The sequence below is a fragment of the Choloepus didactylus genome, chromosome 2 (genome assembly GCF_015220235.1).
Source record: "Choloepus didactylus isolate mChoDid1 chromosome 2, mChoDid1.pri, whole genome shotgun sequence".
In the NCBI taxonomy this organism is placed as follows: Eukaryota; Metazoa; Chordata; class Mammalia; order Pilosa; family Megalonychidae; genus Choloepus; species Choloepus didactylus.
This window is the reverse complement of record NC_051308.1, coordinates 154,494,676-154,638,854: the sequence shown is the minus strand read 5'-3', so window position 1 is coordinate 154,638,854 and position 144,179 is coordinate 154,494,676. Positions and strand designations below refer to the sequence as shown.

Sequence of the window (144,179 nt, the reverse complement as noted above, 5' to 3'; positions counted from 1 at the left end):
ATCAGAACTATAGCTGTGCTTTCAGGATAAAGGGAAACAGATTTTGATAACCATCTAATAGTAAATGCCACTACAATTGGCTTACTTTTCTTTCTCTATTTTGTGCATTTTCTGTAAGAGCATGGTGTTTTAACAAAACCAGAAAAAAACAAGGTAAGTTTATTTTTTAAAAGAAATACCAAATATCTTTCCACAAGAGGATCATGATAATTAATATTCAAGGTTGAAATACACCTTTCAGGCCTTTGAAAAGGATTATTCTAGAAACATAAGCTTTCTTTATGGATGATATAGGAAATTAGAGCCAAAAAGGACATAAAACATCACCTATTCATTTTTCAGACAAGGCAGTGTTTCTTAACCTTTCTTTCATTATTATATCCCTAAAGAGTCTTTTTAAATATTTTCTATCTAATTACCTCACCTATAAAATTTTAATGCTGCGTATGTGCTATATATGTGTTGATGTACTATATGAATATCTGTATTGTACACATAAAAAGAATAAGACTGTTTTTCACACTCTCCCCCAACAACCAATTTCCATCCCTTTGGGGGCAGTATCATAATGAGATAAGGAACCTGAGTCCACAGAAATTAAGTTACTTACCTAAGGTCACAAAGCTAATTAGTTCATCAACCAGGAATTGAACTCAAGTTTCCTGCTCACCCATCCAGTGCTATTTCCCAATACCATATTAGCACCCCAATTGTCCACAATAATAATTATAAAGGAAAAGAAAATATATTAATAGTGTCTTACAAGATACGATACAGGAACTGGTTGGGGATGTTTTTGTTTGCTTGTTTTTGTTTCTTCATTTTATTTTTCTTTTAGGTTTTTTGTCTTCCCTGTGTAGTAAATAACCCAGACAGAGTTGCAAAAATGCAGTGGAAAAGGAAATGAAATCAAATCAAAGTGGAACTCACCCCAATCATCTATCTAATGACCAGATGACTTATTCGGGTTACAGTATGTTTCCCCTCTCTGTGGTTCTTTTAATGGTAAAGAATGGTGACTGTCAGAGGCTGGTTTCTGTATTAATCAGAACCAACAGGGATATATAAAATTATGAGTTTTTGTTATAGGAATTAGCTCACATGGCCATGGGGATTAGCAAGTGTGAATTCTGTAGGGCAGCCCACGCATTGAGAACTCCAATGAAGGTTTCTATGAATCCCCAGGAGAAGCTAGCTAGCTGACACAGAGATATAAACTCTTCTTTCTAACTGCTGAAATCAACAGTTCTCCCTTTAAGCCCTTCAACCGACTGGATGACACTTCTTTCATCGCTGAAGGCAATCTCCTCAGATGATTGTAGATGAAATCAGCCATAGATGCAATTCACTGACTAATGATTTAAATCCATAAAACATCCTCCATCCTCACTGTGACGGTCAGGCTAGGACTTGCTTGACCAAACAACTGGACCCTGAAACCTAGCCAAGTTGACACTTGAACTTAACCATCACAGTCTCATTTTGCCTTCCCAAGGACTAATTCAAGACTTGTTAAAAAAATGTTTCATTATTACCAGTATCAAAAGGATCAGAAAATAGCTTTGCCATTGTTTCATCAAGCACTAGCTAATAAGATAATAAATAACAACTACCATATCTTGCAAATACCTTTCTGAAATATGCTCTACAGTCAGAGCAAAAAGAGAGGAACAGATGTGTGTCACACCTGAAATGGCTTTCCAAGTCTATGAAAGTAATTTTTAGAGCTACTTTAAAATATTATGCACAGGAAAGATGATGGTAATGCTATATACATTAGAATAATTTGACAAGAACAAAGTCGATGGTTCTGATATGGCTGCAGGTTGATAATAATGACATTTGTATCAGATTTTATTATAGAATATTATAACTGGATGTGAAAGTAAGAAGAAACTGCCAAGATACAGAATTATTTTAAAGTCTTTTTCAGTACCTCCAGAAATAAGCATAATCCAACTTTTCCTTTCAGTAACTATTCCATCTTATATGGTAAAAAATTCTTTCCTTTTAGTAGGACAGGTGAAATTGTCACTTATAACACCAAGCCATTAGATTTGTTTTTTAAAAGGATCATCTCTTAGATTCCATAACACTGGCATTCTAGATCATTTTCTACTACTTTTTCCATGAAAAAAAAAATCTGACTAAGATTGCGCTATCTGACCTTTGCATTAATATTCTTGTCTTTTGCCTGTCAAGCTAATAGAGAATTTGGGGAGTCATGAAGACTAATCTGGAAATGATAGAATTTCTGCCTTTGTCTTTCTTTCCTGGACACTAATGGCTTTTTGTCAGTCCTTTACACTCAATATATTACACATGAAGCCATTCCATTTTACTTGTACATTAACTTCAAGCGTTATGGCTAGATCAAAGCACCCCCCTAAAGAAACTGAATTCAAACACTCATATTAAATTTCCCAGGTTCCTCAACCTATAAGGTGCTGTTTTCAATTGTCAGTAATGTTCATAAGAGTAAACAATATCCTTTACTAATTATAACAAGCTGCTTAAACAAACACAAAAGGTCACCAAGTCTGTAGAACAACATATTCATGCCATTGTTTGGTTTCTTGGTGCATTGCCATCTAATGATTTGTGTCTATCTTCTAGTCACCTATTTTTCTAAGTAACAAATATAGAAAATAAACACACAGAAATCAACCTTCCACAATAGGTGCCATGAGATTCAGTGCTCCAAAGTGGCAGTGGATATTGTTTCCTTAAGATCAGTAACATGTATCATATCACTGCAAATGAAAGGAACGAAATTTTCGTTTATTTGTCCTGAGTTTGTAGATATCAAAGGCATAAACTACAGGGAAATGCAGTTTTTATTAGGAAAAGTGACACCTGTAGTTTTCTGCAAGATTTTTAAACAAGCTTTTATCTATGTGGATGTTCTATTAAGGCACAAATAAAATGAAATACCTTGTCTGCCATGCTGAACAATGGCTTATTTTTAAATTTTTCTTCATTTTTATGCCACTAAGTCTCCTATAAAATATTTTGAAGCTAACTATTTACTCAATCTTTGCTTGAGCTCTGACATTTGAAACTGACTTTTCCTCTAAAATGGTATTCCCTAACAGTATAATAATTACATGAAGGATATAATCTCTAAATTAATATCAAACCAATTGAGTAAACCAGTATAAGGAGTCCGATAGACTTTCCAAGCTACCTAATATTAAGTTGTGTGATTCAGTTATTATAATCAATCCCAAATTATCAACCAAAGAAGAAGGTAGGAATAATTTAAATCAACAAAACCCAGAGATAATTCCCAAACATTACTTAAGCAGTAGTGTCAACATTCTCCTCCAAAGCTTTTATCAAAACTGCTTAGGCACAATTGTGTTACTAATCTACAAAATTTTTATCCTCTTTTGTAACTTTTTTCTGATTCAAACTACAGCAGATGTGTAAATGAATCCTGAAGGAAGGAAAAGCAGAAAATAATCTCCACTGCCCAAATACTGCATTCCTGTCTGGGTGATAAACCCTTTATATACCCTATCTCATTTAATTCTTACACCAGTTCTGTGAGGCTAGCAATATTATCCACAATTTGCAAACAGGGTTGCTAAAGTTCAAACAGTTGCATAACTAGGGAGGAATAGAGCCCTTGAGGATACTCCAAGTATATAGTCAAATCTAACAGTCCTAGGTGTTGACTCCAAATTCACTGTGATTTATTTTTTTTAGCTAAATGTAAGTCATACCAAGTTTGAATGCTTTTAATGATGTTTAGTTGCAGTACACAATGGAGTTGCCTCATTCCATTCTGACTCTATGATTATCTGCATTTTGACTTTGCTTCCAACTTTACAACATTGTAGCTCTTTGGTGCATGGAAGCACTTCATTAGTTACCATACAGTGAAACAATCCAGCTGTAATGTTGCCTTTGCCCTTCAACGCAGAATTTTTTTTCTCAGATGTTTGTATCTGGAAAGCTATAATGTTTAGATATTTGAAGATTGTGAATCTTTGTCATATTCTGAGATTCTGCAACATTGTAACCATCACTTAAGCTCCATTCAAGCATTTTCTCATTTCACTGCCTGCAAAATTTAAAAAAAACAGACATATTTCTTGACACATACAACTCTGTGAAAAAACAAGAAGCTTTGAAGGCAGAATGTACAGGACAGTGCATTGAAAGTTAAAACTTCCTGCTCATGTAAGTAGTTTAAAAGCTATTGTATCAAGTATAAACTAAGCCAAAATGAACATGATTGCCAACTTCAGAACCCACTTATAAATAACTGTTTTGTTTTGGCAAATTAGGTTTAAAACATGTTTAATGATTAAAATACGAGAAACTATATATTAAATGTTTCTATGATTTGGAAAAAAATAAACGCCACAGTTATTCAGGATAATATAAAAATGGAAAGCATGATTTAAATATGAATAAATCAGAATACTGGATTAAATGTCCCCTAATAACCCTAGTTTCTAAGATGTAATGGGAAAGACATTTCCAATTTTTTAAAAGTTGCTGAAACACAAAATATCTTAAAAAGAACTGGAGGTACTTTCAATAACAACAAAACAAAAGTTTAGCCAGCTTGCTACCTCCATGCAGACTCGCCATTGTTCACTTTTCTTCTTCCATCCCACTTAATTGGACATTAATGTTTTCTCTACAGCCTTATTAGGAAAAATCAAAGGAAGTGAAACTCAAATTCATTGATTCTTGCTATGTTTTAGCAACTTTTGGTAAAAGGTTTGGTGGGAGAAAGTGTTTAAACCACAGAGTCAAGCGTATCATTTGACGGCTTGTAAGATTGAATTTCTCCAGGCAATTGAGAACTGGCTATGAACTGCTTTACCCCAATACTGTTAGGAAGAAAGTAACTACAGTGTGATATAGAACACATTTTGTGAATGTACAGTTCATTAAACCCTAAGAAAATAAAGGAACTTAGTTACATAACAATTTTTGAATGTCAGTCTTCTTAACATACTAGAAAGTACTTAAAAGAAGGCCTGGATTCAAATCCCATATATCCTACTTGTTAGTTCTATGACCTTAGGATAGTCATTTAATAATTCCAGAATTCAGTGTCTTCATATTTAAATTTTATATATAATACATTAATTTACTGCAAGAATTAAATAAGATACACTTAAAGCACTTAGCGCTGTACCTGATACCTCAAAGGTATTCAATAAATGTCAAGGGAAATTACAATAATACAATTATTCCAATAAAGTAATATGTCTGTGAAAATGATCCAACAACCCCATTCTTATCTATCTTAACTTTCAATTTAAAATGATTGTTTTTTAAATCCCACCACATAATATTGCAAGTAGCACAAACCGTGGGAAGAAAACAGCCTTCAGGCAGGCAATAGTGAAAGTTCTTACAATTTCAGCACAAGCTCAGGCACACAGATTTATGGATTCATAGTCAAAGCAAGGGAAGAATGGGATAAAAATATTTGATTGACCCCATAATTAATGACAAATCAGATGGCTACTTTATTTTGTAGAAGATCTTCAGAAGCAAGTCTTAGGGACCTGTTTGGTGTTCACTTACTTATTTAATAGTACCTAAAAGGTATATATGTGATTAGAGACCTCAAAGCCATAAAAAAAAAAGTTACATATTAGGACATAAATATTATGAGAGAAGTGGCAGTAGTGGGTGATTATTTTGATTTGGGAGGTGGATTGAAAAATACAGGGGCAATTAAATATTGAAAATAGTTCATTTAAATGAAGTTAAGAAGAAGTTTGCATATAACAATGGAAATTTGCATTTTATAGCAGGGGAGGATGTAGTGAGAAAAAGAAAGAAATATAGAAGGAAAGATTTCATGATTGGTGATTCAAGACAGTAAAATGTATGTATATCCTGAATAATCTGCACAAATTTATAACTTTATACATTTATTTACAGCAAAATGTAATGTGAGACTTTAATAAGGCATTGCATTTGAGATCACCAAAAAAAGTGCCACTAATAATCAGACACTAGACATTAACCTGTACAGCTGATATTTTAAATATGTTAATATAGCATAAATACTCACAAAGGGAACTTTCAAGATAGCTCTCAGTGATGCCTGCAATAGTTAACTCACTTTACTTGAACCCATAGTAGTTAGGGTTTCCAAAGGCCTTTTTTATATTAACTGTCTCTGTTCCTTTTAGTTCAAGCTGGCAGTGGTTTCATCAGAAAAATTCTCTTAAAAACGTTGTGCATCTTCTACAAATTTTATTAAGTTTCACTCTATTAGACAAAAGCCTCCTTCTCCACCTTAAGCTTCCTGTAATGCTGCTGCAGAACAATACCCTAACTATTCTTAGAAACTCTGTGGTTTAATGGAGAAATTTGTAGAGAATACCCTTAAAATCCTTATAGGGACTTTTATTCTGATAGAGGCACTAGTGTAAATCTTTCTGAGGTTTATACAAAGGGTTTTATAGTCATACACTTGGCTTCACCTTTAGACCATGTTCTCCTGACAGTGACTGGATTTAATATTTGTCCAGAAGTCTCTTACTTTTAGCATTATTTTCCATCTGGAGAGTATGGGAATGAGAAACAGTTTTGCTTTTGAACCCAGCAAGTCCTAGTTCCCTAGTATTTAACTGAGATGTTTTATCTTACCTTGCTCCTTTTGCATTTTACTACAAGCAGCAAGAAGTGAACAGCTGTTACTTTCAACACCCTGCCTGGAAACCTCCTTAGCTCAATCATCCAGTTTATTAAGTACATTTTCCACATTGAAAATGTTATTGCAAGTGCGAGTGCTGCTGAACTTCCCATCACTGTAAAACAATACCTTTCCTTCAGCTTACAATAACATTTTCCTCACTTTCTTGCAGCCCTCAAGGGCTTCCACTAGCAGCTTCTTCAAGGCCCTTCCAACTTCCACTCACCACAGAGTCCCAAAGCCACTGCCACATTTTTTAGTTTTTGTTTCAGCAACATCCCACTTCTGGTACCAAAATCTGTATCCGTTCCTATGGTTGTACATAAAATTCCCCCCAAACATAGTGGCTTACTACCACAATAATCATTTATCATCTCTTGTACTTTATTTGTGTCATGAATTCAGAATGGGGTCTACTGGGCAGTTATCACTTGTGGTCTCTCATGCGATTTCAGTCAAATGTTTTCTCAGGATTCAGACATCTGGAGGCCATTTTTATTGAAAAGAAGGATAACTCAGGGAGAACCAAGATTGCAGAGGACAAAGTGAATCATTCCCAGGCAGTGGGACTGAGTCTTAATCAAGGGACTGGCAACATGTGCCCAATGGGACTGCAGAATGGCTTGGAGCAGTGGCTTCTGTGTGCCTCTAAATTTTCCCAGTTTGGAACAGGACAGTCTATAGCACTATCCTTGCCTGAGACACCATCACAGGTTTGGTTGGAAGGGGAGTCAGATAACATATTGCTTTAGTTCGCATTGTCCACAAGTCTTCAGAACAACAGGAACTATACTCAAGGGATGTTACTTGAGAAGACTTAATCACACCTGGATCTCATTTATAAGACAAGATTCTAGACCTAAAGCTGGAGTTAATGCTGTAATGAATGAGATTTTTTGTAGCCTTGAGAGGGAGAAGTATATTTCACATTTGGGAGGGATGTGAATTCTTAGGTGCCAGAGAGACACCTTCAATTGCCAGCCACAAATAAAATCCTTGCCTCCTTGTGTCTTACCCTCCTTGTGTCTTACCTTCCCATGTTGCATTAGACCAACAGAATATGACAGAAGTGATAGTGTATAACCTCAAGGTTAGGTCATAAAATATATTGCGGCTTTTGCCTTGGCCTCTTAGAGAATGCCAGTGACATATCATGATGACAGTGACGCTCAAACAACCCTGTGGAAAGATCCATTTGTGAGAGCTCAGCACCTGTGAGTGAGACATCTTGGGAATGAATCCCCCGGCTCCAGCCAAGCCTTCAGATGACTACAACCCTGGCTGGCATCTGACCACAACTGCATGAGTGATCCCAAGTGAGAACCACCCAGATGAGCCCTTCCCAAACATCTGACCCAGAGAAAACATGAAAGATGATAAATGATTGTTGTTTGGAGCAACTAAGTCTTGGGGTAATTTGTTACACAGCCATAGTAACTGAATCAGAAATACAAGATCAATTAAATGTTGAAAATGGTAGTTACACAAAAGTGAAAATATAATAAAAGGAACATAAATTACATTTTATAACAGAGAAAAAAGAAAACTATGACAGAGGGAAGGATATTGTGGCTCAAGGGAGGACATTTACAAAGATGTTTTACAGAGTATTTTATTTCAGTAACAAGATATAAGGGACATCATTAAGTCCCTCAAAAGCACTCAAAAAGCACATGTGATAATTATGTAACAGACATTAGCAATTACAGTTAACCCAGGATTTCATAGCACAAGCATTGTAAATATGCTAATGTCGTATAACTAAGAAAGTGTGTGGAGTTGGTAAAAAAAAAAAAAATTGACTACAGGTATCCAAAAGTGCATGCTTTCATAAATGGATAACGTGTTGTGTAATTTCAGAATGTAAGCAAAGTTCATCTTATTTATCATTGTAACAGGAATTTAAAATACTGCCAGAATTTCTTTTAAATGAACTTGTATTTACTGTAAAACATGACACCAAAAGTTTGTTTACTCCTATTTTGCCTGTAACAGGCAATATACATATTAACCTATCCAACCTTACATATAAACTAATTGTGATTATTACAATCCATATAATTTAGCAGATTTTTTAAAAAAATTACACCCAAGCAACACCTTTCCATATGGCCAATTAGTACAGTCGTAAAATGCAGCAAATATATGATGCTGTATTGAACATCTGTGTTGGTTATCCTATGGGAATTTTTAATAAAGGACCAAGCAGCATATTGATGTTAATTCTATGTTACCGGGACTTTAAATAAAAAACTAAAATAAATAGCATCCATTAAACTGATCATACTGTTGTAACTCAAATTGTGTTTATTATGCTAATGGAACATGAAATTAAGAAAAAGACCTTTATGCCAGTGGAATTAATTAATGAGCTTTATGAAGGCATTGGGATGTAATTTATTTCTAGATAAGTAAGTCTAATTTGCAGTTCCATGGGTCTCTGCAATGCTGATTGTAATAGTTATTCCTGCAGATGTGCTGCTCACAGCATGTCTTTCCATTAGAACTGAACACCTCATTATATAAACTGTACCTAATTAAACATAATACAGTGGTGACTTGTTAAACTGGCCTTTTTAAGTCAGCAGCTGCCTAAGCTAATAATACTGTACACAAGATTTATATCATCTTCCCTATAATACTGATATTAAAATATACTGCCCAAGGGATTGATAACTAATTTACCAGTATGTAACAGGTACATTTCTGATTCTGTGATAAGAGATTAAAGACCAGCAGCCCATAAAAATAAAATGAATTCAAGTCCATTTGGAACTCAAGAGCACTTGGGAAACTTTATTAAAACCACATACCTTTAAAAAAAAAATCAGTAAAATAGTCATGAAAAGAAAGTGAAGAAGAAAAGCAAAAAATATAAACAAACATGAAAGATCCAGAAGTCCTTCAGGTATTTTCCAAGTGCATACAAAACTTCTTCAGACTCTACATACTACAGTTGTATTTGCCACTTACAGTCATATGTGGATATGAAATATCCTACTAAGGACAGAGAAATAGTTATTATAACAGATCTTGCTCTGTTTAAATTAGATTTCTGAACTAACATCCTTAAACACACTAGAATAATCATTTTTCAATTGTTGGCTAATAAAGTAAAGATGTAGTCATGAGGTTTGATTTCCATAACATAAAGTACAGTTTATACAGAAATATCCACGCTAATTCACATTCTTCCCCAACTCCACATCCACCTGGCTATACCCATTCATCGTTCAACACTCTACTCAGGCCTCAAATGTTCTGAAAGCTGTCCATGACTCACCCAGCCTGTTGTTGGTATCTCTTACTGTATCACCTAAATACTCAGTGCTTCCCCCTGCTTATTGCAAATAACATGTTGTAATGTAGATGCCCAGAATATGTGTCTATCTCCTCATCTCTCCCCACCAATAGATTTTAGGATGAAGGCTATCTATAATTTATTCCTGTAACCCAACTCCTAACTTGAACATAGTGCTAAATAAATATTAATTGGTTGAATTACTCAAAAAATCTCCAGCATGTGACTTAGCTCTTCACCTAACTCCAACAATTTTATAGGGATGCAGCAGGCCACTTGGTAAATACTTTTTCAATTTAATCCATTAATGGATACCCGTTAAAACCAAAAGTCCATTTAACTCGTGAACTACGTATGAATTTAACACCAAACAGAGATTTCACATCTCAGAGGCTAGAAGTCCCAAATCAAGGTCTCAACAGGTCATGCTTTCTTCCAGAGTTGGTAGCACTTTGGTACTGACTTTCAGCAATCTTTGGGGTTCCTTGGCCTACCTCTCTGCCACCCATCACATGGTGATATTCTTGGTTTCCTCCTGTGTTTGCACTTCCATTTTCTGCTTACTTCTGCCTTATGCCTGTGGACCTTTTTGACTCTAGCTTCTGGTTTCTTCTCCTTGTAAGACCTCAGTATTATGGATTAAGACCCACCCTGATTCAGTTTGCCACATCTTGACTAAAAATAACACATCCAAAGGTCCTATTTACACATGAGTTCATACCCACGGGGATGTGGATTAAGATTAAGAATATGTCTTTTGTAAAGGTACATAATTTAATTTACAACAGCAAGCCAAACTCATTTAGAAGGTCAATATATGAGAGACAAAAAGGGCCCAGAGCAGTAGTTAAGACAACCTGCTGGTCAAACAAGATCTGCAACAGTGTTCAAGTGGAAGTAGAGATGCTACAAGAAAAAGAGACCTCTGAGATCTCCTGTTATGATTTCAATCCACACATCTTTTTCTTGAGGCATTTGCTTTTCAAAATCAAAATAACCAAATTCAAGTGTATTGTTAGAGGGGAGAACCTATAAATTAGGATAAAGCTAGCTGCTGTAATAAAGCCCAAAACTTCAGTGGTTGTTCCACTAAAAAGTAGTTTTACAGATGCATTCAAAGCTCAAAGAGAACATTGCTTCATATGCCAAACCATAGAAATGGAGATGTGCCACCTCCAATCATTCCATCATCTGGGGCCAAAACATTACTTCTTCTGCCTTCATAGTCTGGAGTATCTCCAGAAAACTGAGCTGTATCTTCCTCCCAAGGGATAACTGTGTGCAATCCTCTTCAGCTCCCCCATTCTCCTTGACCCCTTTATTTCCACCGGAAGTGCCTTGTACATCTGTTTCCCACATACAATCAATTCATACAAATAAATACTAGGAGCCAAAGTCTCTATTAATGTATCATACAAGCCCAGGCATGGAAGAAAGTCAACAGCAATACAGCCAGGACCTTGGTTATTTTAAAATATATAGAAACACCCCATCTTGTCCTATAGCTTGCCTCAGGTGTTCAAATTTTAAAAAATTCTAGAGCCAGGGTATACCAGCTAGCAACTAAGCTGATAATTGATCCCCTTAAAGATTCAGTCATCTGGAGGTCATCACAAGTTGATCAAGGGAAACCAATACCAGATGTAGAGGTGTAGATATCTACTCACAGAGCCAACCTGCTGGTCAAACAAGATCCGCAACAGTTTCTGAGACCAAGCACAGTTTCAGAAACCAAGTCAATTCAATGGAACTTGATTTTTTAAAAAATCCATATGTCTTTACCTACATCCAGAATAGTCTACAATAATTCTTTTGGAGAAGATCCTGACTATTTTATTCTTCTAGAGTCATTCCGAGTTTTCACAGTCTCTAGAACAAGAATGCTTTGTAGGTGCCCTTAGAAAATAAGAGCACAAAATTAAATGTTGTAACACTAAAACAGAAACACTACTAACCAAAGATAATGAGGTCTTATTTCAGAGTTTGAATATGGGTTGTTGCTATCTTGGATCTATCCCTTTCTCTCCAATTCCAGTGCTGACATTTTTGCCTAAGCCTGCCTGATTTCTCATCTAAACCACTGCAACAGTCTCCAATTTGGTGTCCCACAGTCTCTCCTGTATCCCTATTTTCTCTTCCCCTAGCTAACTCTCATCTATTTTTCAAGCTTCAATGTAAATATCAGTCTCTCAGTAAAACTTTTCTGGCTACTCTTGTACTAGATATATTATATCCCTGTAGTGTGCAGAATAATGGCACCCCAAAGATCCAAATCCCCAGAAACTGATACTATATTACATTACAAAGGGGAATTAAGGTAGCAGATAGAATTAAGGTTTGCTAACAGCTGACCCTAAAATAGGGAGATTATCCTGGATTAACCAGGTGTGTCATGTAATCACAAGGGTCCTTAAATGTAGAAAAGGGAGGCAGAAAATAAGCTTCAGTGGCAGAGAGATTCCAAAAGGAGCCGAGAGGTCACTCTGGTGGGCACTCTTATGCACACTTTAGACAGCCCTTTTTAGGTTCTAAAGAATTGGGGTAGCTGGTGGTGGATACCTGAAACTATCAAACTACAACCCAGAACCCATGAATCTCGAAGACAGTTGTATAAAAATGTAGCTTATGAGGGGTGACAATGGGATTGGGAAACCCGTAAGGACCACACTCCACTTTGTCTAGTTTATGGATGGATGAGTAGAAAAATAGGGGAAGGAAACAAACAGACAAAGGTACCCAGTGTTCTTTTTTACTTCAATTGCTCTTTTTCACTCTAATTATTATTCTTGTTATTTTTGTGTGTGTGCTAATGAAGGGGTCAGGGATTGATTTGGGTGATGAATGTACCACTATGTAATGGTACTGTAAACAATCGAAAGTACGATTTGTTTTCTATGACTGCGTGGTATGTGAATATATCTCAATAAAATGAAGATTAAAAAAAAAAAAAAGAAAAGAAAAGGGAGGCAGAAAAGGAGGTCAGAATGAAGAAGTATGAAAAGGACTCAAATCACCATTGTAATTACATTAATTATTTGGTCAATGTCTGTCTCCAACTTTAGAAAGAGTATATTTCCAGTATGACTTGCTCATCACTGGCTTAGTACATTGCCTGTCACATAGTAGGTTCTCTATAAAAATTTATGAACTATAATGTGGGGCAAAATATTCCCATCTCATACAATAAAACTGGTTGCAATGCAACTGATACCCAATCCAGTCCAAAAACTGAGGTTTCTGTGGTTAAATGACCCGTGTGAGGCTTCAAGTCTTTTGTAAAAAAAAATCACCCAAAAAAGAAGTACTTTTTAAGTATTTTTAAAATTCAGAAATATTATGTAGGCCAAGAATATCCAACATACATATAATTCCTGAACATAAAAAACAAAACAAACGGAACAAATAATAAAAACTATAATTCAAAGAAACATTTTCTGAAATTAAAAAAGAAAGAATTGAAACTATATATTGAAAGAGCACACTGTGCATTTGAGGTTGTCAATTCAGAACAAACATTAGGCATTGTTTGAGTTTCCTTGGCTGCTCAGGAAAATACTATACAGTGGGTCAGCTTAGACAATGCAGATATATTAGCTCATGGTTTTGAGGTCAGAAGTCTGAATCAAGGTAACATCAAGTTGAAGCTTTCTCTCCAAAGACTGTGATGTTCTGGGGCTGGCTGCTGGTGAATCTTGGTCCTTATCTTGTCACATGGCCAAGCACATGGTGGTGTCTCCCGGTCCCTCCCTTCTTTTCCAGGTTTTGTTGATGTTCACCTCGCTGCTCTCTCTGGCTTTTTCTATGTATAAATTTCATTCTGCTTGTAAAGGACTCCAGTAATAGGATTAAGACGCTTCCTGATTAAGGTGGGCCACAACTTAACTGAAGTAATCTCATCAAAAGGTCCTTGCAATGGGTTCATACTCACAGGAATAGATTAGGTTTAAGAATATGTTTTTATGGAATACATACAGCTCCAATCTCTACAGGCATATTTTAGTAATTATGGGGTATCATAGTTCTATTACACCCCATGTCCTTAGAACCAAGGTTCTTAGCATGGAAGAAAAGAAATACAGGTGTAAGAAAAAGAGTATAGGTAAAACACTTTTTTGGAAGTCTCAGTATAAACTCATGAGATATTTAAACTTTAATGGTACACACACACAAACACACACACACACACACACTCATATTTCCAAGTTGCATTTATTTCTGAAAAGGTCTAGAAATACTGAACACCACAGCATCAATAAACACCCTTAGTGCTCAGACTATGACCTCAGTACACCATCACCCACTGAAAGAAAATGTGACTTTTTAGAGAAATGGTTTAGTTCAGGTCAGGGACAGTACATGTATAAAGTTGGCCTGGAATATCTTGACATACCAGATAGCAAGAAAATGATCAAAGACTACAAGGGTGATATTAAAAAAAAAAAAAAAAAAAATCAGGAGCTAATGTGAAGGGGATCCAAAGATCCAATGGTACAATGGTCCAAAGATAGGAAAACATGAACTTTAATAAGGATAAGATTGCAATGGACTTAAATTCATAACTTATGTTTAAATCCATGAGTTCATGATTATATTAACAAAAAATGTTTTATCACCTTCCTAGGATGACAAGGAACCAATTCATTATCTTGAAAACTGAACAAATGAAGAGAAAATACCAAGAATGTATCCTGTCTTTCCATATGAAGTATACCAAAGTGTAACCAATTAGTAGAAGAGGTGAAGCAGCTCCTTATAAAGTTATCCCAGCTAATAAATAAAAACAAAATGATAGAATAAGAATATTGCCATTTTACAGGCCCCAAATAAATCAAAGGATCCAGGTATTGAGCATCAATGGCTGCTAACAAGTAAAGAAGAGCAAAAACTAGGCATCATATGTCTTCTGATGAAAGAACATAACAGCCCCCATCTATTGCCAAAAGGAGGAAACCTAAGTCTTATCAGGCCTCTGGATCCAGCTGCCAATTTGCAGAAAATACACAGGAGAGGAAAACATGTACAACTTCCTCATGAGTATGTAACCAGGAAAATCCAGAATGTGTGAAATTCTATGGGCCAAATACCCACAACCTTCATAGCTAAATTGTAAATAAAAGAAAGGGATGAAAGGGATCTTTTAGAGTAAAAGGCAATGAGGTAGTTTGGAGGTTGTATGTATCCTAGAAAAGGTCATGTGCCTTTAATCCATTCCTGTGGGTGCAAACCTATTATAGGTGGCACCTTTAGATTAGGCTATTTCAATTGAGATGTGACCCACTACATTCAAGTTGGGTCTTAATCCTCCTACTGGAATCCTTTATAAAAGGATAAAAGCCACAGAATGAAAAGAGATGAAATTAAGAGAGGCTCACAGAAAAAGCCTCCAAGAAGTTTAGAGAAAAAGCTGGAGAGATGGAGAAGCCAGAGGTTGAAGCAATGAAACCCAGAAGAGAAAGACCAGCAGACATTGCCAGGTACCTTGCTATCTGATAGAGGAGCCCAAGTTCACCAGTAACTAGTCTTCAGAGAAGGTATTATCCTGTTGATGTCTTAATAGGGACATTTTGATAGTCTTAGAACTGTAAATTTGTAAGCTAATGAATCCCCATTGTTAAAAGCCAGTCCAATTCTTGTATATTGCATTCCAACAGCTTTAGCAAACCAAAGGAGGCACTCAAAAGGCATATCCTTTTTCTAATGGGCAAGTCTAAACTATAGTACCTAGAGATGTATACTTGGGTCAACAAACTAAAAAGAAATCCAAAGAAGTTATTATTACAGAAGTTTGGTTAGTGGTTTTGTATAGAGGGAGAGGCTGTGTGAGGACAAGGCACTGAGGTAGCTGGTGAAGTTCTATTTCTTGTCACAGGTGGGGTTACAATGGCTTCACCTTTTAATGATTTACTTGCTATTTATCTTGGTGTGCTCTTTTTGTACCTGTATTTTAATTTACAATAAACAAATTAAAAATAATGACACAATTTTTAAGATACAAATGACAGAGAAATAGAGAAGCAAACTTTTACTCCCTGAATTGGTTAGGCAGGTGTCTAACTAGACATCAGTTATGGACAAGAAGCCAGAAAAAAATTTACCTAATGAGAAATACAGTCATCCCTGACCCATCCCATGACATTATTCTAGAATAAATACCTCCAACTTTTAGAAATGCACTCATGCAGGTAATTCTGTCTATTATCTTGCCGTGGTCAAGGATCAGGCTAGATATATGAGGAGAAAAACCTATGCATTACATCTAAGTAAAACGTGAGATTTTCCAAAATAATCATGGTCAGTTTTCATGGTGGGTAAAGGAGATCTCTTGCAAAGGAATAACAGACAAATTTCAAGAAAGGGACAGGTCAGGAACAATGGTAGAATCATAAGGGAATAACTTGTGAAAACTTAGTCCTTTTTATTTTTCTTTTTTCTCAGGTTATGGAAATAATTATATTCAGCCCATAGTTTGCTTTTCTTTTTCTTCTATACTATAGTTCCCTTCATTAATTGAAAATCCTTTTGGAAAGTCTATTGAATTAATACAATCTTGTGGGGTTATGTGATAGAAAAATAAAAAAAAATGGAAGTAAGGGTGTTGTAGCCTCCCCCACATCAACCCTCTATTGAGGAAAGTAATAGCAGGGTTATAGGTGGGGATTAGCACTGAAGAAGCCATGGTACCAGCAAAATTAGAAAGGAGATGAAAAGGTAGCTGTCAGTTTAAGACTTAGAGGCACAACCTTTTCCCTTCAAAATACTACAGGAATATAACCTTGAAGTGAGAAGCTGACTGTTGAGTTACCCATGGAGACTGGGACAATCTTCTTCAAGTCCCAAATAAATAAGTCAATTGATTAAGCAAGAAAAAAAACAAGCCTTGAAGTAGGAAAGTCATTGTTATGATTTCCCTATCATTAGTAAAGTCATTCCTAGGAAAAAAAAAAAATCAAAGGGGTTAGGGCCCACTTCCAGTAAGATGGACTAGACCTACTTTTCTGTATCCCTACCACTGAGTGTGACTAAAAATTCCAGACAATATATATAAAACAAACATAAGATGACTCTGAAAGGTGGAGAGAAGGCAGATGGAATAGGGACATTGGGACCCAAGGAACAACAGAGTGATGAGTTCCCTGTGTTTTGTTTTTGCCTTGGATACTCCAGACTTGGAGTTGAAGAAACCAGCAACCCAGAAATGCAAACAGCTGCTGCAAAACTAAGCCCCCCAGCAAAAGCCTGCTCTCTCTAGACAAAGTACCAGGAAAAGAACAGCCTAGTATGACAGGAACCCTTTAGACAACAATCACTGTAATCCCAGAAGGAATAGAGAAAAAGAGTAGGGCTGAAAAAGTATTTGAAGAAATGACTGGACTTTCCCAAATTTGGCAAAAGACATAAGACTACAACAGATTCAAGAAGCTCACGAAACCCAGGCAGGATAAACCCTAAGACATCCATGCCAAAGAATACTGCAGTTAAACTGCTGAAAATTGAAAAAAAAGACAAAATCTTGAAATCAGCCTGAGAGAATGACACCTTACCTATGGGGGAAGAAACATTTGAATGGCAGCAGATTTTTCATAAGGACCATGGAAGTCAGAAGGAAGGAGCAAAACATTTTTTTCCAAGTGCTGAAAGAAAAGAACTGTCAATTCAGAATTCTATATCCATAGAAAATACCCTTCAGGAATCAAGGGAAAATCAAGACATTCTCAGATAAAGGAACATTGAGAAAATCCATCACCAGCATTCTCACCGTAAAATAAATACTAAAGGAAGTTCTCTAAAAAGAAATAAAGCAGTAAAAGGAACTTTGGAAAATCAGGAAGGAAGAAAATACGGTAAGCAAAAATATGGGTAAATACAGTAGACTTCCCTTTGCTTTTTGAGTTTTCTAAATTATGTTTTATGGTTGAAGCAAAAAAATTAACACCATCCAATGTTTTTAAATGTATGTAGAGGAAATACTTGAGGCAATTATGTAATAAAGGGAGCATAGAAAGGGGATAAAAAGGAGGTAAGGTTTCTATATTTCACTTGAACTGGTAGCATGATGACACTAGTAAACTTCAATCTATATATATAAAATGTGTTGCCTAGAGCAATGACTAAAAAGTTATATAAAGAAAAACACTAAAACACTATAGACAGATAAATCAAAATAGAATTCCAAAAAGTTCAAATAACCCACAGAAAGGCAATAAAAAGAAAATATGGGAACAAAAAGCAGAAAGAAAAAACAGGAAAACAAAAAATATACAAGTCAGGGTTCAGCCCTAACTACCATTAATTACATTAAATGTAAATGGTCTAAATACTTCTATTAAAGACAGAGACTGACAGAATGAATTAAAACCATAACCCAACTAATGCTATCTATAAGAAACTCACTTTGAATATATTGACATAAGCCAGTTGAAAGTAAAGGATGAATGAAAATATATCATGGGGAGAATTGTGGGAAGATGGTGGAGTAGAAAGCTCTGGGAATCAGTCCCTCCAACAAAACAACTATTGAACTGGCAGGAATTGTCTGAATCAAACACTTTGAAACTCCAGAGTCTAGGGGAACATGGAACAGCATCAAAAAAGGAGCAGAAGGAAGAGGCTGGTAAATTTTGATACAGACCAGTAAGTTTCACCTTCCCAGCAGTGGCTACCATCCTTCTTCCCCTGGCCTCATGACAAGCAGCAGTAGGAACTGGAGCTCTAGCCTTTGGCTCAACTTGCTGGTGCCAGGGTGGGACATAAGGAGTTCTCCAAACTCTGGGGATGTATGGTCTGATTCCAGAACTCTACCTTTGATCTCACTACTTCAGATGGATGGGGGTCCACTGTAAAGGCAGCCATTTTTCCAACACCATCACCCCCAGGACAAAGGTGGCAGAGGAATCTTAAAGACAGTAATCTTCTCCCAAACTACAGAAAAACAGTTAAAGGGTTGTGTTAACTGGATATGTGCTGAATTAAGAAAATTCAGCTTCAAAAGTCATAGAAAAAGCTCCTGGAGTCCTTGCTTGTCCTACTCCCAACCCATCCACAACACAAGGTGGAACCAGCTTACACTCCCATTGTGGGTCTCTTGCCCTGTTCCAAAGGGAGCAGTGTGGCCCTTGTGTGCATACTTGGGTGTATGTATATCAATGTCAATCTACTGGGTGGAAGTCTGAGAGACTGAACCAGGGAATGTGTCTCAGGCTCACCCTCCCAGAGGGCAGAGAAACTGCTTTCAGACAGCTGAGTCATTGTGAGAAAAAATTAAGTTGAAATGCCCTGGGGCAAAGGACTACCTGTATTAAGTCACTCAAGAGAGCATTCAGGATGGGGAGGAAGTCTATTTCAAAAGAAGTAGAGTGGACATTCATTCAAACTCCAGGAAGCTCTAAATGAGGAATTCATAAGGCCTCCAATAGGCATAAACCCAGGAGGAGAAGTAGGCACCCAGGCTCTGGCTTCAATACAGGTTCAGATAAAACAGAAAGGATCCTGAACTTTCCATATGCCTTGAGCTTATCTTCTTGGTAGTAAGGCTAACCTCTGAAGGAGACCACCAGTCAAAGCAGACCCAATTTGCAAACAGAATGAAAGGCACTTTTTGCCTTGGTTCATCTGTTTTGGTTAGCTCCTGGCATTTGAGAAAACCTCTGTCATATCACTAGCTGGATACAAACTTTTAAGGGGTCTCTTGGGGAACAAATCCCGAAGTTAACAATTAAAAGTATTAAAATGTATACTGTGCAACAAAAGATTACAAGACAAAGAAACAGGAAAGGATGGCCTATCCAAAAGGAACAATATAAAATTCACCATAAACAAAGTGGATTTACTGGATAAACTTTAAAATAATGATCTTCATTATGCTCAAGTAGATAAAGAAAACATGAAGAACTAAAGGATGTGAGGAAAATAATCAGTGAACAATATGGGAATCTCTCCAGAGAAATACTGGAAGCTGAAGAACACAATAACTGAAATGAAATATTCTCAAGATGATTTCAATAGCAGTTTGGAGGTGACAGAAGAAAGAATCAGTGAACTTGAAGGTAGGACAACAGAAATGATTCAGACTAAGGGGCAGAAAGATAAAAGAATAAAAAACAATAGAAAGAGCCTAAGAGACCTGTGGGACACCATCAAGATACCAATATATGCATTATGGAATTCCCATAAGAAGAAGAGAGAAAATGGAAGAAGGAATATTCAAAGAAATAATGGCAGGAAACTTCCCAAATTCAACAGAAGACATGAAAATGCACAATCAAGAAGCCCAGTGCACCCCAAACTCAAAGAGAAACATGATCAGACACAGTAGACAATCAAATTGTCCAATAGCAAAGACAAGGAGTGAGTTCTGAAAGCAGCAAAAGAAAAGCGATGAGTTATGTGCAAGGGAATCCCCATAAGATTTCTCATTAGAAACCATAGAGGCAAGAAGGCAGTGGTATGAAATATTTAAAGTGCTGAAAGAAAACAACTGTCAACAAAGAATTTTATATCCAGGAAGATTTTCTTTCAAAAACGAGGGGTAGATTAAGACATTCCCAGATAAACAAAAGCTGAGGGAGTTGATCACCACTAGACTTGCTCTACAAGCAATGCTAAAGGAAGATGTTTAGACTGAAAGGAAGGGACACTAGACAGTGGATCAAAAGAGAATAAAGAAATGTAAATCTCCAGTAAAGATAACCATCTGGGTAATTACAAATGCTAGTAATACTTTATTTAATTATGTTATGTAACTTCACTTCTTCCTTTATACAGCTGCTAAAATGCAAATGCATAAAAAGTATGATAAATTGATGGGCTTGGACATATAATGTACAAAGACAGAATTTGTAACAAGTACCAACAAAAGATATGGGACAGGGAGAGGTGGGGTATAGGAATAGTGTATGTACATGTAATTGAAGATAAGTTGATATCAAACCAAATATGATTGTAATAGATTTAGGATGTTAAATTTTAACTCCATGGTAACAACAAAGAAAATACATGAAAAATATGTTCTGAAAGAAATGAGAAAGTACTCAAAGTGATACAATACAAAAAGCCATATAAATATGGAAGCAGCCATTAACAGAAAAACAGGTATAAGACTTACAAACAAAAAATAGCAAAATGGTGAAAGAAAGTCCTGCACTAACAGTAGTTACTTTAAATGAAAATGGATTAAACTGCTCGGTTAAAAGGCAAATATTGGGATAATGGACAAAAAAGCATCATCAACTATGTTCTGTTTACAATAGGCTCATCTTAAATTCAAAGATAGTAGTAGCTTGAAAATGAAAGGATGTGTGTCAGTTTGAATATACTATGTCCCCCAGAAAAAGTCATATTCTTTAATGCAATCTTGTAGAGGCAGATGTATTAGTGTTGATTAGGTTGGAATCCTTTGATTGAGTGTTCCCAAGGAGATGTGACTCAATCAACTGCAAGTGAACGTTTGATTGAATAATTTCCATGGAGGTGTTACCCCACCCATTCAGGGTGGGTGTTAATTGGATCACTGGAGTTGAATAAAGGAATTCACAGACAGAAGGACCTCAGAGTAACTGAGAGTGACATTTTGAAGAGGAGCTGCTGCTTACAGAGACATTCTGAAGACAAACGTTGAAAACTGACATTTTGGAGAAAGCCATTTTGAAACACAACCTGGGAGCAAAGGAAGACGTCACCAGCCACATGCTTTCCCAGACAACAGAGGTTTTCCAGATGCCAATGGCCATCCTTCAATGAGGGTACCTGACTGTTGATGCCTTACCTTAACACTTTATGGCCTTCAGACTATAACTGTGTAACCAAATAAAACCCCTTTATAAAGCCAATCCATTTCTGGTGTTTTGCAAAACAGCAGCATTAGCAAATTGGAACATGATGGAAAAAATATACCATGTAACTACTAAACAAAAGAGAGCTGGCATAGTTATACTAGTATCAGATAAAATAGATCTTAAGTCAAAAACTGTTATGAGGGACAAAGAGGGTCACTATATACTGATAAATGGTCAATTCAACATGAAGACATAATAATTATAAATATATATACACCTGATAGCAGAACCCCAAAATATATGAAGCAAATACTGACAGATTTGAAGGGAGAAATAGTCATTTCTACATTAATAGATTTAAATACACCACTTTCAATAATGGATAGAATGTCTAGACAGAAGATCAATAAGGAAATAGAAAACTTGAATAATACTCTAAACCAACTAGACCTAACAGGCATATAGAGTACATTTCCCTCAACAGCACATGCTCTTGAATGCACATGGATCATTCTTCAAGATAGATCACATATTAGGTCACAAAACAAATCTCAATAAATTCAAAAATACTGAAATCATACTATGTATATACTCCAACCACAATGGAATGAAGCTAGAAAGCAATAACAGAGGGAGAAATGGAAAATTCACAAATATGTGGAAATTAAACAGTATACTCTTAAACAACCTATGGGTCAGAGAAGAACTCACAAAGGAAATTGGGAAAATATCTTGAGATGAATGAAAATGAAAACACAGCATACCAAAACTTATGGAATGCAGCAAAGGCAATGCTGAGATGGACATTTATAACTCTAAATGCTTACATTAAAAAGGAAGAAAGATCTCAAATCACAGACCTTACCTCAAAATTGGAGGATGTAGAAAATGAAGAATAAACTAAACCCAAAGTGAGCAGAAGGAAGGAAATAACAAAGATTAGAGTGGACATAAACAAGCTAAGGAATAAAAACACAATAGAGACAATTAATAAAACCAAAAGTTGGTTCTTTGAAAAGATCAATAAAATCAATAAACCTTTAGCTAGACAAAGAAAAAAAGGGAGAGGACACAAATAACTAAAATCAGAAATGAAAAAGGGGACATCACCTCTGACCCCACTGAAATTTAAAAACAAAAAAGGATTATAAAGGACACTATGAACAACTGTATACAAAAAAAAATCAAATTGGAGAACCTAGATGAAATGGACAACTTCCTAGAAACACACAAACTTCCTACACTGACTCAAGAGGAAACAGAAGATCTCAACAAACCAATCAATAGTAAAAAGATTGAATCAATAAATGAAAACCTCCCAACAAAGAAAAGCTCAGGACTAGATAGCTTCACAGGTGAATTTTACCAAATATTCCAGGAGGATTTAACACCTATCCAGATCAAAGTCTTCCAAAAAATATTGAAGAGGAGGGAATAGTTCCTAACTCATTCTATGAGGCCATCACCCTAATACCAAAACCAGATAAAGATACCACAAGAAAAGAAAACTATAGACCAATAACCCTTATGAATATAGATGTAAAAATCCTCAAAACATACTAGCAAACCAATCCAACAGCACAGCAAAAGAATTATACACTATAATTTAGTGGGATTCAGCATCCCAGGTATGCAAGGGTGGTTCAACATAAGAAAGTCAATAAATGTAATACACCCCATTAAAAGAACAAAGAAAAAAAATGATCATCTCAATTGATAGAGAAAGCTATTTGACAAAATCCAGAATACCTTCTTGATAAAAACACTTCAAAAACAAGGAGTAGAAGGAAACTTCCTCAACATGATAGAGGACATATATGAAAAACCCACAGCTAACATCATACTCAATGGTGAAAACTGAAAGTCTTCCCTCTAAGTAAGACAAAGATGCCCACTGTCACCATAGTTATCAAATATTGTACTGGAAGTTCTAGCCATAACAATTAGGTGGAAGAAAAGCAAAGCAAAGAAAAGCAAAGCAAAGCAAAGCAAAGAAAAGAAAAGAAAAGAAAAGAAAAGAAAAGAAAAGAAAGAGAAAAAGAAAGAAAGAAAGAAGGAAGGAAGGAAGGAAGGAAAGAAAGAGAAAGAGAGAAAGAAAGAAAGAAAGAAAGAAAGAAAGAAAGAAAGAAAGAAAGAAAGAAAGAAAGAAATGAAGGGAGGAAAGAAAAGGAAAAAGAAAGAAAGGAAGGAAGGAAGGGTGGGCTTCCAAGATGGAAAAGAAGAAGTAAAATTTTCCCTATTTGCAGACAACATGATCCTACGTACAGAAAATTCTGAAAAATCCACAGTAGAACTGCTGGAACAAATAAATAAGTTCAGCAAAGTGGTGGAATACAAGATTAGCATGCAAAAATCAGTAGTGATTCTATATACTAGTAATGAACAATCTAAAGAAGAAATCAGAAAAAATTCTATTTACAATAGCAATTAAAAGAATCAAATATCTAGGAATAACTAACTAAGGATATAAAGGGCTCATACACAGAAGACTACAAGACATTGTTAAAAGAAATCAAAGTCCTCAATAAATGGAAGGACAACTCGTGTTCTTGGACTGGAAGACTAAATATCATTAAGATGTTGTTCTAGTTTGCTAATGTTGCTGGAATACAAAACACAGAGATGGATTGGAGTTAATAAAAGGGGGTTTATTTGGTTACACAGTTACAGTCTTAAGGCCATAAAGTGTCCAACAATCAGGTACCTTCACTGGAGGATGGCCAATGGCGTTCAGAAAACCTCTGTTAGCTGGGAGGGAATGTGGCTGGCATCTGCTCCAAGTTCTGGTTTCAAAATGGCTTTCTCCCAGGATGTTCCTCTCTAGGCCACAGCTCCTCTTCAAAATGTCACTCTCAGTTGCTCTTAGGGAGTTTGTCCTCTCTTAGCGTCTCTGGAGCAAGAGTCTGCTTTTAACATCCATCTTCAAACTGTTTCTCATCTGCAGCTCCTGTGCTTCAAAGTGTCCCTCTTGGCTATTGCAAAGCTTGCTCCTTCTGTCTGAGCTTATACAGTGCTCCAGTAATTTAATTCAGACCCACCCTGAATGGGTGGGGCAACACCTCCATGGAAATTATCCAACCAAAGGTCTTGTCCACAGTTGATTGAATCACATCTCCATGGAAACACCCAAAAGATTTCAAAATCTAATCAACACTAATATGTCTGCCCACACAAGATTGCACCAAAGATAATGGCATTTTGGGGGATATAATACATTGAACTGGCACAGATTTCAATTCTACCAAAAGTGATTTACAGAGTCAATGCACTCCTAATCAAAATTCTAAGTCTTCACTCAGGAATAGAAAAGCCAATCCTCAAATTTATATCAAAGAGTGAGTGTCCCAAATAGCCAAAGCCATCTTGAAAAATAAGAATGAATCCTAAAACTTAATACAAAGCCATAGTAATCAAGACAGCATGATACTGGCACAAGAATAGACATATAGACAAATGGAATCAAATTGAGAGTTCAGAAATCAATCCTTACATTTATGGCCAACTGGTTTTTGAAAAGGATGACAAATCCATTTGATGTGGAAAGAATAGTCTGTTCAACAAATGGTGCTGGGAAACTGGATGTCCATATACAAAAGAATGAAGTTGGACCCCTACCTCACACTATACAAAAAACCAACTCAAAATGGATATGGACCTAAATATACATATCAGAACTATAAAATCCTAGAAGAAAATGTAAGGAAGCATATTTAAAACCTTGTGTTAGGTAATAGTTTCTTAGACTTTATACCCAATGCACAAGCAACCAACGGAAACCCAGATAAATGAGACTTCATCAAAATTAAAAATTTTGGGGCATCAAAGGACTTTATCATGAAAGTAAAAATACAACCTACTCACTGGGAGAGAACATTTGGAAGCCATATATCTGATAAGGGTTTGATATCTAGAATATATAAAGAAATCCTCCAACTTAACAACAAAAAGACAAACAACCCAATTTAAAAATGGGCAAAAGACTTGAATAAATATCTATCCAAAGAATATGTACAAATGGCCAAAAAGTACATGAAAAGAGTCTCAATATCATTAGCCATCAGGGAAATGCAAATCAAAGCCACAATAAGATACCATTTCATGCCTATTGTAATGGCTACTATTTAAGAAATAGAAAATAAGTGTTGGAGAGAATGTTTAGCAATAAGAACACTCATTCACTGCTGGTGGGAATGTAAAATGATGTAGCTGCTGTGGAAGTTTGACAGTTCTTCAGAAAGCTAAGTATAGAACTACCACATGACCTGGCAATCCCACTATTAGGTATATTCCCAGAAGAATTGAAAGCAGAGACTTGAACAGATATTTGCATACCAATGTTAAAAGCAGCATTATTCACAATTGCCAAAAAATGGAAGCAACCCAAGTGTCCATTAGCATATGAATAGATAAATAAAATGTGGCATTTACATGCCATGGGATATTATTCAGCCACAAAAGGAATGAAGTTTTGATACACGTGACAACACGAATGAACCTTGAAGACATGATGTTGAGTGAAATAAGCCAGACACAAAAGGAGAAATATTGTGTAATCTCATTGATATAAAATAATTGAAATAAGCAAGCTCATAGGGTCAGAATCGAGAATATAGATTACCAGGGGATAAGGTGGGTTAGAGAGTGGGGAGTTAATGCTTAAATAGTATAGATTTTCTATTTGGGTTGAACGTAAAGTTTTGGTAGTGGATTGTGGTGGTGATGGTAACACAACACTGTGAACATAATTAACAGTATTGAGTTATATATTTGAATGTAGTTAAAAGGACAAACTTTAGGAGGTATGTATGTCACTGGAATAAAAAATTTTAAAAACCAAAAACATAGGAATGTAGTAACACAATCAGTGTACCCTATTGTAAATGATGGATTGTAGTTAGTTCAATTACAAAAATGTTCCCCATGAATTGTTAACAAATGTACCACATTACTACAGGGTATTAATAATAGGGTGGTTCATGGGAACTCTGTATTTTATGCATGATTTTTCTGTAAAGCTACTACTTAATATAATAAAAAATATATATCATGCAAACATTACTCAGAGGATAGCAGAAGTGGCAACATTAATACCAGATAAAGAAAACTTCAGAAACACAAAAATCTCCAAACAACTGGAAACTAATACACACCCTTTAAATAATTCATGGATCATAGAGGAACTCTCAAGGGAGAAGGAAAAATATACTTTTAACTAAATGAAAATAACAAAATTCATGGGACTCTGCTAAATCAATGATGACAGGGAAATTTATAACACTAAGAGCATCTAGGAGAAAGAAAGAAAAGTCTCAAATCAATAATCAAAGCTTCCACCTGAAGTATCTAGAAAAAGAAAAAAATAAACCTAAGGCAAGCAGAAGGAAGGGAATAATTAAGATAAGAACAGAAATCAATTATGCTGAGAGCAGAAAAACAGAGAAAATCAGTGAAGCAATGATCTGGTTCTCTGGAAAGATTAAAAAATGAAAAAAATAAAGAAGACATAAATTACTAATATCAGGAATGAAACAGGAAATATCACCTGCAGACATCAAAAATATCAGAAGGAAATACTATGAACAACTTTACATGTACAAATTTGACAGCTGAAATGAAATGGACCAATTCCTCAAAAAATACATGCTACCACAATTCACCCAATATAAAGTAGATCTGAATAGCCCTAACTATTAAGTAAATTGTGTTTGTAATTTAAAATTCCAAAAAATTATCTCCAGACCCAAATGGTTTCTCTGGAGAATTCTATCAAACATTTAAAAAAGAATTAACATCAATTCTATGCAATCCCTTCCAGAATACACAAGATGAGGGAACACTTCCCAATTCATTTTATGAAGCTAGTATTACCCTTATCCCAAAACCAACACAGTCAATAAAAGCAAAAAGAAAACTACAGACCAAAATTTTCATAAATAAAGATTTGGAAATTCTCAACAAAACATTACCAATTGAAAGTAGCAATATATAAAAAGAATTATACACCATGCCCAAGTGAAGTTTATTCTAGGAATGCAAAACTGGTTCAATATTCAAAAACCAATCCATGTAATTTACGATATTAGCAGGCTGAAGAAAAATTCAAATCATCATATTAGTTGATGCAGAAAAAGTATTTGACAAAATTCAGCACCAATTCTTAATAAAAACTCTGGGAAAAATAGGAATGGAGAGGAGCTTCCTTAACTTTATTGATAAAGAGCATCAACAAAAATTTACTGATAACATTATAATTAATGATGAAAAAATGAATGCTTTCCTGCCTAATATTGGGACCAAGAGAAGGATGTCTGCTCTTCCCACTGTTATTCACCATGATACTGGAAGTTATAACCAGTTCGATAAAGCAAGAAAATGGGGGGTGGGGGGATGGGGGGAGGGCATACATTTTAGAAAAGAAGAAATAAAACTGTTCCTTTTTAGCAGATGAAATGATTGCCTACATAGAAAATCCCAAGGAATTCAGGAAGTTCACAGGATATAAGTTAGACAAACAAAATTCAATTATATTTCTATGTAATAAATAGGAGTGTTCACATGAGCACTGAAATTATAAAGCAATATCATTTACAACTGCTAAAAATAAAATGTTTAGGTATAAATCTAACAAAAAATGTACAGGACTGTACACTGAAAACTACAACACTCTGATGAAATAAATTTAAAAAGATCTAAATAAATGGAGAAATGCACTCTATTCATGAATAGGAAGACTCAACAAAGTAAAAATATCAATTCTCCCCAAACTGATATACAGGTTTAACACACTTATTAAAATTGGAGCAAGAATGTTTGCAGATATAGACAAGATCTTTCTAAAATTTACGTAGAGAGGCAAAGAAATTAAAATAGCTAAAACAATTTCAAAAAAAGAATAAGGATAAATATTCAAGTAAAGAATAATGAAATAATCAGTCTAACCGATTTCAAGACTTATTATATAGTTGCAGTAATCAAGACTGTGTGTATTGGCAGAGGAATACACATGCAGATCAATGGGACAGAAAAGAGAACATAAAAACAGACCCACACAAATATGCCCAACTGATTTTTGACAAAGATGCAAAAGCAATTCAACAGAGGAAGGATGGCCTTTCTAAGAAATGGTGCTGGAGCAAGTGGTCATCTACAGGCAAAAAGTGAACCTCAGCCTAAGTCTCACACCTTTAGGCAAAAATTAGCCCAAAATGGATCGTGAACTTTAATATAAAATGTAAAAACTAAACAACTTTTAGGAGAAAACATAAGAGAAATTTTGGGGGATTTAGACCAGGCAAAAAGTTCTTAAACTTGACACAAAGGCAAAATTGATAACTCATCAAATTTAAAAATTTTTGCTCTGTGAACAACCCAGTTAAGAGGATAAAAGGAAAACCTACAACCTGAGGAAAATGTTTGCAAACTGCATATTAAACAAGAGACTACTACCTAACATACATAAAGAACTCTCAAAACTTAGTGAAAATACTGAGTGAAATAAACAGACAATCCAATTAGAAAATGGCATAAGACATGAAGAGATATTTCACTGGAGAGGATTTAAGGATGGTAAATAAGAAAATAAAAAGAGGTTCAACATCATTAGCCATTAGGCAAACACAAAACCACAATGAAATATTATTGAACTTCTATCAGAATGGGTAAAATAAAATAAAAGAAACAGTACAAATATCAAATTCTGGTGAAGATGCAGAAAAACTGGACTACTCATAAATTGTTGGTGAGAAGTATAATGGTCAGTCACTCTGGAAAACAGATTGGCAGTTTCTTAAAAAACCAAGCATACAAATACAATATTGCCCAGCAATTGTACTCCTGGACAATTTTCTCAGAGAAATAAAAACATATTCATGCAACAATCTGTACATGAATGTGTATAGCAGCTTTATTTGTAATAACCAAAATCTGGAAATAACCCAGATATCCTTCAATAAGTGAATAGCTGGGCTGTGGTACATCTATTCCACAGAATACTACCCACCAATAAAAAGGAATGAACTACTGATACAAGCAACAACCTGAATGAATCTCCAAAGAATTACACCAACTAAAAAAATCCAATCCAAAAAAGTGACAGTATGATTTCATTTATATAACAGTCTTGAAATGACAAAATTATAGAAATAGAGAAAAGATTAGTGATTGCTATGGGTTAAAAAGAGGCTGAGGGTGAGAAGGAAGTGGGCGTGATGATGAAAAGGCAATGTGAGGGACACTTATGTTAATGGAAATGTTCTGTGTCTCAGCTTATCAATATCAATATCCTGCTTGTGAAATTGTACAGTAATTTTGCAAGATGTTACCATGGGGAAAACTGGGTAAAGGTCTCTGCATTATTTCTTGCTACTGCATGTGAATCTACAATTATCTCAAAATAAAATGTTTAATTTAATAAATACTTTAGGGTAGTGGAATAGTTAAAAGAAAAAAAAAAAGTCAAATGGCCAAGAAAGAACCAGAACAAGTCAAGAAGAACACAACCTGTGGAGATCCAATCATGCAGTCAGAAGCTAAGTTCACAAACAAGACAAACCAGGCAATCAAGAAAAGGAGAAAGCAGAAGATGGAAAGACCGAGCACATGGTCAAAAACTGAGAAGTTTGCAGAGCTTAGCAAAGCAAAACTGGCCAGAAAACCAGCAATGCCATGCAGCAAGGAGCAAAACCAAGACAAGACAGGCAGAAATGGGTGAAGTGTTACTCGTAAGGAAGGCAGCTCTGCTATCTCAGCCTTGGGTCACACAGGTAAAGTCAAGTTATGTTTAAGTTTGACCTGGAGGCCTGCAAGTGCTGAAAGTTTAAATAAAAATCATGAGTGCAGATACAGAGAAGAAAGAGGAATTTCTTTGACAGTTTTTCCCCTCAAAAATTTAATCAGAGTCTTCATAGTAAGTCACAAAACAACAGAGATTAATATATTTTTCAGTAAGTCAGTTGTGCTGGTTTGTATATATTATGTCTCCCAGAAAAAGCCATATTCTTTAATGCAGTCTTGTGAGGCAGACATATTAGTGTTGATTAGTTTGGAACCTATTGCTTCAGTGTTTCCACGGAGATGTGACTCAATCAACTGTGGGCGAGACCTTTCATTGGATTATTTCTATGGAGGTGCTGCCCCACCCATCCAGGGTGGGTCTTTATTGGATCACTGGAGTACTTTAAAAAGAGCCACACAGGCCCAGATGCAGAGCAGCCAAGAATGATTTTGGAGAGCAACTGAAAGTGATATTTTGAAGAGAAGCTGCAGCTAAGAGAGGACAAAACGTCCAAGAGCAACATGTTGGAGAATGCCATTTTGAAACGCAACCTGGGAGCAAGCAGATATCAGCCACGTGCCTTCCGAGGTAACAGAGGTTTTCCTTTATGGCCTTAAGACTGTAACTTTGCAACTGAATAAACCCCTTGATAAAAGTCAATCTATTTCTGGTGTTTTGCAAAACAGCAGCATTAGCAAACTGGAATATCAGTCAGCAAGCACATGTTTAGCATTCAATATGCAGAAAATGCCTAGTATAAGTAATGAGTTACATGGGAGTGGATATAGAAACAATTGTAGACATTTTCTTTGCCCCCAAATGAGTAGTAGATAGAGGATAGATAAATGTATCTATGCATTTATGGTTGAATGAATAATTGACAGACAATTAGATGTAGATAAAAATAAATACTGAAGAAATTCAGAGTCATAGAGTTATCAGTTACTGGTTTTTATTAAGACTTCTTAGGAAAATATGCTTAAAGAAACAAAATAAGGTCAGATTCACCTGGATTGTAAGATCCTTAAAGATCTAATCATCTTTTCTCCCATAGTTTTCAACATTGTTAGGTGGAGAAACAGAGAGACAGAATAATAATTCATAATGGATTGACAAAGTCACAGCTACAAATTCCCATTAGCATTTGAAACTATACCGTTGGAAATCTGAGAATTTGGGGCTTTTTTTTCCTTAATGTCTAATTTCCTAGGTTCAACTGACACTAGGGATAAAAATAATAAATCAACTACTTGAATTGAACCCATACTACTTAATCAAATAAAGAAATAACACAGTTTGCCCTTTTCAACATAATTTTTAATAATATTATATGCCTATATGAAATGGCCTTAGTTTCATAAGCATCAGAAAGTTGGGGTCCTACTCAAAACTAAATTTCAAAAACACACACATGATCAATACAATTAATCACTAAATGCAATCCATAAACAATTTAGACTCAATTGCTGTGAAGTGAAATAAAATTGGATATTGCCCTGAAAATATATTGGAATTAATAGAGACAGAAAGTAGATTAATCATTGCCAGAGTCTGGAAGGAGGGGGAAATGGGGGGTGATTGCTAATGGGTATGTGATGAAAATGTTCTAAAATTACATAGTGGTGATGGTTGAGCAACTCTGTGAATAGCCTAAACACCATTAAATTGTGCATTTTAAAGAATGAATTTTATATTACGTGAATTATATCTCAGTAAAACTTTAGACACACACACAATCTCACACTCACACACACACACATGAATTAGAGTGAGCATCCATTTGTTTGCTTTCTCTCTCCTTGCTCTCACTCACTTTTCCTGTATTTATTCCCATGTCCCTTGACCTGAACAGTAATAAAATTAATTCTTTTAAAAGTCTGTTACATATGCTTTTTCTAAATACATATGCATATAGCTATAGTAAGTTGTATATTTTTATTTTACTTGCTTTAGGAATTTGTCATGCAAATTTATGCAAAATAAGAATATGAATATGTTACTATTTCTATTCAGAGACAAGAACACTGCCACTTTAAAATGCAGAACAAACCTACCTCACTGTTATACTGATATTTGCAGCATTTTTGATTTCAAGAAATAGCAACTATTTCTGATTAAAGGGCCTTCCCACTATTATACATATTTCTAATAGCACATTATACATATTAGATCCACTAAATAAAACATACATCGGTAAATTTGTGTGCTGCGTGCATTGAATGGAGCAAACATGGTAGGATACTTGATTAAAATACTGGATAAAAGTGTTTATATCCAAGAAATGTCTAGTATAGATATCATTTAGTTTATGTATATATAAATTATATTAACTGCCTGGGTTTCTAAGTATTTAAATGCAATGCTACAGTGATTTTCAGCAACATGTACCTCGACTACATTTCTCATGTCACTACAGATTAGATAAGTCTTCAAAATATAAATGTAATACCAGAATTTCACCTTATCTTTTCATGACTGCTATCTATAAACCAAACGCTTCAATAATGTTTACTAAATTCAAACAAGACTATTACAGTTTTTGCATTGGAAATTTTAAAGACACAACTAAGCTTTAATTGAATTCCGTCTCTGCATTTTTCTGGATTATTTGAAAGACATACAAAAATTTACTTATAGCAAAAGCACAAACATTTTATTTGCATTTGTTTTCAAGGCCAGAGATTTATTGAAACAATATCAAAAAAAAATTTTTTAAACTTTAGTAAATACAGTGTCTCGTTTTGTAAAGCAAAATACTCAAAATTTGTGCCAGTTTTCCTGTGGTTTGTAAAATCTGGTGTACAGTATGTTTGGTGAGTGAAGCCAAATCATTGGGATAGAAAATACAGTCCCAAGCTAATATATCACTTTACCTTTTAGCATTTATCAAACATGTAGGGGGAGGCAGGAAAACAGTGCTAACTATGTGTTACATTTTAAGGTATCAAATACACTGGAACATTTTCTTAAAGTTAGATATTCTCTAGAATATACCAATTCCCATTATAGAGAACAAAATAGGAAATTTCTCAAAAGTGAAAGAAACAAATTACAAGAGAGGTCTGTATGTCTGTGATGATTTCTTTTCTCCTTTTAGGGAAAAAAGGTACATATTCACACTGCTACCATCCCTTTTAGCTATGTGACCTTAGTCACACAAATATTTAAAAAGCAGAATTTGACAGATTTATTTAAGCCTGACAAAGTGAGCCTAAAACTATGGCACCCTTATGCCCTGATATTCACTCATGCCTTCATATTCTTAGCACCACTTATAACAAATTGACCCAGTTATAGACATTCCGATGGGCAGCACTACAAGGTCATAAGGTTCATTAATTCTCTCTCCTTTTTTCCTAAAATACTTTGTGTTAATTTCCTTTTGGTTCCCAAGAGTCACCTTTTTATAAGAGCCAAAAATTTCCCTGTTAAGTCTGTGTATATTTAATCAACTTGTACACTTAATGTACCAAATAACTTGTAACACTGAACAGCATGCTATGAAGTCACTAAACATGTAACCTATTTTCTGAGTTATTTGTCATTTTGTAACAATCAGATAATTGTTACAAACTCAAAGAATAATCTCATTATCACTCTAGTTTTAAACAAATACATAGCCTAAATTTTGGCTATGAATCCCTCTGCTTAGCAAGACACTGATTAAAGTAAAAAGGATATTATATGTAACAAGAGGTATGCCAAAATATAAAATATTCAATCCTTTATATTACCAGGAATGATTCTTCATCAACAACAGCAAAGCTAGTTAGAATGTACTCCCCCATAAGGACAGGACCTTTGTCTCATTCACCACTTGTCTTAGTTTGCTAGAGCTGCTATGACAAGTACCATATGTAGGTTGGCTTAAACAACAAGCATTTATTGTCTTACAGTGTTGAAGACTAGAAATCCAACATCAAGTTGTTGGCAAGGCCATGCTTTCTCTTGGGGTCAGGAGCAATCTGGTGATGGCAGCCCTCCATCACAGGGCCATCTCTCTCTCCTCTCTGGTTTCTTCTGTGGCTTCCTCTGAGTGCGTCTGAATTTCCTGTCTTTATAAGGCCTCCAGCAATACAGATGAAGACCCACCCTTGATTTGAGGGCTTCATCTAAGTAGGATCTCCAAAGATCCTATTCACAAATCAGTCCACACCTTAGCCAATAACAACATCTTCAAAGGTCCTATTTACAAATGGGTTCACACTCTCAGAAGTACACATTAAGATTTAAACGTGTCTTTTGTGAGGAACATAATTTAATTCCCAACATCACTCTAACCCCAGCACCTAAAACTGTCTGACACATGTTATAGGTTCATTACATATGTGCTAAGTGAATAAATGACTTACTAATGAATTAACAAATAAATGAAAGCAATGATTATTGATACTTTATCAAAAATACTTTATGCAAATACCTGAAATTTGGATGTGGAAGCATAGAATGACTGTGAGTTTAAATCTGTTTTAAATACCCAATGTAAGTAAAAATGTGGAAAAATGCAAGAGGTACTGTTATCAACTGCTGATGTAAATGTAAATTGATACAACATTTCCAGAGGAAAATCTACAATATACATTACAAGCTTCACATCCCAAAACTCTAATTTTACAAATTTATCCTAAAAAATCACCAGAGATGGATATAAATATTTATTGATAAAGATGAGCTACTTATAATAAAAAAATGTAATGATATATACATCCAAAAATGATGGAATGGTTAATTAAATTATGGGATACTCATAGAATGCAGCTATTAAAAGTTGCCAAAGAATATTTAATTACATGAAAAAATGTTCTGGAAATACCATTAACTAAAATGCAAGTCAGAAAATACCATGATCCCTTTTTTAGGTCAAATTGATTTGAAGGGAAAAATAAAGTTTTATTTTATAAAAAGGAAATAAGGTTTGAAATCAAGTAGATCTATGTTTGAAATCAGGCTGTTTCTTTAGTTGAGTTTCTTCAACTCGCTCATCCTGTTTCTTTATTTATATAAGTACTGTCTACCTTGTAGGACCTGGGACAGCACCTTGCACATAATAGATGTTCAATTGATGGTACTTAATATTAGCTACAACCAGTTAATATTACACACAGTTATCTATAGATGAAGATTTCAAAATGTTGTTTTAGGAAATTTTCCCATTTTAATGTCCCTTTTCCCACCAAAAGTGTATTTTATTGCTTGCTCAGTTCAAAAAAACAATTAATCACGTATGGAAAGACCACATGAAATTATAGTCAAAGCAATGAAAAATGCAGTTCACAATATATTTTTAAGCATATTGCTCAAATGTTTAAAATGTGATTTTTAAGAAAATCTATCTAAAACATTTTATAACCAGCCAGATTTTATGACAATTTAAATTTTTCCATATGGGCAACAGCTGACAGTATTATGCCAGGTTTAATGTTCCACTCCTTTTTTTATATAAATACATACTTTCAAAAGCAAATTTAAATTATTGAGAGAGAACCATGATTTTTACAGAGTTTATTGTTACATAGAACTTTGTAGTACTTAAACTAAACCTTTATAGTATGCGTTTTATGTCATTTTCTCCAAAGCACATAAGGAATTGTAACTCCATGAGAGTTTTTAAGAAGTGGGGTTCAAGTTTTATCTTTAACATTATCAGTTCTTCCGTAAAAAATATTGTGCTGATAACCTAGTTCAGTCTGAGCTTTTATCCATTGTGGAGAACCAGACTAAGAGTTCAAAGATCTGCATTTGAGCCCTAACCCCTTCATTTCTGACTTAGTTTTCTTGTTTTTAACATAGGGGTAAAAAATGTTTACATCACAGGGATAGTAAAAGGATCAAATAAGCTTATATATATAAGCAAACACTTTGTCTATGATAAAGCATCTTACCAGAGTCTCCCAAAATATGTTACATTCTACCGTCCCAAGTTCTCCATGAAAAGGGAGCCTTATGCTCACCAGAGCCTGGGAAACTATTTCCGTGTAAGAAAACCACGAAGCATATTAGCACACTAAAGCTGAGATTATTAAGACTGGAAAGGAGGTTGGGGGAAAGGGACAGAAATATTGCAGAATCACCTGGAGAACATTATCAGAAGAAACATGCATTCCCAGTCCCCCACCTCCATCATATCCAAAAACCGAATGCAGATTTACTTTTGGGATGAGGATACACTTTGGAGATGAGCTCAATACATCTGCTTTTTAAAAGTATCCAAGGGCTTCTGATATGTAGTCTTAACAAACCTTGGGATGGGAAAAGCTTTCTTAAACAAGACACACACACAAACTCTGTTAAAGGTGATTATTTCTACATTAATTGATGGACTCAACTTTTTAATCCAATTATTTTACAACTATTTTAAGTAATACCTGTTAATATACCATAGAACAGTGTTCTTCAGAACACACCTTAGAAAATATTTCACTCTGCAATGTAAGTTTGCATCATTGCAATTATCATTCACCTTACATGTTGAGGAAACACTAGTAGTGAGGGTATGGTAACTCAAAGACACCACCCATGTATGGGACTCTAAAAGTCTGCATGAGGCCTTCTGAGATTGCTAGTTGAAATTTATACTGAAACCAGGTGATTCAGTTTCCTGGGCTGCTCAGGCAAATACTATTGCAATAGGTTGGCTTAAACAATGGGAATTTGTTAGCTTACAGTTTTGAGGCTAAGAGAAAGTCCAAATCAAGATGTCATCAAGGAAATGCTCTCTTCTCAAAGACTAGCATTCTGGGGCTGGCTGCCAGTGAACCTTGGGTCCTGGGCTCCTAAGTCAGATGGCAATGCACATGGTAGTCTCTCCTGGCCTCTTCATTATCTTTGGGGTTCTATTGAATTTCAGCATCTTGCTTCCCATGGCTTTCTCTCTGTTTGTCTGAATTTCATTCTGCTTATAAAGAACTCCAGTAATAGAATTAAGTCCATCCTGATCAAGGTAGGTCACATTTTAATTGAAGTAACCTCATCAAAAGGCCCTAGTTCCAATGGGTTCACACCCACAGGAATGGACTAAGTTTAAGAACATGTTCTTCTGAGGTGCATACTGCTCCAAATCACCACACTGGGCATATGTATTTTGGGGATTGAATTATGCCCCCACAAAAAGCATGTTCAGGTCCTGACACCTGGTCCTGTTGGTGTAAACCCATTTATAAACAGGAACTTTGAAGATGTTATTAGTTAAGGTGTGCCCAAACTGAATTAGAGTAGGCCTAATTCAGTATAGGTGAGTCCTTATAACTAAAGGAAATTGGACATAGAAAGACAAGCCATGGGAGAAGCAAAAAGCTGGAAGTCAATGGAATCTGGAGAGAAAGGAGAAGACATCTGCCAACCAGCAGAAGACACTGTCCCCAGAAGGAAGCAAGCCTTCTAGTCTCTAAAACCATGAGCCAATAAATTCCTCTTGTTAAGCCAACCCGTTGTATGGTATTTGTTTTAGCAGCTAGAAAACTAAAACAATAGGTAATCAAAATATGCAATTTAACCAATTTAGCAAGTGGACTCACTGCCCTTCCCCCTACGTGGGACATGACTCCTAGGGGTATAAATATCCCTGGCAACGTGGGGCATGATTTCGGGGATCAGTCTGGACCTGGCATCATGGGATTGAGAAAGACTTCTTGACTAAAAGGGGGAAGAGAAATGAAACAAAATAAAATTTCAGTGGCTGAGAAATTTCAAATGGAGTTAAGAGGTCATTCTGGAGGTTAATCTTATGCATTATATAGATATCCCTTTTTAGTTTTTAGTGTATGAGAATAGCTAGAAGGAAATGACTGAAACTGTTGAACTTGTTTCTTGAAGACTAGTATATAACTATATAGCTTATATGGTGTGGCTGTGTGGTTGTAGAAAACCTTGTGGCTCTCCCTTCCTTTATCCAGTGATGGACAGATGAATAGAAAAATGGGAACAAAAACGTAAATGAATAATGGGGGGGAGATGTTTGGGGTTTTCTTTTTATTTTTATTTTGATTCTTATTTTTATTTTTATTATTTTTTTTTGGAGTAATGAAAATGGTCAAAAATAGACTGTGGTGATGAATGCACAACTATATGATGACACTGTGAACAACTGATTGTGCACTTTGGATGATTGTATGGTATGTGACTATATCTCAATAAAACTGCAAGAAAAAATGCTCAACTTAAGGAAAGTATACAATATGTTTATGATCTTGGCATAGGAAAAGCCTTCTTAAACAAGACACAAACATGCTTAAACATAAAAACATAAAATAAAAGATTAATAAGTACGCTTACACAGTAGGAAAGCCTGTTCTTCACAACCGTATTGTCAAAAAGAAAATTAAACTTAGATTTAAATATGCCATTTATTTTTTCCTTTATTCATCCATTCACCAAATATTTATTGTATACCTTTTATTTCACAACTTTATAGATGATTTTTTCCAGAGAATTGTATTCTAGTAGTTGGGTTTTATCACATGGATTTTCCTGAAGCAATCATATTCAGTAGCAAAAATTTGCAGTTATGACTGGCTGGGCTAAATTAGAAATTGTAGTCCCTCTCTCAATTCTGTTATTTCTACCCACTTCTTTCCTCTTCACAACTTGAGGTTTCTAGGACAAAACACCAGTGGTATTCACTTTCTGACATGGCAAGACATATTCACTCCCAAATCACAAACTGAACATTCAGGGGAGAGCAACCGCAGTGCCAAGCACATAGTAGTAACTAGATAATAATTTATTTTATGTCATTTTATTGTTTTTTTTTAAGTAGGTACATTTAATTTTTTACAAATTATAAAAATACAATGATTTGTGTAAATTTAATCACCATAGATTACATATCATTTTACAGGATTAACAACTTGAAGAAGAAAAGACAATGCAGAAGCTTGCCAGTGAAACAATATTTCTAGTTTATGAGGTTTCTGAAAAATACTCTGCATATTCTCCTGCAATCTCATGAGCACTAGAGAAATCTGCTCATCAAGGTTGCCTCTCATGATGCGTCTTGGCGTGATCGGCTTTCAGTTTACCCTGTTTGGTATTCATTCAACTTCTTGAATCTATAGGTGTGTATCTTTTGTCAAACTTAAGAAGTTTTCAGCCATTATTTCTTTGAATACTTTTTCAGCCCTATACTTTTTCTATGTTTCTTATCAGATTTGGTTGACATGAATGTAAGATCCTATGTCATAGTCCTGAAAGTCCCTGAGGCTCTGTTCATTTTTTTAAAATCTATTTTCTCTGTTTTGTTCAGATTGGGTGATTTCCACTATTCTATTTTCAAGTCCACGGATTATTTCCTCTGTTCTCTCCATTCTGCTGTTAAGCCTATCCAGTGAGTTTTAAATTTGGCTATTGTATTTTTCAGTTCTAACATTTGCATTTCATTCTTCATATCCTCCATTTCTTTGCTGAAACTGTCCATTTTTTCATTTGTCTCAAATATGTTTGCAAATACCCATGGAAGCATTTTTATGATGGCTGGTCAGATAATTCCAACATCTACGTCATCTTGGTTTTGCCATCTGTTTATTGTCTTTTATCATTCAAGTTGAGATTTTCCTGGTCTTGATATGAAAAATGATTTTTCATTGTATTCTGAATGTTTTCAGTGTTAGATAAAGAGACTCTGGGTCTTATTTCAGTTTTCTGTTTTAGCAGGTGTCCTCTGGCATGGCACTGGCAGCAAAAGGGAGGTACTGGCCCATTATTGTTGGTTTGGGGTAGAATTTCAGTTTCCCTACTAGACCTCTTCTGACAGTTCCCTGACTGGGAGAGGAAAGGATGCTCCATTTCTGCTCTATTTCTGTTTCCCACATGGTCTCCACTAACACCATGGGAAGGTGGGGGAGGGTTCATCCTTACCACTGACCAGGGATGAAAGTCTTGGGTCCCAACTCAGACACCTCCCAAAGGAGGAGAGAGGAGCCTCCATACAACCTGGTAAGGATACGAGTCTAGGCTCCCCACTCAACCTCAGCTGACAAGGGTGGAGGTGGAACCACCATTTCATCCATGGTGTTTGACTAAAGTATGGGGGTTATTGTCCAAGAGTTTCTGTCTCGCCTGCACCTTTTGGCATTTCCAGGTTACCAGCTTCTCCAATATTCAAGCTAGAATATACAGTCAGCCCTCATTATTTGTGGTTCCTGTATTTGCAAATTTTCCTACTCACTAAAATTTATGGTAACCCAAAATCAATACTCAGGCACTTTCACAATCATTCATGACATTCACAGAGTGGCAAAAAATTTGAATCATCTGATATACAGGTTTCCAGCTGATACTGAACAAGGCAACAGCCTGCCTTCTTGTTTTAGCTCTCATACTGCCATGTCCTATTTGTGGTATATTTAATGCCTCACTTTTTGCATTTTGTGCTCTTTGCTGGTGTTGTTGCTGTTTAAAATGGCCCCAAGCAGAGTCATGAAGTGCTGTCTAGTTTCCTAAGCACAAGAAGGCTTTGATATGTCTCACAGAGAATATGTGATAGCTAAGCTTTGTTCAGATATGAGTTCTAGTGCCATGAGCTCAATATTAATTAATCAACAATATATGTTAACTAAGGTGTCTTTAAAACAGAAACACATCCAAGAAGGTTATGTATTGATTGGTTCATGAAACTATTGATAGCCAGGGTTTCCGAGGACTGATCCCTGTACTTCCCTAGGAAAAATGGTTCAGTATCTACTAAATCATTGTTTTTGGTGATTTAATAGAACATAACTACCATGAATAATGAGAATCAATCGTTATGGGGAAAATAAAACCCAGGGAATTCATTGCCAAGTCATTCCTTGGGTCTGAAGGTTTCTAACCAGTCTGCCTTCTTCTCGCCACCTTTCAGAGTCTTATGTTTGTTCTCTATGTAATGCCCAGAGTTTCTAGATGTTTTGAACAGGATGAATAGGGAGAAATGCATCTATTGTATCTTTTCCAGAACCAGAAGTAGATTTATTTGATTTTAATACTTTCAATTTTGTATGTATGTTACTTCTCCAAAAATTCTGATGGCCTGATGCTATTGTGATTTCATTCATTTTGAGGTTTTCTTAGAAATGTTTTTCATAGCTACTCATATCTTTGCATATTTTTTTCTGAGAAATTTTCATTTCACCATTAAAATTGTCTTAATCTGCAGTGCACTTCCAATTTCATTTTTGCTACAAACCTGGTTTGGGGGAGGTATAACACTCACAATCACAGAACCCAATTTTAATGAAAGTACAAAGGTAGTATATGATCATTCCACACGGGTAAAGGATGAGATGCTACTCATATCTTTCATAGACTTTTTCCAAATGCATACGACCAGAGCCTGATTATTCCCTTAATTTCAGCCTCACCTGAACAGATGTTCCTAGTTGATTTTCTTCTACTTGTGCACTGATAGTCTCATTTATTCTGATTATCATTTTGTGTTTTTATTGAGCATGATCTTCTATTTGCTCATTTTCATTCCCCATTCCTGTTTGAGCACCTCCATCATCTTTCACACAGTTTGCTTTTGATGTCTGAAAAAGCCAATAATACCCACAAATCTGCTGTGGCTCAGATGCTGACTACAAAAATCTTTTCCTTTTCAGTTCATCTCCTGAAGATATTTTCCTGGCAGGCAATAAAACAACTTTGGAGAAATAATGCCTCATTTACTTCTCTCCACTTAATTTGCTTTGTTAATTTTTTTCTCATCTTGGAAGTTTGTATGAGAAAAAAAAAAAAGAAACTTCTTTGTTTTGAGCCTGCCTGTTTCAGGAACTAAACATAACCTTTGACAACATTTCAGCAATACAATGCTCATTTGGAGATCTTACTAAAAACGTGAAACCTGTTTGGTGTAGTGTGCTCTGCTAACCATTGTTAGGTTCACATTTGTGCTATTCTGAGACAAAGGCTTTTAAAATCCAAGTAGTCTTGTCCTTTACCATTCTTTGGTTAACAAAAAGGTTTCATGAAATTTAACTGACAGGCAATATAAATTCATACAAATAAAATTAGTATTTAAGCTAAGTTAAAGTCTCCACACTATCAACCCTTTTATTTTCTCCAGTCACCTAAGAAAATTTTAAAAAGAAGAAGAATATACAGCTAAAAAAAAACATAGAACAGTAGTCCCACATATCCTTTGCTTTTTCCCATTCTTGGCATGAATAGAACCACTACTGAAATTATAGAAATGCCCTCACAAATCCTTCCCATTTGTCTTCATCACCGCCTGCTCTGTAGTTGAAACAAATCTTTTCAAAATAATATATAAATTGCTTTGTATGACACCGGTGACATGTATTACAGTCTTCAAGTTCAACAAAAGATAGCCGATTATTTTTATTTAATTTATTTATCAAATGCTAAGGGCTATGGCAAGAATTTGGAGGTCATATCACTTAGTGTCTTACTGAGGAGGATGGTTTTTGTCCCAGTAGAATGAGCTAATTTGGAAGGCTTTGGTCAACAGGAAATCTGCCAGAAGAGAAGGAATGGTGGCATTGAACAGAAGGGCTCTAGACAGAGGCCAGAGATTAACCAAAGTACAAATAGTTGATTTGATATAACTGTCATTTTATCTCTTAATTTTAGAAAGGAGCTATTTTCCATTATTTCTTTTAAATTGTTTTACTTGTTTTCTCAAATTGTTATATTACATGGGTAAAATGGATTCTTTAGATAAATCAGTTCAAAATGGTATAACATTTTACACAAGTAAGGGATTATATTTGAAATGTAGCTAGAAACCATGTCCAATTTCCTCCTTATACTGCACACTATAAAGTTTTAATGCAATGCAAATATTTCCCCAAATTATTTTTCTCCACTGAAATTATATTTGAAGAATTTGAAGAATTCATCATCTGTCTATTGGTCAATAATAGGTTCCCTTCTCCTCCATCTTTGCCTCTACTCATTTGATAGTACATTCCAAACCATAGGAATCAGCCTCTGACTTAGTTACATTGATAGCATCCAATTTAAGAAAACAATTTAATTTGGGGATAAAATTGTAGCACCCTCCTCTTATTAATTCTCATTCTTACTAGGTTTATAACTCTAGTTCTAAAACAGGCCACCCTGGTGTTTTAGATGTAGTGATGCTCAAATTTGAAGAAGAAAATATTTCAGTATTTGTATCAAATGACAAATTAAACTAGTTTTAACTCATGTTTCGCCACTGATTATTCACATGATATAATGGATTTACCCCCTGTTCCAGTTTGCTAATGATGCCATCATGCAAAATACCAGAAATGGATTGGCTTTTATAAAGGGGGTTTATTTGGTTACAAAGTTACAGTCTTAAGGCCATAAAAGTGTCCATACTAAGGTATCAACACGAGTATACCTTCACTGAAGGATGGCCGATGGCATCCTGAAAAACTCTGTTAGCTGGGAAGGCACATGGCTGGCATCTGCTGATCCCAGGTTGTGTTACAGCAACTCTCTCAGTTCCTGTATGTTCTTGGTTCTTCCTTCCAGGATGTTTCTCTCTAGGCATCTAGGGGTGTTCTCTTAGTTTCTCCCAGGCAAACTCTGGACTATCAAAAGTCTACTTTCAATGGCCGTGGACTAGCAAAAGTATACTTTCAATGGCCATCTCCAAAATGTCCCTCTTGGCTGCAGCAGTGAGCTCCTTTTGTCTGAGCTCTTATAGGGCTCCAGTACACTAATCAAGACCCATGCTGAATGGGAGGGGCCACAATTCCATGGAAATAATCTAATCAAAAGTTTCACCTAGAGTTGGGTGAGTCATATCTCCATGGAAACAACTTAATTCCAATATCCCACAAAATTGGATTAAATATCATGGCTTTTTGTGGGGGACATAATATAGCAAACTGGTACACACCCAAAAAACAGAACTGGGGCAGAAATGGAGCCCTTCACTAACCCTTGCAAATGAGAAAAGATTCTCAAGTGGATAACCAGGGAAATTTTGCAACCTAAGATCTTGGGGAATGTGTAAGAATAGATTCCACCACAAGTTGTAACAAAGACCACTAATGAGCAAGCCTTTACCAAAATCGACTGAAACACTGTTCAAATGGATCCCTAACCTAGCTGAAGAGAGAACCAGCAATCACACTCTGCTGTACCATCAGGTTAGCTAGCCTTGGATTATTACTAAGACTCTTCCAGTGCACCAGCTTCACACTGGTACCTTCTCCCTGGAGCTTCTCTTCTTGCAGGGTGAGAAAGTAGGAATAAACCATTCTGGGATGCTTCATGCATTCCATTTTAATTTTTCATATACTATTCAAATACTTGCATGTTAATGGAAACTTGAGGTCTTTGAAGTTTATTTTTGTGCATTTTCTTTTCTCAAGGCCCAAATATTCCCTTTTCTTCATCCATCTGCCTTTATTTCTCCCACCATATCTATCTATATCTTACAAAAAAGGGGACTTTAAAATTTTCCCTTGCAGTACTCCTTCCCTGGAGTCAGTGCCAACAAATCGCAACCACTGACAGGCCCTGGTGTGCTCATACGCTTCCGTACATCACCGATAGAAACAGTAAGAGACGACAAGCAACCACAGATTGAGCATCTCATGTGGATATATAGAGCTAACATCCACCACTTGGCAAGCTGTGTTCAGGGAGGCTTACTTAGCTCTCATTCCAGGATTATTATAAAAATAAATCTTTTAACATTTGTTTGGGATTAAAAGTGAGGGAATCGAGACTCACATTTTAAAATGCACATCCTGATGAATAATAAATACACTTAGTAAATATACATTAAGGGAGAATTATATTTTCTGCAGCTTGTTTTGTTTCACTGAAGGCATTCTCTACATAACAATGAATTAACAAAACTCAAATATCAGACTGAGATTGGAGTAGTGAGCGTGTGTAGCTCCTAGAAATGAAAGAGGCCTGAAGGAAGGGCTGACCAAAATGAAGGGGGGCCTGTATGGGAGGAAAGAGGAGTAGCCTACAGGTCATTCCCAGGGCAACAAATGGGAGGTTGCCTGGAGTCTCCTGGGCTCCCAGCAAACAATGTGAGTTCTGGTCCTGGCTTGGCCATGGATCCTCTGCAGCTCAGCTGCAAAAGGAAATTAATAATGCCTGTGAGGATTGCAGAACCTCACGGATACAGAATTACATGTGAACTACAATGCAACTGACAAACGTGAAACAAGGACAGAAGTCTTGTAATTTCAAGAGCAAGAGAACATCTAAGAAAATGATTCCATCAGGTTAACCATAAGAGAAACTGAAATTAACTTTCTGCCTCCGTAGCTCCTCTCCTTTTTCTGTGTTAATTTCCACTAGTCCTTCCCCTTCTAATCACCAGGCAGTGGTCAGGAGCTCAAGATATCCGCCTTCCCCCTAGCCTTCCCCTTATCCACACTCCATCACACAGCCTCATCTGTTACACAAAACTCTCTCCAACTCACCACATCAAAGTTTAATTATCCTGTACCCTCTTTCCTCTGGACTCCCTCCTCTGTTGACAAAAGTCTGAGGAGCACGTGGGCTCAGGAGTCAGAGAATCAAGGTTAAAACCCCACTCCTCTGCTTGTCAACTGTGAGGTTCGGCAAATACCTTAACCCTTTCTTGCCTTTGTCTCCTCACCTGTAAAATGGAGACAATAGTACATTTTTCATAGCATTATTGTGAGGGTAAATGAGATTAAAATAGAGCATCTGGTGCACATAAATAAACCCTCAATAAATATTAGGTATTATTTGAGCTAAAATGTTAATGATGATATCAGTTTAATATTGCCCCCTCCAAAGCAGCTCTTAATTTTATCAGCAGCCTTATCTTAAATAAGAGTTTAACTGTGTGATTTTTAAATAACAGGACAAGGTGCCAAGGGAGGTACTTCAGGGCAGGAGACAAAGTATCATGTGTGACAGACTATTCCAACCTTCACTACTGGATATTCCAACACACCAGACAAGCCCCACTTGCTAGGGCTCCCCTCGTTCATCCACACACCCCCTCCCTCAATCTCAATACCAACAGAAAATGCAGAGGCCTGGACCAGAAGACAGAAGGGGAATATCAGTTTATTGTTTATGCTGGGCCTTGTCAAATGATCTGCTCTTTATCCAGAACTGTGTAAACAGAAATACTTTTACAGAAACAAATAAACACTGTACTGTGCAGTGATTTCACAAACAACTATTTAATAGTCCATCACCAGCTTTTCCAGGCAAGTGATCACTGAAACTCCTTTTTTGTGGAAAGGGCATTTATTGCTTTGTTTATGGTTTGAGGCCAGAGTGGGAGGGGGTGAGAGAAAAGAGGGAGGCAGGACGGACAAGGTTGGTGACACTAAAATTGCTTGTCCCTCTCCGAAGCTTTGCAGGTAAGCTGTGCCCAGACTCAAGGACAATGTGTTAAGACTGACTCCTGTGTCACCCCTTGAAAAGCCATGGGAATTCTAATTGAAATTACTTTTCAGCACTGGCACACTGCCTTATTTGCAATTTGTATTATAAAGGACAATGCTAAATAAGAAGGGTGACTTTAAAAAAAAAATACAGACTCCAAACCTGTCTTTGGCAACCCTCCCCTACCCACCTAAGAAATGAACACAAGATTTTTTTTTTCACTGAAGGACAGTAAACATCTTCGTTTATCAATGTTCAAAAGCCAACGAAAACATCACAGCAAGGTGCAGTGGGAGAAGGTCCCCAAAGTAGAAAGCTGTTCATGGAAATGGAAACAAGCAGAAGAACAAACAGAAAAACCTCCGTGTTTTCATTCCACATTTCAAAGCTGCGTTTAAATTGCAGTTCCTCCTGTGGTAAGGCATTTTCTAAAAATTCATGAAACGCCATAAAACAAGAAGTTTGAACTTTTCCTTTTTCAGTATTATTTTTCCCTTCTCAATGCTACTGTAGCTTATTGACTAAATTAACAGAATAATATTTTTTAAATTAAAAAGTGATAATCTCTCATAAATACCTAAAAATGCATCAAAGGAGACCCGGCAGGGCTGTGTTGCAATAGCCCCTCTTCCCTGGTTCTCACTTTTGAACTTTCTGAACCGGTGGCTGTGCTGATTTCTGTGACTTAAGAACAGTTTTCCCTAGAAGGAAATACCACATTCAGCAAGATTTATCTTTTCAAAAATGCAACCAAGTGAAGAAACATTTGATGCTTAGCTAATTATGAGATATGATAGCATCAAAAATCAAATCCTGCTGTTGAATGGAAGAGATCTCAATAAACCTCCAACTTCTTAATGTAGAAATGGAAAACTCTTTGCTCAGGGCCCAGCTATGTACCAAAGATAATACTCCAAGAGAATAATTATTTCCCTGTGATGTGTTACTATGATTACCTATTCCATTATGAGTCAAGCCCTTGAAAATCCAAAGGTAAGCAGCAGTTAAAAAGCTATATACAGTGGTTAATGAGAATTTTGAGGAAATACGATAAGGTGAAAACACTGTGAACCCGACTGCAAAAATGAATCCCCAACTATGAAAACTATGGTTTCCTAAGCTCCGGACTCTATAGACACTCTCTCCTAACACGTCCTTTCAGGAGCCCTTCCCTTTTTCCCCGTCTCTCCCTTTTCCTTCCTATTGTTGCTTCTTTCTCCTATTCTGTGTCCATTTCTCTATTTGTCTTTCTCCCTACTTCCTCTGCCTCTCTTTTCCTGTCTTCGTCTCGTTGGCTTTCCTTCTATCTTCATTTCCACATGTCTTATTACTTCACTCCCCCAGTAACATGACGTGTCACAATATTGCAAGGAAGTTTATTGCAAGTAGTGTGTGTATTGTGTTGTGAGTGTGTGTTTGGGGGGAGGGTTCCTGTTCTTATTTTTTTTTTTTAATCAAAATTAACCCCATATTATTCTTTCTGTTGTCCAAAAGGAAACCAAGTTAAGATGCTTTTCTTTTCATATAACGTGCCTGTTTATTTGAAAGTCATTAGTCACTGATGAGGGATGGGGTATAAACTACACAATCCTTACCCTCAAGAAAATGTTCAAGCTCTAAGAACCTCTTCAAACTAGATTCCTTTTATTCTATCTACCTTGTTTTCTAATTTTTTGTCTAACATTTGTTCATCAGGAAGTTATTGAGTGCTTAATGTTGGCCGAGAAGTTTAAGCATACAAAAAATAGGTTGGCAGAGGATTATAAGGAAAAGAGGATGGTTTTGTACCCTTTCCTTCCAAATTTATTCCTTATCTTTTCTCCATAAGGAAACCAGAGCAGAAAGAAACAAAGGGCAAAACCCCACCCCAACCCCAACACACACACACAGACCTACAGTATTTGAACTTCCCTTTCTTTCCTTCCCCAGTCCCTGCCTCTAGGCAGATATGATCCTGCCACTTGGACATCCTTCCAGGCATATCCAAGGGAAAAAATTATGGAGGCAAAATTCTTTCCTTCTCGAAAAAGAACTTCAGGCAAGAAGTGTAAGTGGTGGTACTCTGACAGCTATTTGACCACCTTCCCTGTGAGGTAAATATCATTCCCACAAACTAATTTTCAGAGAGATTAAATATTTGGCTGAGCAAGTACATAGCATATTCTATCCAGGCTCTCACATGACTCCAAAGCCCATGTTCTTTCCACTCTACTCCATCACCTCCTTCTCTGCCTTAACAATCTCCAATTGATTCTTTAATGCTCGCTGTCTCAATTTTCCAGGCTGCTATGACAAATACCACACAATGGATTAGCGTAATAACAGGAATTTAACAGCTCACAATTTCAGAGGTTAGAAGAATTTCTTTCTCCTGTTCTGACTTGCCGGCAATCCTTGGGTTGCTTTGTTTTCCCATTACATGGAGATGTCCTCTCCTTTCTCTTTCTAGGTTCTGGCTATTTTACGACTTCCTGCTGACTTCTGGTTTCCAGCTCCTCCCCTGGCTTTTTCTTACCCTTTCTGTTAATACAGAACTCCAGCAATCTGGATTAGACCCAACCTCATTTAGTTGGGCCACACCTTAGCTAAAAATAGCATTTTCAAAGGATCCAATTTACAATGGGTTACACCCACAAGAATTGCAAATTAATACTAAGAACATGTCTAAATCTGTGGTACATGACTTAAGCCACTACACTCAGGTTAAATTTCCTTCCCACTTAAATGACCCCTCACTCTTTCCTCAGAGCCCTGTATCTACTTCCATTGTGACACTTATTATATTGGATGATAATTATTTACTTCTCTGTCACCTTGATCACTCATATTTGAAATGTTTGAGGGCAGAGTAACCATCCTATTCATCCTGATATCCCCCAAAACCCTTGATATGGTGCCTTACACAGAGAGGTACAATAAATCTTGGTTGCATTGAATGAAGTTGATCCCCAAAGTATCGTAATGAATGTTGGATTTAGAAAATCTATCAGATTATCACAGAAACAAAGGAGAGACTCAGTCAAGAATATGACTTACCCTGCTTCAGACTGAGAAGGCAGATCAAAAGAAGTAATTTTTTAAGAAGAACCTATCAGAGTTGCAAGGACAAGGATAAGAGAACCCAATGTGGTGACTGAAGGATGTAAAGTTGACAATGAGGCAGAAAATGTGGATTGGCCAAGGCTGACAAGGTAACTGCTAAATTCCTCAGGAGAAAGGCTGGCAAAGAAATGTTCTCTCATCAGCCGTCCCTGCGTTATTTGGCATTCTAACTACTAGTTGGCGTTCTAACATTATACCTGATTAAATGGCCATATAAAAGGCCTATAATCTCAGATTCAGAGACCCTAAACACACACTTACAATTTCTCTTAGCTGATGTTTTCATTCAGCCTTGTTGACAGGTGTAAATGAAATGCCCAGCCCTTTCTACCCTAAACTGAAGTATGAGCATATCTTTAACTCAAGCTCTCTTTGAATCAAATCAACCACAGATAACAACCATAATCTTCACTATGAAGTGATATTAATTCTCCTAAGCCTTTTGTTTGAATTCTTACTAGTTCCTTTAAAATATTTTTTTTAATTTTGGTACATGTTGATGAACTCTTTTCTTTTTTCTTTTTTAATTCAGTTTTATTGAAATATATTCACAAACCATACAATCATCCATGGTATACAATCAACTGCTCACAGTATGATCATATAGCTATGCATTCATCACCACAATCTATTTCTGAACATTTTCCTTATGTCAGAAAGAATCAGAATAAGAATAAAAAATAAAAGTAAAAAAGGAACACCCAAACCATCCCCCTACCCCACCCTATTTGTCATTTAGTTTTTTGTCCCCATTTTTCTACTCATCCATCCATACACTAGATAAAGGGAGTGTGATCCACAAGCTTTTCACAATCACACTGTCATCCCTTGTAATCTACATTATTACACAGTTGTCTTCAGGAGTCCAGACTACTGGGTTGGAGTTTGGTAGTTTCAGATATTTACTTCTAACTATTCCAATACATTAAAACCTAAGAGGTGTTATCTGTATAGTGCATAAGAACGTCCACCAGAGTGACCTCCCAACTCCATGTGGAATCTTTCAGCCACTGAAACTTTATTTAGTTTCATTTCGCATCCCCCTTTTGGTCAAGAATATATTCTCAATCCCACGATGCCGGGTCCAGATTCATCCCCGGGAGTCATATCCTGCATTGCCAGGGAGATTTACACCCCTGGGAGTCGGGTCCCACGTAGGGGGGAGGGCAGTGAGTTCACCTGCCAAGGTGGCTCAGTTAGAGAGAGAGAGAGAGAGAGCCCCACATCTGAGCAACAAAGAGGTGCTCAGGGAGACTCTTAGGCACAGTTATATGCAAGTTTAGCCTCTCCTTTGCAGTAATGAGCTTCATAAGGGCAAGTCCCACGATAGAGGGCTCAGCACATCAAACCGCCAGTCCCAATGTTTGTGACAACATGTTGATGAACTCTTACTGAAATTATAGAATTTTGACTGAGATTTTTTTATTTTACTTTGAAAGAAAATATAATTAGTAGTCTCTGAAATGCTTTGTGTAAACCACTTTTGTATTTACCTTAGTTTTCTTACAGAGCAGATTTTAAACTCAATTTTATAGGTATGCAAATAAAGAAATGGAATTAGTAAACCAATTTATTCTAAATGGTAGGAAATGTGGTATCCTGGTTAACTCAAAGTTCTAATTAACTGAGCCACCCTGTTCACCATAAATTGGAGAATGATTCTCAAAAACTTGGTACAAGACTCTAACAAGATGATAAAATTTTATCTGTCTTGATTTCATTGGCTATAGAGTCATCGTTACAAGCATCACAAATCACCATTGCAAATTCTCATTATACAGTGTTATAGAAACATAAGTTGTACAATTCTAGCCATTATCCATGAACAGAAAGTGCATAGATAATTTTAGAGGCCCAAGGGCTGGAATTGAGGAAAGAGGCCTACCTGGGTTCCAGTCAAAGCTATGAGTAGGCCATTCATTTCCACTCTCATCAGTGTCTCCATTCTTCTTTCTCCTTTCCTCCTCCCATTTCCTATCCCCATTCCATTCCCCAGATTCCTCTAATCTGCCTTACACCCCAGCTAATCACTGCTGAAATACTAAGTAATAGCCAAAATATTAATTCATAAGGGATAAGAATGAGATTACCATGATCCCCGAATATTTGTACTCTCATCTGCCTTCCAGACTCAAAGGAGAAAGGACTTACCCTTAACTTAATACAAAAAGCACTTAATGGCCTGATCCTCAGCTGTCTAGCTCAATCTCTCAGCACTCCTTGGCACAAACCTTCAGCCAACTCTCCTCCTATTCCATGCTTCCTTGCCATCCCACATGCTTTTCCTTCTACCTACTAAAACCTCCCATTCACCCACTCTACCCCAAGCCACCAACAACTTCTTCACCTTGGTAACTTGTCCTTGAAGGTGGGACTCAAGTAGAAACTGCATGGGGCATTCCCTAGCCTCCCACTCTGCTTTAGATGCCCTTCCTCTGAGTTCCCTCAGCACTCTATGCACACATTAGAACACTTACTATTTTGTAAGGTAATTATTGGTTTCTTTCTATTTTCCCCACTAACTAGATTATAACTTCCTTACCAGTCTTATCAGTCTTCATATTTTCAACATCTAGCAAATTGCCTGCTACTTACAACTCATTAGGACTGAAAAAATGAAAGATTGCAATGAAATGAAGGAGGTTTAGGATTCCATTGTTTCATGGGGGGTGGAATAAATAAATACCGGAAATGCTAATTAAAAATGACGCCGACCTCCACTGTAGAATATAGGATTTAATATATAGAGCATACAACACTATAAAGTTTCTTGGTTTTTGGTAAAAAAAAAAAAAAAAAAAAAAAACCTGATACTAGCTTATTAAGTTTTCATTTGTTCCTTTCTCACTAAAATGGAGCACAAAAAAATCCCATGATTTGAGCTTCCCAATTGTCTACTTCCCAGACAAATAGGCTTACCGCGTTTGTGTGTGCTTTTATGCACTTTAATCAATATATTTCCCGGTTTGAACAAGACAATAAATTAATTCCTGTCTTTTTTAAACTAGTTTCCACTTACTCAAGGATGTCACTACACAACTTGGAAGCAGCCTTGAATAGTGAAAAAAATTCTTTAAAAGTTAGTGTACCTGCAAGTTTTAGTATCCTAGCTCTGCCTCTGGCTAACTATGTGACCTTGGGAAAATTATGTAACATTTACAGGCCTCAGTTTCCTCATCTATAAAACATAGGAGTTGAACTAGGTGATTTTTAAGTATCTTGACAGCTTTAAAATTCTATTATTATATAAATCTTTAATTCTAACATAGAGCAGATGGACCCTGAAAAGTACTGGAAATGACAATATTGTACTGTCACAAAGAAGATAATCTCCATCATGTGCAATTCAATTTAAAATCCACAGCAAAGTCAAATTTGCAAGCACTATGTCTGGGTGACCAAGAGTAATAAAACACAAACGTGCAAAGGAGCAGGAAGCAGGGGGAAGGGGATTCAAGCGGTCTGTGAAAACAGTACGTAGCCTAAATGTGTTTTCTCACACTGATGTATTTTAAATTTGTGACTACGAATATACCACAGTGAACAGCTTGAAGTTCTTTGGAACAAACATCGTCTCTTCTAAGGTCATTCCTGAAGGAACAGCAATAATGGCATTTGGCATATGTAGATAGGTGCTTTGCAGACTGGAGCATGGAGAATTATGCTCTGCATGGTCCAGAAAAGATGATCCATGATCGAGGTGAAAAAAAATGTGAGGTACATTTTTGACAGTGGCGGCAAACCCAAACAGTAGAACCATGCAATCAATATGGATGCCCTCATTAAAATCCCCAAGTAGCTGTGAGTTTGATTTTCAGCAGGGTCTGGACAGGAATAATGGATTTGGTGGCCTGGAGGAACATTAGAGGTTTTAATAAAGGGAACTTAAAATTACCAGTGTTCGCCCTTGCTCCAAGGAAGCCCCGGCTCAGTGTCCATAATAACACAGGATGAACCTAATTCTTCACCTCTCAGATTCTTGCTATTCAGTCTAAAATGTCTTTTTATATACAGCCTGATAATTTCTCCTCAAAAATAAACTCATAAAAATTGCTTTAAAATTCCTGATCAATGTTTTCAGTTCACACAGATATTAAACCAAATTTCCTAAAGCCTGAAAAGCTAATTATGCATTCAATTAGAGTTTCTTAATAAAGATTAAAACTCTGAAGTCTATTACAAGCCCATATTTAATTCAACTGCCATTTTATCCATGCCATGGAAGTGTAAGCGGTAACAATGAATATAAATTATAATACATGCCATAGAAAGAATGCTATTTGTCCAAGTACGTTACTATAAAGAATTAAATTTTGCTATCTGTTCCATGATCTAGTTAAAATTGGTATTCTTTATTTGGTCTTTCAATGTAGTCCAATTTCCTACTTTGAAAAACAAATTCTAGGGAATAAAGAAAAGAGATTAATTTATCATTAAGACTCTGCTTAATTGAAGTCAATTCCGAACAAACTTGAATTCAATTTCTGCTCATTAAATTGAATGTGCTCTGCGTTCCTCTCTGCATTGCTTTGAGCAAGCAGCTGAGAACAAGGGACTAACATCAAAATTATTAAATTGAGGAGATTTTATTTGGTCTTCACATGCCAGAGCCGCTTTGATGAGGAGCTGTTTTGGCACCGAAAGGAAAGAAGAGCAGCTGGAGGAAAAATCAAATGAAACTAAGCCTTGGAAAATTGAAGAAAACGCAAGCTTAATAATATTTAATAATTAAATTTCCACAAACAATAGCGGCAAATGAAGTAATCTGCAAAGTCTGTGAACTCATTTGCATAATTGATGCCGGTCCCCTGTAAATGAATAATGAAGATAATAAAAGATGTTGCTAAAAATGGGCACAATAACAGCAAATTTCATCAAGCCGCGCTCTCTGATTAATCTGCTCTTGCAAATCAGCAGCTAGAGGGGAGCGCGTGATTAACCGCGCCGAGGACGGCAGCAGGCGGCGGCGCTGCCCTTTCTCTGCGTGTCTCTGGGCGCGTCCTGCCCGCTCCCCGCGCCGCCCGCGCTCCTCTCGCCGCAGCTGCCGCTGGGGCTGCTGCGGGCGCCGCTCAGTCGGAGCGCGCCTCCGCCGGGCCCGCCCGGAGCCCCGCAGCAATGCGTTTGCTCCTTAACCACTTGGTGGCTTCCTTTTGTTAAGGGCCGTGTGCGGGGCGATAGCCGCCCAAGGCCGGAACCCCTGATCTCTAACCCCGAGCTTCCCGCTTGTGCCTCCATCGCGGGAGCCCTGGGATGCGCTGTCCGCCGGGCTCACTTCCTGGACGCTGACTAAATGGAGAAACGATTAGCTTGCCGAGTGGGAAAGGTAGTGGGTGACCCAAATGCCAGTCGGCTTTATTTCCCCGCGATTAGATTAGATGAGTTTGTGATTCTGGGCAGTTGGGAGTTACTTTTAGGAAGGAAGATAAGTGAGGCCGGGCAAGCCCACGAGGGGAGCCGTTTTCGGGAAAAAAAAAAAAAGGGAAAATGGCGCTGTAAAATCAAAGGCCCTCCTCCTTCTTTCTCCCCATTATGCTCAAAAAGAATGGGCCTTAAAAGGGATGAGTTTCTGATGTACTTTTAAATGACTATTCAGAAAAGAAAAGGAAGCAAAATAAGAATGGTCACCACCCCAGCAGTTCCCTTCCCTTGAAGAAAAAAGGAAAGAGAAAGCAACCCACAGAGGTAAGCTGGCCATTTCAGATACTCTGGGTTTGTTTTTGTTTTCTTTGTTTGAGTCAAAATAACATTTTCCAGGTTGTGACTTACACTTTCAAGTGTATTTTTCTCAGGGCTAACCCAAGGGTCTAATAAAATCTCTGAAAGCTGTTATGCCCAAATACATTTTGTGCAGGAGCTTATGAAAGCAACTTTGCTGAATGCCTGTCCTTAGACGATGTAACTCAAAATACTTGGAAAATCACACTATCCTCCTCCAAACGAGGCACCACACTTTTCCAGCTCTGTAGGATGAAGTTGTCCCAGGAAAATAAAACTGTTGATAAACCATGGTTCCAAACTGTTACTTATTTTACAACCCTCGGTTTGCAATCTATCACAGCCAGGGCCTAACAGGGCTGACTCCAACTTTTCATTTGTTTATAGTGTGTGCTATGTTTTATGCCTCACATACACCATGTCAGCTACGTAAAATAATGCATTCTTTTGATCGCATCCTGGATCCACCTCCACAATGGTTTTTGTTTAAAATAAAGGCCATGGTTATTTTCCATTAATACAGAATGGAAGCCTCAATCCAGCCTCAATCCTAGACATCTGAGAAACATTTCTTAAAAATCCAGTACTGATATGGAAAAAGCAAAGAAAGAGCTCATGTTTACTTCATTTGCAAAGTGCAGTTGAATCTATTTAACTTGACCAGCTTTAATACAATCTTATAAACCATGAGCTTGCTTCTGCTTCAAGAAAGCCAATATGCTGCCTTGAGCTCCAAATTCTGTATTTCTCATTGCCATGTCATCAAATAAACCTGTGCTTCTCTTGTTTTTGCTAAGTAAATGGCTCATCTATGGCAGATAACTTTTCTGGTGCATCAATCACACTATGTTATCCTGACTCCTCTTAACAACTACAAAGAAATCCTAGAATCTTGGGATTTTGAGCAAGAGGAAATCTGACTTCACCTGGGAAGAAACTGAGACAGAAGTTAAATGACAGCCCACTTTCACACTGGCACTTAGAAGCTCCCAGACCTTCCCTTGGTCTCTCTGCTACCCCCAGCCTCTTGTGTAGAGCAGAATGTAGGAAATAGAAAAAAGGGCTTAGTAACAACATTTCAGAAATCACAGAGACACCAAGGGACTGCAGTAACAGAATGAACAGGCTGTGGAAAGAGTTAGGAATGATAAATACAGGTGATAAAATGAGTTTCAAAGAATCAGGATCCAGATGTTAATAGGGAAACCATGGTCAGGGCAGAAGCTGTATAGAAAACTAATCTGGCAAAATAAGGATTGTGGAGAAAAAGTAAGTGGTTTTTAAGATGTCTCAAGCAGGTTGTGAAAGTTACATCAAGAAAAGAAAGGAAATACCCTGAGAATGTTCATAGACAGGCAAAAGGAGAGAATATGAGTGCAGCAAGCAAGTTGGAGTCCAAGAAGATTCTGGGCAATGCCTTTGAGAAAGATAGGGTGACAAACTGCCTCATGAGAATGAACTAGTAGAAGGGCAGAGAGAAAAAGAAATGGCTGCAATCAAGGTGAATTGTAGGCAATTGTGAGAGGTTCATCCCAGGAGTACGATGAGAATGCTGGGGACTGATCCATGCCCAGAGTGCCTCAACTGCACGAGATGGAGGGTGTCCTAAAACCACTCGCATCTCAGATGGAGCAGCATGCTGTCGATGGCACTCAGTAGCTCAACGCCATGCAGGTAAAATTCAGGCTTCCTGATTCCCAGTCTAGTGGTATATGTCCATGAGGCACACCACCTTCTGGGTTAAGATTCAGAATTGTTCAATTAGGACGGGATCTGAAAAGACATCGTCAGGAGTGTTGTTTGTTGTTTCCCTTTTCACATCACCCCAATATATAAAATCTGAATGTGTTCTATGTTGATCCTCAGCTTATTAGCTCTCATATAAGAAATGAATGATCTTCATGTCACTTGAAAACATCCACGTTTTCGAAATTTCTAAGCTACCCAAATGTAACAAAAATAAAATTTATTTCAATTCATCAGTCTTGAAAACGAAACGAACAGTTATACTTTATTCTAATTAATCCTGGCTAACACTGAAGTGATGGGATAGTAGGTAATATTTTATTGCCAACTCCTTGGAATCAATCAATATCTATCTCTAGCTATCTGTCTCTCTGTCTCCCTCACACCCCCCAATCTGTCTCAAGACTGACCAGTTTGGGAAGAGCCTAATGCTTTGAGCAGATGAACTTTGCAGCAGTATTTCTGAAACCCTGGGTTCTGGGATACTTTATGTTTCTTCATTCCCAGAGAGAGCTATCATGATGCCAGGAATCTAGCTGAGTTCTATGTGGATGATACATAGACCCATCCAATGGTTCCCCACCTCCAACGGGTATTAAAAGGATTTACTTATTAATAGTTCTAATAGCCTATTGGCATTAGTTGATCCTAGATTTTCCCATAGAATTCACCTTTTCATACAGCTTAAGTTAAATATATATATATATAAAACAAAGCATCCCAGGCATACCTTGTTCATCATTGTCCTGTACAAATATTTGTATGTGCATATATAAATGTATACATTTTTCACTTTAGATATTAAATTGCAAGTTTTATGGTAGCTTGCATTGCCATTTAGAAATTGGTCTAAGAAACCAGTTATCAGGCAATTAGGAAGTGGTGGAAGTTCTTGGACATTACAAATGGCATTCTAAGCTTCACTGTAGCCTGAGAGAATTGGCTAAGAAATCTATGACCAGTAGCTGGAAAAAACTACAGCCAGAGCATGTCATGACTTCAGGGGATGTAAAGGGAATATAAAAGTGACTTCCAAAGTAAAGTGTTGGAAACCTACATCCACAGGAACTATTCTCTAATAAATTTGTATCACACACTAGTTCCTTCACCTGTATGTAACAAGAACCCTACTAAAATAGCTTAACCAAATGGGGATTAGTTTTTCTCCATTGGGCTAGTTTGGTGACCCGACGTTTGCATCAGAGACTGAATTTTCTTCTGTCTTTTCTTCTATTATTTTCAGTATGTGGCTTTTTTTTCCCTTATAGTCACAATATGGTTGCTTTACGTCCAGACATTGTGTCTGCATTCCAAGAAGAAAGGAAAAAAAAGAAGGGCAAAAGTTGCATGGAATCTGAGCTTGTCCCTTTTTATAGGAAAATGATAACTTGCCCAGAACCTCACCCTGTAGAGCTTAGATATCATTGATAGAATTGAGTCACATGGCCACCCTTAGCTGTAAAAGAACCTGGAAAGTTGAGAAAATTAAAGTGGGCACATAGCTGTCCCAAACAAGTCTGAGATCTCTTGGTAAGGAAAAGAGAGGAAATGGATATTGGGTAGAAAGCCAGTATCATTCCAGTTAGTGTTTCCAGTTGTAGGAAGTGCCCTCCCCCCACACACATACTAATGCATGCAACTACACTGTTATAAAAAAAGATATCAAATAATTTTCATATCTCAGTACACTTTCTTGGGTAAAAAGGTAGAATTTTTGTAAATGTATGAAGTGGCCTGATATTTTTGAAGGCTTATGAGACACCTAATACACTTAACTTCATTCTGGTTCTTAATCTCACACTATGCTGCATTTTTTTAAAGGATTTTATGTCCTTACTGCTGGAAGATTATTGGTTGCCTTAGAATAAATGAAAAAAATAACACTATCTAATTCATTAATACACAAAACATTTATGAAGGTAGCTGAGCAGCTAAGCAACTGATATTCTTAAAATTAAGAGTATCACTTCTGTGTCAGTGATAGAAGAGGAAGAGTAAGATGGGCAATGTATTTTATCACCATATATCCTTCCTATTATATAGCTTTTATTAGGCTCCCATATGCATGTATCACAATTGTCAAAATAAAAGAGATGTTTTACTCCAGTCAACTCTTGATTTTATTATTCCTCTAACCTATTTATTTAAAGCATTTTTCCATTCAGTGGTACCTCAGCCAGAGCAGAGGGGGAAAAAAGGATCAACTTCAAACCAGTCAATCTAATTATGTCATTAGCTATAGTTGAAGGTTTGCTGAGGGAGGAAATTGAAGCTATTTGTAAAATGACATTTGTGTTTGTCTCTGAATTTCAGTTATTTGTATTATTCCTATCTCTATTGCTATGGATTATCTGTATGCATCTCAAATAATTGTTTTGGAGCAAGATTTGGTTGCTATCCATCAGAAATTATAATTTCCATCAAAAAACATTTATAGACCCTATTTTTGGACAAGACACTGGACTAGCTGGTAGCACTGGGGGGCATTTGCAAGCAGTGCTATATCAGCCCTCTTACCACATACACATTTTCTTAGAAAAAGCAAGAAATGAGTACGTAAGTATATAACCTTCAACATGATGGAAGGAAAGAGTACAAGTATTTTTTCTCTCAATAATTAGATTCAGATTCTTAGGTGTCTGACACACATCATCTCATCTTATCCAGTTACCCCAAAAGAGAAGTTCGAATGCTCTACTTAGACAAATGTGTTGACTTAGATTTTGCAGATGAAGGACTTTTCTTTTCCAACATCCCATGCCCTGGCTTAAACTTCCTTTGATTGTAGTGGAAAGAGACAGCTCTGTTGCTTACTATGTGGTCTTAGGTAAGTCACTCACTTACCTTTTCTTGGCTTCTCTTCCTTCATCTCTAAAATGGGGGCAACAAAACCTACTCCAGGGGGTTGTTATGGGAAAGGAAAAAAGGTCATTTTGGATGTAAAATCACTTTGCAGAATGTAATGTGCTATACCAGTATACGGTAGTATTGTTTTGTTAATCCAAAAGTAATAGTGAAGAATCTATCTAATGATGAAGCTTTTAGACTGACTCTGAGCTTTGAATGATTTTATCAACCTTCCACCTGGTCTCAAAGACTAGCCAGCGCTGGCCAGCTAATTGAAAAATCTCTTGTTTTGAAGTGAATGCCAAGGTGGTATATAATGTACTTCCACTTTAGAAATCCTGCTTATGCTAATCCTACTTTGGAAATAGTCACAAATTATATCCCAGGATTGCTGAAATATATAGTCCTCAGCCTTCAAAAAGAAAGATAGATGTATAGTCATCATTCATTTATTTAGTACAGGGTATCATAAATATCTATGCAACGTATCAGAGTAAACCTTCACATTGCTATGTGCATTTACCCTTTTAAGTAACAGACTAATAACTAAAATTAAGAATATATTGCTGAAATGAACGTGTTAGTCTTCACAAATTGCTACCACCCCCATCTGATTTTTTTTCTCCTTTGTGAAATAAGTTTCAGCTATGCCCAACTCAAGGGACCCCCACTGATGAAAATTCCACATAATTCTTGCCTAATATTTTGACATTAAATTATCCATTTTTTTCCATCTCCTTAGTTCTTGATATCTCTATAAATCCTCTCTTGGGTGCCCAGTTTTTATATCAAGTATGTATACATTTCATAAACATTACTTGATGAAAGGTTTATTATTATTATTATTATTACTTTCTAAACTTCTGCTCAATTCTCCTGGTGATTTATAATGGTAGATTCACACTAAATAACATTGGGTATTGAGCCCAACTTGTTTTTATGCATGCTTCCAAATATTTGTGAGTCATTTCTAAGCCAGGTTCTTAGCAGAGGGTCTTAGAGAGGAAAAGGTATCATTAGTATTTCTCCTTGGCTAATTTAGCCAAGTACATTCCACAACTCTCCCAATCAGTATATTAAGCAGATGTGGTCTTTGTCCACCTAGTAAGTTGCGTTAGACCTTTCAACACTCTGCAGTCTTTTTATCACTCAGCTGCCAAGTTCCCTAGGGTAAACATAGACAGCTTGTCAATTTAATTGCAAAGAAACAGGCTTTCTTGTGACCATTCCAATTTTAGCTGCTACTTTAAATTGTACATGATAGTTCTTCCATGCTGTCTGCCCTTTAAAGAGTGTGGATCTCTGCAAGCTTCTTAATGGTGATGGAAGGAAGAGGCAAGGCTGAAAATTTGGCTTGCCGATAGAGCATATAACATGCATTTTATTAAGTTGCTGCTTTAGGAAAGGCAGCTTTTTCTTGAGCCCTGTATGTTGCCATTATGTAGCCAAAGCTAAATTATTTTTTTTCTTTTCAATGCTCCCCTTTCATGCACATTTTCCTCCTTTCTGGGTGATAGAGGATTCATAGGCCATCTGGATTCTGGAACATCTGGACACGGAATTTCTGCAGAGGAGAATAAGGGAACAGACAATCAGTGGCACAGGGTGTCTCCAGAGAGTTTTAAATCAACGATGATATTTTGGTTGTCTCCCTTTGGGAAAGTTAACACAAAAAGGGAAAGGAAAAACAACACCACAGGAGTCTCACGTTCCAAGGATTCTAAGAGTATATAAGAAGATAGGACTTTTTGATATGAATTTAGGTCAGTAACTGGATACATCTTTTTGTTAACTATCATTTCTAGAAGTTCCCCTTATTTTTAAAAGTGTCATGCATTTTTGGATTTAACTTCTTTAGGTATACTTATAACTGTTAAATTTAAGTGGTACGTCATTTGAGCCTAACGTCTTTTACCTTAAACAGCATGTAATTCAATTCAATAAATTTTTACTAAGCATCTATTCTATGTAAAGTTGTAAAACTGTCATTGAAAATGTTGATATGTTCAACTTGGTGGAAAGACCAGACATGGACGCCACTTTGGTAAATCACAAGTTACTTTTCTAAAATATAGAGGAGAAAATGAGTTCAAAGAGATTAACAACATTTCCCAAGACAGTTGGAGGTATGAGCTCCTGGACCCAAAAATAAATTGAAGATGATAACACATGAATGAGAGAGGTTCTCATCAGACCTTTAGAAGGTTCAACTGCCCTATACACATGTGTGCACGAGTGCAGGAGGTGGTGGTGGTGTGCAATATAAGGATCTACACAGAGGCTGCTCCAAAAATGTGCAGGGGGCTCCTCTTCTAGGCCATCAATCTCGATATTATACCAATAAATGACAATACAGTTCAGTACAGTCTAGTCAGACATGAGTACAGTGCTTATTTATCACCCTCAGCCTTTCTTGGCTAACACAGCCTGGTCTACGGTCTTCCTAGTGCTGCAAAACCAGAACAAGGAGCAATTGCCCAGCCTACTTCAGGGATCACAGGCACAAGGCCTTAAACCAGTCTCCTTTGTACAAAAGAGGTACTGGGTGTACAAATATAAAAATGTGCTATCATCAGTTGTAACAAATGTTCCACTTCAATGCAAGGTGTTAATAATAGGGTAGTGTATGGGAATCCTGTATTTTATGCATGATTGTTCTGTAAACCAACCCTTCTCTAATAATAAAAAAAAAAGGCATTGGACTTAGTTGTCAGGCACCTGTGAAAAGATGTTTAGCTTCTGTGATTTATTTCCCATGCTATTGCAAAATTTTATTTTTTCTTTCACTATATTTGCTCTGGTAAATTTTGTGCATTTAATTGATAGATTTTCTTTACTGAAAAAAATTGAAATTGCTGCCGAGTACTCTTAAAGAGATATGAGTTTGAAGCAGCTAATCTGTACCTTTATGCCATTTTCCTGAAGTATGTGATGATCTTCTGTATATAAAAAAGTTAAAACTGTCAGTTTAAGTTGATTTCTAGGAAACTAAAGCAGTTCTAAAGAAAAGTCATGTAACAGCTATTTTTTTTTAATTAGGCATACCTACATTTAAATATAATGCTCTCAGATGAGGGTTCTCAGACGTATTCTCTGGTTTCTGCTTGTTCATTTTGTCCTTAATTTCTTCCAACTGCATCTTCAGTGTGCCCTACAATGAAGTACAGTATTAGATGTTCACTTGTATGATACCGTCCTTGTATGAAGAGAATGAATAAAAAATGAAGTTCTTAGCTGTGATCTATTTCAGATTAGCCATTTTCATTTCTAAAACTGTTTATTTTACTTTGTCACCTTGAAGGTCAATCTAACTTCAAATTGCATATTGCAGAATTTCCACAAAGATATGAGACCCATCTCTGCTTCCTTTAAGACTAAAGGAGAAAAGCTGTGTCTTAAATGGAATTTTAGTTGAAGCTTTATGAAATGGACCAGATCACATTGATATAACACTTGCAAAGACACTTCACTTTGACATCAAAACATCAAGTCTGGACAGGGTTGCAGACGGCATCAGCATTACTCGTGGACATTAACCACCCCACCCACCCCCAATAAAACTATAAGAGCCAAGTTCTACGTATATTTGTCATGTTCTAAGGATAGAATAAATAACAACCACAATCATAATAGCTTATTGTTTATGAGGCACTATTCGAAGCATTTTATATAGATATTTTCGCTAAATCTATGTGCTAACTTTTTGAGATTAGTGTATTATCACATTTTACAGATGAAGCAGCTCAGGGGCAGGGAAGCTCAGGTGACACATCAAGTACACAATGGGGCAAGGCAGAAAAACTTCAAAGCCCATATTTTGAATGACGAAGCTATATGTATATGCATATGAGGTATAAAGGATGCTACAAAAATCACAACTCAATATGCTCAGCTGTTGACGCATATTGTTTTTAAAAGCCCCTCCTGCATACACCGACAACACTCTTAATGGTCACACTTTACATATTTCACGCCTATCCTACTTGTGTCTAAGCTTTACAAAAGCAGAGGTCATTTCTGTTGTGTTCACAACTATAGTGTCAGTTCCTAGCACATTACCTGTCACATTGTAGACATTTGATTCATATTTATTGACTAAATATTTAATAAATACACTTATGATATATTTATTGAAACAAAATTTCTTGTGAGATGCTGTCCATTCCTTAGGGTCATTTTAAATAGGACTACAGAGTCTAGTAAAAAAGAGCACGGGATTCAGACACACATAACCTAGTACACGGCTACATCTTAGTTTTGTGGTCTTGGACAAGTCATAAACTTCTGGATTCTCAATTTTATCAACTGATCAGCAAACATAAATGTGTTTCTTAGGGAAGCTTTGGGTGCCATGCACATGATCATTACTGTAATTATGTCTTCTTTTATTAGGTGATGCAGTGCCTTAAAAGATATGTACAATTGAGGGAAGCCAACTCTGTTTTGTGGCTATTGGTGGACAGGAACACAAAACAGGAAGTCAAAAATGCTGAAGGTCCATTTCACTGAAAAGACCCTACGGCCTCAGGCCTGGCCTGAATAGGTCTGGTTGCTTTTCCTGTTAAATAGCCCATCTTGTTAGACAAACTAAAGGAAACAGCAACCTGGGTATCCTCTGGAATTGAAACATTTCTTAACTAATTCTGGTCACTAAGACTTTTGCTTCTTAAGATAGGCTGGCTATTAAAAAAAACTAAGCACCCCTAATTTTTTGTCTAGAGCTTAACTCCCCAAAGCATTTTGGGGTTTCTATTCAAGTAGACCTTCTCAACATTCCAACTATGCTTCCAAAAAATACTGCCTCCTCTTAGGTTGGTTTATTTGGAAGCAGTCTTTTGTCTCCAGTAAGGAAAATTGTTCTGCTTTTTGTTTACATATTTTCCTTTTCTAAAAGGACCAAGCTCAGAAACTGCTGTGACATAAATCATAGCTATACTATTTCTTATGGCGTAAGCCCCAATTTTTCTTTTCTTTGATGGGATTTTTAGTAATGCCCCCAAAATATAAAGTTTTCCTAAGTCAGTCAGTTACTAAGAGGAAATTGTCTGTATTTGGCAGATGAATTTAAAAATGAATTCTTAGGTTATAAAAGTCTCTTTGTAAGTGATGTTACTTATAAAAACAATTTTACCATTTTTACCCTACCTTACACCAATTGGCAGCACATTCAGCCCCAGCTGAAATTCACAACTTTAAAGTATATATATTCTTTAAAGCCAAATTCCACTATAACAAAAATTATGGACATTTCTTTTTTTTAAGTATAGTAATAACTGACATATTTTTATGACCATAAACATGGGTAATATAACAAAGTGACCAATCCAGGGGTTATTAACCTGAGTTCCATGCATAGAATGAAGAAAGCATGAGTTTGGATGAGAACAAAAAATAGACTTTTATTTTCCCAATAATTAATAAAATTTTGCATTTCTTTCCTTTGTGAGTTTAAGGAACCAATCAGAATAGTATTAGCAATACCTATGACTTTGTCACCAATAAAAATCACATAAAATTTCAAATTACTAAGCAGTTGTGGCAAATATTTCAAAATACCATTTTATCCATCACTACATCAAAATTATGATAGTTATTAGACCACCCACTAGATCATCTTATTTAACATGAAAATAACAAAAAAGCTCATCTATTTCTATAGCACGTTTTAATATTTTGCTAACTGCTTTTCCTTTAACTGGTTTATCCTTGAAAGACTTTATTGTGAGAGGGCAAAAGGGAGTCCATAGACTTTACCAAAAAACGTTATGAACCCCTGTTTAAAAACCACATTAACTTAGTACAATACTGGTTTTTTCCTTTCTGAAGGCTCCCTTGCTGTTCCTTTTAGTTGCATACTTGGGTGCTACCAGGGAATTCACTGTACTCCTAACTCAAGGTTCAAGTCTGGAACCACTTTTAAGCCAAGGATCCTGTGGGTTGGTATTTAAATATATAGGATTAAAAGGAACCAATCTGTTAGACAATAATAAGTAACATTTTAAATACAGTTGTCATTGGTCTCAGAAGTAGGTGACAATTGTTACTTCCATCATCAACATTGTTTTCTTTTACAAGTCTTCTGTGATACAACTCCCTTCTGAGACACTCAGCAGCTCCTGGCATACACAGTGACTTTGCAGTCCCCTGCCCCACAGGGAGCACCGCAATTTTCCCAATTAGGCAGCTGGGTATCCTGATTTCAGGTGGCTAATGGTGAAAGGGATTTTTGTTAGGGTTCTTTATTCCTACATCGGTTTTTATACCCTACTTCAGAAAACACATCTTACCATTTCTGGTTAACCTTAAAACAATCACATTAAAATTAAGAGGACTGTCAGTAGAGCAATTTTATAAATAGCTAAAATTAAACAGAGCAAGACTGGCAGTACTAATGCATAAGCAAAGAACTGACTTCCTGCATTTCATGGAGAATTCCTGATGGCAAATTGCAGTATGTTTATTATACATTAATTCAACACAGCATTCAAAATGAATTTATGCCCTGGCTGAAGAGTGTGATATTGAAACTAAATATTATTTATTATCTTAATATTAGTAACCATACAAAAATATCATGTTAACAATTCAATGTGTTTAAAAAGCTAAGGATATCATAGCTCTACTTACCAACCAACTGCTCTTGCCTTAATTTATGCAAGTGTAGCCTATAGCTAAAAGCTTTGTATATTTGTTTCCCCATGTTATTAGTGTTCAAAAATAGGACATTCTTTCAAGGGCACCTTATAAGTACAGAACTATAATTTATTTGGCAAATTAAAGCTCATATAAAATGTGCTCACTGAGGTACAGATTAACATATTTAATTTCAATATTACCTGCAAACCTATTTTTTCCCATACACTGTTCTAATGAGTCATATAAAATCGAGTCTGTGTATTATAAGCAATTATTTCAGTGGAAATAGAAACTGGCTCTGAATTAAATATACTGTAAAAAGATAACACTTTTATGGAAATTAATGTATCCTTTTGAATCTAGAAAAATGTGTGCTAGTTAAATGGTAGGAGAATGTTGAGCATTCAAAAACCTGATTGTGGTAAAAGTTGAGATTTTTTATGATTTAATAACTAGAAAAATATGCAATCTTGGGGCCGTATCGATATTTATATTTTGATGATATTTTCAAGTTTCCAAATCCCTAGTAACCATTAGATTCACTTTAAGTAGTGGAATTTTTCCTATTATGAATGTTCACTCCCCCTACAGTTGAACATGCAAATTGTTTGTGAACATTTTATTTAGCAAATGATTCTTTTCCTATTAAGCCTGTACTAGGAATTAGAGGGGAACAGGAACCGAGCTTATTTGCATTAAAATCATCACAAATAGTTGTTGAAGAAAGATTATGTTTGTAAGTAAATCGAAGCTATGATTGTAGTAGCAGGAGCTTTAAGCTTTCTGCAAACTGACATAAAGCCTTCGCCACTAAAGGGCAGAGTTAAATTGAAGCCATTTGACCTAGTGTCGGGCTGGTGACTGAGGATGCTCTTGTGATTTTGATTATACTCTTCTTGTTCTCAGGTCTCGCCTCAGATATAACTTCCCCAAAGAAACCTTCCCTGACACCCCAATCTCAGTCAGTCCCCTTGCCCGACCCTGACCCATACTATCTCTCCATCTTGTGCATTACCTTCACAGGACATATCAAATTTATTTTTAAAAGCCTTGTTTATCATTTTTTTCCCTACCAGAGTAAACTCCATCAGTGCAGGGACCAGTCAAGCATTTAACACTGTTTCCTGCACAAAGGAGGAGCTCAATCACTACTTTTTGAATGAAAGAACTAATGAGCTATGTGTTCTCCTTGAAAACACTTCTATAAAGATTAATTTTTTGTCATCAAGAAATCTCAGGTTTCTTAAAAGGACTTTAAAATATTCCCTTTGATTCAGGATTAGCTGTCCTTACATGCACAAAACCATGGGACTAGAAGAATTTTGTCCTTCCCCTTTCTTCCTTCCCAAGCCGATGAGAATCTGCCTCATAGATTTGAACACACATTTTGTGAGAAAGGCACACAGACCTTCCCAAATGATAGATTGCTGTTTTTGTGGCTACCCTTCCTGGTCCCAGGTCCTCTTCCTGTAAAATACTGCAAACTTCAACCTAGACCTATGCTCTTCAGGTATCACTTCTCCTAACTCTCACCTGTGCTCCTCCCCCACTTCCTGGAATGGTTTCCTAGCTTGGGCCAGTTACAACTAAGAAGTTCAACCAGTAAGAGACGCTAAGCCTCGCCATAGTCACTTTTTAGTTGCTGTCAACCTTTAGTCTGTCCAGCTTCTAAAGACTTTCAGAAAAGGCAAGCCCACAAAACCCATTGTAACACATTATATTGTCAAAAACATCCTCCTACTTCCCCTAAATCCTTAATAGAAGTCTTTTCCTCTTATTGATTGGATTCTCAGGGTAGATAGAAAACAGGCTGTCACCACTCATTAACCATGACTTGTTCTAACATTACAACACAGGATAAACAGAGGAAGCCACCTGATCTTTTCCATATCACTCATTATTTTACATACTGATTCTGTTCTTTCCAATTTAAAAAAGCATTTGCTGCTCTCAGTATGAGGGTCAAGCCACCAGGCACACCAAACCTCGTTTCTATTATTCCTTTCCAGTCTTTCTTATGTCTTTTTTTATTTTTAAAAAAAATAAAATGACTGCAATACTAAATAGTGTTCACAGTTCTACCATGTTTTGATTTAAATCATTGTACCTTCAAAGCCCGTTTTGCAACTTTGCCATTCATTCTGCTTTCTCCCCTGTCTTTATTACATGTTTTAAGGCAGAAACTTCCATTACTCCCTCCTTGAAACCCTTCGTTATTAACTTCCTTCCAGCTAAAGTATTTTAATTTACTGTTTTATAGTCTTTTTCTTCTTAGCATTTTGAATGGCTTCCCATTGCTCATAAGTTTCAAATCCATATGTGGCTTGTAGCACCTTGCTTGATTGGGACCCTCCACCCCTCTTCAACCTCATATCACACCGCCCTATACCTGGCTCCCCAAGTTCTAGACACACTTGCCTGCACTTTAATCATCGAACACACCAGGTCCTGTCCTGTCTCAGGTCATTCATTACACCTGCTGTCACCCTGCTCTTGTGTTCTTTACCCCACCTCTCCTCCCTTTTACAGGCTACCTCCCTCCTACTTATCACTTCAGGTCTCCTTGAAAGCACAGCTTCCTACGGAGGTTCACCATGACTGAGCTATACCTCTGAGCCCTAAAAGGTTTTCCTTTTAGCACCTTTATCGCAACTCCAATTACACATTTATTTCTGTAATTATGTGTTTAATGCCTCTTTCTCCACCCAAGTGCCAGCTGCATGAAGAGAGGCTGGGTTCTCGGTCCTCTCGGCTCTGTCTGCCTTCACTTCCTTGGCAGGCTCATCCATTTCAGGGCTTTCAGTATAGCCTACGTGCTGACAATTTCAAAATGCCCAGCTCCACTCCAGACTTCTCTCCCAAATTCCAGAGTCATACCTCTAACTGCTTTCTCGACAGCTCCACCTAGGTATCCTTATAACATAGCACCTCTGAACTCCCACCATCCATCCAAGCCTGCTCTACCTGCAGCCTTCCCCCATTTCAGTGGATGACAGCTCTGCTCTTCCAGGTACTCAGGCCTCAAAACCTTGCAGTTCTTCACATCTCTCTCTCTGTCTCTCTCTGTCTCTCTCTGTCTCTCTCTCTCTGTCTGTCTCTCTCTCTCTCTCTCTCTCACACACACACACACACACACACACACACACACACACACTTATACAATCTCTCTGGAAATCCTATTGCCTCTACCTTCAAAATATTCTGAATTTGGCCATTTTTCACTCTTTCCATTGCTCCTTCCTTGGTCCGAGCCTGTGTCACCAACATCATCCCTCTCCTGACTGGGCTCCCTGTTATCTTTCTCAACACAGCAGCTAGAGCGGTACTTTTAACACCTAATTGAGATCATGTAACTCCTCTGCTCAAAAACATGCAATGGCTCCTCATTTCCCTTAGAGGAAGATCCAAGAACCTTACAATGGCCCATGTTCTTGCAATGACTTCTTCTCTTTTCTTCACTCTGCTCCAACCTCACTGGCACCTTGTTTTTTCTCTTGAAATGCCAGACACATTTCTGCTTTAGAATCTTTGCACTGGCTTTTCCCTCATCTTGGAGTGCTCTTCTCCAAGATATCCCCTGGCTAATCCCTTACCTCTTTCAAGTCTTTGCTCAAAAGTCACCTTCTCAGTGAGGCTTACACGAAACACTTGATTTAAAAGTGCATCCAGCAGCAACCCCTCCCTCATTCCCTATCCCCCTCACCCTGCTCTACTTTTTCTTTTTCTATAGCAATTTCCACCTTTTAACATCTTACATAATCAACTGATTCTTTACATCTCTTATTTATTGCCTGTAATTTCCACTAGAATATCAGCTTTATGAGGTCAGGGACATTGTTCACTGAGATATCCAAGGTACCTGAGATATAGTGAGCTTTCAACTATTCATGGAAGGAATATAGACAAGTTTCCTTTAAAAACTGCAATTTACAAGGTTGTTTTAAAGATAAGTGAGAGTGTATGTGAAAGTCCTTTGTGCTAAAGATCCCTTTAACAATTACCCCCAATTTCTGTTCCCTCCAAAGAAGTCATCACTGTAAAATCCTTTGCAACATGTAAAGTTCTATACATGTGTGGATTATTGTTACTTGGAGCAGGGATTAAAAGACTCTCAAACTGTGTGAGGAATTATAGATTTCGTGGTAGCTATGCACCTTAACTCCAAGATGACTCTTGAATATCAAACCTAGAAAAATCCGTTCTGCCTCTTCTGAGAATGGAGTGCCCAGGGAAAATAGAAATAACTGTAACTACCTTAAAGTTGGGGTAAAGACTGGGAAGATAAGATCATTTTCTAGGAGTAGTCTATTAGGTTTGTCATTCTCCATTTATTCTGAAGGATTCTGGTAGAATTTATATTCATTTCTGAAAAAAAAAATGCTGAGAGTCCTAGACTCAAACATATCACAAAACAGGATTTTTCTCAGACTTCTAGAGGTTCAATTTTTATATCTACTTCTAATTTCTGACTTCAAAATTGATGTAAATTATAATTTATTGCTACTTGTTTTCTAAAATATTCTGACAATTTCAAGGATACCTATTTCACTGAATATTGCATCTTTATTTTCTACATATAATAGCTATACAGCATTAATTTCAACCTTCTCTTGCATTAAACATATTAATTGGTTCCTTTGAAATGGCTTTTCCCTACTGTATGCTGCTTTTTACCTTAAAAGTAGATTATACCACTTTGTTTTTAAAGACTTTGGCTTGTTATTTGTTTTTGTATCTTTGCCAGTTCTTATATAATTTTTTCAGTCTCCATCAATATTTTTTAATTAATTATGATTTCTAAACAAGTTAAAATAAGCCTATAATAGGTTCGTTGTAGTTTAACACAATAAATCTTGCATGCAAAATTGAAACATAGAGTCAATGAAGCCATGCTGGGGTATCATTGCCAATTTAGCTATCAAAAGTAATCCGTTATGATGTAGTTTATTATCAAGTACATTTAACACATGAATTATTAATCTGCAGTGCAAAGCTTTTACCAAAAAGCCTGTCCCTGATTGCTTTGTCTCCCCATGTTTAAGCAGTCAGATTCCACAATTTTGTAATCTAAGATTAGTATGTCGGCGCCTTGATCAAATTCCCAAAGTTCTGTAATGTCTCTTTTTATTGCCAGTAAATCCAGATGGAAGTGGCTTTTAGTGTAGTTATTAAGTGAGAGTTTATTAATGGTATCTATTAAGCCTATGCTGCACATTGCCCATATAAGAACTTTCAGATTCATACTTAATAAATGTACCATGCAAGTCCAAAAGGTTTAAGAACCAAATAAAGACTTTAGTATATAAATTAAAATACTTTGTTGGTGCTCAGAAAGTGTCTTGGATACAGAATCTGTCTCATTAATTCCCTATTAGAGCAGAGCCTCTCGTCAATAAAGTTTTCTAAACTATAGGCACACAAGTTCACGGACTTGAACTAAAACTTGAGGAATAGGAGAGAAATGAAACCTGTCAGAAAAACATTAGCTCCTCACTTGTGATGGGGGTGGAGGCATGAATGGGGCCCTGAGTCAAAGGGCAAATGTAAGCAGAGCAGCAGGAATCATTTGCTTTAAAAGTAGAATGTTTCTAAACCAGTAGATGATCACAAAATTAATAGTGCCAACTCCTACACAGTTGCCCAGAAAACACTCTCACAGAGGTAGGCATGTACTCTTTTGACTGCTGGTCCTTTCATTCAAAACTCAGAAAAGTTCACTCTGCTCAGCTTTCTAAAACTTAACCCATAAGCTAAGAAAAACGTGAAAGGATCAGCAGATGGGGTCTTTAAAAGTGTTCATGTCCCTGAACTGCTCCTAATATTACTTCCTTGAGTAATTTTGCTTTAAAAATAAAGTCATTTATTTAAAAAGCTAAAAAAAAAAAAAGAGAGACAGAGAAGTGGCTGTTATTGTTGCAGAGGTCCTACAGCAGAGGGTGAGATGTGCGTTCATCGTAAAATCAAACTTGTCTGGAGCCCTCTCTGATGGGCTGTGGGATTCCAAATCACCTCACCTCCCCTTCTCTCTCAGGATGAAGACTGAAAGCTCAGTGGGGACCAAGGTTGTCTGCATCCTCCTGGGCTGTGTGGGCAGAGGGTAGAGGGAGCAAAAGGGTCAAGCTTAATTCCAGCCCTTGGGCTAGGGCTGGAGGACAGGGTGATTTTTAGAAGAGTTCAGTGTAAAACACCCAGAACATCTGTACCCAGCCCTTCCTCCAGGTCCAGAGCCAAAGTCATAGACGTAAAAATCACAGTAATAAAGAGTGTGTAGAACAAAGCCCTGCATTATTGAATTCTCCATAAGAAATAGACAGTACAAGCCAAATTTGTTTTGGGGTCTAGTGCCAGCCTTGACACTGAGGAGAGAAAGGTGTGCCTCCACTTTGACAGAAACTGAGGAATTGGTGTGGATGGTGCTGTCACGGTACCATCTACAGGTCTAGGAGCCTTGTTTGGGAGTATGAAGAGATAACGTGATAAGACTGAGTACAGGAGACCCTTTTCCTTTACCCCTATGCCCCACCCACACTCCAGGACTTCCTACAATAATCAAAGGATTGGGGGCATGAGTGGGGAGATTAAACTAAAATTTGCTCTTTGACTCCTCTTGAGACCCCATGACACACAATCAGCTGTGTGCCTTAGAACATTCAATTGCATCCTCTTTCTCCCTTCTGGGACCTGTAGATCCTTTAGGGAACCTAAGGTAACTGACAATTCAGTCCACAATGTGGAATCCAAACAGAATCCCTATGCATAAACCAACAAGCTGCTCCCAGAAATTCTGTGTTCAGGGAATGAGGAAAAGGCAGGTGAACAAAGTACATTATTCCCTTCCATGGGTTTTTCTCTCCAGTTGGATATTCCCAATAGGTTGAAATCAAGTAGAATAATTACTGTTTGGTAGTGTCTCTTACCCATTGGTTTGTGTGTGTTCTTTATGTCTTCTGTTAAGAAATCTAAATGCAGTTGCTGAGCTGCCTCTATGAAACATTGATGAGCATGGCACTACAGCAGGTCATTTGCTTAAAGTAGAGTCATAATAAAGGGTTGGGAGGACAAGTTTTTAAATCTACCTCTATCCTTTGCTTCTCAATTTTCCGGTTTTTTCCACATGTTCACAGTTCTTAGGTAAAGGAACATTCATCTAAAAGGAATAAGGATTCATTACTTTGCTTGCACTTTGTTAGCAGGATCTGTCCCCAGAGTTTTTTGGGGTCAAAATACCTCGGAATGGTTGTAGGTGACCTTTCTGGCCATCATGAGAACAAAATGGGACCCTCTTTTTTATTGTAAAGGACTCAAAATATGACAGTTGAACCAATGCCTCACCATAAAGTGGAAGGGGAGTGACAGAAAGAATGACAGACAAATTAAAGAGTAAGTTCTGTTTAGCAATTTTGGGTGACAGCACTTAAAATTTTTAGCTCTGGAATTGTTTAGGAATGACAGTATGCAGCTGAGAAAGGCAACCTATTTGTTCTAAAAAGGAATTTGTAGGTCAACTTAGGAAAAAACAGTACTCAAAACTGGAGAAAAGATTTTTACTTATGTTATTTAAATAGTAACCCGCTAGCCTTTTACACAGTCTTCAGATTGTCTATTGCCACACTTTGTCATTCATCCAATGCTTGAATCAAGGCTTCAGACATTTTGTTTCACTGTCTCTGTAGGAATGGTTAGAAACTGGATTTAACATCTGTAGTGGGTTGAGTCATGGCCCTCCAAAAGATACATCCACCCAAACCCTGTGAATATGACCTTATTTAGAAAAAGAGTCCTTGCAGATGTAATTAAGTTAAGGATCTAGACATGAAATCATCCTGGATTTTCCAAGTGGGCCCTAAATCCAATGACAAGTGTCCTTGTGAGAAGAGGTGAAGATACATACAGAGGGTAAGACACCGACGTGGAGGAAAAGGCCATATGAACGCAGAGGCAGGGGCTGGAGTTAAGCTTCCACCAGAGCTGGAAGAGACTTCAGAAGGAGCACAGCCTGTCGACACCTTGATTTTAGACCTCTGGTTCTACAGCTGTGGAAGAATACATTTCTGTTGTTTTAAACCACCCAGTCTCTGATAATTTGTTATGGCAGCCCTAGAAAAATTAATAGAGCATCCATTTGTTACCGTTATTGTTGTCATTTTTCCAACTAATGGACTGCGCTGTTGTAAACATCAGCTTCTGAACTGTAAAAGGCATCAAGATGAAATCTCCCTTTAGTAAGATGCCTTCTGAATATGATAGCAAATAGTACCAAAACTCATAAAAGGATAATAGTCACTTATTGAACACTTATTATAAACTAGAAGCTGTATTGTAGTAATCTCTCTGGCATATATAATATACACTCAATAAATGTGTGTTGATAGTGAGAGGAAGGAAAAAGGAAGGAAGGAGGGAGGGAAGGACAGAAAGAGATGTAATGAGCTTTTGTTATCATTTATAACTTTTACTGAGCACATACTCTTTATAGGTCACTTTAAGAACTTGCAAAACAAATAGTCAAGCAGGTAGAAATATCCATAATAATTCCTGAGGATTTATTTAAGTAGGTTTCAAACCAACCCAGAAACATGCCCAAATTGCCTTTTGATTTTTGTACTTACAGCCTTCAATCATGATTAATTCTGCTGCCAACAATTTATACTAACAGCTCACAAGTAGAGAAAAGAAACTGAATTTTTCTCATTTCAGAGCAAGTCTGAAATGAATCCAGTCACCTTAACTTCCTTGCTTCCCCTTTACTTTTTCACTCCAAAGGTTTGAAGTCAAGAGGCAACCCCTGAGATATAAACAAGAGATTACTCAAAGATGGTATAAACAGAAGATGAGTGCAAAGATCCGGCCAGGGCCCAGTTGTCATCTGAAGGGATAGATCAGCTCCGAAACCTATCTAAGCACTCACCACAAACAGAGTTTGGAATGTTTTATATGGATCTGAGCCAGGTTTTTACTTTGTTCATATCCCCAAAAGTTGATCCATCCCAGCACCTTGAACTTTCAAATAATAAAACTTATTTGATTATGAGAAAGAAGGGGAAAGAAAATGACCAGCCTCTTAATGACTCAAATGCTCAGTGACTTAAATGAGCAACTGGGGAGTTGGCCCATTTGGAGAATCTATACCATATTACAGACTGAATTTCAGCAAGCCATTTAGGATGATTTCGTGACCAAGGATCCAGTTGGAATTATACAGATTTTTCCCATACTGTGTTTTATAAGAGATCATGAAATAACTACATTTTGTAAACTACAGAATGAAATTTATGCAATTTTATTACTATTGTGTTGTTAGGATGTGGTGGGTAATGTTAATGTGAACTATTATTGATCATGCTGTTGTTATTGTTGCTATCAACTTTAAACCAGCTCTCCACACCCACACACTTTGCACCTGCAAAACAATAAAGGTAATCAGTCATCCCAGTGTTGCTTGTTCCCATCCCAGTGTGGTTTCCATCTAGTTTCCCCAGCTTCTACCCCAAGACTTCAAATAGATGCCAAAACAGCATTTAATACCCATTGAAAAACTTCTTTGAAAATTATGACTATAAAGAAACCTTCTTAACCTGAGAAATTGTACCATTGTACCCCATTGCAATCAACATATTTAAAATAAAATTATAGAATCACTCTCATCTAAATCACAAACTAGACAAGACATTTATCCTTCTATCACCGCTTCTATTGAATATTATACTGGAAGTCCTGGTCACTTCAAAAAAGTAAGAAAGTGAATAAAACATATAAAATTAGAAAACAAACTGCTTTATCCATACAATATGATTATATAATGTATTCAAGAGAATCTGTAGGCAAACTACTGAAACCAATAAGAGAGTTCAGCAAAGTTGCTAGGTAAAAGTAATTTGATTAGCTAACACATATGAATTATTACTGTGGACCAGATTGAGTTCAAGGTACTTTCTATGGATTATTAATTCACTTAATACAACAGCCCCTTTGGATTCATACAGTTATTCTCTCCCAAGAAAACTGAGGCACAGAAAGGTTAAGTAACTTTCCTAAGATCATACAGCTAGAAAAATGATAAAGCTTGGATATAAGTTGGCATACCAAAGTCAATATATTGATATCAATATACTGATAATATATATTTTATTTTATCAGTAAAAGCAATTAGAAATTGCTAAAAGCAATTCAGTAAAAGCAAATTAGGATATGGAGTACAAAAACAGATGCTATTTACAATAACAACAAAAACTACAAAGTATCTTGAAGTAAATCTAATAAAAAATGTTCAGGACATTTAAGGAGAAAATTGCAAAACCTTATTAAAAGATATAAATAAGTCCAAAATAAATGGAAAGTTAGATTATGGTCATGAATGGGAAGACTCAAAATTATGAAGATGTCAATTCTACCACCAATTAGTCCCATCAAAACCCCAAAGAATATTTTCAAGGAACTTAACAACTGATCCTAAAATTCATAGTGAAGAGAAAAGGACCAAGAAAAAATGAAGGTATAGAGACTTATTCTATCAGACATTATAACTTAAAATATAGTAATTGCAGTAGTGTGCTTTTTATACAAGGCTAGACAAATCAAACAATGGAACAGAAAGGATGTCCTAGAAAATGACATACACTTATGTAGAAATGTTGTATATATCTAAGGTGGTGTTACAAATCAGTAGCGAAGGATCAACTATTCAGAAAACCTGGTCAGGAGCAGTAAATTATCCACATGGAAAAAAAAATAGATCCCTACCTCACAACATATCAAAAATAAATTGGAAAAAAATGAAAGACCCAAATGTAAAAAGCAAATGTTTAAACACTTAGAAAAAATAAAGAAGATACCTTAATGATTTTTAGGTAGAAATGGATCCATTTAGTAGGAAAATAATCACAAACCATTAAGGAAATGATTAATAAATTTAAAATTCAAATTTTAAAACTTCTGTTCAAAAGACAATACCATAAAAACTTAAAATATAATCCACAGGATTGGAAAAAGTATTTTTGACACACATAACTGATAAAAAGTTACTATACAAAAGAAAAAGACAGAAATTGACTAGAGAAATCAACAAAAGATGTGAATGTACAAAAGATACACAACAGCATTAGTAGTCAGAGAAATGCAAAAACTCATTAGATTTCATTTAATATTCATTTAATTGGAAAAAATGAGAAAGTCTGATAATCCCAAATTTTGCTGTGAATGTGAAGGAACAAGAACTTCTATCACTGCTGATAGAAATTGAATTGGCAGAAGCACATTGAAGAGCAATTTGACAATGTCTACTAAAGTCGAAGCTGTATATACTTTTACTCAGCAATTCATTGTCTAGGAATAGACCCTGGGGAAACTTCTTCATGTAGGCACGAAGAGTCATGACCAAGAATGTGCATTGCAGCATGATTTGTAAGAGCAAAAATCTGGAAATGACCTAAACATCCATAAATATAAGATTAGTTTAATTATGGTTATAGTCATACAATAAAATACTATACAGGAATTAAAATGGATAGATTTAAAAAAAAAAAAAAGAACAGAAAGATATGTCAGAATTCCATTTATATAAAGTTTAAAACAAAGCAATAGCACATATGTTATTGATACATATATTTGTTGTAATAGCATAACTCATTGGAATGATGAACAACAAATTTAGGATAGTAGTTTTTCTGGGAGAGAGAACAGTATTGGGGAGGGATAGCCAAGGGGCATCATTTGTATCTATAATTTGTTTAAATTTAAAAAAAAAAATCTATAGCACATGTGGTAAAAGTTTAAGAGTTGATACAAGAGAGATTGGGTGGGTGTTTGCTGTAGTATTCTCTATAACTTTCTCTGTGCTTGCAATATTTCATTTAAATTTAAAAAATTTTAAGTCTATTTAAGTCAGAAGGAACTCCATGTCAGTTTAAGTCTTACATTCAGCACTTGCGGTTAAAATTTAGTCTGCCATCAAGTTCTATAAATAAGATAATAGAATGTAGGAATTACACTTAATCCTCTAATTACTCTCGGCTTTAATCAAGCCTTTATTAACATAATGTGTCTAGCTTGGGGTCTCAAAACCTGAGAGGGGATTTAGGGAAGAGAAATCAAAACAATGAAAAATAAGTAGGTGATATAAGGAAAGGAAATGGGAAGAGAGATGATTTAGACTGGTGAAAGAAAGCAAAAGGTAAAATATATTGAGGAAGATGCACAGTCTGCTCAGTTTATACTGATGATCTGTGCCTCAGTTAAGGCCTTACTGAAACTAGGTTTCTGCTTATCTATTGTTGCATAATAAACCAACTCAAAATATAGTGGCTTAAAACAATAACAATCATTTATTTTGCTCATGGATCTATAATTTGGTCAGAACTTGGCAGGGAATGCTCTGCTGCTCCATAGGGCATCAGCTGTGACAGCTCAACTGGGGTTGGGAGATCCACGTCACAATAGCTCACTCACATGGCTGACAAGTTGGTGTTCTCTATTGGCTGTGAGCTGTACCAGGACTGTGGGCCATGAGCTTCTGTTCCTCTCCTTATGGTTGTTTACACAGGCTTCTTGGATTTCCTTACAGCATGACGGCTGGGTCCCAAGAGAGAGCATTCCATGGGGGTAGTGCATGACATTTTTGTATCCTAACCTTAGAAGCCACAGAGCTTGCTTCCACTGAACTCTGTTGGTTAAGGCAATCACAAACCAGGTTCAAGGGGGTTGGCAGGACATAAACTCTACATCTTGGTTGGGGAATGGCACATTAACTTTGGGTTGGGAGGTACTGTTTTAGCCATCTTTGCATAAAATACAATTTGCCACGCTGACATCCTTGCTCAAATCTTTCTTGAGTACAGTTTGTTATTCTTCGCTGCTCCTAGAAGAAATCTGATCATGACATTCCCTTGTTGCACAACAGGGAAGACTCCACTCCACTCTTCACCCCACAAACCAGATTTGTTTTGTGGAGCTCAGCTGCAAGTCTTAATGGAGCCAAAAGGATATATAGTAATTTATTGAGGGGTCTTGAAACATTAGCTTCTGTTGACCAAAACTTAGGAAATGCTCACTAAACATGCTGATGTTTCTAATGCTCTTCTACTTGAGTTTAGCTAAAATAATGTGGCAGCACATTCATATTTCATGTCACCTTGTGTCAAGATCATGTACAGACATGTCAGCAATGGGGTGAATTTGGAGGAGTTCAACATAGCAGTATTTCTGTCCCCTCTAGACTTTCAAACAGAATGTAGCTCATAAATCAAATCAGATTTTAGAATATTTTTTAACCCAGAGAAAGACAAGATAGGTCTTAGAAAGTTTCCCTTTGAAGTTCTTTCTCTCAGTTATTTGACTTGGGATATTTCAGTACAAAAATTGAAAATAGTAATATCTGTCAATTCAAAAAACTGTTAGTTGGTTATGCCAGTAGGTTCTACTTTCACCCTATCCAATTTAATACACTTTCTTCTTTTGTACCCTGGACCTGGAAAATTATCATTTTATGCCAGAACATGTCCTACTACTTCTTTCTTCCCTAGACATGCTACCTGAATGGATCCCAGCTAGAGCTGATTAATATATGAGACAAGATTGTCCTAGGGACAAATTTGACTAAGATGGTTGTGCTGGTTTGGATGTATTATGTCCCCTAAAATGCCAGTATCTTTGATGCAATCTTGTGTGGGCAGCCATATTAGTGTTGATTAGATTGTAATTCTTTGACTGAGTGTTTCCATGGAGATGTGACCCGCCCAACTGTAGGTGAGAACTCTGATTAGATAATTTTCATGGAGGCGTGGCCCCGCCCATTCAGCATGGGCCTTGATTAGCTCACTGGAGCCCTATTAAACCTCAGACAGAAGGAGCAATTGGTACAGCCAAGAGGGACACTTTGAAGAATGCACAGGAGCTGAGAGAGGAACGTCCTGGGAGAAAGCCATTTTGAAACCAGAACTCTGGAACAGATGCCAGCCACATGCCTTCCCAGCTAACAGAGGTTTTCCGGATGCCATTGGCCATCCTCCAGTGAAGTTACCCGATTGTTGATGACTTACCTTGGACATTTTATAGCCTTAAGACTGCAACTTTGTAACCAAATAAACCCCCTTTATAAAAGCCGATCCATTTCTGGTGTTTTGCGAAAAGGCAGCATTAGCAGACTGGAACAATGGTTCTCAAAACCCACCTTCATTAGGTTGAAAACATATGAAACTGCTCAACCAGTTTTGACCAACAAAAAAATAGAAATTTCAAATGGTTCAATATATATATTGACCATATTGAAAAATGTCCTTGCAAAATCCAAGTCAGTATCTTGATTCAAGATCAGTCTAGGATGAATCCTAACTGAAGATTCAACATACTGATATAAAAGCAAAAGAAAGTAGTACCACTGATTCTTAAATGAATCAACCACTTCAGTTCTCTATGTGGGGCCCCCTAGAGGATAAAAAATGCCCTTGTTTATCTGGACTGTTTTTTGGCTGCTATGTAAATTAATCAAATAAAATTTAAATATGACAGTCTTAAAAAATGTTTGAAGTTATTGGATAAAGCATTTGTGTAATTTTTAATAGACCAAAATTAACTAGAATGAATAAAGAGTTTTGTTTCCTAATCTGTGAAGTGAAGAAACTAATCCTGATTAGAAGTTAGAACTAATAAAAGAATCCTCAAGCAATACTTAATAAGTACTTAATACTATAATTATGATCCATAAAATAGATATCCACAAGAAGTATGACCAAAATGATTGAAAATTATGATTAATATTATATAATAATGCTGTGACAGAATTAAGAAGCTAACTTCCAATTTCAACTGCTTTCAAAAAAATAGCTTATGTTAAGAAGGTAAAAGAGAGATGTTCCAGTTTGCTAAAGCTGCTGAAATGCAATATACTAGAAATCGATTGGCTTTTTCAATGGGGACTTATTAGGTTGCAAATTTACAGTTTCCCTGGTGGCAAACTCTGGATTACATATTTTAGCTTCTCTGCTTGTTTCTTCTGGGACATTTCTGTCCAAGTGTCTCCGAACTCTCTTCAAAGTTTCTCTGCCTTTTATCCTTTTATAGAGGACACCAGTAAAGATGATTAAGACCCACCTTGAATGGTTGGGTTACATCTCCACAGAAACAATCTAATCAAAAGGCCCCAACCACAATAGGTCTGCCCCAACAAGAGCAGATTAAAATAACATAGTCTTTTATCAGTTACATAACAGATTCAAACCAGTACAAGATGTATAATTTTTAAAATACATTAACTTCACTTGATAATCTTTGGAGATAAAAAAAGAATTAGGATAAAAACCTTTGTTAAGTGTTTTGGGGGAAGTACAAAGTTTACCAGAATGGTTAAATTTTCCAATTAAGTATAAGAATTTTTCGTGTCATTTTACAAATCCTCAAGTCTACTTGGTGTGCTCCAAATAGAGCAATTTAACAATAAAGGAATAAAAATTATGTTGAATCAAAAATGCACAATATACTACCCTAAATTCCTTTTCACGTGCAATAAGGAGCTTCAGCATGGCCCTTAGGATATAGTGGAAGACAGGCTGTCTTATATACTCAACCATCCTAATTCCATCCCAACATTCATCTCTCTCATTACAACCATGCTTGGCCAGCGAAATAAAGGACCAAATCCCCACCCCTTATTTTGTCACATGTTGTGACAAAAACCCATGATCAGTGACTCACCACATTTGAATCTGGACTGTTTATTTCCTTGAATTTTCCATAATTTATGCATAGTTTGTACCACATTATCTCTAAGTAACACATTTAGCAACATTTCTTAAAGTGTGCTCCATGGAGGTCTATCTCCACAATATGTTAATAAGATTATTATGACATAAAAAAAGCTTCATATCAATGCTGGGTTAAACCAATTTATTTACTGCAGTTCTTATCAGAACTTTTTATATACTAATATACATTATAAATCTCTAAAAACATATATATTGTGTATCACTTCCCAAACTTATTTCAATCATTAGAACCATTTTGCAAAAATATCTCAAGAAACTAGAATGCTTTTTGGGAAACTAGGATTTAAGGCATTGCTTTTGGTATCTCTTGATACTAATGTAAGTTATGGATTCTTTAATGATAGATATACAAGCTTCTTATTTACCTCTCTCTGATTCTAATAACTTCTAAATATTTATTCAGGAGTTTGTTTATTCAACAAATACTTATTAATCACCTACTATTTTACAAGCACTGTTGTGGATTTTGGAGATATACAAGTGAACAATTAATCAATCTTTCAGCAGTGTTATACCTCTTTTAGAATTTGTCCAGCAGTTTTTCTGCCTTTAGCTGGAAAACCCTTAAAAAAAAATTGTTTCTTTCCTTATGGAACTTACATTCTAGTGAGGGGGGGTTCCAATTAACACATAAACAAACAAATGGTATGATTTCAGATACTTCTAAGTGCCAATGAAGAAAAATAAACACAAGATAATGAACTTGAGAGATTTTGGGGATTGGGAACAGTGGTTGTACCATTTTAGAAGGGTAATAAACATGATTTCTCTGAGGAAATGTTACATTTGGACTAAAGCAATATAAAATGGATCTCTCTCCATTTACTATTTCTTTTATCCTTTGTAGTTATTTTTAACCAAAATAATACAAGACACTTAAGAACAAAAAGAAACAATGCAATTTAAAAATGGGTAAAGGGACGATTCTGGGAAGATGGCAGCATAGAAAGAAGTGGAAGACTTAGTCTCCCCCAGAACAATTCATAAATGAACAAAAAACCAGTAAATAACCTGGATTGGTAGCGGGGAGACAAATGTGACAGTACACTCAACTTCCACCGACATGAATTGGGAGGAATGCCCGAGATCACAGCATAAAATCTGTAAGTAAAATTGCATACCTGCGCTGAGAGCTGAGAACCTAGAGCCGGGAGCCCTCCCTCACGGAAGCCGCGCTGTGCACTTTCTCAGCCCAACTCCAAGTGAGGTTTTGATAATAACTGCTCAATACAAACAGCGAATTCTCAGCAAGCAGACAGAGGTTTTGGTGACAACTGACCTTGGGAGAATAGGGGGAAATATTCTGTCTCACACTCTCTCTCTGTGGAGAAAACCTCAGCTGCTCTCAGCCCACAAGGCATTGCAGTAAAGACAGCCTCACACATTCTGTATTCTGAAACGAGCTGAGAGCCCCACAGCACAGCCAAGTGGCCCAGGGCTGCCCTAGAGGGACGGCGCACACTGATGACATAGCATGGCACCCCCCTTGGCTGAGGGAGGATCGTGGCTGGGAGGGGGGATCCGCTCGGAGAACCCAGAGGCACTACGCCAAGTCCGGTGGTTTATGGGAAACCGAGAGAGAGCTGCCCTTCCTCCCTGGCCACCCGTGCGCACGCCCCACATTCAGGGTGGGCGACTCCAGCGGCGCGCCCAGGCTGAGCTCTCCAACTGAACACACAAGAATCATTTCCCCTCACTACACGAGAACTGACTGGAGGGATATAGGTGGCTCACAGACGCCATCTGCTGGTTACTTAGAGAAAGTGTACGTCACCAAACTGTGTCTCCGAAAAATTAGAACAATGTCCCTTTTTTTTGATACAACTTGAAAGAACCCTATCAAGCAAAACAAATGCCAAGAGCCCAAAAACAACAGAAAATCTCAATGCATATGATAAAACCAGATGATATGGAGAATCCAGCTCCAAACACACAATTCAAGATTTCGGAAGAAATGTCATACCTCACAAATTTAATTAAAGAACTACAATCAGAGAGCAAAAACATGGCAAAGGATTTAAAGGACATCAAGAGGACCATGGCCCAGGATATAAGCGCCATAAAAAAGACCCTAGAAGAGCATAAAGAAGACATTGCAAGAGTAAATAAAAAAATAGAAGATCTTATGGAAATAAACTGTTGGTCAAATTAAAAAGACTCTGGATATTCACAATACAAGACTAGAGGAAGCTGAACAACATCTCAGTGTCCTAGAAATCCACAGAACAGAAAATGAAAGAACAAAAGATAGAATGGAGAAAAAAATTGAAAAAATCACAATGGATCTCAGGGATACGATAGATAAAATAAAACGTCCAAACTTAAGACTCATTGGTGTCCCAGAAGGGGAAGAGAAGGGTAAAGGTCTAGAAAGAGTATTCAAATAAATTGCTGGGGAAAACTTCCCCAACCTTCTACACAATATAAACATGCAAAGCATAAATGCCCAGCGAACTCCAAATAGAATAAATCCAAATAAACCCACCCCAAGACATATTCTGATCAGACTCTCAAATACTGAAGAGAAGGAGCAAGTTCTGAAAGCAGCAAGAGAAAAGCAATTCACCACATACAAAGGAAACAATGTAAGACTAAGTAGTGACTACTCAGTGGCCACTATGGAGGTGAGAAGGCAGTGGCATGACATTTAAAATTCTGAGAGAGAAAAATTTCCAGCCAAGAATACTTTATCCAGCAAAACTCTCCTTCAAATTTGAGGGGGAGCTTAAAATTTTTCACAGACAAACAAATGCTGAGAGACTTTGCCAATAAAAGACCTGCCCTACTTCAGATTCTAAAGGAAGCCCTACCAACAGAGAGACAAAGAAAAGAGAAAGAGATATAGAGAATTTTAACAGACATATATAGTACCTTACATCCCAAATCACCAGGACACTCATTTTTCTCTAGTGATCACAGATCTTTCTCCAGAAGGGACCATAAGCTGGGACATAAACAAGCCTCAAGAAATTAAAAAAAAAAAAAAATTGAATATACTCAAAGAACATTCTCCAAACCCAATGGAATACAAATAGAAGTCAATTTTTGAACTATAACTCCACTATTTACTTCCTACATGATAAAAAATACACAAACTCTAAGGACAAATCAGTGGTTTTGAACTCAATGTAAAATATGTAATTTTAGACAACTATATAAAGGTGGGGGAATGAAGGAGTATAGGAACATAGTTTATATGCCCTATTGAAGTGAAGGTAGTATCAAAGAAAAACAAGATTGATATGGATTTAAGAGGTTAATTTTAAGCCCCACGGTAAACACAAAGAAATTATCAGAGAATATAACCATAGAGATGAAATTAGAGTTTGGGTTAAGAGAAATGGGGGAAGGGGCAATGGGAAGTTAAGGGAGTGTAGGGTTGCTGTTTGAGGTGAAGGGAAATTTCTAGCAATGGATGGTGGGAAAGAGCATAACATCCTTCTAAATGTGATTAATCCCACTAATGGAAGGCTAGGGAGGGGGTGGAATGGGAAGATTTAGGCTGTATATATGCTTCCACAATTGAAAAAAGGAAAAAAAAAAAAAAAAAGACAGTCTAACTAGACGACAATTGAATGCTAAGGATGAACTTGGATGGGATTGGAGGGTGGAGGACAGGTGGCTTGAAGGGACACAGTTGAGACATAAGGAAAAGGAAATATAGAATGTAAGCATTGTATCATTGTTGAGTCTCTTATACTTCTTAGCTGTGCTTAATGGAATTACATAAAACAATGTTCTTGTTCATGGGAAGTACATATGTGAATTATAGTGTATGTTCAAGGATGTGTGCAGCTAATTCTCATATGTTCAGAAGACAGAGAAATATATGATGGATGATAGGGAGGGAGGGAGGGAAAGAAATAGTGATGTGACAGCATGTTAAAGTTGGTGTATTGAGCTATCGGGGAAGGGGGGTCAGGGTATGATGGAGTTCTGTGTATGGGGCTAGTATTGTTTTTGCAACTATTCATGTAACTTTGAATTTATTTCAAAATAAAATAAAAAAAAAAATGGGTAAAGGACTTGAATAAATATTTCTCCAAAGAAGATACACTAATGTCAAGTAAGCATATGAAAAGATAACCAACACCATTAATAATTAGGGAAATGCAAATCAAACCCCAATGAGAAACCACTTTACACTCACTGGGATGGCTATTATATTAAAAAATTTTTTAAATATCAAGTATTGGTGAGGAGATGGAGAAATTATAACACTTTAACATTTTTGGTAGTATATAAAATGTGCAGTCACTGTGGAAAACAGTTTGGTGCTTCTTCAAAACATTAAACAGAATTACTATACAGCCCTGTTACTCCACTTCTAGGTATATACCCCAAAGAATTGAAAATAGGGACTCAAACAGATACTTGTCACCAATATTCATAGCAGCATTACTCACTTATAACTTATAGTTGGGTAGAAACAACCCAAGTGTCTATCTACAGATGAATGAACAAAATGTGGTATATACATACAATGAAATATTAATCAGCTATAAAAAGGAAAGAAGTTCTGTTATATGCTATGCTACAATATGGATAAATCTTGAAGACATCATGCTGAATGAATTAAGCCAGTCACAAAAGGACAAATATTTTATGATTTCATTTATACAAAATATCAAGAATAAGAAAAATAAGAGAGTCAGAAAGTAGATTAGAGGTTACCAGGGACTAGAGGGAGAGGGAGATTGGGAGTTATTGGTTAATGGGTACAGAGTTTCTGTTCAGAGTAATGAAAAAATTTTGGTAATGGATGATAGTGATACTAACATGACATTGTGAATATAATTAATACCACTCAATTGTACATTTAAAATGGTTAAAATGGGGAATTTTGTGTCATATATATTATCAAAATTAAAATTTTAAAAAATATATGCAGATAGTGAAAAAATCAAAATGTAAGAAAAAAGATTAGAATAAGAGCAACCATTGATCCTCCAACCTTCCCCATCCTAGGCCCAATTCCAGAAGCAGCCTCTTTTAATAGATCATGATTGTTGTTACCATTATATGGAACTCATGTGGACGGTGGCAGAGCAACAAGGTGGAAAGATCCTGGGTCCCCTGATTATCATGAAGCTGTCATATGAGCCCTGATGTTCCTACTTTTCTGTGAGAGAGGAATAAACCTCTTCTATTTTCTTTAAACACTATTATTTGGAAGTGTCTGCTACTAGTTGCCAAACCCTAAGTGATACGGTATTCAATATCACACACAATTCAAGCGAATTCAGAGGAAAGTGTTCTTAGCATCCAAGTCAAATGCATTAATTTTTTTCTATCTCTACAGTAATTTCTCAGAATCATGCTATATTTTAATTTGCTTCATATTTGGACTGTGACATTTCTGTATAGTTTTTGTTTCTTCTTCTCTAATTCTGTTTTCTGTTTTCTCATGAGAGAACATGCCTGCTTCCCTGTCATTCATGGCATCAGCTTTTATCCCATTCTGCCTCATCTTTGGCATCTGTTTCTTTCTTCTTCTTGAGTCATGCTTCCAGAGACTTCAGAACTTCTAGTACAACTGCCATGCTGGTGTCTTTTCCCTGGACTCTTGGTTCAGTTCTACAGCTTCTTTTTTGCCCCATTTTTCTCTTTCATGGTTTTTAATCTTGTTTTTCTGGAGTATACCATAAAGGAATTTTTCTAAGAGTGCCTGCAAGTAAGAATTCCAAGTCCTTGTATGTTTGAAAAAGTCTGGTTTTCCCTTTATACTTTTATTAGCTGTCATTTTCTCTCAGAATTTTGCAGGCTTTGCTCTACTGTCTTCAAGATCCATACATCTGGAGTTGCCAGATATCAGTCTGAAACTTATTCTTTTGTTTATGACCTATATTTTCTTGTGGAAGCTTCTCAGGCATACTGTTTATTTTTGTTGTCTGAAGTTTCATGGTGCTATGACTGGATATAGGTCTTTTTCCACTGATTCACCTCAACGTTGGATAAGGACTTTCAATAATAAAGACTTATGTCTCTCTATTCAGCTCTGGAAACTTTTCTTCTTTTATTGTTTTGATGATTTCTTCTCCTCTTTTCTGTCTCTCTGGTATACCTATTGGTTAAGATTAAATATGGATGATTCACTGTATTTGCAAACATTGAACTGAAGCTCCTTTAGAGTTTTTCCTAGCAAATCAGTTTTTTCCATTGATGCAGTTCCTGCCTAGATTGACATTTATCAATTAAAAAGAAATAGTCCATCATCAGGCTTCTATTTTCCTTTAATCTTCCAGAGATGTGTAGAAATATCTCATCCACAGATGGCATCCTGCTCTTTCACTTAGTCTGTTCCTTTACATTTCCTACATTTTCTTTTCAGACCTTTGTATTCAGTCTGCCATCTTGACAGAACACTTGAAATTCACCTTGGGTGACACAGGTGAAATAAAACTGCTGCACCAGGTTCTCAACAATGCCATTTAAAAATATAACAGTATGTTGTACAGCTTAAGGAACAGCACAACTCAAGTTTAATTATTCTATCATTGTAAAGACTAGGTGAAGGGTATAAAAGGCAAAATACACCCAGGTTTTCTTTTCTTAAAAAAATAAAAAGAAATAAAATAGTAATAGTTTCCAGTATACCATAACAAGGAATGTGGACATTCTCCTGAAATAAACATGAAGAACTATGTTCAGTGTAGGAGCAATTCCTTCACACTGCCTTTAAGCAAGTTTTTTTAAAATAGATTTCATAATAGTATGACCCACTCATCAAGGGTCAAGGTAACAAACTTTACTGCATGCAAGGTACTGATACTCGGCAGGTAGGAAGTAAGGGCATTTTCTTCTGTTGTTATTTTCATTTTCATGTAGAATGTGCCTCTTCAACTTATTTAGCTTTCGAAACATTTTTTTTCATTTAGGTGATAGCTTAAAAGCTTCTCTGTACAAAAACTTAAATGATTTTCACTAGAGATTTTCCCTGTGTCCTTGGACCAATTTCTAACTCTTTTAAGATGCCTTACCCACTGTGATATTAACAAATTACCATAAGAGTTGTAACAGTGAGAGACCACTTTTTCCTTTCTTGGGAGAAGTAGAAAGAATATGTGCCTACAGTTTTTATCAGAATTTCCTTGATATCCAACTTATACCTTGGCAGTATAAGTGCTGCGGTAACTTTTCACTTTAGCAGACTCAAAGATATGTAAGCAAAATATAAATTTACATATTTCTAACTTTATTAGCTAGTTATTTATAAATATCTGAAATACATATATTCAATAAATATTTGTGAAGCACTATACTTTGCTGAGGGATACCACAGTAAACAAGACATCATGCCCATCAAGAGCTCTTAGGGTTAACTGAAGGAAACAAATAAGTAATCAGCAAATTTCCAAAATCTGTGATCAGTACTGTTGTGGAGTGAACCAAAGTTGTCAAGAGAATATAAAAGGAACAATTAACCCCTGGGAAGAAGTTAAGTGGAGTTTAGGTAAGAGACAGCTCCCTGAAGAGATGACACCTGAGCTCAGACTCAAAGGACTAGAACATATTAGCCAGGGGAAGGAAATTGAGGTAGTTGGGATAAAAGGAATACTCCAGGCATTGGGATCAACATGTGTGAAGGCCTGGAGGAAGGACCAGTCATGAACCACAGCAAAGATGGCAAGAGGTGAAACTGGAGAAGGAAGCAAAGGCTAGATCTAAAAGTTTCCAGTATACCATAGCAAGGAATGTGGACTTCCTCCTGAAATAAACCTCAAGAATTATGTTCAGTGTAGGAGCAATTCCTTCACACTGCCTTTAAGCAAGTTTTTTTTAAATAGATTTCATAATAGTATGACTCACTCATCAAGGGTCAAGGTAACAAACTTTACTGCATGCAAGGTACTGATACTCGGCAGGTAGGAAGTAAGGGCATTCAACATCAGGAAATCAGTGTGAACACAGGTCAGAACATTTGGGGATGTTGTGTATTCTGACAAGAAGGGAACATAGACTAGATGAGCAGTAGAGCCAGGTGGTAGAAATAAGGATGAAAAGTTATGTTGTAGCCTAACACTGTATTAAGGATTTGGACTTTAGTAATTATGCTATCCAAGGTTTTTTTCGAGCAAGGAAGAGACAATTTTTTGTGTGTTCTACCAAAAATATGTATTCCTACTCTGTATTATGCTACACATGTCAGGAAAAAATATCACTAAGCTTGAAGCAAGTTAAGCTTTGCTTTCCTTTTAGTTAATTCAGGACCTAGGTTATTTAAATGAACCACAATGGCTTGTTTTAAATATTGATGTTGCAGACTGCTGCTCAGCATTCTATTCAAATTCAATTCAATTAAACAAACATTTATTCAACTTGCCCTCAAGGAGCTCAGTCTAAAGTTGTAACCAAAAGTGGCTTTCACAAGTTCCCAACGTATTTCTCTGTTATCATTCAAGGACGGTTAAGTTGAACATGCACCAAATCTCATAGCCATTCCATGCTCCTTTTTATGTTTCCCCATCCTCTTCTCTGGGTTTCTCATTTAGTAATCATTTTTGACAGGTTTTAGTCAACCCGTAATCCTCTCATGGAAACTATCAAAGCCTTGTTTGTCTTCCAGAAACCAAAGAAGACTTTTTGTTGCCCTTTCCATCTCCTTCTCATGAAACAAGGAAGATCTAGGTTTTGTGGATGTGAAGTTTAATCATTTTGTGATGAAAAGAGAAATACAAAATGACAAATACAGATTTCTGTATTTCCTCTTCAGAAAGATTTAGAAGAGATCCTTGCAAGTCAAGGGCCATGAAGCTTCAGCTTTATTACTTTATTTGCTTCATAGTAAATCCTCCTCATGAGCAGCAAATATATAAACATGCAATGCACTTTCAAAAGTTAATAAAATTCACACCTACATTAGATATTTAGGCATAAGAAATACATGAGAAACATCAGAGGCCTATAAAGGACCCCTCTTTCTGCTACAATCACCTGCATTTGCCAACAACTTTACTTCTCACAGGGAGCAGTTCTCATCTGAGTATTCAATCAAGAGGAAAATGTTTATGGGTGGCCTGTCCTCTCTGTCCCTGTCTTCTAACTATTTTACTGATCCTGGATTCCAGACCTCGGAACTTTCAACTAACAATGAACATTTGTTTTATATCTGACCTTTCAATAGTTCCACCCAAAGGACTAGATCATTTTTAAATGCTGGCACTCATATGCTAAGACGATAGGGTAGACAAGATGTGTTTTACCAGGTAGAAAAAAACAACAGGGGGAATAAAAGCTGTTTGGGGCAGTATCCTTTAAAGTCTGTTCTTAAAGCCAATGTTGGCTGCTACAGTTTAGCTGCTTAAGTTCCACGGAAATGAGTTGTATGACTCTGCAGATAAAAGGCTGTAGACCTCCGGAATACAAGCAAGTAGCACCTCATTATACAAATAGAAGCAACTCAACTATGCATGCCCTCAAACTGAGCTCAGTCTTCTGCTGCATTTCAAAAATATCCATCTGTTCCAAGAGAAGAAACAGGAAGTTTTGTTAATTATCTCTCATAACCCGCTAGTGAGTTTCCAGCAAAATCACTAAAGCCATCTTTCCTGAATAAATTTAACAAGTAAGTTACAAGATGCAACACAGTAGATAAGCTTTACATTACTCCTTTTAAACGTACCAAATCTATCTGTTGGCCAATTGCACACCCACTGCCTCCAGGCCCCTTTCTGTGTCCTTGGCACTCAACAGATAATTATTTTCTGTACCCACTTTTTTTCCATGTGACAATATTGACTAATAATATTAGTAAAATATCTACCATGCTAGATAAAGGCAAAACACTAGATGTTAATTACACAACTGCTTGAGAGATATTTTCTGATTTATTTGCTTTAAGCACAATTGTGCTTCAGGATTCTGTTAAAATACCTCACAAATTTTGACACTATATGACAAAATGAATTCATGGGAAATATTTCATTGTCAGTTATTAGCTAATTTAAGTGGGTTTCTATAAAACTTCCTCCCCAGTCCAATTATGTCTTCTTAACTAAGATCCCATGCCAAAGCATGATAATGGTATTAAGGATACACATGCCCAGTTGGACTCCTGCCATCATTCTATAAATCATTGCCAATTACGCCAATAAAGCAACCTGGGCAATGATTGATTTCTTAGTTATGCAGTCAGCTGTTCTTGGACACTCTGTTTCCCTTCAAATGTCTCAACTATGGCCTAGTTGCCTGATACATGGTTTGCATTCCCCTAAAACAGACATTTGTACACATCTACTAGTGAGAAAGAGAGTTCAGAAATACAGTGAAACCTCGTTAATTGAATCTAACCATTGGGGAGGATAACCCAAATTTGTGAAAACTCTGGATTGTGAAAGATTTTAAAGATATACAGTGTTGTTGTTGTTTTTTTTTACCTACTTTTAAGTGTCTATAGCAGCTCAAATAAATCTAATGAAGAATCACTTTTTTAAGTACTCAGAGTCTATGAAATGTGTGGTAACTTGATAACTGTAAAAAATATTTAGCATTATCATGACAGTTGGCTGCTACCTAGGATCACCTCTTCACTAGCAAAGGGAATCATGTTATTGTGGAATCTTATAAGCACATTCACCTCTTATTTTGGTAGAGTGAATTAGTTGCCAAAACTCAATTTTTTTTTTTTTTTTTTTTGACCGGATATCATGGATCAAGGCTGGATATTTGATTTTTATTCAGATATTATTCATGAGACCCAAATGGAAAGCAATGTGAAAGAATGGAAAGTCCAAAGGTCTCAAAGCCAAACAAGCCTGGGTTCAAATTCCAGAACTACCCCCACTAGCTCTATAGTATTTAGCCATTAATTCAGTCCACAACTATGGAAAGAAAAGAAATAAGGACGTGGCACTTGTTCTTTCTGAGTGACAAGTATCTTCATACGTGAGACAATAATGCCAAGTTTACAGGTTATTACAGATTTTATTTGCAAAACACCTCATCAGAACCTTGCACATTTTAGACACTCAAAAAACCAATTGTTATTATTTTTATTACTATTATCATTATAATTAATACTTGGGTGCACTGAAATCTGATAACTACAAAACTAAAAGAAGTTATGCATTTAAAATTATGAATAATTTCCAAATAATGTCAGTGAACTGTGTTTATCTAAAGTGCCAAAGCTGAGTTCTGCTTTATCACCTTCTAGAAGCAGCCATTAATTTTAAATTTTAAATCCCCATGAATATATCTTTTGGTCTGCCATATTCAAAATATTTTAATAAAACTTGGCCTTGGAAAGTACTCCACAAACTTTGTGGAGGTATAATAAAAACTGATATTGATAAAAAAGTCAGTATACCCATCTAGGTCATTTGTAAATATTCATGTTCTCTGCATTATCAATGCAAAGTATTGAAACATATAGACTGTGTCAGAATTGTCACACCACTGTAACTCAAATTAAGTGCTCATAATATACTTTCAAAAGTAGCAGTATAAACTTGTTAATTGTACTAAACATAATCAAATTCATAAGCATCCCATTTAACATTTAACTTTTTATCACCCCTGGGAGAGAAATGACTCAATCATACTATTTCATAATCATTGCCCTAATATTTACCAAGGTCTAAGCTACTTAATTCTTCCAAACAATAAAACTATCCACCCACCAAAAAAGCTACTTCAAATCAAACAGGCAAAACCTTGGAGCTGTAGAAGAGAAAAAACAAATATTTTCTAATTCAATAAGAAATATTACTAATTAAAATAAGCCATCTTCTTTATTTTAAAATGCTAGGTGCCCAGAGATAAAATGAAAAGTTGCTACTTTTTATTACCACACCTTTCTGTGTTATTTGAGATCCACAAGTCACAGAGAAAATAAATCATCACACTTGATTTAAACATCTTTGTGCAAAATCGGAAACAAAAAAAGAAAACAGATTTGAGTAACAAAATAAAGTGGTACTGGATTGTAAACCCAAAACTAAAATAGACATCCATGAGCCTATATTGATATAAATAAATGACTTAATAAATAAATAAGTGGGGGAGAATAGACAAATCTCTGCAGAATAATTTGGAATAATTTATTTAGATAGTCTGCCCACAGGGAGATGAAGGGTAACTCCCCACCCCTTAAGTGTGGGCTGCGTATAGTGACTTCCTTCCAAAGAGGACAGCCTGGAAAGGGGGAAAAAGAATAACTTTACAGTGTACACACCTGACAAACACTAGCTCAGCTAGGTGATCAAGGTTAACATCAACAATGACAAGTCATGTTGATAGTATGTATACCCGTGCTGTAATGTGATGAGAATGGCACTTTGCCTCTGTGGCCTTCTTTTCCAAAACCCATCACCCCTATCTGATCATGAGAAAAAAACACGAGGCAAATCCCAATTGAGGGACATTCTACAAAATACCTAACTGGCACGCCTCAAAACTGTCATGGTCATCAAAAATGAGCAAAGTCCAGAGTACACTAAGGAGACATAACAAACCAAGTGTAATGAGATATCTTAGATGGGATCCTGGAAAAGAAAAAGAATATTAGGCAAAAACTAAAGAAATCAATAAAGTGTGGACTTTAGTTAATAAAAAAGAAAAAGGAAAAAGAAAGCAGTGTACGGTTTCCCAAATCCTTTGAAACAAGCCTGTACTTAATGAATCAGGAGTAAAATATATTACTTTCCTTAACTGATTTTTTTTCTAACACATTTTTTTTTAAACTCAACATAAAAATGCTACCAATAACTAGAGTTAGCATTTAAGGGAAACCAAAGTTAACACTGTATCATCATAAGGTGTTTTAAAATTTACTAACTTTAGTAACAAAGGAAACATTTGTAAATAATCTATTTGGAGAAACTGAAAATAGAAGGCTCAGGAATCTCAACTATCCCCTAGGGATTACACTCCTTCTGTGGCACTCTTCCTAGTGTGAATCTTCTAGAGAAATAACAATATTAAATATTGGCCGACTTTTATTACTACGTACCAGAAACTGTTATAAGTCCTCTACATATATTAACTCATTTAAGCCTCACAACAACCCTATGTTATATACTACTATTATCCCCTTTTTAATAATGAGGAAATTGATGCACTGAGAGGTGAAATAACTTGCCCAAGGTTACCAGGCTAGTAAGTAACAGAGCCAGTCCAGGCAGTCTGGTTCCAGAGCAAGTACACTGGTTTTTTAAATGAGCCACCTACTATCACCTCCTCCTTCTGCTGAAGCCTCTGTCTGAGCTGCTGGGTGTCTGCTTTCCTCCATTGCCCCATGCCAACTCCCCCCTTTCCAACCACCACCACCAGTCTTCCGAGAACAACAGGATTTCTGAGTAGGCAGGTGGGTTTCCTGCCATAGCAGTTCGGTTCTCCAGAAAGTGTGCAGGATGCTTAGTAAGGCTTGTCCTTGGGATCAACACCTGCGGTGGGGCAGACGGAGCCGTCACACAGCGATTAAGGCTAATTCCACAGAGGACTTTGAGTGTAAAATGGCCCTTACAGTTATTTCCAGGTAGACCACGATAGCCAGGATTTTATATATTAGATGATAAATTAGAGATAGTCACCTTACCTAGGATGCCACCTGAATGAGCACAGACGAAGTAAACTTTTTAGGTCCCTCCTGAATGTGTGTACAGGCTTCCCCACGTGTAGGTTATGCCCAAGTAGGGTCTACCCTTGGAGTAGGTAATAATCAGAGTGATTTTATCTGAGAAATCACTCTTACCTACGTATCAAGCAGGGTGCTTAAAATTCTACCCTTAGAAATTCTTTTATTTTTTTCTATTTTAAGCCTTTTTTTTTGTCATCAAGTTATTTCATTAAATTGCAAACACCCCCTACAAAAAGCAACTGAAACTATTTTCAGTTACTGTTAGTTGACTTTAACTTATTGTAGCTGAGAGCAAAGAAGAGAGCACTTTGAAAGAGAAATGGTGCACTAAAAGCAGAAGTAAAAGGGTTTCAGAAATAAATACTACCTTACTGCACAGCTTTGCTGAGAGTCAACTCTGCCCCTGAGTTCTCGCAAAGAGGCTACTCTGTTCTCTTTCCCTACACGTCACTTTAGTGCCTTCAGGCTTTAAGAAAACAACCTAGAGACACGTCATGGAACATCCATATGATTATAACTGCAGTGTCGCAGATAAGACAGAGTCTAACTCTCTGAAGCCAATTTCTTCCCAATTGGATGATGTTTATTCCCATTTGGGGCTTCTTGATTTCTGCTGCCCAGGGCCAGGAGAAATATGCCTAGAGATATCTTTGAGACAAACTTTAGTCTTAGCAGATTGTGGATTCTCACAAATATGACTGAAGATTTCATTGTGCCCTCTATTTACTGATGTCAATGCAAGTTGAAGAAGATGTGGAAATTACTGGAAACCAATTTACAGCAGCTGGAGCAAATTAGGGCTCATTGCTAACTTAAAAAAAAAAAAAAGGGAAGGAAGTAATGAAACAAGCAGCTCTAGGCAAACCATATGTGCTAGCCCAAATCTTTATTAATGGAAGTATAGCTACATGTTAAAGGGAGTTTTGTTCCTGTGACAAAGATTTCAAACGTGATATACACAGACTGTAACTCTTTATTCTCAAGGTGAGTTACCAAAAAATTGTACAGTGATTTAGAGACAGTTTCTATAGTGTCCTTATACTCACAGGTTTGAAAGACCTCTACTTCATTTACTACACTGCCCCCAAATCACTGTATTTTTTGAAATTTGGGAAAATGAGACATTTTATTTTGCCAATATTGGGAAATTAAATGATCTGTGAAGAACTTTCAAGGTGGTTGGCACATGTATCTTTAACTACAATTGAGATTTATAGCAATTATCAAAAAGTTAACAAAATTCAAGACCTTGTTAATAGGTCAAAACTGCTTTCTTCTAATATTAGTAATGATCTACATGGGGTTACAATTCCCATATATGTGATGAGACAGCTAAAACATGTGGCATCTCTGAACAAAAATAGATCCAATGGAATTTCCAGTTCAGATGGCACCTGGAAATGACCCTTCAAATGAGCAAATCATGCACCAACTCTGTGCATACCAACAGAGCCAAAAAAAAACCGTACACCAGGCATGTCATAAAGGTCAGCTTGACCTTTCCAAGTCTAGTTAGCTGTCTTGTGACTCGTAAAACTTACTCAACTCTCAGAACCGATCCACGCATTTCAGAGTTTCTCTGGGAGCTTCTCTATCCTGAAAGATTCATATTTTTCAGAATTGATTCAATGCAAGAAGAAAAAACATAAAAATATCATGATGGATGAGAATTGGTTCAGACCTAATGTCTTATCCTTACTGATATGCTTTCCTTCTGATTCTCAACCCCATTCACATAAAGTCTGCACTTACAGAGAGAAAGCAGTTAATCAAATAATTATCAAGCAGGAAATCTTTATAATTCAGGGAGGGAAAGATACATTTGTTAAAGAATGAGAAAGACATTCCTAATTTCCTCTGGTTAAAATTTTATTTCGCTAATTGACTGTTCTATATGTTGAAAATGAAGCCAAAATTGCAAGTATCTCTTAAACTTACCCAGCCAATGACTATACTTACATTTTGAAAAGTTTATTATCAACTAGAGTGTACCATCATCATATACTAAAATATCATTAAAATAATATTCCAAAAGATGCAGATTACTTATCCCCATTTTTGCAAGCCACTGTTATTAGTAAAAATTATAATTCCTAAGTAATACCCTAATATTAAAAGTATGCTTTTGTTTCTATCATACTTGAAGTGTTTTTGTTGATATTCTTTATCATTGCCTATCATCTAAGCTGAAAAATTATCAGAGTTTAACCGTATGATTTGCTTTCTAAATAGGAATCAGCTGCTCTTTGCTTCCTCCAACTGCTGTTGATCAAGGTTGCTCTTAAACATTTGAAGATACTAGCACAAAATCCACCAATCACCTATCATCCATATACATGTCTCTCTGGAACACTCTATTACCAAGGCAATAAAAAATGATGGTGCTTTTGAGTACAGCATCAGTATTTATATACTGTAGATAGTTTTACAGTTGAACATGTTATTATGTTTATGCCTAGCAGTTATAGCAATGTTCCCTGTTTAGTGATGACATACTATGGGAGAGAGCTCTTATGGTAAACTGACTAGAAACAATTCACACACTATCATCATCATGAGATGGACAGCCTGACACTAAAAGTCCTATTAGATACATTAAATTATTCCATGTACATTACTTGCTCCGGGATTAAGATTCTCTGAAGTCAACTAACTCAGAGATTAGATTGCCTAACAATTATGCTAGTCTTTTTCCTGTTTAATATGTTGGATCTCCAGCTATGGTTTTAATTTTTTCGCATTATTAAATGCTAAACATGTACCGTATGTAAATTACAATTGCAGCAGAAGTTTTAAGCCATGAGGTATATTGGCCACATGATTACCTGGTCATGTAATTCCCTTAGTAGATCCCTTGCAGTTTTCATGATTTCTTCATTTCCCTCAATGTGTGTGGTACAGAATTCTTTAAACACATGGTATGCACCTATCAGAAGTTTCACTACTTTGTTTTATTAAAAGCATGGAGGGTGTGATTTCCATCCTTTAAAATTTCCGGATTTACTAATTAAATGGCTTCAATCATGTCAAGGCACTTTTATCATGTAGAATATTGAAATCAGCTCTTTTTGGAGAACAAAGTGAATCAGAAAAACTCTAAAAGCATGAAAAGGTGTTTCCTGCGTTCAGATGACTTAAAAGGAGTCAAAGGAAATTCACCAAATTTAAATAAAAATTCATTATCCTAATGAAAATAAGCCTGCAAATTAAAGCCAAAGCAGTCAGCACCCCAAAAGCCTATGATAAAAAGGCAGTTCCACCTACAAGGGACACACTTTCCTACTACCTGAATTATCATCTTTTTCCATGCACCTAAATCTGTTTATGTGCATAGTAAATTCTTTACCTGATATGGTCAATATATAGGGTGTTTTGGTTAATGTGTTGGACCAGTGAGACCAGAATTAAAATTTTTCAAGCATCTGTTGTGGTAAGCACTGTCCACTCACTATTTTTAGTCCTCATGTTGTCCTATGAGGTAGTTACTTTTATGTCCACTTTTCAGACGCTAAGACTGAGGGTGTGTTATGTAACTTTTCTGAAGTCACTCAATTAACAAATAAAGAGCTGTGACTTAAATCAAGTTGTTTGATCCCAACACCCTATTTTTTTCATTCACCTTGAATATATACACCATATTATATACAAATTGCTATTTCCCAGAGAATTAGAATAATATTATAAAAATAAATTTGGATCATGAGAAACATGATTTATTCTCTTTGAAGATTCAAAAAGCATTTAAGAAATTTGTCATGCTTCAGGGTCATTATAAATGTTAGTTACTCTTTCATTATCAATATGCCAGAAGTGTCTATTAATAGAGATTTATGATTAATGGAATGGTAAAGAATATATTTGTACATACACATTTTGCTTCATAAGAACATGACAAATTTCAGATTTTGAGCCTAAATAGCCATTTCATGATTGTACATTATGAATATACATTATGATTATATGTTACATATTATGATTGTATAAGTATGATTTCTCATTAAGTATGATTGTATAGGGCTGTTTGCACATGGCCCTCACATAAAACTTTTAGAACTTATTCAATGCATAGAGCATGACACGCCCATCATCATCATACTTACCCTTTAAAGTCTGGGGCACACTAGGCTGGAGTTTAAACCTATATTCTCAGGGAACTACTACTTTTAATCTCTAATTAGGGAATGACCCTGAGTAGCTCCTAGCATCATCCAAAGGATAAGATCATTCTCTCCTTGATTTTTTCAACCATAATATAGTTCAATGTAACCATTGTTATGTCTCCTGGTAAAACCTCTTCTCCCTTTGGAATTAAGACAGCTAGACCAGCAGAGCATTGGTCAAAGGGACAGGGAGCAAAAATTTTCCTAGTGTATCTCTAGGGGTATTAGTGAGTGGTACCACTCTCGTTTCCACCCCTTGATTACTAGACTTGTGATTCCTCACCTTAGGATAAACAGCATCATAGATTGAACATGAATTTACAACATACAGAGCCTCCTGGATAACATCCCCCAGCCCTGCAAAGTAATGCCATCTGGTTGGTGCTATATTGTCTTCAAAAGGTCATTCCATCTATCAATCCAGCTGCTTCAGGATAATGGGGAACATGGTATGACCAGTGAATTCCATGAGCATGAGCCCATTGCTGCACTTAATTTGCTGTGAAGTGAGTTCCTTGACTAGAGCAATTGTGTGGAATACCATGACATAGACATTCTGTAAATCCATAAATGGTAGTTTTGGCAGAAGCATTGTGTGCAGGGAAGGCAAATCCATATTCAGAGTGTTTATTCCAGTAAGAACAAAATGCCACTCCTTTCAGGATAATCAACCTGCCACCAGATAGCTGGGTGACCACCTCATGGAATGGTGTCATATCAGGGATTGAGTGTTCATCTCTGCTGCTGGCAGATTGAGCGCTCATCATTGGCTATAGCCAGGTCGGTCTTGGTAAGTGAAATACCATGTTTCTGGTTCCATGCATAACCTCCATCCCTACCACCATGGCTACTTTGTTCATGAGCACATTGGGCAATGAGAGGAGAAGACGAGGAAAGAGGTTGACTGGTATCCAGAGAAGGGGTCATTCTATACACTTGATTATGAAAGTCCTCTTTTGCTGAGGTCATCTTCTTATGAGCATTCACATGGGATACAAGTATTTTCATGTTTTTGCCCATGCAGAAAGGTCTATCTACACACCTGTCTCCCAGACCTCCTTGTCACCAATTTTCTAAGTGTGTTCTTTCCAAGTCCCTGACCATCCAACCAAACCAATGGCCATAGCCCAGGAGTCAGTATACTAATGTACCCTTGGCCATTTCTCTATAAGCAAAATGAACAACCAGGTAATACTGCTCAAAGTTCTGCTCACTGGGAGGATTTCCCTCATCACTGTCCTTCAAAGATGCCCCAGAAAGGGGCTGTAGTACAGCAGCTGTCCACTTTCAGGTGTTACCTGTATATCATGCAGAACCATCTGTAAACCAGGCCCGAGTTTTCTCTTTCTTAGTCACCTGATTGTAGGGAACTCACCAAAAGAAAGTAAAGTAGCAGGAGTGGGTACCACTGGCATTTGGGCGACTTCCTCATGTAACTTACTTGTGCCTTCAGGACCCTCTTGAGCTATATCTTGTATATACCATTTCCATTTTATGATGGAGTGCTGCCGTGCACACCCAAAGGCCCGAACAGCATCTCTATTTGCCACTGAAACTTCCAGAACCATTGTATCTGCTGGATCATATGGTCCAAGGGGCAGAGCAGCTTTCACAGCAGCCTGTTGCAGAGCTTTCTCATGTTCCAGATTCCATTCAAAACTAGCAGCTTTGGGGCTCACTTTGTAAATGGTTTAGAGTAGCACACCCAAATCAGGAATATGCTGTCTCCAAAAATCCAAAGAGGGCAATGATGCATTATGTCCCTTTTTTAGCTGTAGGAAGGGCCAGATATGACAGTTTACCTTTCACCTCAGAAGAGATATCTCAACATGCCGTACACCATTAACACCTAGGAATTTCACTGAGGTGAAAGGCCCCTGAATGTTTGTTGGATTTATTTCCTGACCTCTGACACACAAATGTCTTACCAATAAGTCTAGAATGATTGCTACTTCTTGCTCATTAGGTCCAATTAGCATTATGTTATCAGAGTAATGGACCAGTATGATGAATTGTGGGAAGGAAAGGGGATTGAGGTCCCTGTGGACTAGATTAGGACATACGGCTGAAGAGTTGATATATCCCTGAGATAGGACCATGAAGCTGTATTGCTGGCCTTGCCAGCTGAAAGTACCCTGTTTCTGGTGGTCTTTACTAACAGATTTTGAGAAAAAAGCATTTGCTATATCAATAGCTGCATACCAGGTACCAAAGGATACGTTAATTTGAGGAATCACCACCCGGTTAAATTTATAATAATCCACAGTTACCTTCCAGAACCGTTTTCTGCACAGGACAATTAGGAGAGTTGAATGGGGATGTGATGGGAATTTCCACCCAAGCATCCTTCAAGTTCTTTTTAGTAGCACTAATTTTGTGGTATTTTGCTAGGTAGAGGCAGCAGTTGCTACCCAGGATCCAGTCATCCCCATTTCATTTAAAGATCCTTGTTCAATGATAGCAGGTCCCATCGTAATATCTGACTTACAGAGAAGGGCAAACATAGAGCTCTTCAGGGATGCTGGGGCTGCTCTCACTCACACAAATATTTATTCCTCACAATCATGGTGTAAGGTATGTCATTTGGGTACTCCTGGAGTGGGTGAGCAGATCTTACATGAAAATACACTGTAACATTCATCTCCGTAAGCCTTTAGATACTTTCTTGAACATTATATCAAGGCAGTTCTGACATTTCAACTTCCTTTAGCATAGGCCACATTTTGGACCATGTTTCAGCCAACTAACCAAACCATCTCTTTGAGCCCTTTCTAACCCCTCGAGCTACAACATCGAATCTAACGTTTATGCTTAGTGGGCTCATATCGATAAATTTAGCCCAATCCAACTTTATGTTCCTTCCATCATTATTCCATACCCTGAATATCCATTCCCATACATATTCTCCTGATTTCTGTCCATTTAAATTGGAAAAACCATGCAGTTCTTTTGGAGTATAGTGCATCTCCTCATAAGTCACACCTTGTACCTCACCTTTCAGTACCTGTTGAGACTTCAGTCTGGTTATATGTCTGTAAGCAAAGAGGTATGGTGGGGGTAGGTCTTAAGAGAAATTAACAGTGCCTTGCAAGTCAACTACCTCAAGGGATTTGGTTACAATTTCTTCTGGCAAAGCAGGGTTAATCTCCTTAGACAGGTTGGAAGGACTGCTCCCTCATGGGAAGCCATTACAAGTTTATCCACAAAAGAAGACTCAGCAGAATCTGGTGGATTAATATCCCCATTGGCTCAGGTGCCCCATTCCAATTTTCAGGATCCTTTTCCTTCCCAATCAATGCCCTCACTTTAACAGCAAAAACCCTAAAAGGTTGGGAATTCAATTTTTGTTGTAAATCAGCTACCCACATGATGAGACTCTGCATTTGCATTTCTGAAATCTCAGCTCTGTGGGTACACGAAATAAGAGTTTCTTTCAGGGCACATATAGAAACTTTAATGTCCTTTATGCAGTTTTTGACCTGGGAATTTGAAGCCCTGAGCTCATCTCTTTTTTCAACAACTTTATCCAGTATATTAACAAACAACAAGCCAACTTCATTGTGGTTTTTAGCTTGACAAAAATATGCTAAGGTATCAAATGCATTGTCACCCAGGGCCTTGCCTCTTATAGGCAGTTGAGTAGAAATATCCAATGGTGCTATTTTAGTATTTCTATTAACAAATCATGCCATGGGCTATCAGGGCGCCCTTGATTATTGGAAATAGAGTCATTACTGCCCTTTACTGTATCAGATTAGAGAACCATTTCCAAAAACTCCAGGACCAATTCAGAAATCTCAACCTTAAGATTCTGTTTTTCCCTCACCACTCTTGAGATATATATATATATACACACATATATACACATATATATATATTTATATATATAATCTCCAAACTCCATAGACAAGCCACAAGCTGGAAACTGATAAAAGAAGCTGAAGTTGAGTCCTAATTCCCCAGAGGTAGCTGGCTGACAGAAATTGAGGCAGAAATTCTTCTTTCTGATTCCAAAAATCTTTCTGGTTTTTAAGACCTCCAATGGATTAGATGATGAAACTCCCAACATTGCTGAGAGCAATCTCTTCTGATTGTAGATGCAATCAACTGATTATATATGCAAATATATCTCAAAGTCACAATTAAGCCAATACTTGGTTGACCAAACTGGGCACTATATCCTAGCCAAGTTGACACATGACTTAACCAAGAATATGATAAACAAACCCCTTCTGATTTAAAAGAACTTCCTGAAAGATCCCCTCTTTGATATGTTGCAAAAACTAGGAAAATGCCACTGTTAATATCAAAGAAGGTACTGTGGAAAAATCACAAAGTCATATTTATTAGTGATCTAGGAGGTCCAGAGAAAGCAAATGAGCTTGAAGCTTTATATATAGCATGAAGCTTAGAGTATATTTCAAACTTTCAAGAGCTAGTGATAGTTGGGAAGGAAAAGCAAGAATTTCACCAAACAAGGAAGTAGGACTTGAGAAATATAATTACATTTCAAGACTGCCTGTGCCATCAGACGACTTCCGTTATGAATGATGCAGAGCAGAGTGACCCATTGTGGGAGTGAGAGGTGAGAAAACAAGGTGTAGACACCAAAGGTGTTGCCATGGTTGCAAGACTAGAGACAATATTAAAAGCAGCTGAGTAGATAGGACAACAATTTAATCATGAAAACTTTTAGTAAATATAATTGTGAGGGAGGATATAAATTTTAAGGATTTTTAGAGAAAAGAAAACACATATGATCTTGTGTTCAAAATTTGGCTCTTATGTTCAAATATGCATTATATATACTCTCATTCACTTATGTTGTTCCATCTATATTTACTATTTAGAGTCTACTACATGCTGTACTGTAACCAGCACCCAAATAATAGCCAGTGTTTTGTTTTCTGATGAATAATACCTATTCAAAAGTCAGACCTTTGTCAAATCAGTGTTAAACGAACTTGCCTTTTGTTTTAATTGCTTCGTTACTTCTAGTTGATGTCAAGACTAGGCAACATAAGTTTTAGTCAGTTTTCAAATGTAACATATGTAGGAAATAACTACATATATATGTGTGTGCCACTACCCTTTGCAGTCAATGTTACATTATGGAAGCAAAAATTTTCCAGGTGCTTCCATGTGTTTGGAATAATAATTATTAATGGATGCCCTTTTCCCAATGGCAATATTTCTGTTAGCAATAGTCACTATCAAAATCTGGGTAGCATGAAATTTACAGTCAGATTGTGCCATTCAATGACTCTGAGATTTCATTCCTGACTTTACGCTTAGCTCTGGATTTGAATAGCATTTCTAAGGAGAACAGAGAACAGCAAAAGGCATCCTCTGAAGAAGATTACCCTAAAAGTGAAGTAAACAGAAAGTCATGACTAAGTGAGGTCCCTCCCGGCTACCAACTGGCTGCTGGAAATTTTGTGTCATAAGTTTTCAGGTAGTTAAATCCAATTTTCAAAATGTCATCTTCAAACACTAAAGCTTGGTAGGGAAATAGCAAAACCCACAAAGGGAGAAATCACTGTAATACAGGTTTTTTCTGTTCATTCTTAATGGGCTCCTGTTACTCAAACAGACCATGTGACTTGGAAAGCCTTTGTCTGCGTGAAATTGCGGAGTGGGTTGAATGTAGCACAGATGCCATGGAAAACAGAAATGGACATTTTTTCAAATTGAAAACATGTAATGGTTGCCTAGTACAGATATAAAACTTGGCTGACGAAGTATCCCAAATTGACTTGTAAAACTCTAGACAACAAACAACTTTTCATTACATGTCTCATTTCTCATCTCCAAGCTTTGGCAGTGAGCATTCTTCCTTTGGAGAGCTGGTCTGATGAAGAAAGCTTTTGCCACTCCATTTTATGAAAACCATTGTTTGTGTCTCTGAGTTCAATGAAAAGTCAAAATTAGAAAGATAGCAGGAAGAGTTAACATGTGAAATATTTCCAAAGATCCTCTGGAGATTATTAATCAGTAATGTGAGAGCATTGCCTGTTCTCCATGGAATCTTTTTCTTATAAGTGAAGCAAGCCTGACATTGCCAGAAAATGTCAATACCATGCAGAGAGAGTAGATAAATTTAGAGTAAATGATTTCCCAGTTAAATAGGGACCAACAGTGAGTTTATAATGAAACAATTTGCACACAGTTTGGAATATGACGATGGTAATTGTTCTTGTCTTGAAAGCAAACTATTCCTGATGTGTGCTTGTGGCAAAGCAGGGTATATCCTGATATAGCCCTTCTCACATCCACACAGTACCAGGAAAGACCATTCAGTATTTGTAACATTTACCCAGTTTATCTGGGAGCATGACATGTTGGGAGGCATGATTACACGCAAGTTTTTAAACTGTTATTTTGAGCTAGAAATACAGTTTTCAATACCAGACATTTGAAACTAGAGAATGGAAGTCCTTTCATCTTTAACTAGTGGTTGATGCACCTTGTTATCTGGAACTTCTGAAGCTGTTGTAATTGTGCTAGATCACTGGCTCGCAGCCTGGCAGCACAGTAGGAACTTTAAGGATTCACCCCCACACTTTCTGATTTAAGTGATCTAGGGTTTGGACAGGCATTGTGAATTTTTAAAATTCCTCAGTTAATTCTAAAGAGCAGTCAACATTGATAACTTTGTGTGGGGCAGGGGGTGGGGAGGGAAGCTATCGGAGGACATTTTGTTATTTATAACTGCAAAAAGTCTAATATACCCTAAATAGTTCATATCCCATTTTTACTAGCATCATGTCAATCACCTAAATCATCAAAGAAAATGTGGAAAAATAGAATATTTGAACTAGAAGGAACCCAAAGTCATTTAGTCCAGGGATTCTCAACTGGGGTTCCTTGGACTCCTGGGAATCCATTAACAGTTTCTAGGCAGTCTGTGAATCCCTGAAAATTGAAAGTATGTGCATTACTTTTTTTTTTTATTTTGAAATAAATTCAAAGTTATAGGAACAGTTGCAAAAACAATACTAACCCCATACAAAGAATTCCGTCATACCCTGACCCCCCTCCCCCGATAGCTCAATCCACCAACTTTAACATGCTGTCACTTCGCTATTTCTTTCCCTCCCTCCCTATCTATCATCCATCATCTATTGCTCTGTCTTCTGAACATATGAGAGTTAGCTGCACACATCCCTGAACATACACTATAATTCACATATACACTTCCCATGAACAAGAACATTCTTTTATGCAATCCCATTAAGCGCAGCTAAGAAGTACGAGAGATTCAACAATGATACAAAGCTTACATTCTGTATTTCCTTTACCTTATGTCTCAGCTGTGTCCCTTTGAGCCACCTGTCCTCTATCCTCCAATTCCATCCAAGTTCATCCTTGGCATTCAATCGTCATCTATTTAGACTGTCTTTTTTTTTTTTTTTTTTTTAAGTTGTGGAAGCATATATACAGCCTAAATCTTCCCATTCCACCCCCTCCCTAGCCTTCCATTAGTGGGATTAATCACCTTTAGAATGTTATAATGTTCTTTCCCACCATCCATTACTAGAAATTTCCCCTCACCTCAAACAGCAACTCCACCCTCATTTCTTAACTCCCCATTGCCCCTTCCCCCATTTCTCTTAACCCAAACTCTACATTTCATCTCTATGGTTATATTCTCTGATAATTTCTTTGTGTTTGCTGTGGGGGTTAAAATTAAACTCTTAAATCCATATCAATCTTGTTTTTCTTTGATACCACCTTCACTTCGATAGGACACATAAACTATGTTCCTATACTCTTCCATCCCCCTACCTTTATACAGTTGTCTAAAATTACATATTTTACATTGAGTTCAAAACCACTGATTTGTCATCAGAGTTTGTGTAATTTATATGATGTAGGAAGTAAATAGTGGAGTTACAGTTCAAAAATTATTGACTTCTATTTGTATTCCATTGTGGTTGGAGAATGTTCTTTGAGTATATTCAATTTTTTTTTTTTTTAATTTCTTGAGGCTTGTTTTATGTCTTAACTTATGGTCCCTTCTGGAGAAAGATCTGTGATCACTAGAGAAAAATGAGTGTCCTGGCGCTTTGGGATGTAAGGTAATATATATTTCTGTTAAAATTCTCTATATCTCTTTCTCCTTTCTGTTGTTTCTCTGTTGGTAGGGTTCCCTTTAGAATCTGAAGTAGGGCAGGTCTTTTACTGGCAAAGTCTCTCAGGATTTGTTTGTCTGTGAAAAATTTAAGCTCTCCCTCAAATTTGAAGGAGAGTTTTGCTGGATAAAGTATTCTTGGAAATTTTTCTCCCTCAGAATTTTAAATATGTCATGCCACTGCCTTCTCGCCTCCATGGTGGCCGCTGAGTAGTCACAACTTAGTCTTATGTGTCCTTTGTATGTGGTGAATTGCTTTTCTCTTGCTGCTTTCAGAACTTGCTCCTTCTCTTCAATATTTGAGAGTCTGATCAGAATATGTCTCAGAATGGATTTATTTGGATTTATTCTATTTGGAGTTCGCTGGGCATTTATGCTTTGCATGTTTATATTGTGTAGAAGGTTGGGGAAGTTTTCCCCAGCAATTTATTTGAATACTCTTTCTAGACCTTTACCCTTCTCTTCCCCTTCTGGGACACCAATGAGTCTTAAGTTTGGACATTTTATTTTATCTATTGTTTCCCTGAGATCTGTTTCGATTTTTTTTATTTTTTTCTCCATTCTTTCTTTTGTTCTTTCATTTTCTGTTCTGTGGACTTCTAGGACACTGAGATGTTGTTCAGCTTCCTCTAGTCTTGTATTGTGAATATCCAGAGTCTTTTTAATTTGGCCAACAGTTTCTTTTATTTCCATAAGATCTTCCATTTTTTTATTTACTCTTGCGATGTCTTCTTTATGCTCTTCTAGGGTCTTCTTTATGTTGCTTATATCCTGGGCCATGGTCTTCTTGATGTCCTTAAATCCTTTTGCCATGTTTTCATTCCTCCGTTGTATTTCTTTGATTAATTCTGTGAGGAACTTTGTTTCTTCTGATAACTTGATTTGTGTGTTTGGAGTTGGAGTCTCCATATTGTCTGGTTTTACCATATGCATTGAGATTTTCTGTTGTTTTTGTCCTCTTGGCATTTGCTCTGCTCGACAGGGTTCTTTCAATTTGTAAAAAAAAAAAAACCTATCTAATTTTTTAGAAACACTGTTTGGTGACGTACACTTTCTCTAACTAACCAGCAGATGGCGTCTGTGAGTCATCTATACCTCTCAAGTCAGTTCTCCACCTTGTCCCCACGGTGTGTGGGAAAATGATTTTTATGGGGTCCAGCCGGAGAACTCAGCCTGGGTGTGTTGTTGGAGCCGTCCACCCTGAATGCGGGGCACTTGTACAGGTGGACAGGGAGGAAGGACAGCCTCAGTATTCAAATCCCCCCAGTTCCCAGAGATTCAAGGCTGCCACAAGAGTCCAAGCCTTCATTTCATTTCAGCCCCAGCCCCTCTGTCTCACTCACATTACATTTTAAAAGGATCCATAGATACCATCAGATTCTAAAAACATGCCCTGGCCCCAAAAAGATTAAGAACAACTGAAGTGTTCTAATTCCCTTAATTTTCCATCAAAGAAACATAAGACCAACATGAAAACAGAAAAGAATATATTCCTCTCCACCCCCTCCAGGATATCTTAACATCAAGTCTATGATGGCCCAAATGTTTTTGCACAAAGCAAATTAAAACCCAAATCAAAGAAGTGCAGCCCCAAACATAATGCTATTTTGACAAATCAACTCTTTTAACTGGTGGAAGTTTCCATAACAATAGGTCTGGTGATGATTTTGCAGAAGGCTTCCCTAGACTTCACAGAGAAGAGTTCCACAGAATGGACCCCTGACTAAGAACTTTCTCTTCCAATTTAACTCTCTTCAGGTTAAATGTAAAGTCTGGTACTAAACAAATGTTAGCCAAGCCCAAGCAGGGATTATCTAGTGTTCTGAATGTTGTATTTGAACTTCAATTGGATTTCTCCAGGTTTTATCATATTTTATGCATATATACTGCTCTATAACCTTAATAAAGTATGACAGGCCCATGTATATTCACTGATGATGACTTTACTGTGAGTCTCCAGTCATTCAAGAAAAAAAGCATTCTCTTGGGAAAGTCACTAATATGTCTGTATATCACTTATACAGCACATTTCAACTTTGGGTGGTGGAAACCAGAGGGAGAGAGCTTCTGTAACAAAAACCCAGCCCTAAGTGGAGACAGTTCCATAGGAGAGAACAGAACTTTTTGTGACATTTTTTTACTTTAGCTGTTGGTGAGACTACTGGGAATTTCCCCAATATCTGATGTCCCCACTCCTATGATTCTGGCATATTGTAGCAGAGATTTTTAGGAGTTCCCTCTGATAAGGCATATACATAATATTCAAATCTATTCATTATTAAGTATCCATATATAAAGAAATTCAACAGGCTAAACAGAAATCCCAATAACGAGCTGATTCCCATAGAAATTAATTATTATGTAGCCATGACTATGTTTGAGTCAAACAAGCATGGGCTTTGGAGTAAAACATAGGCCTGAAACTCAGTGCTGCTACTTATTAGCAATGTAACCCTAGGCAAATTACTTAAACTCTATGAGCCTCAATTTCACTTCTGTAAAATAGGATTAATAGCACTTCCATCATAGTGTTGATGTGTTGATTAAATGAGGAAAAAAAATAGAAAAATACTTAGTATAGTACCTTGAGTATTATAGATATTCAAATGTTATTCCCCTCCTCCCACTATTTTTAAGCTTGTGTTCTTTCAACTAGACCAAATAACTTTCCAGAATATTTCCTATTCCTGTTCCATACCTTAGCATCACTAACCAAATATGAGCATATTTTTATTCCTAAATCATGGCAGGCTCACATAGATGATCTTTGATTTCTTGATTGTTTTTCACATAGACTTGTTCACTCATCCTTTTAAAATTCAGAGCAGGGTATAGAGAGGTGTGGAGTTTTGTTAATCCTCTAGAGCAACTAGTAAATAGCCAGGAACCTCCAGTAAATAGTCTAGAAAACCTGTTGGGGATATCTGTGACTGGAACACACGTCATACACCAGCCCAGAATGGTTGGAACTGCTGAGATCGCAGCATAGAACTGGCAACCTGATACTGAATACAACCTCCTCCTAAGACCTGGGCCCATCTGGCCTGAGAAAATCTGATTGGGGTAATGAAGGAAATCAGATGCCTAGACAAAAAATTATGAGTCACATTAGGAAAAACGAAGATATGTCTCAGTCAAAGGAAAAAACATACACTTCAACTGAGATACAGGAAATGAAACAACTCATTATTAATCAAAAAAATCTTCTAAATCAATTCAAAAATCAGATCAATGAGTTGAGGGAAAATATGACAAAAGAGATGAAGGATATAAAGAAGACATTTGGCAAACATAAAGAAGAACTCAAAAGTTTGAAGAAACAAATGGCAGAACTTATGGGAATGAAAGACACTATAGAAGAGATGAAACACACAGTGGAGACATACAACAGCAGATTTGAAGAGGCACAAGAAAGGATTCATGAACTGAAGGACAGGACAGCTGAAATCCTACACGCAAAAGAACAGATAAGGAAAAGAATGGAAAAATATGAGTGGGTCTAAGGTAACTGAATGACAACATGAAGTTCAAGAATATACATGCCATGGGTGTCCCAGAAGGAGAAGAGAAGGGAAAAGGGGCAGAAAGAATAATGGAAGAAATAATAACTGAAAATTTCCCATCTGTTATGGAAGACATAAAATTACAGATCCGTGAAGTGCAGCATACCCCAAACAGAAAAGATCTGAGAAGACTGACTCCAAGCACATAATAATCAAATTATTAGACGTCAAAGACAAGAGAGAATTCTGAAAGCAGCAAGAGAAAAGTGATGCATCACATACAAAGGAAGCTCAATAAGACCATGTGCAGATTTCTCAGTAGAAACCATGGAGACAAGAAAGAAATGGCATGCTATACTTAAGATACTGAAAGAGAAAAACCGTCAATGAAGAATTCTATATGCAGCAAAACAGTTCTTCAAAAATGAGGAGAGTTTAAAATATTTTCAGACAAACAGATATTGAGAGAGTTTGTGAACAAGATACCTGCTCCACAGGAAATACTAAAGGGGGCACTACAGACAGATAGAAAAAGACAAGAGAGAGAGGTTTGGAGAAGAGTGTAGAAATGCAGTCTATTTGTAAGAGCAAAAAGAGAGAGAGAGGAAAAAATAAAAATAAAATAAGATATGAATGTAAAATCCAAAAGACAAAATGGTAGTCAGTAAACATTACATTGAGTGAAATTAGCCAAAAACAAAAGGATGGATACTGTATGTTCTCACTAATATGGACTAACATTGATGAGTGAATTTTGAGAGTTGATAACACAGGTTATCAGAATCTAGAAAGAGGTTACAGATCGGACAGTTGATGCTGAAGGAGTATAGAATGTTCAACAGGATTGATTGGATAGATCCAGAAACGGAATGGATAGCGTAATAGTGTCTGATGGTAACACAATATTGTAAGTACTCTGAACAGAGATGAGTGTGAATATGTTTGAAAGAGGAAGGCTAAGGGCAAGTATGCCACCAGAAGGAAAGATAGAAGATAAAGACTGGGATTATATAATTTAGCGAAACCTAGAGTGGTTAATGTTAATGATTAAATGTAAAATATAAGAATGTTTTTAAATGAGGTAGAATAAATGAATTTCAACATTACAAGGTGTTGAAAATTGGATGGTATCAGGGAAAAATGCAATCAATGCAAACTAGAGTCTATGGTTAATGGTAACATTGTAAGATGCTTCCATTAATTGTAACAAAGGTGATATACCAAAGCTAAATGTCTATAAGAGGGGGATATAAGGGAGTGATATGGGATTCTTGGTGGTGGCGATGTTGTCTGACCTTTTCATTGTATTTTATTTTTATTTTTCTTCTATCTTTTGTATTTTTATTCTTTATTTTTTTTCTTCTTTTCCTCTTTCTTTGGGAAAGAGATGGAAATGTCCTCATATATGTTGTGGTGGTGGATGCATAATTATGTGATTATACTGGGAAACATTGATTGTTTACTTAGGGTGGATTGTATGGTATGTGAATAAAGCTGTTAAAAAATAAACAGAGGGACACAAGTGCTGGAGAAAATGTGGAGAGAGGGATGTACCTATTCCCTGTTGGTAGGGAAGTAGAATGGCACAGCCCAGCTGCAGACAGTCTGGTGATTCCACAGGAAGCTAACTATGGGGTTGCCATATGGTCCTGCACCCCATTATTGGCTATATACTTGGAAGAACTGAGAGCAGGGACATGAGTGGACATTGCACACTGGTGTCTGTGGCAGACATTTTCACGATTCGCAATGGATGGAGGTGGCCTAAGGGTACATTGACTGATAAACGGAATGATAAACTATGATGTATACATACAATGGAATTCTGAGTGGCAGCAAGAAGGAATGAAGTCGTGAGGTATGCACCTAGGTGAATGGACCTTGAGGACAGTATGAATTGAAAAAAAAAAAACATTATAATGCCTCATTAATATGATCTAACTATAATGTGCGAACTCTGAGAATTGAATCTGAAAGCACAGGTTATCAGAGGAAGGCTTATGCTAAATGTTCATAGATTGTAAGCTCTTACAGCAATCACATTTATTCATGAGTTTTAATGGTTATCTCTAAATTCTGAGATGCTGAGCTGGTCAGTCCCTGTAACTTCAGGAATCTGTGTGACACCTGAGACTCAGAGCCAGAGTTTGTCAGCTATGAATGTCAGCATTACCCCATACAGCAAGTGTTAAAAAAAGCTGGAAAAAAGATCAGACTTCAATTAGAGATATGAATGAAATGGACTTTACTAGAACTAAGGTAAACCAGACTAAAGGGAAAAGAATGATACTGATTGTGTTTTAAAACCTCAAATTCTATGTAAGACCAAAGGAAGAGAAGTTTATTTGGTGCAAAATCTATACTTTCTGTAGCACTCTATATAATTTAGTTTGTATGGTCAGTTTATTCAAACACCATAATTACATGGAACATTGAATATGGGGTGAGATCTGGTTGTTTTGTAAAGGTTAGCATGAAGCCCTGGTACATCCCAGAGTAATTTGGGCAGAGAATAAAAAGTATTTGCAAAGCACCCTTGAGGGCCTAGGGAAAAAATTGGAAACATTAAACTTCCCCACCTAGGGAATTCCTGGTATTCTCACAAGCATTAGGGACTACCATTGTAGTAGGCCAAGTCCTTGATCTTGGGGCTTGCCCTTATGAAGCTTGTTACTGCAAAGGAGAGGCTAAGCCTACTTATAATGGTGCCTAAGAGTCACCCCCAGAGAACCTCTTTTGTTGCTCAGATGTGGCCTATCTCTCTCTAAGCCCACTCGACTGGTAAACTCACTGCCCTCCCCACTATGTGAGACATGAGTCCTGGAGGTGTAAATCTCCCTGGCAATGTGGGACTTGAATCCCAGGGATAAGTCTGGACCCAGGATTGTGGGATTGAGAAAACCTTCCTGACCAAAATGGGGAAGAGAAATTAAACAAAATGAAGTTTAAGTGGCTGAGAGATCTCAAATGGAGTGGAGAGATCATTTTGAAGGTTATTCTTATGCATTTTATAGATATCCCTTTTTAGTTTTTAGTGTACTAGAATACCTAGAAGGAAATACCTGAAACTGTTGAACTGCAGTCCAGTATCCTTGATTCTTGAAGACAGTCATATAACTATATAGCTTATACAGTGTGACAGTGTGATTGTTGAAACCATGTGGCTCACACTCCCTTTATCCAGTGTATGGACAAATGAGTAGAAAAAAGGGGGACAAAAAGTAAATGAATAATAGGGGAGAAAAAGGAGTATGAGATGTTCTGGGTGCTCACTTTTACTTTTATTTTTATTTTTATTCTTATTCTTATTTTTTGGTGTAATGAAAATGTTCAAAAAATTGTATACACAACTATGTGATGATACTGTGAACAGCTGATTGTACACTTTGAATGATTGTATGGTATGTGAATATATCTCAATAAAATTGCATAAAAAATAGAAAAAACCCAGAGCAGAAAACATTGCAATAATAAATAAAATATGCTGAACACTTTTCTCCCATGTGCTTTGCATTATTATTCCAATTACCATAAGTCAAAAATTAATATTATAGACTGAAAAGAGGGAATGGGGAAAGAGAAAAGACTCAAATCTTTAAAAGAAATAGTAGGAAGAAATTTAGGAAAAAAGAGAAGTATTTCAGCACAGAGTCACAATTCTGGGCTGAGCTTTGTTTACAGAATGGTATGCAGTTTTATCACTTATTCAGTAAATGTTCTTTGAACACCAAATCAATACAAAGCCAGAACCAAGTTAGATTGAGTGTGGGGTGGGCTGTCAGATAGATGTTTTAAAACACATAATTTCTGCCTTTGGGAGTTTACCACAGAGGGAACAAATGTACACATATGAAACTGTTCAGTAAAAATGTAAGATCATATTTTATTTAATGAATGATACAAACATTCAATGCCATAATTATTGAGAAAAAAAGAGATAACGTTGGAAAAACTGGGGAAAGTAGCTTAGAACTGAAAGTGGCTACATGACTGGAAGATGTCAATATAAAAGATATAAACTCTGAAGCAACTGAGGAAAACAAGTATTGTAATGAGACCTAAAGGAATAGAAGATGTCAATTAATGAAACAAAGTTAGGAAAAAGTTTCAAGCAAGTGGAATAAAATCCTAGGTTCGTACTTGTGTAAGGGGCATTAAAGAAACTAATCTCTACCAGATGGTATTCTGGAGTCCTAAGGGATATGGAGAGTGAAAGGACTTGAATGTCATGACCATGTCATGTAGCTCTTGGACATTTCTTAAGCTTAGCAAGCACATGCAGTGGCATCAGGAACAATTAATAGTAGAAGGAAAATTCTTCAGAAGTTCTCTAAGAACCCAAGGAAAATCCAGGAGGACATAATGGCCTATATTTAGGTTTCTCTCTTGACTTTTTTTTAACATGTAGCCATATCTCAATAATATAAAAAATCCTGCTAAATTTCAAATAAAACTCAGACTGCACACATAAACAAGAGACAAGCCTATATATCACTTTGGTCATTCCAGGCTCAATGTATAATTGCTGCTCAGCATTTGTGTCATCTTGTAATATAGCCATAATTTATAAAGTGGCAGACTTAAAATTGTTTGCCAAAGCACACAAGAATTTTTTTCTAATTTTGCATTGTTCCACTTGCCAAAAGAGAAACTGCTTATTTTGAACATTATTCGTAGTTCTTAAGGAATGGCCATACTTTCCCAGTGATTCTCAATCCTGAATTTCCTATGTTATTAACTCTCTAGCCCAGAGTGATGGCTCAGTCAGACATGCACAGTGGCTAGAGTACTGTCAAGAACTCATTTAACCTTTAATAATAAGAATTAACATGAATGATTCTTGCATTTGCAGAGGAAAAGCATCTGAACACTGTCCTTTTCCCTTTCTGTCTGAAACTTAGGGTTGGCTGCCAAGGGAAACTGGCCCTACTCAGTTTCCCTTGGAACTCTATGTACAGCTTGAAGCCAAGGGAAACCAACTAATCCTAGCTAGTAAGATCAAGGGTTATATCCTTGCTCTGGGAATGCTAGCCTACCCTGGCTATGATCTAACATAGCACGGAAAGCCAGTATTATTACATGAATACTTGCTTCTTTCTTGTAGGTGGGAAAGTCAGGGGGAACTGGAACAAAGAAATAAAAAATAAAAGCAAAGCAAGATGAAATAAGGAGAAAACAAAGTTAAATATGAAGAGAGAAGAGCAAGTGAGAAGAGTGCGCCAGAAATGAAAAGTGCATGCTAAAAGGAGAAATAAAAAGAATAGTTGTGATAGAGATAATGATGCTTCCAGAAGTATCAAGCACTCTTGCTTTTTTCTCCTATTTAAGCCACCATTGGCACCTTTTGGCAAAAGCTGCTCTCTCTTCTCAGAGTTGAGTTCAATTTATCTTAAAGGCATCTTACTGGCTAATACATCTTTATAATAAACACTCTGGAAAGTGTGAAGAACTGAAGAAATAAATTGAAGTGGCTTTTAGTGGTGGCTGGGGGTACCAGATTGACAGCTTTGGAAATGAATGGCTTCGTTATCTCCCAAGAACAGATACATCCCGATAAACAGAGGTGTAAGTTTCCCCCAACTGCTTCTCCAATATACCTTCACTCTGACAAGTAATGGCTGGAAGGAAGAAAGAACAAGTCACCCTTTCAGCTAGTTCTCTACTGTCACTGTTCAAGAAGTGCCATTTAGCACCAGGGTGAAGGAGTATTTTCCTTACCACCAACAAAACTGAGACAACTCACTTATTTCACTTGGAACAGTGAACAGTCAAATCAGATAGTAATAACTTCTGCCTACCCTCAGCTCCACTGGATCCAAAGTGCTGAACTCAAAGTAAAAGCTAACTTGAGTTTCCCATTACAATTTCCCGCAGCCATCTAGTCTCCCAACAATCCCCAGCACTAAATCAGGTAATGCAGTATAGTGTAGCTATTTTATCTGGGTCTTCCAAAGTTATTTGGAATGAGTACTCTGCCATCCATGAAATCAAATGAATCTCACGGACATTTCTATTTATGCTGTATATGAGCAGGATCTTTCAAAAGAGAAAGGAAAGGCATAAAAAAGGATGGAATATTTCCAAAAGAACAAGTAACATGCATTTTCCTCTCCAAAAGAAAAGCAGTAAGTATATATGAAAAATTGAGGGGCATAAGTTAAAGTGGAGTCTTAACATCATGTATTTATGTACTGAACTTAAGAACCACTGAAGTCATCTTCATCATATAGCCCTAAAATGAGCAGAGACCAATATAACACGACTATCAGATTACAGTCAGTAAATGTTAGAAAACATATGCTTTGTTTATCTTGTACTTTCCTAAACAATCATGCACAGCTTTCTTTTGTTCCAGGAGTCATTCAAGCATGTAATAAGAGTTCTAACAAGTTGAAACCTCATGTATCTGGTTATTTTCAGGGAGCTGTAAACCTGCTGTTGCCAAGTCAGTAGTTTTCTTATGTTGTTAGTGAGGATAAAAAAAAAATGTCATCATTCCAATCCTCGTTAGTAAAGAGCTTATCCATCTTCAGCCCCTTCCATAAACCCTCATTAAGAGTTTGTGTTTACTTTTAAAACAATTTTTAAACACCCAGGATGCTTTCAATGCAGAAAGCAGTCACACTGCTGTCTGCTTTCTCACTTATCTTTCCCTTAGCCATTATGATTCTTTGCCATGTCTTTCTCCTCTAGTTGCATCCAGAGCAAATTTCCAACCATCAACCTTATGGGCCTTCATCTGGTTTTCCCATATATTTCAAATCTTGTCTTGTCTTTGCTGATATATTAGTTTATGCACTCATTAATTCATTAATTCACTTAATAGGCATTTATTGAGCATCAATGTGAGTCCTTTACTTGTCCTACACATATGTTGAATCAAATCCAAGAGAAAATACTGTGTAGTAGATAAGGCACTAGAACCAGGGTCTTGGGTTCTAATGTAATGTCTACCAGTCAGCAATTATGTGACCTTCAACAAGTCACTTAGTTTTTCTTTGTTAATAGGGGTTAGCCAATATCATGTTTAAGACCTGTTCTAGCTCCAAAATTCTACAGTGTAATTATTGCCCAGGCATTCAATGCAAACAGACAAATCCATACCAAGGCATTAATAACTTTGAGATTCTCATTCCAGGGTAGTTACATTTTCCATCATTGAATATAAGGACTTCCCTAAAGGAAAGTAAGGGAATTTTAACCTTGATACTTTGAGCAAGTTGTAGGCTAATGCAGGAGTATTTGAGGATAAAGATGCTCAAATTCCATTTAGACACTACTAATCTACTTGCTGTTTCCAATTCATCTCCTTACATTCTTGCTTAAATCCATTTCAAACAAGTTTTCACCCCCACACATCTACTGAAACTGTTCTCTTAAGGTCACCAAGTAAGTGACTTTCACAGAGTTAAATCTAGTAATAATTCTGGTCATGCCTTCTCAGTTTTCTGTGCTGGTCCCTCCTCCTCACCTGGATCCCTTTAATGGGGACATGCCTGTAGCACTCAGTTTTTGTTTGGGGGTGTTTTTTTTTTGAAGAAGTATTTTTATTTCATTATTAATTAACCACAATTACTTACTAATGGAATGTGTGTGTGTTGAGCACTGCACAACTTCTCAAACCTGGGATTTAGATAGAACACCACCACCTTTTTTCCAGCTTACATTGATTTTTGCACTGTTCTTGCTTTTGTTAAAAGTTTTATTCATATACCATAAAATCCATCCAAAGTTTACAGTCAATGGCTCTCAGTATAATCTATTTGAGAACATTCTCATTGCTCCAGAAAAAAAAAAATCCCATATCCCTTATCCCCCCACCATTATTGATGCTTAGCTTTGTTACAGTACTTTTGTTACAACTGATAAAAGAATATTAAATTGTTAATGTTAACTATAGTCCATAGTTTGCATTAATTGTATTTTCCCACATCACCCTATTATTAGCACCTTGTAATAGTGATGTACATTTGTTGTAGTTCATGTAAGAACTTTCTTCTATTTATACAATTGATCACAGTCATTGCCCATAACAGGTTTCGCTATGTTATACAGACCCATGTTTTATTCTCTACCTTTCCTTCCAGTGACATACATGACCCTAGACTTCCCCTTTCAACTATGCACACACTCAGCACTATATGCACTCAGTTTTTAGATACTCTTCTACTGGAGGGCAGGGATATTTTCTGTTTGTCCACTGTTGTATCCCAAGTACCTAGAACTGTCCCAGGCATCTTGTAAGTGTTTAATATTTGTTAAATGAATGAATCAGTGGATCAGTCAACCAAAGAGTGAATAAAAGAATAGGTGAAAACTAGTCCTACTGTGAGATTATAACCATCATGAGAACTTACATATGGAATAATAAACAATACAGCCTGACTCTAATTATCCAGTCAATGCCATACAAACAGCTGCCTCTTCCTGACTTTGATGCTCCTGATGGATGGATGGAGTCCACATCTCCTCACTACAGAGACCCCTTGTCCTTCACCCACAAGAATCCCCAGAACAAGTTATAACTTTGTGCTGAAGAGACATAAAAAGCTCTGTAGTCTCTTTTTTTTGGTTACTGCGGCGGTAAGGACCATGAGCCAAAAAGTGTCTCGTGACACCCTCTACGAGGCGGTGCGGGAAGTCCTGCATGGGAACCAGCGCAAGCGCCAAAAGTTTTTGGAAACGGTGGAGCTGCAGATCAGCTTGGAGAACTATGACCCTCAGAAGGACAAACATTTCTTGGGCACTGTCAGGCTTAAGTCTGCTCCCCACTCCAAGTTCTCTGTGTGTGTCCTGGGAGACCAGCAGCACTGTGATGAGGCCAAGGCTGTGGATATCCCCCATATGGACATCGAAGCCGTGAAGAAACTCAAGAAGAATAAGAAGCTGGTGAAGAAACGGGCCAAGAATTATGATGCCTTTTTGGCTACTGAGTCCCTGATCAAGCAGATTCCACAAATCCTGGGCCCAGGCTTCAATAAGGCTGGCAAATTCCCATCCCTGCTGACCCACGATGAGAACATGGTGGCAAAAGTTGATGAGGTGAAGTCCACAATCAAGTTCCAGATGAAGAAGGTGCTGTGTCTAGCTGTGGCTGTTGGCCATGTGAAGATGACAGACGATGAGCTTGTGTACAACATCCACCTGGCTGTCAAGTTCCTGGTATCACTCCTCAAGAAGAATTGGCAAAATGTCCAGGCTTTATACATCAAGAGCACCATGGGCAAGCCCCAGCGCCTGTACTAAGGCACAGCTCAATAAACCCTAGTGTCACCATTAAAAAAGAAAAAAGCTCTGGAGTCATCCTGGGTGACTTAGAATAAACCCTGCAAAGTAATTACTTCATATGTCTGCTATAAGAAGTGCAAAAGGGAAGAATAAAACTAAGAGGTATTGAGCTCTTACTATGTACAAGACATTATTCAAAGATTTGACATGTACAAACTCATTTATTCCTAGCAACAATCCCTATTTCCTGACTTCACACATCTTTTCCCCCAATATTGTATGAGATCCACTGGGCAACCCTCAGAAAGTAACAAAAAGTGCAAAACAGGTCAGAAGGGAAGATATGAAACTAAGGGAAACAACTATAACCCTTAACTGTTCTAAAGAAAATAATCTCAGTCAAGCACAGCTGCCATATTTGCAAGAGGCCGGTTTGAGAAAATGTTCATGTTGACATATCGCAGGTCAGATGTTCAAAGGTAATTAGATTTCTCAAAGGTGAATCATGGAAATGACCAAGTAAGAAGAGGATATAGAGTGCTGGCTGTCTAGACATAAATCTATACTGACGTGCCCTATGAGCTTAAACACATTTCTAAATATTTTTCTTGTAGTTATATCAATTATTTGATATTTTTTGTTACTGGTCTTTTACAGAATTGATTAGCATGACAGAAATTTTGGTAGCTTGCCCATGCTCATCGCTGTCATTTCAGTTAGTGTTTTATTACACTACTTTCCCATCTCCACAAACTCCTCCCCACCAAAAATGCCATTTCAACAAACTTCCTTGAAGTTATCCTCTACCTACTTCTAATCATGTTAACCTTCTCAAAGTCAAAGACCTCCTTCACTTCCCTCAGATTCCCAGAGATCTCCATCAGTTCATTCAACAGACATCATTTATTGAATGCCTGTTGAATTGCAGGCACAGTGTTAAGTGCAAAGTAGCATAATCCACAGTCCCTTAATATGAGAATTTACTGTCTACAAGTAAAGGGGAAACCAACACACTGACAAAGTTTCAAACAACAATGCTAATGTCCATAAAAAGAGGACTAGATAAATAAGGGATTCATGTCCATGAACTGGACTACTGCACAGCAATTTAAATAAATAAATTAGAATTAAATGCATCAATATAACTAATAAAAAATTTTAAAGCAAGTTTCAGAAAGATACATTCATTAATTACACTATTTATATTCTTTTACAAAATAATTTCTTAAATGACACTCTGCATTGCTTATGAATACAAAAATGTGTAACAAATAATAAAAACATGAACTCAAAGATTTAGCACCAAATTCATATTAGTGGTTACCCCCAGGGAAAGAAGAAATGAGTGAGATTGGAAAGTGTACAAAGTGGACTTTGATTTGATCAGTAAGGTGCTATTTGTTTTATTTAGTGAAAAACATTTGTAGCCAATATTTTTTTTTAATTTAATAAATTTTATTTTGAAATAAATTCAAACTGACAGGAACAGTTCAAAAACAGTACAAACCCCATACATAGAACTCCAGCATACCCTGACCCCCCTCCCCCGATACCCCAGTCCACCACCTTTAACATCCTGTCACACCACCATTTCTTTCTTTCCTTCCCTCTCTCCCTCCCTCCCTCCTCCTTATCTATCATCCATCATCTATTGTTCTGCCTCTGAACATATGATAGCAAGCTGCACATATCTTTGAACAAACAATATAATTCACATATACCTTTCCCATGGACAAGAACATTCTTTTATGCAATCCCATTAAGCGCAGCTAAGAAGTTCAAGAAATTCAACATTGATACAAAGCTTACATTCTATATTTCCTTTTTTTTTTTTCTTTTGTCCCATCTGTGTCCCTTTGAGACTTCTCTCCTCCATCCTCAGATCCCATCCAGGATCATCCTTGGCATTTAATTGCCATCTGTTTAGACTGTCCTTTTTTTTTTCAATTGTGGAAACATATATATAGCCTAAATCTTCCCATTCCACCCTCTCCCTAGCATTCCATTAGTGGGATTAATCACATTTAGAATGTTGCAATGCTATCACCTTCCCACCATCCTTTTCTAGATGTTTCCCTTCACCCCAAACAGAAACCCTACACTCATTTCTTAACTCCCCATTGCCCCTTCCCCCACTTCTCATAACTCATACTCTACTTTTCATCTCTATGGTCATATTCTCTGATACTTTCTTTGTGTTTACTGTGGGGCTGAAATTTAACATCTTAAATCTATAACAATCTTGTTTTTCTTTGATACCAACTTAACTTCAATAGGACCCATAAACTATGTTCCTATACTTCATCATTCCCCCACCTTTATGTAGTTCTTGTCAAAAATTACACATTTTACATTGAGTCCAAAACCACTGATTTATCATTACAGTTTATGTATTTTAGATCCTGTAGGAAGTAAATAGTGGAGATACAAATCAAAAATACAGTAAAATTGGTATTTATATTTACCATGTGATTTTTACTGGAAATCTTTATTTCTTCCTGTAGTTTCAGTCAATTGTTTAGTGCCCCTTCCTTTCAGCCTGCTCAACTCCCTTTAGCATTTCTTATAAGACTGATCTACTTGTGATGAAGTCCCTCAGCTTTTGATTATCCGGGAATGTTTTCATCTCCCCCTGATTTTTACCCTCCAGGTGTTTGTGAATTCTCCAAGTCTCTGATGGTTATTGACTTCTATTTGTATTCCATTGTGGTCAGAGAATGTGTTTTGAACAAATTCATTTTTTTTTTAATTTATTGAGGCTTGTTTTTATGTCCCAGCATACGGTGCATTCTGGAGAAAGATCCGTGATCACTAGAGAAGAATGTGTGTCCTGGTGACCTGGGATGTAATATTCTATATATGTCTGTTAAAATTCTCTATATCTCTCTCTCCTTTCTTTGTTTCTCTGTCAGTAGGGCTCCCTTTAGTATCTGAAGTAGGGCAGGTCTTTTATTAGCAACATTTGTCAGCATTTGTTTGTCTGTGAAAAATTGAAGCTCTCTCTCAAATTTGAAGGAGAGTTTTGCTGGATAAAGTATTCTTGGTTGGAAATTTTTCTCTCTCAGAATTTTAAATATGTCATGCCACTGCCTTCTCGCCTCCATGGTGGCCACTGAGTAGTCATTACTTAGTCTTACATTGTTTCCTTTGTATTTGGTGAATTGCTTTTCTCTTGCTGCTTTCAGAACTTGCTCCTTCTCTTCAATATTTGACAGTCTGATCAGAATATGTCTTGGAGTGGGTTTATTTGGATTTTGTTCTATTTGGAATTCGCTGGGCATTTATGCTTTGTGTATTTACATTGTGCAGAAGGTTTGGGAAGTTTTCCCCAACAATTTCTTCGAATACTCTTTCTAGGCCTTTACTCTTCTCTTCCCCTTCTGGGACACCAATGAGTCTTAAATTTGGACATTTTATTTTATCTATCATGTCCCTGAGATCCATTTCTATTTTTTTCCCCATTCTTTTTTTTGTTCTTTCATTTTCTGTTCTGTGGTCCTCGAGAAGTCTGAGTTGTTGTTCAACTTCCTCTAATCTTGTGTTATGAGTATCCAGAGTCTTTTTAATTTGGCCTACAGTTTCTTTAATTTCCATAAGATCTTCTATTTTTTTATTTACTCTTGCAATTTCTTCTTTATGCTCTTCTAGGGTCTTCTTTATGTCCTTTATATCCTGTGCCATGCTCTCATTGCCTGTCTGTAGTTCTTTGATTAACTGTGCCAAGTACCGTGTCTCTTCTGATCTTTTGATTTGTGTGTTAGGGTTTGGGTTCTCCATATTGTCTGGTTTAATCATATGCTTCAAGATTTTCTGTTGTTTTTGGCCTCCTGGCATTTGCTTTACTTGATCTCTAACATGTCAGAACTGCAGCTTGGTGGTGTACACTTTCTCTAACTAACCAGCAGATGGCGTCCATGAGTCACCTATTCCTCTCAAGTCAGTTTTCTCCAACTTTGTCTTTGTGGTGTGTGGGGATCTGATTCTTGTGGGGTTCAATTGGTGCACTTAATTTGGGTGTGTTGCTGGCGCTATCTGCCCTGAATGAGGGGCGTGTGTCAGGGTGGTTAGGGAGGGAGGGCAGCTTTAATAATCAAACCTCCCAGGTGTTCCCAGAGATTTAAGGCTGTTGCAAGAGTCTAAGCCTTCATTGCAGTCTTGCCACAGATTGTCTCTGCCGCTGACCCACAAGTCCTTGGTATTGGCGTAGGGTCCCTGGGATTTCTGAGCAGTCTCCCTTCCCTGCTGTGCTCTTCCAGGACCTCTGCTGAGGGAGGGCCGCACCACATCACAAAGTGTGTGCCAGCCTCCAGGGAAGCCCCGGGACACAGGGACATGCTGGAGTGTTCCCAGCCCGCTTCAAAGATGGTTGAATGGGACACATTAACTTCCCCCTTTTTGCACAGCTCTGCCCTCCCAGCTCCAGGACAGTCAGCCGTGGGTGTATTAAAGGCCACTGTCCATGGCCAATATTGTGGCGTGTGCGCAGTGCTGTGGGAAAGACTCCCCATCACACTGGGTTTCTTGGCACAGCTCTGGGCTGTGGGTCCGGCCCTGGGCAGGAGTGTCCCCAGCCCACCGGGGAGATGGCTGCAAGTGGTGCATTTTTTTCTCCTTTTGGCTCCCCTTTTCTCTCCTGGTCCCGAGACAATCAGCAGAGGGTGCGGGAAGGGGTATCCTCCACGCCAGACACTGAGGCGTTAGCCCAGCCTGCTCCCACCATGCTTCACCGCGCAGCTCTCCCTGTCATATCTGCAGCTGCTCCCGGGCTTTTTTTTTTTTTTTTTTTTAAAGAACTAGTCCATCTCCAAATGCCAACCCATGGTTTCCCCACACCATAGCATGGCCAAGGGACTTTCAGCCTACTCACTCACTCGTTTCAGAATGCACACTCCTGGTTTCACCAAATGCACAGCCCCTGTGGATTTAGCAGACCTTGTCTGGCTGGTGCTGTGCTGGAACTGGTGTTCTGGGTCACTTTCTGGTTTTTATCTAGTATTTTTCACGGAGGTGTTTTTTTTGCCCTGTCTCACCTAGCCACCACCTTAGGTTCTCCCTGAAGCCAATATTTTTTAAATGGTAAATTTCATTATTTTGGGGTGTTAGGATTCATGGTACTTTTCTATACTTTAACATTTTTTTCCAAATGTCTTCCATCTTTAAAACCAAGAGGGAGAAAGAAGTCACACTTTTCATAATGAAAGGGAAATGCCAAAGGCTACATAGATCATAAAAGAGATGTAAGCAGATGCAAATGAACAGTGTGGTAGGATGAGCTACAAAGTTACATTGGGGAGAGACCAGTGCCTGGCAATGCTGCTGCAATTCTTCCAAAAAAATGCTAGACTTGGGCTGGTCTTAAAAGTCATACAAACCAAAATGAGCAAGGAGGATATTCCAAGGAATAACAGCAGAAGGAAAGGCAAAGATGCAGAAAAGAACATGGAGCACTTAGCAGTGACAGAGCTTCTGGAGACAGTCTGGAGTTTGAATTTTAACTCTGCTAATTACCAGCTTGGTGACCTTGGGTAAGTCTCTTAATCTCTCTACACTTGTTTCTTCAGTCACAATATGGGATAATAATGTCTTCCTGACTACATTATTTGCAGGCTAGAGAAAATATATGCAAAGATGCCTGATGTATACTAATATAATAGTTGCTCAGAAATGAAAATTAAAATTATGATTATTAGCTGAAACGAAGACTCAGGTCTCCTGATTTCCCAAATCAGTGATCTTTTCAGAATGCCCCACTGCTGCTTTTGTAATTTAGCATTATCCTAATTTCATGTGGCCAAAAGTAACATAAAAAATAATCTAGAAGATTTCACTGGGGTCCTGGGCAGCTCACTGGACCTGAATTCAATATTACATCTCTTTTCCACATGCACAACAGCTCCAGACTCTTTCACTCCATATGTTGGTTGTTCTCTGAGGCCTGACATATCTCATTATTTTGAACGTCCTATATATCACCTTGAAACCATCAAAGCTGGAACTTTTGGTAAATTGGCTTCCAAGTTGTTACATTAGCTGCTGGCCAAAATTTGGAATGCCAAATTTGTCTCAGGCAGGAAGTTCAAATAGGAGGGTTATATGTTTAATGCCTTGAAATAGTTGGTGTTCATTTGTTTTAAAAAAAAATCTAAGTAAGCACAACTTAGGTCACATTGCTGTTATTGATAAAGTATACATAGACTTCCTCAATAGACTCTAACATATTTTTCATATTATTCATGTCATTATAAAAGCAAGTTTAAACTGCATTTAAAAAAAGACTTATAATGCTGTATTATGCAAATGGTATATAATTTCTCTGAAAGTCCCCAGGACTCTTTCATCATATCCAAATATCAATAAAGAGGAGCTGTGTCCACATGATTCTGAAGCATGACAAATCTCTCTAAATCAGATTGATGGTCCCTTGCCACTCTATTGAGCCAGCTACAGCATGATCTAAGCCTAAATTTGGGCAACTGAATTATTTTTCTCAGTGAAGTTTAAGCAACCATTATCACTATCCCAGGAAGTTGTCCTTTCTTGGAGATAAATTACCATAGAAAACTATGTTTTCTCTTTCAGCACATATTTTCAAATTCCATTGCTCTGCATGGAGGAGAAGAAGCATATGTTGCTTCTCAACACCACTCACTTGAAACAGCTGAGAAATGTGGGGTTATTTCAGCCACAGGAGCAATCGACATATACCATCCAGAAATCTCCTTTGGTTGGACAGCGTCAGCTAAAACTCCCACAAACATGCATGGATTACAACCTTTCCTTTGCCCTTCACATGCTGTTTTTGCCTGCCACCAATTCACCACCACTGCCGCCCATCCTTCCAAACAATTCCAGGGCTCTCAAAAATCCTCCCCAATATCCCACTCCTCTCCTATCCCTTTTCTTCCTTCTCCCTACTCACAAAGAACAAAGAAACAGGTTCTGTGATTTTATCAGGGCTAATGAATGATATTTATTAAAGGCACAAACTCTTGTCACACTGCTTTTGGTTTGCAGTAATATTGTCACAGAGGGGATTTGAAATGAACTAAAATGACATCTTAGCCCTTCAGGAAAGATGGAAGTACAAGATCACAGCCACAGTTGGTTCTAGTGCTTGGCATTTAGGTCTGTAGTCTAAGCAAAGTAATCGGATAGAGGATGGGCCAAGAATAAGCAATCTTCTTCATACAGTGTCCTTCCAAAACACACTAGAGGACAAGAAGGGATGGTGAATTGGCTCTTTCTATCAGCACTAAAGAGAAATATTACCCACCTCTGAGACTATGAGTCTAGTAGCTTCTATGGTTACAAAACATCCCAAAAATTACAAATATGGAATAAACGTTGACTGGAAAAGTCACAATTTTCTTTCCATTTCTAATTGAAAAATTCTGAAGTTAAAGGAATCTTTTCTCTTTCTTTAAGAGACACAGAGCCAAACAGGCACAGTACATCTAATGATGCTTTGAAGGTAACATTTTGAAGTTCATCCCCAAAGTTAGGTTAGACAACAGCAGATAAATCTATGAGACTTCAATTAGCCATCACAGTTTTTCATTTTGTTTTTTGATTAACTTTTTTCATGCCTAGCTGAAAAACACTAAACAGAATGAAAGGCAAGTTACTGTAATTAGACTAAATTGCCCAAGGCATGAGAGAGAGAGACAGGCAAATCTTGTAATTCAGCTCCTAAGTAACACCCTCCATACAGAGTATCTTCATACATTTTTTTAATCAGGCTTTTAAAATTTTGCCTGTATACACTGAAATGAATAAGTGTTTCTGGTGGGAAAATCTATTACTTTGCATCAAGATTTTCATTTTCTCTTAAACACACCTTTCCCCACACATTTTAAAACATATAACCCACAGAGATGTGTTAAGACACAGGGAAAGGGAAAAACGTCATGATAGAGAAATAGATAAATGATAAAAGTTACATATGTGAATACAGCTCTTTCAAAATCACTGTTGATTAGTACATAGATTAAAATATAATATGGACAACTAAATCATACTGTTGGAATAACAAATAAAAAACTAGATGTTGTGTGCTTGTTATGTGGAAGACAATAGAACCCATTTAGGAAAATATCTGACTTAAAACAAAACATACTTTAATTTGTCAAAGTTTTCCATATAATCTTTGGGGTCAAAATGTAAAAATGTGGACTAAATGATAGAATAGTTGAACAAGCGTATGCAAAGCGCTATTGATGAGCAGACCATCGCCATCCTGTAGAGGTTTCTTGTGAATGACACAGCTCTCTGCCTTTGGATCATCAGCATTTCTCAGCAATAACATATAAAAGATTAGCTTCGTACATTAGTGATAAGCGCACAAACTAAGGGAATAGCGAAGAGGGTAGAATAACTAAAGAAAGAGTCCAGAAGGACTGAAAAGGCTGGAAATACAGATAGAAACTAACAGGATGTAATTTAGCAAGGATATAGGTATAGTTTTACATTGGGAGAAAGAAAAAAAAAAGTCAGGTACAGAACTAGAAAATGGGGGATAATCAGGAGCTAGGGTTTGTATTATAAAAGGCCCAAAATTAGAATTAGAGAACTTCTACAGCTTCAATCAATTAAACACCTTTATCTCCCTCTGTTTCCTCATCTAAAATTTGGGCATAATCATATCTCCCTCTCATGGTTGTTAGGCAGTTTAAGTGATATATCATGAGTGACTGAATCTTCATGTGGACCAAGGTCTTAAGAGCCTACATACAATGTCAGGGTCAGATCACATGTTGTAATGTGGCCACTGTGCTCAGTACTGGTTAAACAAATGGAATAGTATGAACAGGTCTAGGGGCCTCATTTTTAGAGGAATGGAGAAAAGTCAGGTTTATTTATTGAGCAACTACTTATATGTCTAATAGCTGACACTGAATATATGGTCTCTGCCCTCAAAGAGCTCTCAATCTAGAAACAAATAGCAGTTCGTTGACAGTTTTGTAAGCAAAGTTAATGAGAAATAGTTGTCCAAACCATCCTTATATCACCGACTGCCCCTAACATAGTATTTGCTCAATGTAAGTACTCAGTAAACATTTTTTGAATGAATAAGTGATGTAAGTTTTGTCTGGAAAAGAGAATATGTAGGGAAAACAAGAAAACTCTTTTTTAATATGTTGAAGTCCTTGCTTATAGAAGAATCATACCTATATATGTAGCTCCAGAAAGTCTGAGGTGACTGGGAGGCAGATTTGAGTAGTCTTTTAAAGAAAAACAGTCTAATAATTAGAGCACTAAAATAGAAAAAACTTGCTTAAGAACTAGAGAGTAATCTGTCACCGAAAGTGTTTGACAATATGCTATTTAGGACTATTAGGATGCTATAGAAGGAATTCCTGTACTGGATCCTTAAAAGCTGAGCTGCATGGGTAGCAAGATACTTTCCTTTGTTGAGATGTTAATCTGAGAAGTAGAGGACAATAGTCCTGATACCCAATACAAGTACTATAAAGCCTTTCACACTAGGTCATTGGGAAATTAAATTAGAAAATAGCATTTGGTTTAAGCAGTCAAAATCAAACAAAAGGATGATGAGAGTTTAGAAATTATATGCTTATAATGAGGGCTCCACAAAATCTACAGCATCTGGTATTGGTATTTAGAGATGTACAACTGGGTCTTCATGGCTACCTCAGAGCAAAGGGAACTTGGCAAGAACTTTTATGAAGTTCCTGGCTCCACCATGGGGGCTGAAGTGGAGCAGCTATTCCATAATTGGTCAATTATGGGATTTTTTCCAATGTGCTTTGCAGGGCATGCCATTGTTTCATAAGTAAGAGCCCATGTAAAAATTCCTAGACTTAGGTTCAGGTCCCCAAGATGGCAACTTCCCTCTGCTAAACTTCAATAAAAGAATCAAGTCAAATTAACCCCAAACCCGAGTGAAAAGTGCTTCTATGTCTTCATCATTGCCTGCCCTCATATTCCTTAATATCTGGCCTCCTCATGCCAAATAAATTTAAAGAAAAATTCAGTATCTGTGGTACTCAGTCATAGCCAACACCATGAAGAAGGAACATGAATATCCAAAATCTGATAAATATTTTTATAATAACAAATATATTGATTGATGTAAGATTAATTTAGGTTATTAATTTTATCTGGGCCTGGAAATCCTAAAGCGTGGCCTCCTTTGTATTTCTCTTTGAATTGTCAAAAGTCACAGGTGGTGGTGACTTTTTGTGAGATACTTGCACCATGCCCAGGACAAACTCTCTGAGACCTTACAGAAAGATTTGGACAGTAGATCTAAATTCCTCCTTCAGGGATTTTGTACACTTGTCCTCCTCTAAAAGGTATATTTCCTTGCTTTAAAAAATAATCCACTTTTCTTTAAAGGATAAAAGAATGCTGGATCAAATCTTTTTCTTTCCAGGCATCTTAATTGAAATCCAGGGTCTGTGAATATCTGACAATCTGCAAGATCCTTTTTCTTGTAACCCACCCTTTTATGTTTGTTACTAGGTCAGGGACACTAATTATACCATAAAACTAATATATTTACTTATGGTTCTTAAAAGTCATATCCACTGCTTCACCTATGGGCCTATTGACAACAATCAGGGTAAAAAGAACAATCCTTAGTTTTCTATACAGAGCTGCACATAGAAGCAAAACCAAAGCCTAACACAGAAGGAAAGTAAAACTGTGAAAAGTCCACTTCCAAAATTAACAAATAGTGTAAACCTGAAAAACACATACCCCAGGGCTCTATTACATCTTCAAGAAAAGCCAGGATCTAAGTCTTCACTCAGAAGTTTCCATTCCAGGCCACCTGAGCAACACTCCATTTCAATTCTATTATTTAAGGCATGGTTTGAAATATTCCCCAATTCAGTAAGCGCACCACCAAGTGATCAGCATTGCTGCAGCCCCGGGTACGAGTAGCTAGGCCAACAGAAGAGGTTACACCAGGCTATTAGAGTTGAGACTTCCTCCAGGCTATTAGAGTTGAGACTGCAAGAAGTAAAAATGAGAAGTACTTCTCATCTTTTACAGAAAATGAAGCAGAACAACAAAGAGCATAGCCCAGGGCCTAGAACAAAGACAAGCAAGCAAGAGCAAGGGCATGCCACCCGAATGTCCAAGCTTATTGGCAGGGTCACAAAATTAAATAATTTCTGAGGTCCATGTTGCAACTTGAACCCATAAACCTGTTGAATGAAACCAGAACCCAGACCAACAAGTCATAACTGACTACCCCCATCCACCTCTCCATTTAATATTTAATTGTTTAAGTAAACTTGGTGACAAGTAAATGAGGTTGTACTTAACCTACTATCAAAGGTCTCAGCACCTTTCCTTTCCAGAGGATTTTTGGCTAGTTGGCTCTCCCTCTTTGCTACCTCCATTTGCCACAAGTTGTTTTACTAAATTCAGGCTTAAACACTGCTTAAGGCTATAATCCACAATCCATTTTTCATTTAGCTCCTAAACATAAGATAAATAGAAACCTCCTCAGTAAACATTGTGACAGTTATCTTTTTAACTGTCATTTATATAAACTTATGCACATCCCTTTCTGAATCACACTCAGATGTATCAGTTGTTCAAATATAAACATATTTAGCAGAATTCTGTCAATTCCTTATATGTATATTCATTTGTGAATGACTCACTTCATACATCTACATAAACCTGAGAAGCTATCTTTTGAGTTATTCACAGATTCTGGAGATGATGCCAACAGAGTCAGAAGCTGACAATGTATGCAGGGTCAGCACTGGGGAAAAAGTAGCTGAAAGTCATAGCTCTGGGATCATTTTAATCTTGTCTTTGGGTACAATAAATGTCACAGAGTTTCCCCTGAAATGAAATTATCCCTTTCTGTTAGCTTGTTTTGTACCACCTAATCCTCTAACTCTTTATTAAACATTATCTTTCCCATCTGCTCTACTGAATGTTCAACACCTTGTGGACAAACTCTGGGCTGACTGGTTTTTATGAGCAACATGATCTCACTTTTATGCACATACTTAGGATTATCTCAAGGACAAAGAGGATGAACAATCCATTAACTATAATAAGCAATTACACTTCTCAAGGTAGCTACAGCATATATTCGATTTCAAAAGAAAAGACTGAATTAAAATATGTCTGTCTGAAAATCCCTAACCACCAACACACAGAAACAGCATTTTCTGTTCTCCACACTCTGGTGAAAGGTACTACTAGAAATCACATCTCAGCCCTACTCAATCAGACTTTCCAGCCCTTAAATCTTATTTTAAGATCTTACGCTACAGCAAGAGAAAGATCCTTTTGAAACCTCTCTTCTTGATGATCTGTGGGCAAAGCATGCATGCACACACACACACTTTTTTTAAATGGAAAATGCATTGTTACTGCTTTATCTAGAAAACTTTTTTAGAACTACATGTGAGGCATTGTTTAAATTTATAAATCATCCATCATGATAATTTAGTCAAATATACAGAGTCATTTGAGAAAAACAATTTATATTGCAGGCCTATGTTGATTAGAGACATTAGGATAGCATGGCTATTATTTATTTCAATATTCAATGCAATTTATAGTAGTCCACCAGGATCTACTAGTTTAAACATGAACATTATAACAAAAGTCTTTGCTGACTTGATTTTCATAAGAATTCTTTATATGTATCTCTCATTGCTCCCCTGTTTTACTGACAACCTCACTTTGTCATCTTGGCTGACCTCTCAAATGAAGGTACTCGCTTTTTCTGTTACCATAAAGCTTTATGATCCCGTAATCATAACAATTATGATGGCATCTGATCGCACTGTATATATTAATGAAAAAACATATCTGGCCACATGTCTTCACAGCTTACTGATCTCATTGATGAGAGCTGTCAGGCTGCCTCCTTGCAACTTGTATCTCAAGGTAATTAAAAGCTAGCTTTTTTAGCAGTTTGGACTTTGCTTTGCAGTGAATTGGAAGTATCGCATGCTGCAGAAAGAGAGAACATACCAGTCACCTGCTCAGCTTTATGTAACGAAAGGTGTGAAAAACAGGTACAGGAGTTAATCATCTACCCAGAGTGAGGGCTTTTGAGCTCTTGCATATGTTTCCTTATGCATTAATTTGCTTAAGGAAAGAATACAAAAACGCAGAGCTGAATGTCATCTTCAAATTGCAGTTCAGGCCCTTACTTAACAGGTCAAAGGCAAGGCAAAGCCAAAGAGAAGTACCATACAGGAGTGCTTAAATGGGCACTGACTGTCCCAGAAGAAAGCGCAAACCAAACGTCAGCATGGGTTGCCTCTATGCAGGGAAGAGGAGGGATGGGGTGAGAGGGAGAATTATGCTTCACTGGGTACTCTTTTGTTCCATTTGAATGTTTAACCTGATGCACAAATTAATTTTAAAAACAAACAAACTTAGGTTTACTGGAGTAGTGTTTTCCGCCTCTGAGACCTGTCACAACCCACACTGATCCCAAAGGTCAGCACTAGCAAAATGGTACAGTAGCCAAGGGCACCCTCGGGAGACTCAGCTCTTCACTTTTCCCCCTTGCTTCCTTGTGGGGTTCCCTCTTCTCCCCTGTCCTCTTGACTTCAGCCAGAGTCTTCGAACTTTCACCCTGTCAAAGCAAGTTTCCAAGAAACAATCTGATTTATTGAATTAAAAAAAAAAAAAAGTCAAATCTAAACAAATCTTTCAAATCTTCATTCTGAGAAGATTGAAAACAAGGTTCCCTAGATTAAACAATTGGTTGGGGAAGATGACTATGTGTGTTCTGGGTTGGGGGAAGAGGGATGTGGTGGTTTGGAACTGTATGTGCCCCAGAAAAACATGTTTTTAAATCTAATCGTTTCCTGTGGGTGTGGAACCATTGTAAGTAGGACCTTCTGATGAAGTTAGTTCAATAAACAAAAGGTGTGGCCCAGCCCAATCAGGAGTGATCTTAATCCTTTTACTGGAGTCCTTTATAAACGGAATAAAATTCAGAGAGAGAATGCCCTGGAAGCAAGAAACTGACGTTCAAAAGAACCCAGAAGAGAACAGAGAGGCCAGGAGAGGTCGCCACGTGCATTGCCATGTGACAGAGGAGCCAAGGACCAAGGAACGCAGTCAGCAGGCAGCCCCAGGACACCAGTCTTTGGGAAGAAAGCATCACCTTGATTTGGATTTTCTTTTAGCCTCAAAACCAGGAACCAATAAATTCCCATTGTTTAACCTGACCCATTTCATGGTGTTTGCTTGAGCACCGTAGGAAACTAAAACAAGGAGTTTCTGGGCAGTGAAGGGAAGGATGGCTGAGTTCATGGGCTAGCAAGCATATGGGACCCTCTGCTACAGCACAGCCCCTCCCTAAGCCTTCCCATCTCCCCACCTCACCCCCACCACTGTGTTTCCAGCCCAGCTTGACCAAGCATACCTCTGGGCTGAATGCCAAGAGAATGGGATCCTTATACCCACCCCTGGCACCGCTGGTGTCTGCTCAAGTCCTGAGCACAGCAATATGCATAAAACACTGACACTAGATGTCTTCAATGAAGTATTTCAGCAATTCCAAGCAGGACTTTGGGCTGGTGAAAATGTGTTCTATGGGGTTCTTTGAATGCCTTCCACAAGGTTGTTCTAAGCTAACCTAGCTAACTTTATTCCTTTCTGCCTTCTCAGTGCCCCATTTTTGATACTGCTTCAAATCCAAATTTTCTCCTTCTATTCACACATATATGCGTTAAAAGACAGTCAGACAAGATTGCCTACTTGAGAATTAAATTTTTCACCTTTAGGTGGTTAGTGAGGCCAAACTCATTAATCTTCTACTATTTGCTGTTTTCTGATATAATTACATGGCATCAACTAGTGAAATTGCCAGTTAAAGGCGTGTGCTATGCTCTGCAGTTGCCCTGCACTCCCATGTCATTCTGTAGAGAAGAAGTTGGCGTGGGAATCCTAGCTCCAGTAACTGAATAATGCCCATAAGCATCTACTTTAATGTACCTGCTTTTTATGTCCATTTGGGAAATTATCACATTAAATTTTAGTGTCATTAACTTTTTTCCAAAATGGAAGCACTTTGATTGTTTTTGATGGTTTTAAAGCAATGAATATCAGTTTTACAAAATTCTAACACTAGAGAAGAGTACAAAGTAGTAAGTGAAAGGCCTCCTCATAATCTTCCCTGATTGAGATATTCACTTTTACCAGTTTGGTAGATAATTTTTACAGATATGTATTATGCACCCACATTAATGAAAGCAAAATCTAACTCAAACTAGAGTGAGCATAAAAGGTCTCCAGGGAGAGGTCTGCCTTCAGGCATAGTTTGATCCAGGGCTCAAATGATATCACCAGGACTTGGTTTTTCTCTCTTTCTCACCTTCACCATTCTCCATGTTGTTATTATTTTTAGGCTCCTCATGGTGGTCCTAGCAGCCCCAACTCATATCCCCCTGAGGATTTAACTTGAGTTAAATTCTAGAAGGAAAAGATAAAGCATCTCTTCCTGGTAATTCTTATCTAAGTTTTGTGATTCACTCTGTATGGACCAACATGGTTCACATGGTAATTCTCAAACAATATGGCCAGGGAAATGAAATGTTCTGATTTGTTTGACCAGTTTGAATCTCATGTGCACCCCTAGCCAGGTGTGGAGTCAACTCCTTCCTAAACACATGGATGCTGGGGGACTGCCTCTGGAAAATTGGGATTGTTAACAGAAGGGTGGATGGTTACTGACAATCATAAGCAAGAGAGCCACCAACACGTTGGTCTTGTTCACCATTGGCATCAGGGCTACCTACATCATTTGAAAGGCATAGTGCATAACGTAAATGAAAGGCCCCTTCTTCCAAAAACAGGGAAAAAAAGTGATGCTAAAGGTACTAAAATATAAAGCTTTTTCTTTTCTTCTTCTGAACTTATCATAATGTTTGTTTTGCTATTTATTGCTGCTCTAAGTAAAGAAAAATTTTAAATTTCAATTATTAGCATGAGTTTTATCATTCATCTTTATTTTGCACAATACCAATTTTAAATGCAAATATAAAAACACTTAACTTGTATGTGGAATTGCCGAATTTACACAATTCATATTTTATAGCTCATATATGCTGTTCCAGTTTGCTAATGCTGCTGTTATGCAAAATACCAGAAATGGATTGGTTTTTATAAAGGGAGTTTATTCTGTTACAAATTTACAGTCCTGAGGCCTTAAAGTGTCCAAACTAAGGCATCAACAAGATGATACCTTCACTGAAGAATGGCCAATGGTGTCTGGAACACCTCTATTAGCTTGGAAGGCACGCAGCTGGCATCTGCTGTTCCTTTGCTCCCGGGTTGTGTTTCAAAATGGCTTTCTCCAAAATATCTCTGGGCTTCTGTCTCCCTTAGCCTCTTCAGCTCCTGTACATCTAACCATCTGGGGTCCTCTCTTAGTTTCTCCAGAGCAAACTCAGGGCTAGCATCTCAAAGCATCAGCAAGCATCTGGGTCTTGATTTAACATATCCCAGGGCATTTTTCATCCCTCTTTAAAGGACTCCAGTAAACTAATCAAGACCCATGCTGAAATAGCAAGGCCACACCTCTACATTTGGGTGAGTCACATCTCCATGGAAACAACGTAATCTAAACATGGTTTGGGGAGGACATGTTATATCCAAACCAGCACATATGCATATGTATTTCATTCTTAGTGGAACAGTAGAAACTGACTCAAGTGTTTTTATTTCACCTCTTAATACACATACATTCTACAACATTCTCAACTTTTAGCTTACTTGTGAGTAAGGAAAGAATGAAAGGAAAAGGAATAAGGGTCTGTGCTATCTGTCTCTTTCCTTCTATGTCATCATTTTCAGCATAAATGGTTGGCTAATTCGGGGAAGTAAGATGAACAAGAAAGGTTATAATAGGGTTCCTTTTTTCTTAGAACGTCATTGCTTTCTTTCTGCATTCTAAGCAAGTTCTGGTTTCCCTTCAGGGCTGCCAGGGACCCTGCTTTCTCAGTCCTAGATGTAACATGCTTTCATTGAACTTACTTTGAGGCTCACTGAACTCCCATGCATCACGGGTCCACCAGAATTCTGTGCTCTTGGAGCTTCAAGAATGCTATATGCAAATAGAATGGAAAAGAATGGCAGGCATGCTTATTGCAGGATCTCCTGTGCTCAAGTGTATGCTCCAATGTCCCATCAGACTTGACTTACAAAATACAAGTTCAAAGATAAAATTGTTAAGAATTCCAAGACTGAGACAGCAGAGCATTAAGCCAAGCACAGGGCCCTCCCGGGCCCCAGGGTCCGATGTGATAGTACAAGTCACACATCCATGAAGCCAGCCCTGGTGCTAAGCCTTAGTGCACATAATGTGACTATTTAAAGAGCCAAAAGCAACTGAAAAGGTATGCAAGCAGACTGAGCTGTGATTCAGGAAACCCAGTGCCCAGAAAGAGAGTGGTAACAGTTAATGGAAGAAAAAATAAGCCATTTCAACTGTCTGCCCTACAATTTATGACTACTCAGTCAAACCTATTACACCCATAAAACTGATTCATTTTTAATGGCTACATAGTATACCATTGTAGAATGGTATCATAATTTATTTTAATACTCCTATATTAATGAACATTCTGGTTCCTTCTGATTTTAAATAACATTTTTATGAATATTCTTGAACTCTTCTCTGATTATTTCCTTAAGATAAATTTCTAGGACTAGAACTGATGAGTCAAAGATGCACATTTTAAAGTTTTATACACATTGCCAGACTGCCTTTCAAAATGGTATACCCGTTTATACCAGTAGCAGTGTATGAGAAGGTATATTTTCCCACACCCAATACTGGATATTACCATTCTTTTTCATCTTTGCCAATTTTAACTATGAAAAATGATATCATTGTGCATCTCTTGAACCATGGCTGAAGATGATCATCTTTTTTATGTTTATCGTTAAACTTCATTTCTAATGTTTCTGAACATTTAAACTGTACTTTGGACTCCTGACCCACACTCTATGAAAGATGAAGGAAAAGGGGTAAATTGAAGCAATATGCCACTATGACCTACCAAAATGAGTGATACTAGTAACCACAGCCATTTATTAAGTGTTTACCACATATCAACCAGCCTATAAATATTATCTCATTGAATCCTCATAATATCATTGAATCCTAAAAATCATAAGCACTATTTTTATCCCCACTTTACAGAGGAGAAAACTGAGGTTTAGAAAGGTAAGTAACAGTAAGTGGCAGGACAAGGACTCAGTTGGAAACTGGGTCTACCTAAAATCAAAGACCATGCTCTTAAACTCTCTGCTATACACCATATATAGTTCTAAGCTCATTCTACCTTAAATTTTCATATTAATATGGCAAACCATCCTATATCTAGTTGGGGAATTAGAGCTTAAAGTAATCTGTAAGCACAGAGTTTGACATTGTCATCATCTTGACCTAGCAAACGCTGAGGATGTTAACCAAAAGGAAGAATGTTGCCTAAACTCTATCTGTCTGGCCAGGAGCTGAAAGGCAACTAGGAAAGCAGAGTGTGCATCACTCATCTTGAAGCCTCATAAAAGAAGGGAAATTGTATTTGCAAGTCCAATTTCTGAATGTTTGAAGAAGCCTCACAGGAACGCTGCAGTGAGGAGTTAAAATAAGGGCCCTTAAAAGATATGTGGATAATATAGTATGTAGGGCTCTCCACTGCAGGGTGTTTAAATACTTTATACACTAATTCAATTACATTTTCAGATTATGCAGGAAGACTGATTTAAGTAACAACCCGCACCGCTGTCCTATCACCCATGCATGCATGCAGGAGAACAGAGTTAAGACGGCTGGGTCGACCTTAACTCTGGATTTCTTGACTTTTATGGGCTTAAGTAGGAACTTTAATGTTTTATTAATGTCAGGTTTTTGGAGTTGGTATTCAGAATGTTTCAAGCAGAGATATGATGGGTCTCAAATGCTTGGAATCTGTTCACACTGGCAGATAGTAAAAAAAAAATCCACTATTTTAGACAAATTATCAACCACCCGAACCCAGTGGGATTATTTTTGTATAAAATATTAATCCTGCAAAAGTGAAAATATTTAACTTGCAATTATTGATAATGCAGAGATAATGTATATAATAATTGATTTTTGAAAGTCTCTATTCCAATGTACAACTAAATACATTTTTTAATTGATTGTCTTTAGAAAAAGGGCAATAAGCAACCATAAATAAGGAGTTTTTCTCAAAGCACAAAGGAAATGAGCAAAACCATGTAAATGCCTTAAAGAGTTAAGAGATTCTAGAGTTTCTTTCCTATTATTAATATCATGTATTGATTTATGTGAGAAATTCCTTGCAAAACTTTGAGGCCCTGGCATGTGTGTGACACTCTAGAAGGAAATTCAAAAATGACCCAAGGTTGTAATTTCCAACAATAAAAAGTTTTCTACCAGACAGTTTCTCTTCTTTTTCACAGGTCTGGCCTTTGGAAAAAAGCAAGATTTATGTAATATTTTAAGGGGAGGAAAAGGAGCTGCCTCAAGGGTTCATTTCAGCTAATTTTTAAAATCTAAATAAAGTATTTCATGACCTGTATTTTTCTTGAAAATATTATTTAATGACAATTAAATAATATTTATTTTTTCTCTTTTGAAGATCCAAAGATCAATGTGTTATAAAAATTTTAATCAGATTTTTACCATTAATGAGTATTAACACTTTTTCTCAGTGTTACTTCTGTTTTTGCCACCATTTGTATGATTTGCTTTATTCCATTCCCAGTTCATTTGCAATATTCACAGGTTTTATTGGGGAGATTTTTATTTTGCTGGAAATTGGAGATTTTGAATTACAATTTTCCATGTTCATATATATCTTGACAGTAAAGAATAAAGTGAAAAGAGATTTAAACTGGACGAAAACACTGCTTATCAAACAGTCATTCGGGAATCATCATCTCAACAAAAGTAACTGTACAAAGACAAAAGGGCCAAATTCTGTCCTTGGATGTGCACACACAGCTGCTATTAGCTTTTGAAAATAGCTACGTGAGTGTAGCCAAGGACAGTGTTTAGCTCAATTTGGTCTAATTTATCCAGACCACAGCAGCCATGAAAGATAAAGACAGATTATAAAACATTTAGCATGTGAGTACAGTAGCATGCTTTGTGTTCTTCAAGTCCCCAGGGCTTTATTCATCAGGCCAAATGTCAGTGATCACATCTGAGAAGTCTGAAAAGTATATAGATCAAATTTACTTACAACACTACTTGCTGTAGTTGGCAGCCCTATCCCAAGGATGCCATTCTTTCTATGTTGGGGCCAAAACTCTAGCAAATTTGATTTACTAAAAAAGAAACAGCCTTAGTCATATGCAAATGAAATTAAATGCTAAGACAAGAATAAAAGAACATTGATTTTAAACAGTTTTTTAAAGACCAATCAAGAGATATTGAATTAATATGTTTTAGATTTTTTCAATGCCCTAGTTTACAAGATATATTCCAAGGCGAGTTTTTTTTAATAGTTTGCTAAATTAAATTTCCCTCAGAAATGCTTATACATATATATATATATGGTTTTTTATTCTATAATAAGGCTTTAAGTCATAGGACTGGCTTTGTTGAAACCAGTACTTAGAAGTTCAGTGAATGGGGCATCAAATCTCCTGCCAAATTACTGCCTCTGTGCACTGTCTTGAATATCAGACAAATATCAGATGACCAATTCTTATTATGCAATATCATCTAATTATGCAACCACAAGCCTCTCTTTTTTTCTGCTGCTGACATTTCATACAGAAAAGAACAAATGGCTTGGCAAAGTATTTGTAAATCAATGTCAAACAACACTGCCAAATATGCTCTGTTTATTGCAGCTAATGGGTACTCCGGGATGTTTGCTCTTGTGGTAGCCACCTCTTAATTCTTTGGCACCTTGAGAATGCTTCTTGCCTGCTTCACATGTCCAGGGACCTGATTCAGGGCCTTTTACAGGAGTAAAATTCCTGTTGATGTCAACAAAGTATTTGACATGAGTATAAAATGTATCACGAAGGCCATCTGAGAACTTCTCAGGAAGTTTTGATCACAGATTAAGGGAGGAGAAAGGTTTATGAGTGGTTTGTCAATGGAGAGAAAAAAATTTAAATGCCATGAATCTGACATGCTGATGGCAATGCATGTGTATGTGGAGACAGGGGGTGTGTGTGTGTGCACACACGCATGCATGCACGTGTGCATGCATTACACAGGTCCACTATGTGCTCAGACCTATCAGCTTCACTCTGCCAAATACATTAGTAGGCTAAAAGAAAATTTGAATCAAAATAAGTCTTGGCAACTGTTCCTGTTTGCTAATGCTGCTGCTGTGCAAAATATCAAAAAATGGATTGGCTTTTATAAAGGGGGTTTATTTGGTTACAAAGAAGTTACAGTCTGAAGGCCATGAAAATGTCCGAATGAAGGCATCAATACAAGTATATCTTCATTGAAGAAAGGCCAATGACAGCTGGAAAACCTCTGTTAGCTGGGAAGGCACATGGCTGGCATCTGCTGATCCCAGGTTGTGTTCCAGCTCCACTCTCAGCTCCAGTGCGTTCTTCAGTGTCTCTCTTGGCTGCAGCACCTCCTTCTGTCTGTGAAATCTTTTACAGGACTCCAGTGACTCCACTGAATGGGTGGAGTAAAACCTTCATGGAGATTATCCAATCAAAGGCCTCGTCCACAGTTGATTGAGTCACATCTCCAGGAAAACACTCAATCAAAGGTTTCCAACCAAATCAACACTAATACATCTGCCCCCACAAGACTGCATCAAAGAACATGACGCTTTGGGGGACATAATACATCCAAACTGGCACAGCAACCAAATATGGTTTTCATTTGTTATACTGTGCTTTTCTCCTTCTGGAGCTAACAGTGACTTCAACTGGTCTGTAAAATGCCAGGTGAGCTGTGGGTTAATAATGATGATGGTAGTATTGAGGTGGGGGTGCAGTATGAATATCAACCTATAACCTTTTTCCTTCCCCTAAGAAGAGCAACTTCCAAGGGTCTATGTGGTTCTATGTTTCTAATTCCTCCCTGAATTTACAAAAGTTAGGTGGAAAATCCTCTTCCCATTTTTATAGCTGGAGTTGGTCATCTTGGATCATGGATCATGGGTAAGTGCAAGACAATGTTCTTTGGGCAGGGCTCATGCACATCTTGTAAAAACAGGAACCAAGGTCAAGGCAGATGATACCCTGGGAGTTTCACAATTCAGAGGCACATCCAGGCAAAGACAGCCTCAGGGAAAGAAAAGTTAGCAAAACAAAGTCACACCAGGCCAGGCTGGGAGCTAAGAGATCTTTTCCCAGTTCAACAATCTCTCCCATGTAGAAGAGACACTTGCCTCCAGTGAGACATTAGCATCATCCCCAATGGTTGTTTTTTGCTCACTTCCTTTCCATGCTGGGCTTGAGTAGCCCTTGATTCACAATCAGAAGAGGAGAAAAAAGGACCCTTCTGTTGGGCCAGGGACATATGTGCTAGCATTATCAGGAGGTTCTGACAATGTCACTCCAGTAACCTGAACAATCTCAGAACTCTGGGACAGTCCCCTAAAGGTCAACATCATGTGGAAGGCAAACTGGATCTCAGTCAACAAGTTATACAGCAAGGAATATAGACATCTGGAGTTTGCTTTCTTAACTCTGCAACCTGGGATAAGTGTTTTGCATTTTTTAAACAATTTCTCAATCTGTACCTTGAAGTTAATAATTAATAATTAATAGACTAAGGTGTTTTGAACTTTCAGAGGAGAGTGGGAGAAATAGATAGGAGTGCTACTCTATACAAAAACAATAATAATAACAAAAGTTTCCATTTATTAATAAAAAACCATGTGCTAAATAATTTACTACGCGTTTGGCATGTGTTATTTCACCTGCATAGCAATTCTACTAAGTGGGCTTTATT

The 144,179-nt window shown here is 37.0% G+C and overlaps 1 protein-coding gene, 2 long non-coding RNA genes and 1 other non-coding gene across 4 annotated transcripts; 3 read left to right on the top strand and 1 right to left on the bottom strand.

The window, feature by feature from the left end:
• Positions 1-54,992: 54,992 nt before the first annotated feature.
• Positions 54,993-57,340, top strand: LOC119527076. Its single transcript, XR_005215314.1, has 3 exons — positions 54,993-55,278; positions 55,549-55,637; positions 55,807-57,340. It is a non-coding gene; the product is annotated as an uncharacterized LOC119527076 (long non-coding RNA).
• A 3,389-nt stretch (positions 57,341-60,729) lies between these two features.
• LOC119527075 lies at positions 60,730-132,124 on the bottom strand. Its single transcript, XR_005215313.1, has 3 exons — positions 131,981-132,124; positions 63,313-63,414; positions 60,730-61,827 (listed from the first exon to the last, which is right to left on the bottom strand). It is a non-coding gene; the product is annotated as an uncharacterized LOC119527075 (long non-coding RNA).
• On the top strand, positions 83,159-83,220 carry LOC119528333. The gene has a single exon (XR_005215641.1). It is a non-coding gene; the product is annotated as a U7 small nuclear RNA (small nuclear RNA).
• LOC119527074 (60S ribosomal protein L10a-like) lies at positions 120,598-121,276 on the top strand. Its single transcript, XM_037826720.1, has one exon. It carries the CDS (start codon positions 120,623-120,625, stop codon positions 121,274-121,276), a length of 654 nt encoding a protein of 217 aa, XP_037682648.1. The 5' UTR covers positions 120,598-120,622.
• Positions 132,125-144,179: the final 12,055 nt, after the last annotated feature.

Excerpts from the sequence above, each read along its gene's own strand:
- LOC119527074 (XM_037826720.1), top strand. The coding sequence starts at position 120,623 with ATGAGCCAAAAAGTGTCTCGTGACACCCTCTACGAGGCGGTGCGGGAA.